Here is a 144,179-nt window from a genome sequence, read left to right on the forward strand (position 1 = left end):
GAAGATGTGATGATGATACAAATCGAATAGGATGATGATGGATAGACCAAAGCCATGGTCAAATTGATTGATCAAAATTGATAATATGCCAAGGACACATGACATGAACTAAAGATATGTAACATTTAACTGACATTGTAAATGCTACAGCATCGAGATCGATTGATAAGGTTGATCATAATAACATTGATGAACATAGTCAATATTATTAAAGTGGTTTGATGATGTCATGATCTAACATTAAGAGCCTCAACAATGTCAAAGATCAGATGACATGAATGATAGTTTGACCTAGCACTGAGAATCATGACAGTACTAAGGTTAGATTGATAAGATTGATAGATTGATAGGTTTCCAAAGCACTGAAAGCCACAAAAAATGCCTAGGATTGGACAAATGATGATTAATTTTGGATGTTTGATATGTTCTAAGTTGATTAAGATTGATTCTAAGTGATTCCAAGTTGATTTGGGGTGATTTTGAGCTGACATGAAATGGTTTTGAGTTGATTTGAAGTATTTGCAAGTTGATTTGATATGATTTCTAATGATGTTGAAATTATTCCAAAATGATGTGAAATTTATGTAAATGAGGATATGAATGATGATAGACACTATTGAGATACAATCAGGTTGGCCAAAAGATCAGAGTTAGTGGAATGAGAAAATGGGATGAATTAGTATGAAGAAGTGATGTCGATCCAGGGGTCAGAGAGTATTTTCAAGGGTTACCACCCAAGACAGTGACCAAATATTTAAAATGATAGTTCATTTTGTTCACAATGAAGATATAAATCCAACTCAACTAATGGTTCAAAAATTAGAGTTGAAATGCAAAAGTTATGGCCTCTAGAGTGCAACATAGGGGCTCCAGAGTAGTTCTGGGCATCCTACTACCCCAAGTGCACCCAGTGTGCACTTGGTAAGCCCAAGTGTACTATGATAGTACCAAGTGCACCCATGGCACACTTGGGAAGCCCAAATGTGCTCAAAAAGTGCAAAATGTGCCCTAAAAGGCTTCGGGGGCCAAAAATAGCTCAACTAGACTCAGAATGACTTGAAACTTTGTACAAGTGCCCAAAATGGTGGAAAGAGGTTAGAACATGAGTGAAATCAGTCAAACATGGTCACATTTGGTCAAACTTGGTTAAATAAAGGTCAGACTAAAGCTGAACTAGGTGGAAAGCCATAGAAGGTTGACAGACAGTGTAGGATGATGCAAGAATGTAGGAATGCAAGATGAAGGTGATTTGGTGTATCAGAACACATGATCATGGTGATGAATGAAGATATGAATGAAAGAAGACCTAAGAGATGAGATGAGGACTAGTTCAAATGTAGATAATACTTTTGCCTTCAAAAAGTATGCCATATGTCAAATGGTGCTCCATTTTGATCAAATCATAGATGCAAACCATTTTTGAGCATCTACATTTTGCCCCTCTCTGATAGAATGTGATTTAGGGCATTATGTCAAAGAACAATGATGAGAAGACCATAACAACATGCCCCAGTAGGAATGATATATATGGGTGCCTCCTCAAGAAATTGACTGAGATATGCATATGATAGGTCAATTTGTCGATAATGAGATGCAAGGTAGAGGATGAAGAAGACACAAAAGACAGAGGAGATGAGATGGGGAATTGTTAGTATGATGAGAAGACTTTTGCTTTTGTAAAGTGCACTATATGTTATTGGAGCTTTATTTTTATATGGCAAATGGGATGCAATGCATCATGGCATAAATGGCTAGAGCGCAAAATGCAAACCTTTTGTGCAAACAAGCACGATTCAGATAGAAAATGACCTTGTCCTTCCTAAGGCATATATATTTTCCCTAGAGTCTCAAAGGTACATTTTAACAAATAGAAACTAAAAGATGACCATGAACCATCCCAACCACTCTAATAGATAATTTTATATCATCAAGTGGCATAGGAACATGATCAAAGAAAAACAAAGCAAAAAATAAATCACTCACTAAACAACATGAGCCAACAGATATTCTTGTCCATTATTACTTGCTTTTTAGTGTTTTAGGTCTTTAGATGTGTTTGATAGGTTGACCATGTGATAATTTGGTTTTTTGATTCAGTTGATAGGTTCATAGTGACATGTTGGATTGATTATTGGTTCACATTGCTCAGATAGTGTGATTATCATTGAAGTGTAGTGCTTTGAGTTGCAGTACTCAAAGTGCAAGTGTTCACACAAAAAGGGTGATTATCCATAGTGACTATTTACAAAATTTATTACAAGTTTTTTGATGGGTTTTGTGATTTTTAGGGGTTCTGAGGATATTTGATGTTTTTGGTGTGACTGGTTTCTTCAGGGCATTTTACAATTTTTAGGGTTTATTTCAGGACATTTTATGATTTTTATGTGATTATTTTAGGACATTTTAGGATTTTTATGAACTTTTTCAGGATCATATTTGAATTTTTAGGATTTTTTCAAGATCGTATAAGCACATACAAGTGTTAGCTCCAATCCATTATGTGATAGGTCTAATGGATAAAAAGTGCTTAGGGATATGCCCCCAGTTCAAGCTCAAACTCATGCACCATGTAGGTAATATGCCCCCAGACAAGATGCAAACTATGTACAAAGGCCAATGACAAAGTGTGTGTAGATTGGTGATGCTTAGATAAGATAAAAAAGGATATTAACTAGTTCGTGAGCCATGATAAGGGACTAGGGATGTCTTATAATATGAAAGATATGGTCAAGGAATGATAAAGGGCAAAAAACTAGATGGAATCTTGATAGATGGGGGAGCAATAACCGATTACACATGGTGCCTATTTGCCACATTTTCGCCATGGTACTTGCCCAAAGCGTCTATTTGCCAAGTATTCACTTATGGATAGAATTTTTCTCTTGACTCAAATTTTTGTGCCAAGATGCCTGTTTGCCAAGTTTTCATCAAGGCATCCATTTTTTCATGACCTTTTTCATTTATTTTTTCATGACTTTTTGCTATTTTTTTGATATTTTTAAAGGATTTTTTTCCTTTAAAAAAAAAAAATTAGGACTTTTAGACAGAATCATGAATGTTGTTGACAAATACTGAGAATAAATCTATTTTTGGTGTTGCTAGCTGATAATCTCTAGATCCATTATTGACTATAACTACATAGGATTAGTTCCAAGTCTATAGCTAAAATCAAACCACTAGAAAGGCCTCAAGATATACCATTGTGTACCATATGTAAGACAATGTCTGCCTCTTGCAAATCAAGGCATCTAAGGATAATTGTGTCAATAGATAGGTTTTGTGGGATGTCACTAACAATGAGGTGTTTAAAGGTTTGTTGGGTAGAAGGTTAATTTTGGGTGATGGATAGATTAGGTAGTAGGATTGGGGGATGAATTGTTGGATATAAAGATGGATTGGGAGGATTGAGACCAATGACCTTCCACATGAACGTTGATTAAAAGAGCTCCAAAAGACTTCATGGTATGTTGAATACTAGAACACTAATATTCATCGCATCATCTTTTTCATCTTGTAACCTTGGCAGTTGCTTAGCTTTTGATTTTTCATGGTCTAATGTTGCCTTTCGGTTTTCACCAAGAGACCTACTTTTGTCATTTTTTTCTTTTCTTTCAATTTTGTAACTAGAAGATGGAGTTGACTCCCAAAAATATGCCAATGTGTTCACTTCAAGAGAAATTGCTTCTATATGATTATTTTTCATAATGCCTCCATATATTTCAAAGTCTATTATAAGAGTGTCATCATTGTCAAATCGATCAAAAATTGGTGGTCCACATTGGTCCCAATCCAATAGTTCAGGATAACTTGAGGGGATGTCATCATTAGTGCTAAATGGGCTTTGGTTGAAGGTGTAGATATGGGAATTAGATTCTATTGTATCATCAGTGTTATGCTCAAAAGCTAGAGGATTGTTGGTTTCAGGTTGGATGTCCTTAGATGCCTTTTCATCATTCAAAAAATTCATAGTCTTACATGTAGGTACCAAAGTATTAGGAGGACCTATTTGTAATGGTTTAAATCCAAGCCCCAAACTAGGAGGTTGTCATTTTGTAGTGATAGGCTCAATTATTGCTTGTTTTTGAGATCCAATATTGCTATAGCCATCATAGCCTTTTTTTTGCATGATAGTAAACCCAAGTCTGTACTTTCTAGGAGATGCAAAAGTGGGTTTTTGTTCTTTTTCTTTCTCAATGCATACAGAAGTATTCTCATCGATAGAAGTGGTATTTTGTGTACTAATTTCAAAGTGTTGGCCTAGTAATAGATGTGATTTACCATAAGATTGGGGAGAAAATGTTGGCTCCCTAATGTGAGATACTTGAGACATGAAGTATTCTCCACACCCATTATCTTCAATCTTTAGCTTTTCCTTGGCCTTACTGAGGAGTATGTTAGCATCCACATATTTAGAGGAATCTATGGGTTGTGCTTCATTATTTTCTGGGACTTGGAATACAGTAGCATCTCTTAGATTAGCACAAAATTGGAAGGGATCTAGTCACTGGGGATAGTAACCTCCACATTGTTGTAGGAAAACTTTAGACATTGATGATATGTAGAGGGCACCGCTTGCATAGCATGAAGCCAAGGGCATCCTAGTATCATGTTGCAATTCATTTCTATAGCTAGGACATGGAATAATGTGTCTTTAGTAGCTAGGCCAACTCTGATGGGCAATATGATGACACCCTTGGAGAAGCATTCATCATCATCATAAGCTTTTCTTGTGATTCTTTGAGAGGGATCCACATCATTTTTAGAATAACCCAAACCTTTGACAGCCTTAAGAATATAGATGTTCAGTCTTGCTCCTCCATCTATTAAGACACGTTTGACTTTGGCATTATGGATGAAGACTTCGAGATGAAGGGGATCATTGTGGTTATGTTTTTCCTTAGGAATATCCCAAGGGTAAAAAGTGATATGATGTTAGGCAGATAGGTTCCCAACCATGGCTTGGAAGCAGGCAACATTCATTTTATCTGGGACTATTGACTCTTTAAGGGCTTGATCCAAGATCTTTTGATGTTGGGGAGATGTACATAGTAGGTCCAAGATGGATATTTGCATAGGTGTCTTGCTGATTTGTTCAACAAGGCTCTAATCAGATGAAGTAGGAGCAAAAGGTCTACTAGGGGGTGCAGGTCGAGTCAAAGCAGTAGGTCTAGATGGGGCTCCAGGAAAAGTGATCTTGGTATGGTGTGTAGTGATAGCACAATGAAGGTCTTTAGCCTTCAGTGTGAATGTGGATATGTGGGAATCAGACTCATTGAAATAGTTAATGGTGTAGTCATATCTAGTACATGTGTAATTCACATTACCTTGTGAGTTTGAGTTTGAACTAGAGGGTTTCTCTTTGTCATGATCACCCAAAGGATCTTTGAAGATAATGTGATCAAAGTTGGATGCTAGTAGTGATGGATCAACTGTGATTATACCATCATCAATAAGGTCTTCTATTGCATGCTTTAGTTGGAAACATGATGAGGTCTTATGTCCTTTGGTGTAGTGGTAATCACAAATTTTTTTGTCATCCCACCAATCTGCTTTAGTTAATGGCTCATCTTTGATCAAGGGTAACTGTAGGAAGTTATTACTAAGTAATTATTGTAGTGTAGTCTCAAGAGGTATCCCCAATAGTGTGAATTTCTTGTCCTTGGTTCTAGGATGTCTTCGAAGTTTGTCTTGTGTAGAAGTCTCAGTTTTTTGTTGTTGAGGTGTTGTTTGATTAGGAGTTTGTGAATTTGTAGGGTTTGCACCTTTCAAAGTCAGTTGAGGTTGTGTTGTGCTAATTGTTCATGCATCCACAATACCATCATTAGTTGCATTCTTGTTTTTGAAGAAAATTTTTACCAACGAATTGGTGTTTGTATTGTCCTTGTTCATCTTGAGGATCCCCTTATGGATAAGGGCATCTTCAATACTAGCCCCTTTTTTTGTCAGTTTAGAAATAGTGCTTGGACTCTTGATTTTGAGTTCATACATTAAGTCTGGAACTAATTTTCTAATGCACAAGTTAACTTGTTGTTCTTCAAGAATATCTAGTTAGCATTAACTAGCTAAGATTCTCTAGCATAGTAAGAATGTGATAAATGGTTCTGCCATCTTTTGTTTAGTTGAACACAAATTAGAAAGTGTCACCTCATTCGTAATGTTAAAGGCAAAGTGGGAGATGAAATTGTCTACTAGTTCTGACCAAGATTTGATAGTACCAAGAAGTTTGGAGTACCATTCGAGTACAGGCGCACCTAGAGAATGAGGAAATAACCTCATGAGGTAAGTGGGCTCATCACTGAGTTTGGTACAAGAGGCACAAAATTCTTAGATGTGATCAATGGGGTTTCCTTTTCCTCGGTATTTTGGGAATGGAAGCATATACAGCCTTTTATCAAAGGGATTAGGACGTAGGTCCCTTTTTGTATATAGAGCTTGTTTCTTTTGGACTCCCAATGCCTCAACTTGTTTGGAAAGTTGTTTGAATTGTTGCAATAGATCTTCATTAAGGTTTTGCATGATAGTCTTTCCTTCAAGTCCTTTGTGCCTATGAGTAGACCATTTGGTATGGTAGGAGCTATGTCTACTCAGTTCTAACATTTTTATGTATGATGAGTCTGATGATGTGTCACTAGGTGGTGGAGGTATGTTGGCACCTCGAAGAGAAAAGGGGCCCTATTATGACACATGTTGGGGTACCAATTTTGGTATTTAATGTGGCACTTGTTGTGGTATTGACTGTGATTGATGTACCATGTGTTGTTGTTGTGCCATTTGTTGTGGTTGTTGTTGGGATACCTCTATTGGTTGCATATGAGACCATGTATGTCACTATTGTTGTAGAAGTATCTGATGAGGTTGTTCTGGCACATGTTGTTGTTGATATGTAATTTTTTTCTCAAGGTGTCATTGGTAAATTCTTTTTTTTGTTTGATTTGCTCTTGTTGTTTAGAAAACATGGTTTGTTGTTGTTGGAATTGCCACTGAAATTGTTGTTGATAAATTGTGTGTAAGTCAAGTGGATTCACATTGGATTGTGTATTAGGGATGTTGGATGTTTTCCCCACTTGAGGTTGTTATTGTTGTGGTTGATGTTTTTGTTGATGTGTTGAATGTGTATTGAGTGGATGTAGACTTGATTGTGGGTTAGAAGTGTCAAGTCCTTGTACCACTATAGGTTGATGTTGTCATGGGAATTGACTAAGTCCTTGAGAATTGAACATCATGTTTGAGTTTTTGTTTTGGTATCTTTGCACATTAGATGTTTCTCCTTGGGACACCATATTGACTTGAAAATGAGGTGTATTCCTTTTAGGAATAGGCATAATGTCAATAATAATTTTCCTTTCTATGTCCATAGGGATGGTTGTACTTGATGTTTCACATGATGTACTTATGGGAGGTTCCATAACATTTGGCATCATAACACTTGGTAATGTTAGGAGTAATGGTGAACTTTGTTGATTTTCCTCCAAAGGAGGTATGTTTGGTATCCCTAGAGTAGAAGTCCCTTTAGGTGCACTTTTTGTTGCATCATGTGACTAAAGTCAAGTCTTAAAGTCCTTTTGGGGTGTTTAGGAATTTTTGGTATTTCATCAAACAAGGGATTAATATTGATGTGTTCAAATGTACTTTGGAGGATTTTGATTGTTGGTTCTTATTGGGACCTTATAGGTGCCATTATTACATTTGAAAGCTCCAAAGGTTTTTTTCCTTTGTTTGAGTCCAAATTGATCATGGGTTGTATGTTTTCAATGGTTGTATTGGTTTGATTTTTGGACTTAGGTCCCTCCACATTTGGGTTGAACTTGACAATTTCTTGGGCTGCCAAATGTTTGAAGTTCTTGCAAAAAAAATTGTCTTGACATGCCCTAGCCATTTCTTCATCACTAATGCCATAGTCAATGTCAGAGTCACCACTTAGGTGTACAATACCTTGTTGTGTGTTTGATGTATCAGGGTTGAAGATACTCATGTTGGGTTTGTTGAATTCAAAGGAATGTGTGTCTTCATCCTCGAGTGTGGTTGGTACACTTCCACCTCTAAGTGCTATTGGCACAAATATAGGCTCAAATTCAAGACTCCATTGAACCATCCCATGTGTAGGGGAAGTGTGTTATGATAGTACCAAGTGTGCCCATGGTGCATTTGGGAGCCCAAGTATGCTCAGAAAGTGCAAAATGTGCCCTAGAAGGCTTCAGGGGCCAAAAACAGCCCAACTAGACTTGGAATGACTTGAAACTTTGTGAAGGTGCCCAAAATGGTGGAAAGAGGTTAGAACATGAGTGAAATAAGTCAAACATGGTCACATTTGGTCAAACTTGGTTAAACAAAGGTCATACTAAAGCTGGAGTAGGTGGAAAGTCATAGAAGGTTGACAAATAGAGTAAGATGATGCAAGAATGTAGGAATGCAAGAACACATGATCATGGTGGTGAATGAAGATATGAATAAAAGAAGACCTAAGAGATGAGATGAGGACTAGTTAGAATGAAGAGAATACTTTTACCTTCAAAAAGTATGCTATATGTCAAATGGAGCTCCATTTTGATCAAATCATAGATGCGAACCATTTTTGAGTGTCTACAACACCCTAGTAAGGTGTGAATGTGCACAACTATGCATGTGAGAAATTGGTTTTTGCAAGAAAGGGGGAAGTCTTCATTTTAGGTTTTATTTTTTTATTTAGTTGAGGAGGTTCGCACATGCACACTTCTTAGGGGTGTGCATGTGTGCACCTCTTTCTTTAGGGTGTCTTAGTCTATTTTTTAGGTTTCTTTATGTTCTTTTTTAGTTTTTTAGGTTTTGAGTTCAAAGGTATGGACATTTGTACCACTTAGGAGTGTGCATGTGTACACCTCATCAGAGGTCTTTACATTGTGGTTATGTGTGTAGGGGACTAGAGTAGCAAAGTAACAGGGAGTAAGGAGGTGAAGAGGTGAGATGTTGGGGAGATGTAGAGAGATAAGTGAGAGGGAGAGAGGGGTTGAGATCTATTTATAGACCTCGACACACAAGAACACCCCAAGGTGGTGCACATCTACACACCTCTAGAAGGTGTACATATGAACAACTTTAAAAGGGTGCACATCTCTGTGGCTTTAGAGGGTGTGCAGGTGTGCACCTCTTAGAGGTGTGCAAGTGCACACTTACTAAATAAACATCCCCCCTTTGCAAAACTAATCTTTTAAGCCTCCCACTCTTACTTGATAGTGCCTAATTGAAGGTTGGGTTTGACCTAGACCTAGGGGAGGGTCCAAAATGACTGGGGCTTCGGACTAGAAACCTCATATGGAAATTTGAAACTAGGGATCCCCATTTTGAGTCACAATATGGGGTGTGAGTTGTGAGACCACAACACCAAGTAGCTCTATTATAGGTAGCATAACCCATTGGTTCACTTCATTCTTCCATCTAGGACCCACAAGGAAAGAAGTACCCCCTTTTCTTCTTTAATTTTTGATGGAAAAGGTATTGACATCTTTCCAAATACATTTCAATGCAATATCTAACGTAGAATCTATAACCTTAACTTCTTGTGAAATGATCACATATATTTCTTTAGAAAATTCAAGGATTCTTTAAACAATGAATTTCCTATTAGAGGACTCTAGCCCTTTAACATTCCATGATAATAGTTTTAGCTTATGCATAGGTCTGATTTTTTTGGTCTCTATGGGGGTATGAGAACCTCTAAAGAATCAACAAGATTTCCCTTGGCCAATTTAGATGGTTTAGGATTCCCTTCAGAAAGAAGTGGTATGCTTCTCTTTCTTCTAACAATTTATCCTTCTTCTAACATTAGGGGTTCTATCTTTTTAGGTTTTTTTTTCCTTTTCATTTTATTTGCATAAATTATGAAAGTTCCATCCTCTATCTAAATCCTAACATTGGATGTCTCCACTACAATTCCCACTAGGGAATAAGTGGTCAAAACTTCTCTTTTTTAGAAAAATTATCTCCTTAAGGAGTCTAAATGTTTACTTGAGAATCCCCTTTAGGCTTTGGGAACTATTTTCATTTATCATGGGGAGGCAATGGTGGTGAAGTTGCAATCACCACTATTGAATAATCATGTAATCCCTCTTCATTACTAAGCCAATCAATACTTTACACAATCTGAATATCTAAAGATTTATTCTCATTTACCATAGTAGGGGAGGCTTTAGACTCCTCAAGGGGATAAACAACAAGAGGAGATGAAGTCACACATTTTTCCAAAGGGGGAATAGAGTAAGATCTTGAAGATGTCTATAAGGGTAAGTTTTTATTATGCTCAACGTTCTCTCTAATAGTTTACAAGGCCAATTTTTTTTCATTAAGAAGATGAGGGGTAGGTTTAAGGGGTTTAGGAAAAAGACAAAAATTGAAAATTTTAACATCTTGCAAGGTCTCTAGTTCTACCAAAGGAGTTGGAACAATAGTAGAAGAAGGGTCGGGAAGATCTTTAGAAATTTTCTCTTTCAAACTATCTAGGGATGCTCACATTTGTCCACATCATGAATATATTGTGAGGAAACATGATCTACATAAATTTATTTAGGGATAGATTGGATAGTTGGGGTGACAATAACATACTTGAGTTTGGAGGGATTTGAGGAACAAACCCTTCACCCAAAAGGGGAGGTGTCTTCTTCAAAAAGGCATAATATTTTCTTCTATGGACTTTCCTCCTACATAAATAAGAGTCATTAAGACTACCCATATACGTAATTAGACATAAAAGAGGGGAATTATCAATTTATAAAAAAATATTTTATAGAGCCTCTAATCCTAGGTAGATGAGAATGAAAACCCTAACATCAGAGTTTTGGATCATTGTGTTGGAATGATGAATTTTTAAAACTCTCCCAATTGGTTCTAATAATTATGGGATAAAGTTCTAGACAAACATGGATAGATTAATAACTATAACCAATCTAGTGCTGGAAGGAGACAAATATTCTTCATTTGTAAAGTCTAGATACCATGAAAGTGCTCTTAATTCACAATTAACAACTTTTAAGAATTTCTTATCCACTATTGTCTTTTGGGAGTTAGGTTTATAAAAAAATAAAAATAAAAACACCCTTTTGGATCATATGATATAATGAGTAATGATACACTATCTTTTGACCCCAAACTCTTTGAAGCCAATCATTTAAAAAAATCTTGACAAAAGCTTATTCACATCCATACCAACAAGAAAAATGGCACAATTTATAAGCTTGTTCTTTTCTCTATCTATTTATAATTTTTTTTGGTCATTAGATTTAATGAGAAATTTAAATAAAGTTTAACCCTTGCCTTTATTTCCTTACACTTTTGGTTGAGTGGAAGATTCAAGTTCTCCTCTGAGTAAAATTACATTTAAGAGAAAGATTATCATTCCTTGTAAGGCCTACTTGAATAAGGCAAGTTATCCTCCATTATTCTACACTTCAACTACTTTATTTCTCTCTCTATGGTGGCCAATCTACTTGTGCAAAGGAACTAAATGGACGGATTTTGGAAACACCAAGTCTAGTGCATGTTTATATGGAGAAAAAGCTACCAAAATTAATTTCCTTACGTGCACACATTTAGGCAAAGAAAATCTCATCAATTGTCTATTTGAACAATAAAGAGGACTCTATAGAGAAGCAAGTTGTAGAGCCCTCCCTTATGTCTCCAATTTTTTTCTATTTTCCATATGTGTATATATATGTGTATGTATATTTATATTTATATATGTATATATATAATATATGTATATATATATATATATATACACACACACACACACATACATATATATACATGTATATGTGTGTGTATGTGTATATGTATATATATTATAAACGAACATACTAGGTTGTCTTTTAATCCTACTCATTTTGTTTATTCTGCCTATTTTGTCAAGTTTTAGTTAATGTCAAGTTGTCCAATGTTGGCCAAGAATTTCTTTATGGGCCGACTTGCCTAGTATTGGTTGAGTTTTTCTTTGTGTGTTGAGTGAACCTAATGTTTGTTGATGTTCAGTTCCTTCTTTGACTAAGTTTTTTTGTGATTCATTTTCAGTTTGAGTTGACTAATTTAATTAATTTGGATCGTGTATTTAATGTAAGGATATTTTCTTGGGATGTGTGTATATTGTTTTAAGTTTTTCCTTCTATTATGGAATGATCTAGAGTATTCTATAAGTTGTCTTGGAAAAAACAAGTAGGGGTTTTTAGGTTTAGATTGGGTATCACTTAGAGAGTTTTGGGGTAGAGGATCTTGGAAGAAAAATTTTAGAGTTGGATCATGGATATTGAAGTTAAACCTTGTTATTGGTTATAACATGGCATCTACAAGAAAGATTTTTCTTCAAAAGATTTTTCTTCCACTTTTGGTTGAGCAGAAGATTGAATTTCTCCCCTAAGTAACATGGCATCTAAGGGAAAGATTCTCATTCCTTGTAAGGCCTATATTAATGTGGCAGGTGGTCCTCCATGATTCTACACTTCAACTCCTTCATTTTTCTCTATATGTTGGCCACTCTACTTGTGCAAAGGAATGAGATAAAAATGGAGATCAAAAAAGGGTGTTTACTAAAATGAATAAAAGGAAAGATCCAAAGGGATTAATCACAAGGAAATGATCAATGCACAAATGAATCAAATGATGAAGAATATGAAGGAAAGAGGAAATCCTATAATCTATTATAGAAAGTATATATACTTGAAATCTTGAATGACTAGAAGGCAAATACTAAACTTAAAGTAGGGAAAATCTAGAAAATTCTGATTTCTAATGTTTGTATATAGTTTCAAAAGATTCTACAACCTACTTTGGACTAGAAATGTCGAGACAGAGAAAACTTAGAAAACTTTTTTCCTTCCAAGGGTAGGTCGACCTTGACCCAGATAGTGGAGCACAATCTTACCTCGAGGCACAATCTTACCCCAAAAAGTCAACCTTGACTTGCATTACTTTGATAAAAATTATGTCCATGAATCTCAAAAGTTTTCTAAAAAGGGCATCTAAATCAATGCTTTAATTTGTTTTCCTACACCTGTACTTGTAATAAAAAGAGTTTTTTTTGGATGGGGTTTTGCTTTGGTCATACATTAGTTTGAAATAAACCTTGAAATGTAATAGAAATTGCAATATAAATAAACAAAGTAAGTGAAACTATTCACCTTTCTTATGTTAAATCCTTGTAGAGGATTCAAATCCTTGAATCCATAAGTATGGATGCTCCAAATGAATGTAGAATTGTGTGTAGGATATCTCAAATCAATGACATTAAATATTCAACACCAATCTTGAATGGATCTTTGCATAAGAAGAGGCTTTGATGAATATGGATGGAGAAATCTTCAATAAGAGGGCTCCATAGATATTGAATCCTTCAATGGCTAACAATGGATCTCCTTGATGATTTGGATCTTGAATCCTTGAATGCTTAAATGCTTGAATTTTTTTCTTGATCATGAAAGTGGATCACAATTTCATTGTCCATGGGTGTAAACTTGATAAATAATAGATGTTAAAATGAGAGAAGAAGGCTTCCTTATATAGTGATCTAGTGCACAAACTTCTAGAGAGGTTGACATTGGAGAATAAAATTTCAATTAAAATTAACCCCTAGAAATGGACCTAGATTAAATGTAATTTAAGAGTTTACCATTTCAAAACCTAAAATAGTCGACTCAGAAGTGGGAAAATAAAACTTCCTAAAGCCCAACATTTTGAAACCTTTAGAACTTGAAATTTGGACCTGGGGTCACAGTCAAACCTAGGTCAAGATCAAGGTTAATTATGACCCTTCAGATCATCATTGACCCAAAAATTCAAAGTCTTCAGTTTCTTAGAGAAAGTTGTCAAAAAGAGGCTGGTAACAAGGAGAGAAAATTAGAACAAGCAGAAAATAACTAGATCCATGCAAAGACCTATTAAAGGTGCTTGATATAAACTTAGACCACTTACTTAGAGGGATAAATTCTCTTAACATGGAAATGCTTCCATTTTAAGATGATATAGAACTGAATGGGTGCATTATGGAAACATCAAGTCTAGAGCATGTTTATGTAAAGGGAAGGCTGCCAAAATTAATTTCCTTGCCTGGATACTTTTAGGAAAATAAAAGGTCATTAATGGTCTATTTGATAATAAAGAGGACTCTACAGAGAAGCAAGTTGTAGAGCCCTCCCTTCTAGCTCTATTTTTTTCTATTTTCCACATGTGTCTATATATATGTGTGTGTATGTGCATATATATCTTTATGTATATATGTATGTGTGTATACACATGCACGCGCACACACACACACACACACACACACACACACGCACACACACACACACACACACACACACACACACACACACACACACACACACACACACACACACACACACACACACACACACACACATATATATATATGTATGTATGTATGTATGTATATATATATATAGATATATAGATAGATACATATATACACACATACATGTGTGTATATAAGTATATATATGATGCAAGAGCATCCTAGGTTGTCTTACTCATTTTTTTCATTCTTCTTATTTTTCCAAGTTGTAGTTAGTGTTGAGTTCTTTTATATGTCAAGTTGTCAAATGTTGGTTAAGCATTTCTTTATGGGCCAAGTTGTCCAGTGTTGGCTGAGTGTTCCTTTGTATGCTGAGTGAACCTAATGTTTGTTGATGTTCAATTCCTTCATTGACTGAGTTTTTCTATAATTGGTTCTTTATTTGAGTTGACTAATTTAATTAATTTGGATGATGTATTTAATGTAAGGATATTTTATTGGAATGTGTGTAGACCATTTTAAGGTTAGCCTTCTATTATGGAATGATCTATAAACTTCTATAAGTTGTCTTTGAAAAACTAAGTAGGGTATGTTTAGGTTTAGGTTGGGTACCACTTAGAGATTTTTGGGATAGGGGATCTTGGAGGAGAAAGTTTAGAGTTGGATCATGGATCTTGAAGTTGGATCCTTTTATTGATCATAACCCAAAAGGCCTTATAGTTGGGCATGTGTGTTGATAATTGGATGAATCAATAAAGTGTCTCCTTGGTGTTGTTCTTATTGGAAATGCAATGCAACCTAAGCGATTGAGAGGGGGGTGAATCAGGAAGTAATTAAAATTCAATCACTTAAACCACTTTGTTAATTTTTCTAATCTATTTGCATGCATGAAACATAAAACATTAAAGTAACAACACCATAACACAATATTTGGTAACCTAGAAACCCTCCAAATAGAAGGTAAAATTGGGGTAGGGGTGACACCCATAATGCTTTACTACTACAGTAATAAAATTTTTTGTTAAGGCTTATAATTGATCACTTATGGTGATCTTACCCTATTAAAAGTAATAAGGACTATTATGTCCACTTTGTGAAAGGATTTATACAATACAGTTAAGTATGTACTCTGTTAAGAGTTTCTATAAAGGATTGTTAGGTCCATCTTGTTAAAGGAATTGGGACTGATGCACCTATTAGGATGAATCAGTGGATTGATCTCTAAAATGAAACTATAAAGGCTAATGAAGATTATTTGAAGTAAACTTATCACCTGGCTATGATAGATGAGTCCCTTGTTTTCCTTGTGATGCTTGTAGTCTTCTAGATAATCTAATCTCCCATATTCACTAATGCTTAAATGATGATACAAATGAAAATACACTCTTTTGGATAAAGAAAATACCTCACAATTATATCTATCCAAAAAATTCCTTGGCTAGCTTTGGCACTCAATAGATACTAGGTTCTTAGTTCATATTGATCACTTAGTAGATGCTTTTGACTCATCTTGTACTATTTTTCTATCTTAATTATCACCTTGGAACAAGAATGCTCTACTAACTTGGTTGACACTGGAGCTTGGTAGACATTGTCAACTTGGTTGACACTACAGCTCAGTGTGAATTGTCAACTTGGTTGCTACTATAACTTGGTTGACACTTAAATTTTCTACAAGGTTAACTTTTTTTCTTGGATCCTTTATGAGCTTGGTTAATGTTGCATACTACTAACTTGGTCGCAATTGTCTTTTCATTATGATTAAGTGTTTTGACACTAATTGACAATATATCTTATCATGGGATCAACAATCTCCCCCTTTGGAATTAGTGACAAAAACACTTATCATACACAAGATTTGAAAAACTTCTTTAGTCAAACTCCCCCTTAGAATATGCCTGATTTGTAGCTTGGTTTGCACTAAAGACTCTGCAACTTAGTTTGAACTAAATCTCTATTTTTGGTTTTTCAATTTTTTATGTTTATCTTCTTTTTACATATATTTTTTTTTGTACATATTTCATTTTATGTATATGTATATATACTTCCTCTATATGCTTTCCCCGTTTGTAAACTTTCTTTCCCCCTTGTTTTTGTTACAAATGTCAAAATATTTATAGATTAAGTCAAAATGAGAAGGAAAATCATGGCATACCTTCAAAATTATGGACAAAGTCTCATCCCAATTATCTTTCAGTACCTTAAAAATATGTAGATCAATCTGAATCTCTGCTAATAGCTCATACATATGATTTTCAACTAACAAATTTGTGTCCTTGACTAATGTCCTTGTATGATCTATCCTTTTTTGCATAATGTCCATGCAGAGAAGTATGAATATCAACCAATGTTGCCCTCACTTTGGCCTCTTCCCTTAGTGATTCTTCTTAAAGATGAAGTGCCAACTAATTTTCACTATCCTTTAAGTCCATATCAATTTTGGCTATTTTTTCTTTTATTTCCTTGATAAAGTTGGTAGAACCACTCAACTTTACAAATAAAGAAAAAACATTATTTATAGCTGATTCTAATGCAAAAATTAAAGTAGATATTCTACAAGATCAACCATCCTTTGTGCTACATTTTCTAGCACTTTATTCTCAAACTTTCTTTCAACTTTCATAAGGAGTTTGTCCTACCCATTAGTTTCCTCATTTAACTTATGCACAATATCAATTGATTGATCAATAATGGGGACCTTTTCATTTATCTCTATAGATAGAGCATCTACAAATATTTCTTTTGTCTTCCAAGATTTGGCTCCTATCTCTTTCAGCTCTAAGCATTCACTCCTTTTCTCTTTTCTTCCATAGCTCTCCTAAAATGTCCATTTCCTCAACTAATAGATTTGATTGGTCCCAATTTGGGATTACAATCTCCTCATCAAGATCAATGCCATCAACTATGTTCCTTTTCCCCTTGCTCTTGGTTACTAAAGAAAGAATGATAATTTTTCCTTTGTCAATTGAGTCCTTTTGTTACTTCTCAATTGAGACTATGAGAGCCTACTTCTCAGATGAAGCTATGGGAACCTACTGCTCAGTTTCCTTTGTGACAAAACTTGGTCAAGGTGTGATAGTGTTCACTTCATTGCTAGGTTATACTAGGTTCAACTCAATGGATTGATTCACAATTATTGCCTTAGGTGGAGTGGAGGGAAGTCATGCCATGACTTCTTTCATAATCTTCTTGGCATCATAATCCTCAATTTTTGAATCTTTGGAAGATTTATTTCATCTTTGATGTCAAAGATGTTCTTCCATGTGTTTTTTTTAGAGTACACATCATCTTCTATTTTATTTGATAATATTTGAAAAGTTTTAAATCTTGGAGTTTGTTTATCTTCATGATTAGATATTGCCTCATTGATTTCATTGTCAAAGAGATTAGGCATGAGATTTATTAAATTCTTCTCTCTAATATTCATCTCTATTTTTACTACATTAGCCCAATGGTATGAAACAACCTTTAGAATATTTTTAGGAGCATTCCCTTTAAGCTTAGAAGGTTCATATTTCCATCTTTACATATTTTCAGCTAATACATCCTCAATCTATTTTGGCTCCTCTTTTCTTCTAGATTCATACTTGATGTATTTAAATCCTATCATACCCCTTTCTTCCCTTATATTTTTTAGTTTTTTTTCAAAGGTAGGGGGTACCTTCTTCAAGGATATTATTTGGGGTATTGTCTTCATCTTCATATTCATCTTGAAGTTTTAGTTTCTTTCTTTCCTTCCTTAGCTTGGTAGCTATAATCACAAGAGTTGACCTTGTTGTTCTCTTGGGTAGCTTAGATGGGGCCTTTTGTTTCTTCTTGGGAGGTTCCTCTTCTTCTTCTTCTTCTTCACTCTCCTCTACTACATCATTACCCTTTCCTTTATTGATCATAAGAGGTGTTTTATTTGGCAAGTTTCTTTCCAAGGCTTTCTATTCTCATCTTTCCTCTTTTCAAAATTTTGGGGATCTGAATCTCAAGTGAGATTCTTTACTTGGCTTCTTCATAATTCCCAAAATAAGTGGCCTTGGGGTCCACTAGCTCATTTATGAGAGCCTCAATAATGTCTTTTTTGTCATCAATATTCACCTAATACAATAGAGGTTTAACCCATTCTATCCTAGGTTTGACTTCCTGAATGTAAACTCTGTCACAATCAACCAGGAAGCATTTATCCTACTCATAGTCCTCTACAAGTTTCTTAGGGATCCTAATACTTCTTTTCATCCTTTCTTTGAAGTTTTCAAAGTAAGAATTCATGATGTCATCAAATTTCTCACCCATTTCACTTATGAATTCATTAATTTGATACAGAACATGGGTGTCTTTTCTCCAAACAATATTGCCTTTTGAAGGAAAGAACTTTTGAACATAAAAGAGAAAACATACTAAGAGTGAACCAAACTTACATGAATATTTCTATGAGACCCAAATTCTCTCCATGTTCTTTCTTAATTGGGATTATTGAAGCTCAACAAGGTTGAGTGATAAGTTCTTCTTGATGATCTTGTGTGCTAAGTCCACTACCTCACATGGCACACTATTGTCATGGCTTGAGCTATAGAATTTGTGAGCAATGTCATCAGTGCCAAATTTGATTTCCATGGAAGTCTCATTATTTAGGTTCATTCCTCTCTCATCTCATTCATCTAGGATTAGCTTTACCATTTCTTTCTGACCTAGGGTTTTAGTATCCTTTGCTTTCTTTATCATTGGATACCCTATTATTATATGAATCATATTCTTCATGATTGGATAGGTTTGCTCCAACCAAACTGATATGTTCATGAACTCAGCTTCATTTAAGGCTGATCCACTTGATCTAAAATTTTCTTGGCATGTATATGATGTGATTCAATCCCTTGGCCTCTAGATTCTTATGTTCTAGCTTTAACACTTCATTTTCACATAGTGTCGCACAGGCCCGATCCAACTCGAGATTCCCTAATATTGGATAGAAAAATGATAAAATGATCTGATATCATGGATAAGGAGTACCTTAGGAGGAATAGATGAGTGAAAACCTTGAGGATCATTTACCTTTGCAATTGTTGGATATAGATGGAATGTAGGAGGAATGCAATCTAAATTCTTTACCAACATTTGTGAGCCCTTCTTGATCTTTGAACTAGAAGATGCTTCCACGATGCTTGACTAATGAAGGACTTAAAGATGATGCCTTCACCTGAGAATTTACTTCAACAAACTTGTGCTTGATCTCTTTGGGGCTCAAGGATTGTTACACTATTTAGGAAACTCTAAATTCATAATTAAAATGAAATTGTGATTTCTCCCTTTTTATCAAATTTTCAATTTTAAGTCTTCATTTAATGTTCTGTACTTGGATAGGTAAAAGATATTCAATTTGATCTTGAAACTTGGTTAGTACAAGATTTTCATACTTGGTTGATTAAGTAAATTGGTCGAGTCTACCCATGCTTGAATAGGTCTAAGAGGCAACAACTTGGTTAGGCCTAATAGCTTGGTTAGATCTAAGGAGTGACTTGGTTAGACTAATAGCTTGGTTAGCTCTAAGTCTTTCATCTATCCAAGTGCATCTATTATGTTGGTTTGGACTATCTAACTCAAATGTTTATAACTGATGTAGAATATGAATTTTATCATAGCTCCACTACTCTCCTTGTATATTTATGCAAATATAATTGAATCACCCAATCTGTTGTCTTGGGTGTTAAATACCTGACTAATTTTACTTGAATTCTTTAGAGATTTCTTTGCACATTACTACTTCATTTGATTTCTAATTGTATTAGCTTTTGCTTTCTTTTCATCTTCAACTTTGTCTCTATTCATGTAATTCTTTGATAGATGGCCAAGTTCTTTTCATACATAGCATCTTTTGGTAGGATTATTCTTTCTAAAGTGAGCCTTTATGCAGTTTGGTCCAATGTGTCCAAACTCTCCACATATATAACATCTACACTAAGTGGTGTACTCCCAACCAAAGATAGCTTTAGCAAGTTTTTCAATAGGATTCCAATTCTTGGTTCTACACTCTAAAGATTAATGACCTTATTTGTTGCATGATAAACATTTTCCTTCAAACTTAGTCTTCTTTGTGCATTCTCTTGTTCTATGTCCATGCATGTTACAATTGTAACATTTTCCATTAAACTTTGACTTCCCATTGCTGTAACACTTGTTTGAAGTATGTCCTATTTTTCTACAATGATTGCATGTAGGTATTTTATGGTTTTGAACTCCTTGTAGTGATGAATCTCCTTGTTTAGTATAGCCCAATCCTGATTTACCTTTCTATCTTTTCTAGGATATCCCAACTAATTGATCCATTCTTTCCTATGAATTCATCATTATTTCATTGGTTTCTTTTTTTGTTCTAAGATCATTCATGAGTCTTTCATTTTATGTCCTCATATTGATGACTTTCTTGATTTGAATTATTCAACTAATTTACGAAATCTACCTCATGTAGTGAGATCTAGTAGATTTCATTATCTTTTTGTTCTAACATGGTGTTGAGTTGTCTTCTATCTTCTTCTATTGTCATTTTCAGATTGGTTCTTTTCTTCCATGAATTCATATATTCTGACTGACTGGATCTTTTGTTCTCTTTTCAATTTTCTAAATTCTCAAAGAATAAGGTTTCCTCCAAGTAGGTCTTCTATGGCTGCATCTTCTTTCTTTGCAAATATCTTCAATTATTTCTTCTATGTAGAGATTGTAGTTCCATCTTTTCATTCTCAATGGCTTTCTCTAGCATGTAGATCCATCTTTTCATTCTAAATGGATTTCTCTAGCTTCATGTATACCTCCATTGTGTTTCTAGTATTTTCTCTCAAGCTGCTAAACTCTTTGATATGAGAGCTCATCTCTAATACCAATTATTGGAAATGTAATGCAAGCTAGGTGATTAAGAGGTGGGGGTGAATCATGATGAATTAATCTTCAATGACTTAAACTACATTGTTAAGTTGTCTAATCTACTTACATGCATGAAACATAAGTCATTAAAGTAACAACACCGTAACACAATATTTGGTAACCCAAAAACCCTCCAAGTAGAAGGTCAAACTGGGGTGAGGATGACACCTACAATGCTTCACTACTATAGTAATAAAGTTGCCTGTTACAGCTTATAATTGATCACTTCTTTTGATGTTAACCTGTTACAAGTAATAAGGACTATTATGTCCACCTTGTGAAAGGATTTATACAATACAATTAAGTATGTACTCTGTTAGGAGTTTTTGTAAAGGACTATTAGGTCCACCCTATTAAAGCATTTAAGATTGCTACACCTATTAGGATGAATCATTGAATTGATCTTTGAAATGAAACTATGATTGTTGATGAAGATCCTTTGAATAGGTGATTCTCTTCCTTTCCTTGTGATTCTTGTAGCCTTCTAGATAATATGCTCTTCCATATTTGTTAATGCATGAATGATGATACAAATGAAAATACACTCTTCTGGATAAACAAAATATCTCATACTTATATCCATCCAAATAATTCCTTCATAGGTTAGCTACAACATAAGTAGTTTAAAAAATAATCACCAAGTTAGATCAATGTTGTAACTCAGGTCTAATGGCTTACTTAAGCGATACTAGAAATAGTTGGTCACTATTGTCTCCTTGGTTAGCTCTTACACTAGGTAGATATTGGTGCTCAATTCAAATTGATCACTTAGTAGATGCTTCTAACTCATCTCACATTGTTCTTCCATCTTGATTATCACCTTGGAACAAGAATGACTCGGTTCACACTAGAGCTCGGTTGACACTATAGCTCAGTATGAATTATCAACTCAGTTGCTACTGCAACTTGGTTGACACTACAATTTTCTACAAGGTTAACTTGTTTACTTGGATCCTTTATGAGCTCATGTAATGTTTCCTACTAGTAACTTGATTGTAACTATCTTTTCATAATGATTAAGTGTCTTGACACCAATTGACAATATATCTTGTCATGGGATCAATAGTTCTTTGTGTTGTTTAATTCTATTGTGTTTACTCGGCAAGGTGATTGGATAGTTAGGTGTGCCTTTGACCCTATCTCTTTAATTCCTCCTTTCATTAGGCAGTATCAAATCTTGAGGTTCATCCTTGAGGAGATTGGATCATGTATAACTCTAATTTGGATTTGGTTGTAGGATGTTAGATCCATGAATTTGACCTATAACTTGTACAAGGTTGTGATCTTACAAGAATCTATTTGTCAATATGGTTCAAGGTACAAGAAATGTTGACACTACTGTAAGGTTCCATAATAGATGAAGATAATCACCATTATTCCTCTCAAGGATAATATATATATATTGAAGACTACCTATTCCATTATGAAATACACTTGAATTGTCATTCTAGGAATGTAGGACTTGAAATGGGTTAGTACAATGTGTGCACTAAGTTCCTTTAAGAATCTTAACACCTATGCTACAGGAAGGTAAAATGAATGAAAAGACTCTACAATACTAATACAAAATATAAAAATCACTTGGATTAACAATAACTAATTAAAGAAAACTTTGTAAAATGAACCTAAACTGGTTAACAACTCAACACATCCACCATGATCATTTTTTGCAAGTGTTGTAGAAGCTTTCACGGTAACAATGTTGCAGGACTAATACACTAAATCTATCTTGAAAATAGGAAATTACAAGGAATGAATCTATTCTACCTAAGTCTATTCCACCTCCCAAGTGGGGCCCCTTGGTTGGTTTCAACTAACTAAGAACACAACAAATATTCAAAATTCACTCTTTCATTAAAATCCTTCATTGATTAAATTGACTAAATAATTCATGAAGAATAGAAAAAATAACTTCTGAATCTTAAACTAGCACTGTCTCCCCTTTAACTAAGATGATCCCTATCCATTATATAGAGGATTGGATACTTGTTAAAAACATAACATAAATTTTTTGAACAAACATCACCAGAAAAGAAGGAAAAAGTTCAACCACAACATAGGACCTTGTCAACAAAATAATAACTTGCAGGAAATATAGAAAATTGGGTCTTCCTAGATTTTCTAGTGTAGTAACTCCTCTATAGGCATGGCTTATCCATAGGAATTGAACTACACTTCCCTTGCCACAATTAGTCTATTTCATCCTCTTCTTTTAATATAGTGATCACCACGCTCTTTGAGTCACTTTTCATTTCCTAAAAGTTAGAAACATCAAGAACACATATGCAAGATAGCATTCCTATTCTTATTCAAATAGTAGAGTATAGCTTAAAATATTTATATGAAATACTACATTCTATGGATAATATTAGGCAAATTATGTCATACACACTACCCACAAGTTTGTAATTCCTAATTATCTCTGGCATAAGTTCACAAGATATTTAAACAAATGTTTTGGAAATGTTTTTCACAAAGCACAAAGAGTGAGTCCAAACTATAAAAAGTATATAAAAAATTAAGACATAAGTATGCCTCATCACTTCCTCCCACTATTCAAATGCTTTTCCTCAAGCATTGTACTTCTTTTCCATAGCTCTAAAGTCTCCCACTATGGTTTTGCCTTGCTTCCCACTTTTGAAAGTGTAGAAAAATCCTCCAGTGCACTTCCAATGTTCACCTAGGTGCTCCTCAACCAATGGATCTAATTTGGTAGCATCATTTTCATAAAGAGGCCAATGAAGGGTAGGAGGCTAAAAATTTAATGACAGCTAGAGCTCCTTTCTAATTTGTCAGCCTAGTTGTATATACTTAGCTACCCTATTAATAGTTTCCTCATAATTGATAGGACTATGTGGTTTATATTTTTTGAAAGCTTCTGGCAGTCGATTCCATTGGTTCTTGGGTTCTACAATAGCTCTTTGCTACATAAAATCTAGAAGTGTCTGGTACTCTCTATAAACCTTGTCTCTTTCTGCAAACACTTTCTCTCTAATTTCTAGTTTTGGTCTCCCACAGGTTAGTCTGAACCAATCTCTTAAAAGGTCATCAAGCTCATGTGATTCAACCCATAATGGTAATGGTTCAGACTTCTCAAGTTCTCTATATGCATTCAAATGTCTATCATAATTTGTCACATTATGCATCCAGGACATTAAAGCTCTGAGGTGAACATCCCCTATATAAAGTAGAGGGTTTCATTCTATCTCATGTGTAATTATGAAATTATGTAAATAAAGTTCACACAACAAATACTTTTTCCATGAAGGAAAAATATGATACACATTATAGAAATCTTGAGCATTTTTTGAATTCACAACCAATATCCCTTATTGTCATTATCAATTAAAATAGTAAAAATTCTTCCTTTAGACAAATGGAATATACTCTTGGTGGTGGTCTATAGGCCATTACCTAGTCAACTAACTTTAAAGCCTTATTCATTTGTTGCTTTTGTTTCTCAAGTTGCTCTTTTAGTGACTCAATTTCTTCATCTTTTTCAAATATTATCTTATGCATTTGGTCTCTTTCTTACCTCCACGAGGCCTTTTTAAAAATGAAGTTATTGTACAGACCAAATAATATAGATTGAATTTCAAATGAAGGAAATTTTTGAGCCTTGGTTTTCTTCTTTTTTTCTTTAGCAACTTGCTAGAAGTAATGGGTATACCAAGAGGGTCTATAAGGTATGATAAAAAAATTGGAATATACAAAGACTGGTGGAAAAGTAGGTTGGTCATTTGTAGGGGCTTTTTTAGAGATAATAGTAGGGTTTGACTCATACATTTCCTAATTTCCTTGCAGCATCTCATTAATAGGCTCATTTGTTTTCACATTTTGGGGTTCCAACTATTTAGGAGAGTCATCTGGAATATTCTCAACCACTGATTCTGTATGAGATTTTAATATTGAAACATTTAGATCTTTAGTGGAAATTAGGTATACTCAACCTCACGTATGAAGGCTTCGACGTATAGGAACCTCTTTAAATTATACTATTTTGTGGACCCACTTTGGTTTAGGTGTGACTAGGGTAGATGTTGTAGAAAGAGACCTCTTTCTCTTTGTCATTTTAACAAGAGGGTTTTGGGCTTCCTTTTCAAGACTAGGTCTCTCTTTTTCAACCTTATGCTTGTCTTTGTCTCGAGAAGAACAAGGTATATTACCCTCAAATAGGCTCAACCAATTTATTAGGAGAGGATAATGCTAGTTCTTTTTCTATTTCAGCCAGATTTTGATTAGGCTCTGCAATCTCTTCCTCATTCCCTAAATTATTTGAATTAGGGTTGGCTTGAGGCTACAAAGTTTTAAACTCTATAGATTTTTCCTATGATATAGGGGAGGAATCCCTAAGAGACCTTTCAACTAAAATTTTGATGAGGGCATGATGAGAAATAGATTTCACATTTCCTTTCTAAGTTTCTTCAGCACTAATACACAACATATTATAAAGGAAATTGGGGACATTAACTTGAATGTTATGTCTTATAAAATTAAGCAGCTTAAAATGATGAGCATGCAAGTTTGAAAACTTACCTTTGTAGGTAAAATACCTGATGATATGGGTTGCCAATAATGGGTAAGGAGCTCAAGAGAGAGTCTTTTACACCCTTGCTTTGAAATGTCCAATGGAGGGTCACCTCGCTTAGAGAACTATGCTCATGATGACTTGGCATCATGTTCATCAGATAATGCTCCCCATTGGTTGGTACTCCTATGATTATGCTATCCACTCCTCGGTAGAAATTAATTTTAATCCCCACACTATGGATTCCCTTTCATCAAATGTCCTCATAAACTCCATTGCTACTTCTTTGCTAGACTCAATTAAATGTAGGAAGTAGCCAAACCATCCACAAGTATGAAATGGTCAGATAGCTTCAACATCTGTAACTAGAATATTATGAACAACTAGCTCATATCTCTAGAACTATCCTCCCATCTTCAAAATGTCTAGCCTCAAAAATAATTTTTGCCCCTTTTACACTTCTACAAATATCCTCTTCTCAAATTTTCAAATTGATCTTTTTGAGAAATGCTACCACCACATTCTCTTAACAAGACTCCGTTGTATTTGGCATGCAAAATAATGACGCAATTAACCATGAAGGTCATCAAGGTTTAATAGGAAGTGTTCTCATAATAAATCAGTCCTTTTCAATCATATCAAATAGAGGAGATCTTACCCAAAATTGCTATGAGAAGGTACGACAGATAAAAAAAGATTTTTAAAATTTAAATTAGACCACCACCAAAGTACAACCTATAACATGGACATGACTAAGGTAACATGGAAATGACATTTGGAAATTAATTCACTTTCTCGGTCCCTTGGCAAGTGTTCACACTTAAAAAAATTGGCATAGGAATGAGAAATTGGCATAAGGCTTATACAATACATTTAATGCAGTATTATATATAAATATCAAAACCTATATGCTAAAAAATGAATAATGAGCAAAAATGTTGTAACTAAAATTTTAGAGCATACGTCCGCATTGAAATTGATGAGGTGGCAAAGTCTAGTGACCACAAAAAAGATTTTGATGGTATGGTTTATTGAAAGTAGTAAAAATAGAATTTGTGGGTGACCTGGAGTGTGAGTGGATGATAGATAAACAAATTGGATGAGTTGATATGAAGAAAAGGAAAAATGAATGAAAGAATGGACCTCACATTAAGTGAGATTTTATTATGAGTGCTCATTGAAGGTTTGTCATGGTGCAACTACAAGAAGAAGGTTTGCACCCTCTATTGTAGGAACTGTGCCTATAGGAGCTGGTAAGCTATTTGGTTGGAACTACTTTAGGAACTCATATTTGTTATGTGGTTTATGATAGAGGTGTAACCTATGGCCATTTATGAGTAGTTTAAATTGGACAGGATCAATGTGTTGGCTCCTGATTTAACAGTGTTTAAACAACCAAGTATGCAAGGCAAGAATGCATCTATGGGCAGCTATCTACAATAATGGACACACTTCACCAAGAATTTGGGCCAACTATAAGGTTGTACTCCTTCTGCACTTCAGGCTCTTCAAAACCTAGGCGGGTGAACCTCTTAAGATCTGACTATGTGACCAGTGCAATAAGCATAATTAGGATCTAGAATAGCAAATAAAACCCCTAATTCTTCTATGCTTAACCAAGAGATCACAAGCATGAAATAGCTAAGAACATGACTCATGAAACTAGAAAGCTAGGTGCAGGTTATACTTTGAATACCTTTCAACATAAAATGAAAATGATTTAATAGATTTATGATAGCAAGACCTAGGTATGAGCAAAAAAATTTAATGATCCTATTTGTGATCAGTGCCTTATCTATTAGGTAATTAAATGAATTGAAACTGTACATCTCATTGAAATCTATGACATAATCCCTACATCAAGATCCCTGATCTATCTTCCACCTTGTGAATAGACATCTACATCAAAAATGAATCTCATACTCAGACAATCCTTTCATGAAATCTATAAACCCTGTGATAAACACCAAGCAATTACATGGCTCTTTGTTCCATTAGCAAGATATTTCAATCACATACATCACTAAACAAGATGCAACCTAATCTATGATCCTTGATCACAAACTAGAAAAGATTACAGATCCATAAACAAGAGACAAGACTCAAATTGAACTTGGAAACCTTTGCTATATTTTATTCATTCTCCTTGAAAATGAATACATGAAAGATGTACAGAAATTAACTCATAAATCATCTAATAGACCACTAAGGACTATCTGCATAAAAACTCAAAATGTTGTTCAATACAAGAGAGAAATGCTAGGTGTGTGGCTTTCACAACCTAAGCAGAGCTCCAAGAACTGGAAATAGAAAACCAACCAACTTTTTTTTTTAGAGAAGAAGAAAGAATATGTATGGAGAAGGTGATTCCCAGATTCAATTTGCAATTGACAGTTGTCCCTTTGGAAATCCTTCCCTAGAAGAATCAAAGCTTCTTTATAACTTCTCTCTATAACTACATATCAGATCCTCTTCATTCCACCTCTCAAAAGCATCAAAATATCTCAAAATCTGATGATGAGAAAAGTAACTGATTTTGGTGTAAAAATTACAGATCCATAAACAAGAGACAATTATAGAGACAAGAGACAATTATTGCTGAAGACTCTAACCAATCTTAATCATCAATGGAGAATTCAACCTATTTTGTTGCCAATGCCCAAGATTTTACAAATTTGCCTATAACTTGAACTGGTGAACACCTGTGCATAATCTGACTCCAGAAATGGAAAATTCAGTTTCTCATGATTTCGGCGGTATATGATAAGGCATATCTAGCCTCTCAAAAACCTCTTCAATCTCCATCTAAAAATGTCCCTCCTAGTTGAAAACTCAAATATGCACATTTTAAAATTTTAAATTTTTAAAAATTTAAATTTTTTTCTAAAGTTCAAACTTCATGCTTAAGCCTTCTAAATTAATTTAAAAAAACTTGCACATCATTCCTTTGAGAAAATAATAAAATATCATTATTTTTCATTGCCTTCATATTTTCCTTTGCCCTGTGATTCTAGGGTCAAACCTTTGTTGACCAAGTGCCATGTGTCAGCATATCATTGGTCTTACTCACTGCACACTCATCATCGCTATCTCGCTATGTTAACTGTTGTGCACCTTCCTCTTGGTGAGATAGTGACCACCGTTAGATTTTCCAAATGTCACAGTCTCCTCGTTCATGCTACAATCTCGCCACATCATCTCGTGTTAGGACCCCTGCCACATGTTAGCACCACCTCCACCCTTGCTATGTCACTATGCTTAACTAGCAAGCACTTCCGATTGGCAAGTTAGTGACACCCACTCGATCAAGACACATGTCACCATCTCCTTCCTCGGTTTATTTCTTGCCACCTCATCACACCGATTAGTTTGCTTAAAATATTGCTTTGTCATGCTGACATTAGTCCACCTCATCTGGGTCAGGTCCCACTTCATCACTCAAAGCCTCCACAAAAGTGCTTTTTCTTTAGACATAATGCCTTTTACATGTTATTGTATTTAAATATTAAAAGGTACCCTCCTGCGAGCAATGTGGGATTATTTCTTTTCACATACTCTGCACTACACGGCTTCCCGTTAGTTTGGCAGCTTCAGCTTTTTGTTTTTCTACTCCTTTCACATGGGTTCTACCTGTAAATGCCTCTTCTTGGCATGAGATAATGCATCACCTGTTCATTGCGTGGAATTAGCTTGTGTGGAGTGCATTGTTTTCTTGGTTTGCTTTGTAATGCATGAGGAGAGCCATTGTAGATGTGGGTGACCTTCATCTTTTGCCAGGGCTTCATGGCATCAAAGTGAGCCCTTCTACTCAATACATGAGTAATTCTCTGTGCTTGGACGAAGCTTCATTTTTATATGGCATGGCTTTGTTCTATCATCGGTGGCTTGCTTGCTGTAGGGAACTTTGTCCTTGCTTTTTTTTAAAACTAACTCTACCCCTATTCTCTTTCTTCACTTCAATATGATGGTTGCTGTGTGCGTGGAGATTTTTGCAGGCATTAGACTCCTTAACGTTGATTACTCTGCCAGTGTAGGTGCTTCCTTCAGCAATGTCTTCCTCTTTCATGCAGTCACTCTCCTCTTAAAAAATGTTGACTACCCCTTTGGATGTTGTGGGAGCTCCTCTTTTGGCCTTTGCTAGCTGCATTTATTTAGTGTAGATCTCACATGATCTTTGTAGATGGAAATATTCCTCATTTGCATGTCGTGGGCTTCCTTCTTATTTGGAAGTGTTGGCTTTTCTTGGCATGGCCTGGCTCGTTGGTGAGGTTTCTACTCTTTCCTTTGCATGAGGATGCTCTCTTTAATGTTGACTGTGACTTCCTTTTTTTGTAGCGACTCCTCCCTTTGAAGCAGAGGCTTTATCCCTTTGTATCATGCATTAATTTACTGTTGACCTTGCAGCTTTTAAAATGTGTGAGTTGCTTATTCTACAGGTGGAGTCCCCTATCGCTCTACTTTCTTCCTTAACAGTTTGGATTACTTCACACACTATTTGATGGCTCCATATTTGTTGGTTGCTCAAACGAGCATTTTTCTCCAGGGAATACATGGGTGGCTTTGAACCTGGCTCATGGTGCTTCCTGCAGATGTGGATGCTCCTTTTATGGTTGACTCCCCTATCTCTACACAAGTGCTCTAAGAATAAAAGAGAACTCATTCAATGCAGGTTTCTTATCTATAGGGCATCTACCATTTTCACTTGGCTCTCTTCTTCATGTGTTCACCTGTGACTTCTCTCTAATGTGGGTTTCTTTATTAATGCAACCTTTCTTTTAAATTTGCAGGTTCTCCTCACATGAAGCTCTTTTTGGTGTGTGGGTATCTTCACTTCCATGTGGTTCCTTTGTAAACTTGGCGATTTCCTTATTTATATGCTCAATTTGAATGCTCGTGAGAAGGCAAACAATCTTGTGGGGGCTTAAAAAGAGTTTTGAAATAGTTTTTCAAAAGAGGAACTTGTGAACTCATTTTTCCCAATTGTGAAACTTTGTTCCATTAACCTCATAACTGATTGAGCAATAGATTTTTGCATTTCAAGATATCTACCTAAGGATGAAAATTCTCCAACAATGAAGCTTTCTCATTCAGATCTCCCAGGGATTCAAACTGCACATATTGATTGCATGAACCTACTTAACAATCCCATTTGGATACTTCTATTCTCCAATTCATTTTTGATATTCAAACTCCAGTTGTGAAAACTATAACAGGCATATTGTGTACAACATCACACTCTAGATTTGACTTAAATGGAAACATCCCATTCTTTAGAGTTACCTCCTACACAATATCCATATATTGAAAGTTTAAAACATCTTGAATATTTAATGGCTGTCCCAACTTTGATGAATTTAGTTGGGCCCCAAAGTGGGTCTGGCTAAAAAAATTTCATTTTCAGACAACTAATACTCCAAACTAACCAACTGAACATCTCAAACTGATTAGAATCAAGTTTGATCATTGAACCATCATTTTAAAACTCATTTTACTAAAGATTTGCAAATTGTGAATTTCATGTCAAGAGGTTGGTTCACTAGCCTTAAAAACTAATCTAAACATCTAATAGGGCTCTAAAAACTGGTACACTGACTCTCTGTTCCATATACTTTCACCCTGTCAGATCTTGTCCTATGATGAATTCCCAGTCAAAAGATATTGGCTATCAAAGTTGGCCTCTCAGAACTATCTGCAAGAAAACATGTCAAAAAATGACAAATTAGGTTCAAATTTGGCCTTGAAAATTGGGCAAACTGACACATGAGAAGAAAAAAACTGGGGTATTAAATCTCTGTCATGAGGTGAATATAAATATAGGATTTGGGCTCATCATGAACAACAGGATGCATTTGGAAAACAGTCAAAGTAGGCTACTTGGATTTGTTGACTGGAGACAATGGCAGGAAATCATTTTTTTGCAAATGGAAATGACCTAGAAAAGTGTGCAAATGGATTCGTCATGACTTGCAAACTGACACACTTGAAGTATTTTTAGAGGAAAACACAGTGGTACAATCCATTTGACTTGACCAATCATTGATCAGGAGATATGATGTCACAAACAAGGTTACCAATCAATTTGTAAATACTGACACCAGTAGAAGATGGAAATTCCATTTGGAATCGTGTTTGAAAACTGATCAAATGGATTCATCATAGGTTGAAACTTGAAACATAACAAGTTTCTAACATTTACAATACAATGCAACAAGAATTTTCTTATTTCAGTCAATTGGTCAAAAGTTATAACACGCAAACAGGGCTTCCTAGAATTGTGAACATTTGCAAATGAATGAAAACAATAACTAACCAACTTTGAGGGATTCAAAACCTAGTCAAACAGACTCAAAATGACTCAAAATTTGAAACATAGGTTCTCAGGTATGGACATTAGACACTCCCAAAGTAGAAAGTCACAAACCATTTCTGGGTGCAAGATATTCAATGGCAAACACAACCTCCTATCGCTATTTGACACTTGGTGAAAATGCAAATTTGAAACTAGCTCAAAACAAGGCTTCACGAAATGACTCGAAATGTCATTTTAACTTCATGAAACGCTTAGGCATGCTGAATGAAAGGTGCTAGAAGAATTGAACACCTCTTAGGCCTCAAATGGGTAGCCGGGTACAAATGCACTTTAAAAGCATTTAAGGGCTTGATTTTTCAATGGTTCTCAAAATTGACCATGCAATTTTTAGTCCCAACACAATGGTTGTCAGTTGAACTACTCCATTGTTGAATAAATACTAAATTTCATAAGATCTTAGCCACCGAATAAGCAATTTCCCTAGGTTCTCTTTGAAATAAGAATCATGTAGGAGAGCCTGATCTCCTACTTAGAATTTTTTATTATTGATATGTGAGTCATACTACTTCTTTTGTTGAGACTGAGTGATCTTTGTTCTTTCCAAAGCTATCTTTCTCATTTCATTTAGTGAGTTCAAGTGGAGAAGTATTTCTTCCTGTGCTATAGGAAAACTGATGTTCAACTCCAAATTAGTGTGCAACGTTTTAAATTCAAATTCAATAGGAAACATTTATACTTTGCCATACACAAATTCAAATGGAGTGAATCCAATTGTTGTCTTCCATGTAGTTTGGTATGCCCAGATAGCTTTAGTTAATTTGCCACTCCAATCCTTCCTATGTATTTGCACTGTCTTGGTCAGAATGGTCTCAATTTATCAATTGGTGACCTCTACTTGCCTATTTTCCTGAGGGTGATAAGGATTGGATTTCTAGTGAATTATTTTGTATTCCTTCATAACTTTAGTGATAAAATTTGATGTGAACTAGGTTCCTTGATCTATGAGCATTTCCATGGGAACTCCATAGCATGTGAATATTTTTTCATATAAGAATTTAGCTACTTTCTCATCTCTTACATTTTTCATTTCCCTAACTTCCACCCATTTAGTTAAATAATATGTACATACTAAGATGTAGGATTTTCCATTTGATGGTGGGTTAATAGGATCTATGAATTCCATACCCCACTTGTGAAAGGGTGTTACAATAATTTGCAGATTGAAGGCATCTCATCTATCTTCGTTGGCCATCCCATTCTCTGACATTTGTCACACTTGGTTGTATAATTTTATGTATCCTTATGTAATGTTGGCTAATAAAATCTAGTTGTAAGTACCTTTAGATTTTCTTGCAAAATGGCCTCCACATGGTTCATCATGACAGGCATGTAGGATGTCATATATCTCATCTTCTCTAACACATCTCCTCATGACCTAATCTAGTCTAGTATAGAAGAGACTGTTCTATCCATGAATAATAAAAACTTGTCTTTGCTAGCTTCCTCCTATCTTTTGTGAGAAGTGTGGGGGCATTCTATTTGTAGCAAGATAGTTTTCTATGTCTACATACCATGGGGTATGAATCACTATATGGAATAAGTGATCATCTAGAAAGGTATCTTCAATTGGAGTCAGATTATCATCAGCAATGTACAGTCTAGAAAAATTATCAACAACTATATTGGACTTGCCTAGTTTATCTATTATGGTAATATCAAACACCTATAAGAACAAGATTCATCTTGCTAATTTACCAGTTACAACAGGTTTTTTCATTATTACCTTATAGTTGAGTGGTCAGTATGAACAAAAATAAGATATTTAATTACATAATGTCTGAATTTTTTCAATGCATAAACTATAGCTAAAAGTTATTTCTCAATTACTGTATAGTTTAGTTCAAGACCATGGAGTTTTTTACTAATATAGTAGATTGCATTCTCAAGGTTAGCAGGTTTTTTTCCTAATACAACACCTACAACATAATCTAGTGCATCAATATGGATATGAAAAGGAATAGACCAATCTGGTCCCTTTAGAACTAGTGTTGTGGTCAGGAGTTTCTTAAGTTGTAGGAAGGCTTCATTATATTTGAGTGTCGAAATGAATTCAACTTATTTAGTCAATCCTGTATACAGAGGACTAGCTATTTTACTGAAATCCTTTATGAAATGCCTATAATAACCAACATGACCTAAAAAAGACCTCACATTCTTTGGTTTTGTAGGTATGGGCAATGTTACAATTACCTCTATTTTAGCTAGGTCCACTTGTATTCCTGTAGCTGATATAAAATGACCAAGCACCACTCCTTCATGCATGAGCATGAAACATTTCTCAAAACTGAGTGATAGATTATGTTATTTGCATCAAACAAGAACCTTTTCAAGATTCATCAAGGCTTCTTCAAAGGTGACTCCAAATATTTTGAAATCATCCATGTATATTTCCATGCAAACATGTGACGTATCAGCAAAAAATGTTGATTAAAGCTCTTTGAAATGTTGCAAGGGCATTGCACAAGCCAAATGGTAAGGATAGAATATGTAAAAGTACCCCATGGGCATGTAAATGTGGTTTTATCCTAATTTTCTAGAACTATACTTATCTGATTGTAACCACTTTACCCATCAAGAAAAGAAAAATATTTCTTACCAGCTAGTGTAGGGCCCATTTTCCATTGCACCAAAAGCCATGACTGTTAGTGAACATGGAACAGTACATAATTAACCACCTATGGGCAGGGGAGCACGTCGCATCACCCAACTGCTGGAGTGTCCAAAACTTGATCAATAAAGGGTAAAGGAAATTGATCCTTCTTGGTTGCCTTATTCAATTCTTTGTAATCTACACAAATCTACCATTTCCCTCCCTTTTTACATACTACAACCAAAGGTGAGACCCATCTACTATCAGATATAGGGTATATAAAACTAGCATCAAGCAACTTTTGCAATTCAATTTTAACTATTTCTCTAAGTGATTGATTAATCCTCCTTTGGGGTTGATGGTGTGGCATGAACATTTCATTGATATATATTCTATGAGTGCATAATGTAGGACTTAACCCTTCCATATCCCCATAGTCCCATGCAAAAGCCTTTTTATATTTTTGAAGAAGCTTTGTTAATTGTTTCATCTGTTTTGGAGGCATTTTGTGATTAAAATGGAGATTATGACCTTTTGACAACTCAATAGTAGTTGTGAGATCAACCATAGTAGCTTTAGAGATTGGACTTGTATCTAATTCATATGGTAAGAGTTGATGGCTACTACCTAGTTCCTTGGGCAAAAAACAACTTAGGTAATTAGTTCCAACACAGAATTTTCAGATACATCCTTTTCTACCACACAAGTATTATTAAGAATACTCTAAATTATTGAATCCTCCTCTTGTAGCTTTAGAAAACACTGTCTATGTAACATCATGAGCTATACTATAGAGTTCAACTCATACTCTCCATCCTCTAAATCTAGCCATACATATGTGCTTAAATCTGGTTGGGGTTGTGTTGGAGGATATAGGTCAAATTTTTTTGTTTCCTATCCATTGGATATGGTCATACTTCCTGACCTACAATTTGCATCAACTATAGCTAACCATGGTCATCCTAAGATGATAGGGTAACCAAATAAGTTGACTTTTGGGGACAAAATCATGAAATCTATAGGGTACTTTAGAGAGTCTAGGGTTACTACTATGTCTTCTATCACCCCATCATGAGTGATAGTAGAACTATCTGCAAGTTGTAAAATTTTTGGGGTGGCCCTTAATCCTTCTATATTTAGTTTTTCATAGTAGCCTTAGACATAATATTTATAGCAGCACCAAGATCAATCAAAGCATTTTTAATAGACTAACATTTTATAATCACATTCACAACTAGACTTCTTGGATCAGAATATTTAGGAATAACCAATTTTCCTAACATAATATCAGCTAATTGTCCTACAACATGGACTATAGTTGGGTCCTTTTTCTTTCTCCTAGGATTTTTGAGATAGGCTTCTCTAATAGATTTTTCATAAATAGGAACATCTTTAATAACTTGGAATAAAGTAATTTGGACATGCATGTTCTTTAGCTGATCGATGATATCAAAGAATTGTTCCTCTATTTTTGCAGGTTTACTTTGTATGAACTTTTGTCGAAAAGGAGGTTCAACTATTATTTGGATTTGAGTTGAGCTAGTTACATTAGTTGGGTCAACCATTTTTCGCTAAGAAGTTTTTGGTACTGATGCTACAGGAGTATCTAGTATTTTATTTATGAAAGGTGGTTTAGGCACTGGTAAGGTTATACCAGATCTCAAATGTATATCTACAACATTTAGAGCATAAGCAGGGTATTGCTAAGCATCAACAAAATACATAGGTTGTTGTGACTGTTGGTTATTTGAAATTGGTTGAGGTTATTGGTTATTTATATTTGGTTGAGGTTGTGTAGGCAACTAAGTTTGTCTTTGAGGTCTAGAACTTGCAGGTGGTGGCATTAGTGCAGGAAAATTTTCTAGAGGTGGTAAAGATGGGTATCTAGCATTATTAGGCCATTGTTGAGGTCCTCTCTATTGGTTTTTAGACTAAAAATTCTATTGGGGTGGTTTCCATTGGTTTGGGAACTGTGGATATTGAGGTTTTTGTGGATATTGAGGCTGTTGTGGATTATTTTGCCAAGCATTATTCCAATTACTTTGACTATATTGTGGAGGACCCTAGACATTACGATTTTTCCATTGATTACTAAATGGATTTGAATTTTGTAAAGGGTCTTGAGGCATGCCTTGGCATGGATCCCATGGCCAACATTGAGCAATGAATAATACTTGATAATCCTCTCCTTCTATCTTGATGTACTTAGTTGGAAAATGTTGTTTCTCCATGCTAGCGACCAATTTTCATTGACAATCTTTCTTTGAATTATGGTAGTGTGGACAGTACTTAGCTAGTTTCACCTCATCTTATGCATGCTTCTTCTTTTTAGTCATTATGTCAAGATGTGTAGTGACATCATTTATGATGTCCTCTTGAAATCTAAAAGTAGATTAGCTATCTCAAGATTTGAAATACCCTAACTGATCCCCTTAGTGACTATGGACTGATGTCCTCTATCTTTCTTCATAGTTGACATTGAATAGTTTAGAAAAATTTTCTTTAGGTCATCCCAAGAGGATTGATATACATCACTACCAGCCATTAGGTCTAATTCTTCGAAACAATTATCATTTACCCCTCTCAAGAAGATAAGTTTCTGTGAATCCTCTGATAGTGCATGCAGAGGGTTCTTTCATAGTGTATACAAGAAATGTAAAATATATTCTTCCAATTTTTCATCCTCCTTTTGTGATATTTGAAAGGTATAATCTCCTCTTGAATCATTCACCTTGTAGTATTCTTTGTATTTCTCCAAAAACAACGTTTGCATTTCATCCCAGGTACCTGATGTATTAGCTCCTAAGCCCATGAACCATCGTAAAGATTATTCTTTTGGTGTTGTTGGAAACCACTATAGCTTATGGGCATTAGTGTTATAATCAAAGCTGCAATAGAGTATTCCAAACTTAGACAAGAAAGTATTAGGATCCTTGGTTGCAAGGCCATAGAACTTTGGAAAAGTAGCTGCAAGTATATTTTTGAGATTAGCATTGGTTATGAGGCTCAAGAGTGAAAATGGAAAAGTAGGTTATTCCATTACTAGAGGTATTTGATTATGGGGTTACTATTGAAAAGGAGCATAGGTTATAGGATTATTAACAATAGATGGATTTGCATCAGAACTATCAAGAAAGTTGGCCAAAATTTCAGCAAAAGGTTGAAGACCATTTGTGTCCAAAGATCCCTCTCTAGAGGAAGATCTTGTAGGAAAATTAGGGCTTGCATCCTCAAAAGGCAACTCAATTTCCTCTTCAATTTCTTCTTTCAAATTAATAGACTCTTGTGGAAGAAATTTTCCATATTCATCTCATTTTCTTCCTCTTCAATGCATGCAATTGAATTGGCAACTTGTTTAATCAAGCCTTCAACTTTGCGGTTTATAGCTAACAAACTAGTTTGAAAATAAAGGACTCGTGAAGGTTCCTAGTCTAACATCATCCCTGGAAATGGTGCCAAAAAATATAGGGTTCCATAATAGATGAAGATAATCACCATTGTTCATCTCAAGGATACTATATCTATTTTGAAGACTACCTATTCCATTATGAAATACACTTGAATTGTCAACCTAGGGACGTAAGACTTGAAATGGATCAGCAAGGTATGTGCACTAAGTTCCTTTAAGAATCTTAACACCTATGTTGTAGGAAGGTAAAATGCATGAAAAGAATCTATACTACTGATATAGAACAATAAACTCACTTGGATTGATAACAACTAACTAAAGAAAACTTTGGAATACGAGCCTAAACTATTTAACAACTCAAAACATCCACCATGATCATTTTCTACAAGTGTTGTAGGAACTTTCATAGTAACAATGCAATAAGACTAATAAAGTAAATCTATCTTGAAAATAGGAAATTAAAAGGAATGAATCTATTCTACCTAAGTCTATTCCACCTCCCAAGTGGGCCTCCTTGGTTGGTTTCAACTAACTAAGAACACAACAAATATTCCAAAATCACTCTTTCATCAAAATCCATCTTTGATTACATTGACTATAATTCATGAAGAAGAGAAAAAGTAACTTCTAAATCTTAAACTAGAACTATCTCAAGATGATCCCCATCCATTATATAGAGGATTGGATACTTATTAAAAACATAACATAATTTTTTTGAACAAACATTGCCAAAAAAGAAGGTGGAAGATCAACCACACCATAGGATATTTTCAACAGAATAACAACTTGCAGGAAATATAGCAAGTGGGGTCTTCCTAGATTTTCTAGAGTAGTAACTCATCTAGAGGCATGGCTTATCCATAGGGACTAAACTATGGTTCTCTTTCCATGATTGGTCTTTTTCATCTTCTTCTTTTAATGTAGTAATCACCACCCTCTTTGTGTTGGTTTTCATTTCCTAAAAGTTAGAAACATTCAGAACACATATGCAAGATAAAATTCCTACTCTTATTCAAATATTAGATCATAGCTTAAAATATTTGTATAAAATACTACATTCTATGTATAATATTAGGTAAAGTATGTTATACACACTAGCAATAGGTTTGTAATTCCTAGCTGTCTCCGGCATAAGTTTACAAGATATTTAAACAAATGTTTTTCACAAAGCACAAAGAGTGAGTCCAAACTATAAAAACTATATCAAAAATTAAGACATTAATATGCCTCATCAACTACTATTATAGACATCTTGAGACAAATTGAAGCCATATTAGATGTTGTAGAGATAGCCCAAATGAGAGGAGTGAATCTAGATGATGTGAGTGATGATGGAGAAATAAAACCAAACCCTAATCAAGAACCTGATAAAGATCAAGATTAGAAAAGATTGTTAAGAGTGCTATCTAGGGCATATTCAAAGCATGATGTGAAAGTTGTTCATTATGATGGAAAATTGGACACCAGTTTTATGTTGGATTATATCTCTAATATGGGGAAGTTCTTTGAGTTTGAAGGCATTTTTAATAGCAAGAAGCTGAAGATTGTAGTCACTAGGTTGAAAAGACATGCCTCACTGTGGTGGGAGAATTTGCAAACTGATATACAAAGAAGTGGAAAATAGAAGATGAGAAGCTAATTGAAAATGGTAAACCAAGTGAAGAAAAATTTTCTTCATTCTGATTACTAAATTATATTGTTGGGAAAGATGCAAAATTTTAGACAAAAGGAAATGATTGTGAAAGAGTATACTAAGGAATTCTATAGATTGGACATCAGATCTAGACATGTGGATGATGAGGTTGAGAAAGTTTCAAGGTACTTGAATAGATTAAGATCTAGAATTCAAGATGAGATAAGTTTTGTGAAATTGTAAAGTGTGGAAGAAGCATACCAATATGCCTTGAAGGCTTGGGAGATCTTGACAAAGAAGCATGAGCAAAGATAGAGAGGTAGAGTAGGTAGATTTCAGAGAGGTAGAGTTATATCTTATGGAGAAGATGGAAGATCTAATAATTCTTTGCAAGATAAGGGAAAATCTAAATGGAAAAATGATGATAAAGGAAACATTTACTGGAAAGGTGGTATTTCTTATTGAGGAAGAGGTAATTCTTATTCTAGAGGGAGGTTTTGTGGTAATTGTTTTATATGTGGAAAAGAAGGGAATAGATCTTTTGAGTATAGGTACTTTGGTGAAAATGAACAAGGTAAAAAAAATGTTGTGATTCAAGGAGATGTTAAGGGTTCACCTTGTGGACCTAAGGTTGGAGAAAATATAATGGTAAGGAGAACTTTATGTAATAAGATAGTTGATGAGAAACTTTTTCTAAGGAGGAGTCTTTTCAAAACAAGGTGTAAGATGGTAGGAAAATATTGTAAAGTGATCATTAAAAGTAGAAGTTCAACAAATTTGGCATCAAAAGAGCTGGTTACAAAGTTATATTTATAGAGGTTCAAACACCCTAAACCCTATCATGTTTCATGGGTCAAGCATGAGCATGAATTAGTGGTAAGTGAACAATGAGTTATGAAATTCAAGGTTGCAACCTATTTTGATGAATTTTTGTGTGATAATATGCCTATGGATTGTTTCCATATTATGCTAGGTAGACCTTATAAGTATGATATACATGTTGTGCATGATGGTACATTGAATCAATATACACTTTAGGTGAATGGAGAAAAGGAAATATTGTTTCCTTGATTGATTCTCTAGATGAGATAAAGTGTACTACTATTAGAGTTTGCATGGTTATTTGAAAATAATTTGAAAAAGAGCTGAAAAGAAACTAAGTTAGTTTTCTTTTAATTCCTAAAGGGAATGGTTGTAGTAGTAATGGCTACACAATAAGTCTAGTAATGATTGAGTGATAGAAAGTGGTTGAGAAACAAAAGATAGTGGAGGTTGAGTGATAGCAAAAATTGATATTTTTAGCTAAATGCTAGGAGAGATTGGAAGCTTGTTGAAAGAATACAAGGAGATTGTTGTAGAGGAAATTCTTGATAGTTTACCACTAGTGAGAAGTATAAGTCATTGTATGGATTTGATTCCTAGAGCTATTTTTTTGAATAAAGAACCATATAGATTGAATCCTATTGAGAATGAAGAACTTAATAGAAAAAAGCAAGACTTGGTGCAGAGAGGTTTGATCAGAGAAAGCTTGAGTCCATGGGTTGTACCTATTGTATTGGAACCTAAGAAGAATGGAGAATGGATAATGTGTACTAATTCTAGAGCTATTAACAATATAAAAATAAAATATAGGTTTCCTATGCTGATGATGGATGCCATAATGGAATATTTGAGTAGAGAAAAGTATTTTACCAATATTAATTGGAAGAGTGGTTATCATCATATTAGAATTAGATAATATGATGAATGGAAGATTTCTTTCAAGAGAAAATATGGTTGTCATGAATGGTTGTTTATGCCTTTTGGTTTGACTAATTCACCTAGTACATTTGTGAGATTGATGAATGAAGTTCTCAAGAGATTTTCGAGTAAGTTTGTGATTGTTTATTCGGATGATATTATAATATTCAGTATGACTAAGAAAGAACATATTAAGCATGCTAGGAAAGTATTGTAGAGATTGAAAGAGGAGAAATTTCTAATTAATTTGAAAAAGTGTTCCTTTATGCAATGGAAATTGTGTATTTAGGATTTGTGATTTCAGCAGATAGATTGAGAATGGATCCTGAGAAGGTTAAAGGAATTTTAGAATGTCCTAAAACTAAGAATGTGGGTGAGGTAAGACCATCTCATGGTTTGGCAAGTTTCTATAGGAAGTTTATAAATAATTTTAGTTATGTTTGTATTGCTATGACTGAGACTATGAGAGGAGATAAAAAGATTTCAAATGGATACATGGAATTGATAAGAGTTTTGAGACTTTGAAAGGTTGTTAAGTTACATGTATTAAATTTATCTGATTTCAATAAGGTATTTCAAGTTGAATGTGATGCAAGTGGTAGTGCAATAAAAGTTGTGTTGAGTCAAGAAGGTAAATGTGTTTCTTTCTTTAGTGAGAAGTTAAAAGATGCTAAAAGGAAGTATTTTATGTATGATCAAGTTGTTTATGATATTGTTCAACCCTTGAAGAAGTGGAGATATTATCTAATTCCTAAGGATTTTGTGTTGTATATTGATCATAAAGATTTATAGTATTTAGGAAGACAACATAAGGAATCAGAGACATGTGAAGTGGGTTGAGTACATGTAGAGCTACACATTTGTGATCAAGCATAAAATTGGAGTCACTAACTAAGTTGTAGATGCATTGAGAAGAAGACATTCTTTGTTGACCAAGATGAAGGTTCAGGTTCTTGGTTTTGATGAGATGAAGGTGGTGTATGATACTAACCCTAATTTTTCTATAGTGTGAAGAGAGTGCAAAGAAAAAAATCTATCAAATCAACTAAGTATGATGAGTATTTGATTCAAGAGGGTATGTTGTTCAAAGGAATTTAGTTATGTATACCAAGAAGTTCTATAAGAGAGAAATTGATTAAGGAAAATAATTTTAGTGGATTTGCTAGGAATTTTGATATTGATAAGACATTGAGTCTACTTAAGGATAAGTATTACTAGCCACAAATGTATAAGAATGTTCATAAGTTTTCAAGGAGTTGTGGAATTTGTCAAGTTACAAAAGGAGTAAGTCCAAATACTAGATTATATACACCTATTTTTGTTCCTATGAAACCTTGGTGTGACATCAAAATGGATTTTGTTTATATTACCTAAGATAGCAAGAGGGTATGATTCTATATTTATTGTTGTGGATAGATTTTTTAAGATGATATATTTCGTACCATGTAAGAAGACATTAGATGATGTGCATGTTGTTGAGATTTTCTTCAAAGAGATTGATGGATTGCATGAATTTCTAAGTATTATTTCTAATAGAGAAAATAAGTTTTTTGATTATTTTTGGAGGACTTTGTGGAAGAAAATGGATATTGAGTTGAAGTTTAGTTCGACATTCCACTACAGACTTATGAATAGAGAGAGATTATGAATAGAATCTTGGGTAATTTTAAAAAATGTTTAATTGAAGATAAGATGAATACTTGGGTTATGTTATTGGTACAAGATGAGTTTTTATATACTAATTCTTTGAATAGGAGTACTAGGAAAATACCTTTTGAGATTGTTACTAGAATACAACTTAAAGGTATGTCATATTTGAGGGATGTTGTTGGTGAAGAGAAGAGAAGTGTTGAAGGGGAAGTATTTGTTGATTTTATGAAATCTTTGCATTAGGAAGTGAATTTGAAGTTGGAACAAAGTAATAAAAAATATAAGGATAATGATGATAAGTATAGGATACATCATGTTTTTGAAGTTGGTGATGAGGAAATGCTTCATTTGTAGAAAGGCAGATCTCCTATTATAACATAAAATAAGCTAAAAATGAAGAAGTTTGGTCCTTGTAGAGTTTTGAGGAAGTTTGACAGTGGTAATTCTTATGAAGTTGATTTTCGTAATGACATTGATATATCTCCTCTATTCAATGTTTCTAATTTACATAAGTATCATGAGTTGAATGATGAAGTTGTTGTACTAGATGATCATCCGAAGAAGTAGATTGAAGAGGTTGAATAGATATTGGGTCATAGAATTGGTCAAAGAACAAGAGGAAAAGATTACTATGAATATTTGGTGAAGTGGAAAATAGACCACTTGAAGATGCTACGTAAATTTCTCAATCTGAGTTGGATTCATCTCATGTTGTGACACTTTCATTATTCAAGAATCATTTCTTTCAACTCTGCTTGTCTATTACAGGAGCATCCTAGGTTACCTTGTAATCCTACTCATTTTTTTCACTTTGCATGTTTTTTCAAGTTGTAGTTAGTGCCAAGTTCATGTGTGTGTCGATTTGTCTAGTGTTGGTCGAGGATTTCTATATGGGTTGAGTTGTCTAGTGTTGGTCGAGTCTTTCTTCATGTGTCAAGTGAACCTAATGCTTGTTGACGTTTGGTTTGTTCTTTGATCAAGTTTATATGTGATTGGTTCTTACTTTGAGCCAACTTGTGTACTTAATTTGGATCATGTATTTAATGTAAGGATCTTGTCTTGGGATGTGTGAAAATTGTTTTAATGTTGGCCTTCTATTATGCAATGATCTAAAATCTTTTGTAATCCATTTTGATAAATATAAGTAGGATTGTTTAGGTTTAGGTTAGGTATCACTTAGAGATTTTTGAGGTAGATGATCTTGGAGGAGCAAGTTTCGATTTGGATCATGGATCTTGAAGTTGAATATATGTTTTGGACATAACCCAAAAGGCCTTATAGCTGGGCATGTATGTTGATAATTGGATGAATAAATAATCATTTTCCTTCTCTCCTTGGTGTTGTTATCTATGTTGTTTTCTTTCATTCTGTATACTAAAACATGTGATTAGATAGTTAGGTGTTCATTTGGCCCTAGCTTTTCAATTCCTCCTTACGAAAAATATGTGTGTGCGTGTGTGTATACAAACACACACACACACACACACACACACACACACACACACACACACACACACACACACACACACACACACACACACACATATATACATATATATACATATATACACAGATACATAATAGAGTTATAATATTTACATTGTATAATATTAATATCTATAAATAAAATTGTATATTTAACATAAAATAAAAAATACTTGTGACTCAAAATAAAGAATTTCAACATAAAATTTATTATAGTTTGCAATAGAATAAAATGTATAGCATAATAGTCATAGGTGCAAAAGAAATTTAAAATTAACTACTCCATTATTTGCATGATTTCTAATAGTAATTAGTTTGGCTTGAGAAAATGAGAATTATGATGGTATGCATGACCATTATCTACATGGCATCTACAATGCCCCATTTTTTTAAATTCTTAATTAATTAAAAAATATAATATTTATTATTTTTAGTTTCAAATTTACTTAATTATTAATTAATTTAAAATACTATATTCATTTTTTAACTTTTGATTAATTAATTTTATTTTTTATAAATTAATAATTACAATAAATGGGGCATTCTAAATGTTGCAGTTACGTTGTTGTATGCATGTTCCTCATTTTTTTTAATGTAAAAATAGTGAAATAAAGGGTGTTGACCCATACAAAATAATCTAATACAACTTAATGAAGAATCTTATATGAGCATGATAACAAAACATTGACAACACACTGAGAATATAAAAAAACATATAGCAGTATGATGGTAAGGGTTCAAAGTACATCTAATATCCACCAACATATAAATCATATAAACAATCATATGATTATAACTATAACAAAATAGAACTATCCTAACCAACAACAAATTAATGATACCAGTCATTAATAATAATATAGATTTAAAAAGGAGCATAGTAATAAAAATAATATAGGCACCTAGTTAAAGGGTAGATACTAGGATATCAAGTTCTTTCACATATCTATCAAAGCACACATATATCACTTTTAAGTCCTAATTAAGGATGGAGATGGTATGGTGTCAATGGATTTTCCTATGATCAAAAAAGAAGACATTGGCTTTTTCTCTAATTAGTGGATCGTAAAGAAAACTAGTTTTGGATGGTATTCCACCCTTGGTGATAGAAGAGGAAAATAAGATGTCATTGGAATGGTTCAACTAATGAAACTTAAAGTGGTTATTTTTGCATTGGTAAGTGAAAAATTACCTGATCTAGATGAATTTCAAACTTTCTTTTATCATAATTTTTGGAAGTATTGAAGGAAAAATTGTTCTTATGGAATTGTATTGAATAACTTCAACATTACTATTGTAGCAATTATACCTAAAAAATAAAACGTAGTTTATAAAATTATTACAAAATTTGTTGTGAGTCAAATCAAGAAGGTGTTGGTTATCCTTATCTCCCAAAAATACAATAATTTTACTCCAAAAAAAATAGTGAAGGAATTATTGTGGCTCATGATGTGATACACTCCATTAAATCTAGAAAAATGAAAATGATGCTTCTGCACTTGGACATATGAAAGGCATATGATAGGGTGGATAGGGGTTTCTCTATGGGTTTCTCAAAAAATATAGATTTGATGATAAATGGATTGATAGGATCAAAGAGATGATGGTTGATTATTGAGCATCAATTTTAGCTAGTGGCAGACCTCAAGGATTCATTTTTACTTCTCAATTTTTAAGTCAAGGAGACATAATTTCCCCCTTTTCATTTTAAAATCTGAAGTATTAGGTAAAATGCTCTCCAAAAAGAAGGTCTGAGGATTATGGAAGAGGGTAAAATTCACTCATACTAATGACACAACTTCTCATTACCAATCTGTGGATGACACCTTTCTATTGGGCAAGAATTCAATGTATGTGGCTAGAGTACTGTAAAAGGTCTTATTCTTATACAAAAGGGTGTTAGGCCAAAACATAAATTGGAAAAATTCAAGGATGTTCTTTTTTAACATATAAGATAATTTATAGTATAGAATTACTAGGATTTATGATGTTAAGCTTGTGAAAATTACTATTGTAGTCACTGATATTTAATCTCCTATCTTAAAAGACTATTTACCTACAAAAAATGAATTCATTGCTAATATTGAAAAATAACAAAACAAAAACTTCACCAATAAAAATATGGAATGAAATTTGTAATGCAATGACACAATATTTTTGGACAAATTGTCCCTAGAAAAACCCTTAAGGGAAATCCAATTCTACATATGAGGAATTGTATTAAACTTCAAAAAATCAAGAGACACAAAAAATACTTACTTCTTACTAGTAGAGCTCTGAAAATCTTCCAATTTCTCCCACTAATATTCCCCCATTGCTATCCCCAACCCTATCATTGCACTCTTGTTAATACTACAAGACTGTTTTCTATCATTGCAAATTAATTTGCTAACATTGAAAATGCTTATAAAACTTTTGTTCTCCAAATGCCCCTTGACCCCCTTTTATACTACTCCTATTGGAACACCAATGACTAAGATTGATTCCTAATCGATATTTGAGATTAAAACAACCTAACAACCAGTAGCAAAATTAGTTTCTAGTTGCTTCTAAAAGAGGTCAATTATTTAACAAATGATTATATCCACTCTAGATAATTAGTTAATAAAAAATTATTTACTAAATAATTACATGTGGATGAATAGTTGTCCAAACTAACAAACTAACACTCCCTCTTAGCAAAGAAGTTCTTTTGCATGACACCCAACTTATCTCTAAAGAAGATGAATTTTTCCTTCCTTAACGCCTTAGTATAATGTCCTCTACCTTCTCCTCTATAGGTATGTACTATAGATGAACAACCCCCGTTGTATACAATCTTTGTTGAAGTGATATTTTTTGTCTATATGTTTACCTATCATGAAACACTAGATTCTAAGACAACTTGATACAACTCTAATTTTTGTGGTATATCACATTAGTCTCAACTCTCTAACACAATAATGCCACTAACAACTTTTGAAGCCATATAGCTTCACATGTTTCCATGCTAGATGTTAAGTATTATGCTTCTATTAAACTCAAAGCCACAAACATTTTCTTCTTAGTGAACCAAGAGACAATGCCTAATCCCAAACTGAGACAACACATCAAAGTGCTCATTTTGTCTATTATATTGCCTTCCTAATTTGTGTTAGCATACCCTATCAACTTGATACCTTCACCTTAAACATATTTGATTTAGTATTCAATTGTACCACACAAGTAATGCAACACATGCTTATTGAACTTGGTTGGTTGTCTCTGTTATCTAGTACCCTTCCTACAAGCTCCTACAAACTCATGAGTATCCCTTTTTCTATCTTGAACCTCATGGTTCTTGCTACTAATTATATAGGATGAAATAACAACCTCTATATCTTCTTGATGCATTTTCTATTGCACTAATTTCTCCTTATTATGTGAATCTTCACCACTTAATCCTACAATTTTACTAGTAACAATACTTGACCTTTGTTGCCCTTAACTTGCCCTTCGATCTTCTACTAGAAAGTCTCTAGACTTTCTAAATGCCTTTTCCTCCATGAACTTGACATCACCTCTAACTATAATTCTTTTGGTCCCTAGAATAAAAATCTTATATCCCTTTGAGGTTTCATTGTACCCAAGAAATTACCCCTTCTTTGAAGTCTAGTCTAACTTTATACATGTATGATTTGAAATATGAAAACATGTAAATCTCTCAAATATTCCTAAGTAACCAACATTTGGCTTCTTCCCTATGGAATCTTTCTCTAGTGTCATCTTCCCTAGTACCTTGTGTGGAACTCTATTTTAAATGTAAACTATTGCATTACATGCATTTTCCTATGAGCAGTGGGGTGTGTCCTGGTCTATTGGAAATATAAGGGAGTAACTAAGAGGGGAGAATGAATCAGCTACTAAATAAATAAATTCAAGACCCCTTTAGATTTTATTATAAAATAAACTCTAAAAGCTAAATATTGTTGATGCTCGGTAAACACATATAGAATGTTGTAACTCAATAAATATTGAATGTACTCGGTAATGAATCAACTTTGCAAATCTTAAGATGTTATTATTGATTATCATTACTTTATCTTAATTGTTAAAATAAATAGAATGAACACATATGACACCAAGATTTAATGTGGAAACCAAATTTGGGAAACCCACCAACTGTAACTAGTTATTCTTTTTCACTCTTCTGAAGTGAGCCCTGTTAGGAGCCAACCTTGTTAAAGGTTACAAAACACAATGTCAGGTGTGACCCTATTAAAGGATTTAATAACCCTATTAGGAGTGGCCTTGTTAGGCATCTTTAGATAATTCAATAGAACTACCACCTTGTTATAAGATTTACAAATAGTTGTTAAGCCAACTCTGTTAAGAGATTTAGATCATAGGTACAATGGTTAGAGAGTAACAATGAGATGACCTATTTAGATGCAACTGAATTGCAGATTATAGATCTTTATTCTAGCTTGCACATGATCCTTCCTAATCAAATATATCTTTTTAGCTCCTCAAACATATACTTTTTATATCAAGATTTGCTTCCTTAGAGAAATCCTTAATTCTTCAATAATGATCATTTTTGCACACACTTCACACTATCTCACAACTTGACCTTATACATATATCCTTATGATTTTTAAGTCGGCTAGAATACAACTTAGAATAATTAACATTAATCATCTTAGTCAGCCAGAATCAATAGATAAATTAATTAAGTTCAATATGCCAAAATAGGAAATTTCTTCATTAGGCAACCCAACTCGGCAGACACTAACTCGGAAATGATTTCCCTATGTTAACCAATAGAAGCTTGATTAACAATGCAAACTTGCAATGATCCTTTGGTAACTTAGTAAACTTGGTTAACACTAATTTTATCCAACCTTTCCTTCATTAACTGAGTGAGCTTGGTTAACACTCATCTTCTATAGACTTTCCTTCGATGCTTGAGTGAACTCGGTAGACATTGTCTTTTGAATAGGATTGTTCAATAGACATAGAAAACTGTATTCATTATCAAAGTGAGCTTAGTATGCACTAAATGATAATTGATATGACATTTGTGTAACATCAAAGAAAACACACAATTAATCAATTCTATCCAAAAATATCCCTCTTTGGAATTGATTGCAACACAACATATCATAACATAATGAAATTATGAGTACAAGAATCCCTTTTTTACTGTGAACTCTTCTACAACAATCTTCTACCAAATTCATTCTCCCTCTTTGACATCTCTTCATCGAACCTCTCACTCTTTATAATAAGAATTTTTTTTGAAAGATATGAAAATAAACTTCTCCCTCTTTGACAACACATGCCAAAGACAACAATTCTAATAATATCAATGTACCTTATGTATTGATTCATTTGCAATATGCCCTTGTTAATATAGTATCAACTAATTGATCTTCAATTTGTTCTGTTTGATGCATCACTAAACTTCATTTAGTGAGCTTCAGATAGGGGAATGACCCCTAGCTTACCTCTTAGATACAAAAATGCATCCTTAGGTAATGGCTTGGAGAATATGTTTGCAATTTTATCCTTTTTATTTACATATTCCAATCTAACTTCTTTATCCTGCACCAATTCTCTTAAGAAGTGATGCTTTATAGTAATGTGCTTTGTTTGGTATGCATCGCTAGATTCTTTGATATATTGATTGCACTAGTGTTGTCACAATATATGACTACTAGATCTTTGATCTCTACCTTCATTCCTTCCAATAGTTGTTTGAACCAAACAATGTTAGAAAAATTGACTACTGCTACCACATATTCTACTTCTACTATGGATTGAGAGATAAAATTTTGTTTCTTACTTGTCCAAGACACTAGTCTTTTACCAAGAAAGAATGCTCCACCACTAGTGTTTTTTCTATTATCAAGACTTCCTATCTAATCAGCATCAATAAACACTTTTAAGTCTAGATTTCATTTGAGTTTGTACCATAAGCCATAGTCCTTAGTACCTCTCAGATATCTCATGATTCTTTTGATTTCCATCATATGGTTTTCTCTAGAATTTGTTGAGAATCTTGCCACCATACCAACTACTAATGTACTACATACTAAAATTTCCCAATCATTGATTTGTATGTGGTCTGATCTACTTCTTTGGAATCATAATTTTTGGAAAGATTATGTCCAGTAGACATAGGTGTTCCAACTGGCCTTGAATCTTCCATTCCAAGTTTCTTTTGTATCTCCTTGATGTATTTGGATTGAGTGATGTAGATACCACCTTTCTTCTATTGAATCTATAATCCAACAAAAAAAATTATTTCTCCAAACATAGACATTTCAAATTCCTTGCTCATTTCTTCTGAAAATCTTTTGCAGAAATATTCATTCCTTGTGAATAATGCATCATCAACCAATATTTATGCCAACACAATCTTTTTCTCTGGTCCTTTTTTGATATATAGACTACGATTATCAAAAAAAAAATTTGAAAACCAATCTGTAACAAATAGTTATGTAGTCTTTCATACCAGGCTCTAGGAGCTTGCTTGAGACCATATAGCACTTTGTGTAATTTATAGACCATGTCCCTTTTGTTAGGATGTACAAAGCCTTCTAGTTGTTCATTATAGACTGCCTCATCAAGAATTCCATTCAAAAATGTAGATTTAACATCAATTTGATACACTTTAAATCCTTTGTGAGCTTCATATGCAAGTAGAGTTCTAACACCTTCTAATCTTACAATAGGGGCAAAATTTTCACCATAATCAATACCTTCTTCTTGAGAATAACCTTTGCATAATAGTCTTTCTTTTTTTCTAGACACTTTTCCATCTTCATTTAGCTTGTTTCTGAATACCCACTTAGTACCAATTACATTTTTATCTTTGGGTCTAAGAACAAGAGTCCAAGTTTTGTTTTTCTCTATCTATTCTATCTCTTCATTCATTGTTTCAAATGAACTTTCATTATCTAATGCATCTTTAATATTTCTTGGTTCAAATTCAGCAAGTAAACTTGTACCTTTCAATATGGTTTCTTGTCATTGTTCCATCAGATTTGTCTCCAATGATCTGGTTAGGTGCATGATGCCTTATGACATATCTTGCTAAAATAGGTTCTTTGGATTTTGTGTGAATTCCACCATTTTCATTATGAACATTAGTATTGAACTCAAGTTCCATTTTCTACGTCTCGGGTCCTTTAGACTCGGTTTGAAGTAGAGTGGTAGCTTCTAGCTATGACTTTGTTTCTTTAGAATGTGACTTAGTCTCAGTAACTTGTGGAGATTTAGGGGACTTAAAAGGTGAAGTTTTTGGAATATTCAAATGGGAAGAGTACTTCTGAAAGGGGGGGTGAATTAGAAGTAACTAGTTTTTATCCTTTTAAATCCTTTTCAACACATAATTGAAAGTAAACTGCATGTATATAAACATTAAAATAATCATGAAATAAAAGCATCCATCAACACATAACACCAGGAGTTTGGTAACCTAGAAACCCTCCAGGAATAAGAAGTCAAAACTATGGTGGGGATGATACCCACAAAATCACTGCAAAAATAATTGTTTGACCACTTCTGATGGTCTGCCCTATAAAAGGCATGCCTTGTTAAAGGTGTTACACTATGTCAATAGTGACCTAGTTAAAGAATTTACAAACACTTTACAAGAAGTGTCACCTTGTTAAGGATTTACATTAGGTTGTTAAACCCACCTAATTTAATATGATTTTCATCACCTTCTCCAAAGGTTATCCCACCTAGTTGTTAAGCTAACCTATCAACATAGGATTTCCAACATCTAATACAATGGCAAGAAAGTATTAGAACAATTTACCTGATAAAATGCAATCTTCAATTGCTGGATTTAGGCACTTGATCTAATATCTCTTATGTGATCCTTGCTTGATCTGATCTTTGCGTGTAACTCTTGTTCTATTTTAATCAATTGGATGTGTAATTGTTGCTCAATTCACTAAGTCCTTGACACCCCTACTAATTTCTCTATTTTGCAACAATCTCTCAGCAACTTAACAACTCCTTGGCTAACCAACAATAATGACATTATGGTGTCTAAGTCTCCTTATAAAAGCTTAGTGGACTTAGGGTTTACAATGAAATCATGAACTTAAAATTCTTGCTCAAATCCTTAGATTTAGCCAATTGGTTGCATGTTGTCTCCAATTTTTTGATTGGTTGCATGTTGATATCATAGGTAAATGAAAAGGTTGGATCTTGTCTTCTTATCCCTTCATGAATCATGCAAAAATGGTTTTGCATCTTAGTTTTTGAAGGTACAAACTGCTATGTTGATTCTATGTTACTCGACACATACTGCATTACTAGTGCTTGACACTTATACTATCCTAGATTATTTGACACCTATTACACTCTATTTTTCTCAACACATTTATATTCTTGGATCACTTAGCACATGTTACAGTTTGTCTTGCTCAGAATGAACTATGACTCAACACCTATATATTGCTTGGCATCTCTTACTTACTTAGCACCTAAAGTCACTCAGCACCTGTTGAGATTCTGACTCGACACATATTGTATCTCGGCATACATAGTGTACTCAGCATATATGGTAGAATTGGTTAAGTATGTTGACACTCAAATGTCAAAACCACTCTAAGACCAATAATCTCCCCCTTTGACATGAGTGTCAAAAACACTTAACTATGCATTGTTGAACTAATCTAATTGAGTACATTTTTCATTCTGCTTGGTATATATGCAAAATTTCAAAAATTGTTCAAAATTTTTAAAATAAAAATATACCTTATAACTCCCCGTGAGCTGATTGTGCCTTGTTCATTCTTGAAATCAAAATTTTGTGCTAATGTGCCTGATACTCTTTGTCTTTTGCCTTGTTCCTATATCCTGTATCTGTGTATTGTATTTGATCTATATGGAATCCCTATTTTAGATCTGTTTTCCATATGATTTTCAAAATTTTGTGTCTCTCCCTCACTTTAGTACTTATCTCCCCTTTTTGGCTATCTACAAACTTTCCTTTCTTAATTCTCAAAATGGATAAAAAAATGTAATCAGAATTTATAGTATTCTCCCCAAAAACATATATCTCCATATATCTCCCCCTAAAATATATGTCCCCCTTTTTGACATTGATGTCAAAAGGCTAGATGGAAATCTCTACAACAAGGTGTACAAGCCCATCTAGTGTAGAAAGATTTGGATCTTTCTTTAGGATTGTCTCTGCATATTCTTGCTCTTTGTGGAGGACCGCTAGATGTGGGGTTATAGAGGATCTGATTTGCATCAATTTAGCCTTTATATTGGCCTCCTCTGCTATGAGTACAACTAAATCTCTTTGTGTGTGAAGTGACTGTGCAAAATGCTTCTCACTTTGAATTGGATTTGTAATGCCCCGCCAAGGGATCCAAGAATTTCACTAAGTTTACCAAACAATTTTTTTTTAAAACATGAAAGATAAACCATTCACAACACTTGCGGAAGCAATAGAAACAATTCAAATAAAAGTACACATAACATAACATAACAGATTACATTCTTTAAAGATCCCTTAATGTTGAATTACATCTAAATCAACCATTCATCTAACATCACATCTTTATGAAATAACAATGATACATCTAATGTTCATAAACAATATACAAGTGTCTTTTAAGTGATTACATTTTAGTTTAGCTCAATCATCCACTGTACATGTTACAAGGTATGATAAGCTTAAAAGAATATACATTCGTATAAATAAAGTACATCATCATCCAATATTAATTCATGATGTAATTAAAGTAAATGAAACCACATATCATACATGATACAACATCACAAAAGATATAAACATCCATCATAAAAGATAACCATATATCACAAACATAAATAACTAAGTGCATGGTTCCTCCCAACCGTTAATAGCATCATTAGACCATCATGGATCCTAACCATCCCTCTATGCATAACATTCCAAAGCACCAAAGAGATCATTGGTATTAACATAGTAGGAATGTCACTCCTAAAACATCCTACTAACATGCAAAGTAAAGCATAAAGTAACATCATCTAACATATGCAAAACACCAATATAAGAAACATACCAGTAAATACATCCATCATAAGGTATATCATCAATCATAATGATCAAAGAACATAATGAAGATAAATACCAACCAAGGATACTCCAGCCACGGTGTCTCAGATAGATCTCAAATGATAAGAGTGGAAAAACACTACCACCCAACCGCGTGGAACCTAAGTGGTTCACTCCCATCGTGTTGAGGAGATAATCTCAAGTCCCAAATAGGTTATCCAAAACACATAGCATAAATCTCTTTAGGTCTAGGAATCCTAAAAGTATACTAACTCAAAGGTTCCAATCACAAAATCAACATCTAGTTCCCAGAGGCACACAATGACATGCAGGAAACCTACTCTACAAGCAAGAAAGTGTCATCGCATTTATCACGTACAAGTTACCTTGGCAGTTAGCTAGACTCCATGGGTCCATACTGATCTCATGTTGCCACTAGTATCCTCTCATACTGATGAGGCATACTACGGAATGCATGGTCACAACCATGCATTCTCTCTACTCCCATCCTAGTCTGTACAAGCACTCGAGGCATGGGTGAGAATCAAAACAATGATCTTCTTAGGTTCATTTAATCCTCATTTAGTGTGTAAATGTTATCACTTATTAACCAAACTTACAATGAGTTACCCTGGCAACCACTTAGGGCCCCGGCCCCCATTGCAAGCCACTTCCTGACACTACAAGTAGATTACCTACCCTAAGCTCATGGAATCATAAAATCACCACAGTCGTGTACAAGTGACTGTAAAAATACCAAAAGATAATCCATAAAAAGAATCATCAAATATCCATGATAAAAGCATCAAATATCCACAATAAGAATCATCAAATCTCCATGAGCATCTAGAAAAGCATCCATAGAACATCATGACCACAACAGTTCTCTATTGGCAACTGAAGGCATCACTGATAATCATAAGTATCAGTTGGTTCTCAATAACCAAAATATATCTCAAAATAAATCACAATATCCATTGGTTCTCAACAAGAAACCAAGAATATCTCAAAATCATACTGATCAAAGACTCCAAAATGGTTGAGTCAAACATGTCACAACATGACATCATCAAGAAATAAATCCACATTTCAGTCCCATCATGGCAACTAGAAAATAATCCAAGGATAACTGATCGATGACTCAAAATGATTAGCTCAAGTGTCTCATACACATACATCTCAGCTTCACACATGAAAACTGATGAACAATAGCAATCAGTAAATACAAACATTTCATAGAGCATACGATCTCATTACCATGGTTGGGCTTGTAAAGATCGAGACCAAATAAGATCAACATGCCATCATATCTCATAACCCCCGAGCCTCTAGTAACAACCTAGGATTGGTCAACACTAGTCAACCCAAAACCGAAAACAAGAAGCATTTAGAATACATGATGCAAACACATATTTTGGTTTTTCTATATTACATAGTTGAATCAAGTGTAGAGATTTCCAGTTTTCGTTTCAAGTATACTTCAAGTGTCTTAAGTTTTATCATTTGACCTGCAATTCAACCCAATTGTTCCCTGATAGCATTATCCTTCCATTATTAAGAATTACATTCTAAGAATAACTTAAGGATAAATATTCACTAAACTCATCATCATTGACCTTTAATTAAATTGTTCTATATTTAACCATGATCCATATTCTAATTGATTAACCTTTCAACTTTTCTAAGATCATTATTCATTATATTATAAGAGGACCAATTATCATTCTTCGAATAAGAGATTATAACTTTATTAAAATGATCAATTAAATCAATCAATTAACCTAGATGCACAATTCCATGACTTTTATCATTCTAATAGTTATCAATTAGAAACTTAATTAAGTATTACTACAGTTTGAGTCTTTCAATTTAATCGTTATCATCGTCGACAACCATATAATATCTAAAGTCATAATTCAAGTCATCGAAATAAGACCTGTCAACTTTGATATCAGTATTTTTACAATCTCATTAAAAGAATTATATCAATTAAATCTCTATTACATAACTTAATTATTAATTAAATCTAATTAACTCTCATTAATTGATTTAATTAATAATTGCATAACCATATCATCAACCCAATGAATATAATTTGTACGTAAAAGTCAACTTCAATCCAATACACAAATATTAATATTTTAATAATAATATCTTGAATATATTTAAATACAAGCTATATTGGAAATCTTAATAATAATTTTGTATGACCACATTCGTCATCTTCAAAGAATACCAACATTCCCTTGTCAAATTCGTATTATCATCAATTTTCAAATAAGACTCTATCGCACAACTTAATTATTAATATCATAGTTATAATATCAACTCAATGAATATCAATTGATTAAAAACCAATTATACTTCATATCGAAAACTAATATCCTTACAAAACTTTAAACAATAAATAATCTTCACTAGATTAAATCTAGTCGAATTTATTGATAACTATTTACACCATTATTTATTAATAGTTTTTTAGACCCAACAAACATTAATAAATAATAAACTCATCAAAAAAAACTATTATTAATTGATCTTAAAGAAACCTTACAAACTTCATTGGTTAATATTTAACTAATTCCTAGCACAATTAAGGTGTTCCATTAATCTATTTAATAATACAAATGTATTAATAATTCAGACCGTTGCTATATTATAACAAGGTTATAATCTAACTATGACTCCTTGTCAATATAATAATTCTTATTAAAATCTAAATCCAATATCATTAAAATTTGAGTCTCTTTATAATCATCATTAAACACCTATATAAATTACCACTTCTTAACTATTTATATTAAAAGTTCGCTACATAAACTATATTAATATCTTTTCTCTATTAATAGTAATTGAAAAACTTTTTATCATTTTAACAATTTTGAGAACTCCAAAATAATCGAAATAATTTCCAAAAAATACTTCCCCTATGGATTTTGAGTAAATCGATTCACAATTCTCAAGAATCTAATAACAAGATTAAAAATCTTCAATTTGTAGCACTTCTTATTAATTAGCCTTAATTTAAATATAAGCTAATTATTATATAACGTTTCTCCTCCCTTATAAAAAATCATTAATACTCTATTTAATATATATTAATATTAACAAATATAATATATATATACATATATATATATATATATATAACTATTATTTAGAAGAAAACTTTAACAATATTCAAAAAAATATATATATACAGCAAATGACTAATGTTTGGGCGATTTATAAATCGCCGAATGTACCCCCAGGGTCGCAGTCTACCCACGACCCATCCATCATACACGAAGCAGTAGTGTCGTAGCAGTCTGCTGACGCAAGCTTGCGACAGTACTGTTGTCGCAGTGCCTACGGCAGCAGAGCTGCTGGCTCTTGAGGACTACGAGAGGGGTGGGGTACGGGATTCGTCCCTCCCTGCCTCTCATACATATGATAATAATTTATTTTTTAATAATGTTTCTTTAATAACGTTTCGCAATTCGCATTTTAAATGCGATTTTGGGTTAATAAATAAGTTTCTCATTTTAATATACACAAATATATACATATATGTATATATGTATATATATGTATATACATATATTTATGTATATATATATATATATGTATGTATATATATATATATATATATATATATATATATATATATATATATATATATATATATATATATGTATATATATATAAACTTGTTATCAATTATCATTGCATTTAAAATATATATATATATATTTATATATATATATATATTTATATTTATATTTATATTTATATTTATATTTATATTTATATTTATATATTTATATTTATATATATATATATATATATATATTTATTTATTTATTTATTTATTTATATAAACAAAAGAGAATATATACTTAGATTTAAAGGGCTTTTCTAAACAAGAATTTTTCCCTTTTTAAATAATTATTTTCTAAACATATCCATTAAACTATCCAATAGGATTAACTATAAATTTGAAATCATCATACTCAATTCTATTAAAATTTGGACCCAAACCCGTTTAGATCTAATTTCTTCCTTAATTGGATCTAGGTTTTTTTCTATTATTTTCTTTGTAACTATACATTTCTAGATTCCAATTTAATTGTAGATTCATTCACAAGAGTATTCAGACACATATAACACACATGATGAAGACAGGAAGAGAAATAGTGCAAAGAGAATATATGAATATCACGAGTGCACCTAGACACTGATGCTAATCCACCATGCCTCAGAAGTCCATGGAAAATCCCTTCTTTCTCCATCATTCGCAATTCCTCCAAGATCCAAGCCAATCGAATCCTCCAAGTGACTAGAAGTGCTAGAAGAAGCATAGAGCATGTAGAAACATATGAGCATATGAGCTTCTCCAATGCATGTAAGCTTGAAGCTTCCATTTTAGCTTGTAGCTTGTAGCTTCCATTAAGCTTGTCCAAACACACTAGGAGAGCCTATATTTAAAAGCCTCTAAGATGCATCTAGAGTGTCTCTAGAAACAACTAGAAGATAAGCATGACAACCAAGCATGGGTCTTCTCCAACCTTCTAGATAAGTCTTAAAGTTGTAGACACCATGTGCTCAAATAAAATGCTAACTTCTAAGTGTAGACAACTTGTGCATTCTTAGAGTGCAAACTCCTGTGTTGTCTACATGACAACTCCCGAGAATTTTCCAACTCCTATGTGAGCAAATATTAATATAATATTTAATTTACTCTCTCCAATTTTATTTATTTATTTATTAAATCTCATGCACTAACTTTAATAATTCAACTTTTCAATCTTAATATATTTATATTTTAATCACATGAAATCTAGAATCTTTTAATAATTTTAAATATATTTTCCACTTTTAAATTTCATTTCCCAAAACTTAATTGCTAAAATATTTATTAGCTTTAATAATAATATTATGTAGTCATTTATTTAAAAATGAACTCCAAATATATTATTATTAAAATAAATATTGTCACATTCCAAATTTAAACTTTTAACTTTTTATTTTCAAATTTAATTATTTTATTTAATTAATTTCCCAATTAATTAAATAAAATAAATATTAAAATATCATTTTAAGTTTTCATTAAATTAAACCATTAATTAAATCTTTTAATTAGGCTTAATTAATAGAAAATACATCAAAGACTCACAAAGTAAAAATATGAAACCCATCATAGCCAAAATACATGCAAAATCAAACCAAGGGTTTATATCACGAATTATATCATCCGACATATTTGAAGGGTACTCAACTCAGATACTTGTCCTAATTTTCCAATTAGAACAAATGGCTTAAAGGGTTGGGATTTGGACTTGAGAATTTATCTCCCCTCTCTTATCATTGAGATAGTGTGATAGGGTACGCTCATCCTGGCAATTCAGGGAAGTCGATACCTGGTACCTGCAACCTACATAAAAACCATGCATGTACAAGCACAAATATACTAAACTAAACAAGCAATGGCAGGAAGTGGTGCATCGTGTAGATCCCGACTAGCAGGTGACTACGACTCCCTTCATTAACCACATCAAACACACCATAAAAAAGCAAACACACACACCATACACATGCAAGTATGGGGTAAGTATCCATAAGAAAACACATATGATAATAAATCATCTTACTAATCATCATTAATAACTGCAAACAGTAAAAATAATCATCATGCATACATGAAATGTAAAGTCTAAGTAATCTCATCACATATCAACTGAATCCATAGCACAATATCTGATAGTCTCAAAACAATGCTGCTAACCATCAACAAAAAAATTAGCTCTAAAAGAGTTCAGCAATGATAACAAAATGCAAACCAGGGGCAGGCACTACAGGATTTCTAGGTAATTACATGCTAGAAATCTTAAGATTTCTCTCCACGCTCATTATGCATTGGCTAGTCTCTTGTGTGAAGTTGGAAAAGTCACACAGTTTTTTGTACAATGAGAAAATGTTCCCAAGTACAATTTTCACTCTTTCAAGTTTCTTAGCCAACTCTACTTGTGATAGTGCTATATCACTTGATATTTTCTCATTTACCTTGCCTTGAAATTTTCTTTCTGACCATTCCATAAGTTTAACATTAGTATCATTGTCTTCATTGGTCACTTGGTCAACTATGTTTCATAGTTGCTCCATTATGGGCTTTGATTCATTTGGTGACTACAAGCTAAAGGCATCCATGAAGATGTCCTTGATATCATTCAATGTTTTCTTGTGTTTATACTCTTTTCTGAGTATCTCCTGCCTCTTTCTTCCATCCAGTGAATTTTGCATTTTAGTTATTTTCTCAATTGTGAGAGTGTTGGATTCATAGGAGTGAATAACAATCTCTTCATCTAGCTTAGGATATCCATAGTGAAGTATCCTAGCAACCTTTGTAGAGCTCAAGCCTGGTGTTTGGACTTGCATTTATATCATGTCAATGCTCGACTTCTGAAAAGTCTGTGTAGGAGTACTAGTCTTTGGAAATTCAACCAGTGTCTAGATTGCAACTTGCTCCTCATCTTTTGTTTCCTCCTTTTTGTCTTTTTATTTTCCTTGATCAATCACAATTGTTTGGGGTGTACCTATTATCTATCCTATTTTCCTTGTATCTTCCCCTATTTCTGCACTTGGCATCTGTAATGTATCACTTATTGCACTTGGTGGAGGTGGTGGTGGAAGTAGTAGGAGTTTAGTAGCCTTAGGGATTGAAGGTGGTTCTTGTATCTTCACCTTGACTCTAGTTTAGTTAGCTACTACCTTATGTATCTCATCTACACTGACCAATACAAGGTTTGTACATAACCTAGCTTGTTGTGTGGATTGGTCAAGGATCTTTGAGAGATCCTCTACGATTAAGGGATTGATGTTTTGACATGATGTGTCAATAACATCCTTCACTATTATAGTCTCTGTAGGTGTGATGGTGTCATTATGATGGCTAGGAGGTGGCTTTGTGTGTCTTGCACACTCTATTCCTCTTGTTGTTCTTGTTGTTCAGTTGTTTCCTTTTCTTCTCCTTTAGTTAATTCCTCCTCTTCTTTCTCCTTGTTCTCTTCCTCTTCTTTTTCTTCCTCGCCTTTCTTTTCCTCTTCACCTTTCTCTTCCTCTCTTTTCTTGGTGATGGCCTCTGCCTTATTAATCTCATCCTCTTTGTCATTAGTCACATTGAAAATTGACTTCCACAATGTTGTAGATTTATTCACTAAATCCTCAATCTTATTTTGAAGGATATAAAATGCTCTATATTTAGGTGAAAAATTGCTATTATGTTTCCTATTTTCCTTTGTTATTTGACCTTTAGTTAGGTCAAGCATTACTCTGGCTAAGGTGGATTCTTTGATCTCCTTTTCCATTTGCAAACAATAATGCCATTTATCTTCAACTATCTTATACAATTCCTTGGGCATTGTATTGTCAAGTTCTAGAGGAGTGTTTTTATATTCTGCCATCATGGCATACACTGATTCCTCTACCTTATTCTGCTCTTTTCCATTGAGCTTATTGAAATCTAGAATCTTTAAATCATTTAAGTCTACATTCCTAATCTTTTCACATAGTTTATCAATTGCATACTTAGGAGGATGACTTACCACTCTAAATTGGTTGTTATCCTCTGACTCTATCCTTTCCTCATCAAAATATGGTTGTGCCACATATTTTCTTCTTTTTCTTTACACTTCACTAGTCTACTCTGTGGCCTTATTTTTCTCTTTTGCCACCTCTTTGGCCTTTTGTGTTGTTTCTCTTGTGGTATCCCTTGTAGTAGGTTTATTTGGTCTAGCTTTAGTGGGTTTTGTTACCTTCTTTGCCTTGGGATGAGCTACAGGCTGTGTTTTGGCTTTTCTTTTCTTTTCTTTGGCTTGAGTGGGTGCTTCCTCAGCTTCTTCTTCCTTAGCACCTTCCTCCTTATCTTCTCCTAGGCCTTGTTTCAACTCCATTAGCCCTTGCCTTTGTTCTTCATCTTCACTCTCATCATCATCATCATCTTCTTCTTCTTCTTCTTCTGCTACTGTTGTCCCTACTACTTCTATGTTAGCTCCAAACCTCTTCTTGATTTTTCTCACTAGTTTATCTCTCTTCTTTACTGTAGCGGCTATCTTCAAGTCTACCAAAACCCTTGATTTAACCACATCATATGTCCCAAAAGGTTTGGAAATTTTTTCTATCTCTTCTACAAGAAGGTTAGTGATGGCAGCTAAAGCTTGGTCCACATCTAACTGATAACCAAGTGGCCTTAGCCATCTTACCCTTGGCACATAAACTTGAATGTAAGTGTAGTCAAGGTCCACCAAGAAGCATATATCATGGACACGCTGCTCAACCAATGATACTAGTATCCTCATTCTCTATTTCATTGAATTCTTGAAGTCCTCAAAATAATGAGTCATTTGGGCTTCAAAGTTATCTCCCATCTACTCAATATATTCATTAATTTGAGTTATTGTAGATTTGTTGGAATCCCAGTTCATCTTTCCAAATGAAGGGAATTATTCCATTACATAGAAGAATATGCAGACTAACATTGATCCAAATTTGTATTTGGCTCCCTTTGATCTCCTTATAGCTCCCAAATTTTCATTAATTTGTTGAAGCATTAGCTCTGCTAGATCATAAGTATGATCCTTCTTTACTAGCTTGTAGGAAACATCAACAACTATGCATGGTACACTTTTTAGTCTACTTGATTGGTAGAATTCATGTGATATCACTCTAACAGAAAAATCAAGTAGGGGTTCTTTAATAGTGTCAATAGTCATTCCCCTATTATTCCATTTGGCACTTCTATTCTTCTCAATTTCCTCACTTTTGTCACTTCTCAGGGTCTTTGGCTGATCTAGGGTTGGGAATCTAGTGACCCTATGGACTATCTTCTTATTAATCTTGATTGGTCCTATCTTCAACCACAAGGATCCATCATGAATTCAACTTAACACAATTTTAATCCATTCTATCTTAAACACTGAGGGAAAAACTAGGGTATTTGTTAAACCCTTCTTTTCAACTACTAAAAACTTGTCCTTTAGTAAGCCATTGTCACAAATTTTATCATAGGCTTGAAAAATTTCTAACTCACCAATGGCACCTATTTTATAGTTATAACACTTTCTTACATCCTACACCATGACTACTTTGGATGGGATGACAAATAAAGAACTAGTTGGGTCATTCTTATAGGCAACATCAGGGATAGGTTTGAACTCAGGCTACTTAACCTCATTGCTGACTAGTTGAACCTCATGACTCTCTTTCCCTTTGGTGGTTTTAGAGCTAGATACCATTTTAACTAAACTAGGGTTTAAGTATTCAATAAAATTTTAATATTGTGTAGCTTAGCACTTGATAAATACCTTTGAATTGATGAGTTTATGCTGAATTATTGTTGAGATATGTGCAAATCATTGTTAGGTTGTTGCTTGATCACCTCTTTGCTCTTCTCATCTTTTCTCTATGTTTGAATGGCATAAAATTGAGCAAAATTCAACCTTATACAATTCAAAACCTAGAATTTATTGCATAATGCATACAGCTATAAACTTGACACTTGAAAGTTTCATCATAACTCAACATCCATTGAATTTTATTTACTTGACAACCACTAGCATTTCCCACTCAGCATTAACTAGACTTTCCAACTCGGCACTAATTGACTTTTCTAACTCGGCATATACTGGAGTTTTACTTGACATCCAAGGGCAACTTGGTAGCTCCTACAAAATCTTCAAATTTTGTCTTGGCATCTTTTCTAATGTTGATTTCTTCTTTGTAGTACTTCTTTGTTCTTTGGGACTGATGTTTGATATATCTTTATATATCAGCCCCTTACACTTTTCTTTTTCTTAGTTGGATAAAGTATGATCGCTTGACCTCTTGGGTGAAGTGATCCCTCCATTGGATGTGCTTGATCCATCCCTTCTTTTCCATGTCCTTTTCATTTCTACTTCCTATTTACCCTTATTGACTTCTAACTTGGGTGCCTTGGCCCTTATTGGGCAATACCTGCTGATATGTCTAGTCTTCAAGCAACTGAAACATGTGGTTTGGCTTAAACACCTACTGTAGTTTCCTTTAAAATGTGTTCTTATGCAATTCTCAGGAACATGACCATACTCCTGATAGTAATGACAACTCTAACTAGTATTGTAATCCCAGATGTAGTGGTGTGCATGATTGTTTCTCCTTGGGGGTCATTAGGTGTCCACATAGGCTTTGATCTGCACTCAAAAGATCTATGTCCATACTTGTTGTAGTTGTAGTAGTGATCATCAAATCTTGGTGCCCTCATTTTTTTGGTCTTGCAGTCTCGTGTTGGGTGTCCTTGCTTGTTACACTTGTGACAATAACCCTTATTCTTGGGTTTGTCCTAATAATTGATCTTCCTACTCCTGCATACATTAGTAGTGTGTCCCTTTTTACCATAGAAATGACAAGTGGGTTTAGAATTCTTACCTTTGTCACACCTTTGCTTAGCACTCTTTGATGTCTCTCCTTCTTTAGTATTAGTGAATCCTAGTCCTAAAGTGTCATTGTTAGATCTTGGTGATTTCAACATCTGCTTAAAGTGCTTGATGGCTTCACTTGATTGTTGAAGCTCTCTGCTATCTTCTTTTCTCTTTTCAACTCATTCTATAGTTAATCATTCTGCATTTTCAGAGTGGAGATCTCAATGTCTTTTCTATTTAGTTCATGATGAGCATTCATCATCTGGTTAAGTGTATCCAGCTACATGTTGGAGATCCTTGTAAGTTCTATAGACTTCTCCTTAAGTTTGTTTGCAAGGTTTCTTTTTTCATATTCAAGCATGGCTCTATCTTCAATTGCTCTTTTCTTTTCTTTAGTTATCTCGCATAGCATCATGGCTTGTGATTCTTGCTCCATTTTAAGAGACCTTATCTCTTCTACTTGGACTCTGCTTTTCTCCATCAATTCTACTATTATTCCATCAAATTCCTTAGAATCTCCATTAGCAAACACTTGTGTGGTGTCAATCTCCTTGTAGTGTATTTCATTCTCAACTATGGCTATGTCCTTCCTCCTTTTCAAGGATTTTCTTAGTTCCTCTCTAACTTCCTCTAACTTGTGTATGATGAGGTGCACATCAATCACCTGATTATCTATGATCTTCCCAAGTTTGAAGACTTCCATCTTCTGATCTTTTCTCTAAGCTATTAGGCTTCTCCTTGTGAGAACTAGTGCTCTGATACCAATTATTGTAATATTCAAATGGGAAGAGTACTTTTGAGAGTGGGGGTAAATCAAAAGTAACTATTTTTTATCCTTTTAAATCCTTTTCAAAACATAACTGAAAGTAAATTGCATGAATATAAACATTAAAGCAATCATGAAATAAAAGCATGCATCAACACATAACACTAGGAGTTTGGTAACCTAGAAACCCTCCAGGAATAAGAAGGTAAAATTGGGGTGGGGATGATACCCACAAAATCATTGCAGCAATAAATGTTTGACCACTTCTGATGGTTAGCCTTATTAAAGGCCTACCCTATTAAAAGCATTACACTGTGTCAATAGTGACCTAGTTAAAGGATTTACAAAGACTTTACAAGAAGTGTCACCCTATTAAAGGATTTACATTAGGTTGTTAAACCCACCTAATTCAATAGGATTTTTATCACCTTCTCCAAAGGGTCTCCCACCTAGCTGTTAAGCTAACCTATCAACATAGGATTTCCAACATCTAATACAATGGAAAGGAAGTATTATAACAATTGACTTGATAAAATTCAATCTTCAATTGCTAGATTTAGGCACTTGATCTACTCTCTCTAATGTGATCCTTTCTTGATCTAATCTCTATGTGTAACCCTTGTTCTATTCTGATCAACTGGATGTGTAATTGCTGCTCAATTCACTAAGTCCTTGACACCCCTGCTAATTGCTATATTCTGCAACAATCTCTTAGAAACTTAACAACTCCTTGGCTAACCAACAACAATGACATTATGGTGTCTAAGTCTCCTTATAAAGGCTTAGTGGACTTAGGGTTTACAATGAAATCATGAACTTAAAATTCCTGCTCAAATCCTTAGATTTAGCCTATTGGTTGCATGTTGTCTCCAATTTTTTGATCGGCTACATGTTGATATCATAGGTAAACAAAAAGATTTGATCTTATCTTCTTATCCCTTCATGAATCATGAAAAAATGGTTTTGCATCTTAGTTTGTGAAGGCACAAACTGCTATGTTGATTCTGTGTTACTCGACACATACTACATTACTAGTGCTTGACACTTATACTATCCTAGATTACTTGGCACCTATTACACTCTATTTTTCTTGGCACATGTATATTCTTGGATCACTTGACACATGTTACATGTATCTTGCTTGGCATGAACTGTGACTCAGCACCTATATATTGTTTGGCATCTCTTACTTACTCGACACCTAAAGTCACTTGGCACCTATTGAGATTCTGACTTGGCACATATTGTAGCTCGACATACATAGTGTATTCAACATATATAGTAGAATTGGTTAAGTTTGTTGACACTCGAATGTCAACACCATTCTAAGACCAGCTGAAGTTTCCTTTCTTTCAGATAGATTTGGCAGGGTAGCAAGTTCATAGTAAATAAATCTTCTATTATCCTTTGGCTCTTTGTTGCTTTCTTCTTCACTCTTTTTTGCAAAGTCGTCAATTCTCACATGTGCACTTTTAATGATCTTATGAGTAGAAAAATTTAAACATTTGTATGCTTTACTTCTATATGAGTATCCTAGAAATATGCCTTCATCACCTTTTACATCAAATTTTCCTTTTCTATACTCTTTCAAGATATAACATTTTTTGCCAAATACTTTTAAGTAACTTACATTAGGTTTGTAGCCATACCATAGTTCATGGGGAGTTTGGTTTGAGTCTTTCAATTGAACTTGGTTCAAAGTATGAACTGTAGTGATGATAGCTTCCTTCTGATATTTGATAACAACATTCTTTTCTATCATCAGTGTCCTTGCATAATCCATGATGGATCTATTTCTTCTTTTAGCTATACCATTCTATTGAGGTGTACCAGGGGTTGATACTTTTCTTTTGATTCTTCTTTCAGTAGAAACTATTGAATTCATTGGAGATGAATTCATCACCTCTGTCTAATCTTAAACATTTCAATCTCTTTCCAGTTTCTTTTTCAACTCTTGCCAGATATCATTTGAATTTCTCAAAATATTTTGATTTTTCTTTTAGATACATCATAGTTATCATTCTAGAATAATCATCTACAAAAATATTGAAAACAATTTCTCCACTGTAACTCTCTATTCCAATGGGTCCACATAAGTTAGTATGTACAATTTCCAAGACTAATAGTTTTTTCTCTTAAAACTAGTCTTTCCCATTTTGCTAATTTGGCAATTTTTGCATAAACCAACATTGAGTTTCTTCAAACTAGCAATACCTCTTACTCTTATGCTTTCTTATTTTGACCAGATTATCAAATTTTACATGACATAATCTCCTATGTGATAACCAACTTTCTTCTACTTGAGCAATAAAACCTAAGCATTCACCAAGATCAAGATAAAATAGATTAGCTTTTGTTTGATTTCCTAATCCAACCAAATTTCCTTTGTCATCTAGTAGTTTTCCTTGTGATTCATGAATTCTACCTTGAATACAATGTTGTTCAACTGTGCCACACTTAGTAGATTATGCTTTAGTCCTTCAACCCAATATGCATTATCACATATAAGTTCATTGGTTAATGAGATATGACCTTTTCCCTTTATGCAACAAGGTTCATTATTACCAAATCTCATACTTCATCATAATATTCAAATTGTTCAAACTTTGATTTATTTCTAGTCATATGGTGTAAACATCCACTATCTATAATCTTAGTGTCATCTTATCTCCTTCATCATCAGATTCATTTTTTATAGCAATATACACCATTTCATCTTGACTGTCATCAAAATCTTTAGCCATAAAACAAGTTTTCTTACCTTTGTCTTTGTAGTTGTTGTGACTTTTAAATTCCTTCTTGCCTTTGTGCTTGTGGATTTTCTTCTCATCCATTCTTTCTCCATTAGGATACCTAGCAGCAATGTGACCAATTTCTTCACAAGAAAAGTAGATTAGAGGGATTTTATCTTTGTACTTTCCTCTGCCTTTGGAATATTTCTTTGCAAGTAGGGCTTGAAAAATCTCAAGATTACTATCAGAATTTTCTTTAGTTTCTTCCTCACTTCCTGACTAGATTTTCTTTTGATTTCTTACCTTATTCTTTAAGTGAGAGTTTGGCTTCAAATGAAAACTCAATATTTTTGGAAACACGAACATATTTATCATAGTAATCTAGTTCAAAAGCTATCAATCTTCCAACTAGAGCATCCAAGGTTAATTTGTTATTTGGATCACATCTCATTTCTTGAATGGTAGACACTCTAATTGCATAGAAAAGAAGAAGATTTCTGAGTACCTTGCTTACAATAGTTGCCTCCTGAATGTCTCCTCCAAATGCTTTGATTGTAATTACACTAGCCTTGATTCTTTCCACATATTTTGCAATATTCTCATCTTCTCTCACCTTCATTTGATCAAATTGTCCTTTGAGACTTTTTTCTTTGGCTCTTCTTATATTTTCATCACCTCCACAGATATCTTTTAGTTTGGTCCACATTGCATGAGAAAATTTACAGTCTTTTACCTCATCAAATTCAGCATAACTAAGAGCAGATGCTACATCAATCATCATGATGTTATGATTCTTCTTCTCAACAATATCTTCAACTAATAATGTTCAAGTGGGACTATTGTATTCAATATCAAGATTCTTGCATCCTAAATCAATGATAGTAGCTAGATGTAACCTCATAAGTCCTTTCCATGCTACAAAATTGTTTATGTTTAGCTTTGGAATCTCTCTTTTCTAAGACATCTTGATCTTTAGCTTAGGTCCTTGAAACCTTCTCTATAAACACCAATAGCTCTGATACCAATTCTTGGAAATATAAGGGACTAATTGAAGGGGAAGGGTGAATTACTTACTACAAAAATAAATCCAAGATCCCTTTAGATGCTAGTATAAAATAAACTCTAGAAACTGAATACTATTGATGCGCGGTAAACACATATAGAATGTTATAACTCAATAAATACTAAATGTACTTGGTAATGAATTAACTTTGCAAATCTTAAGATGTTATCAGTGATCATCATTAATTTATATTAATTGCAAGCATAAAAGAAATAGCATGAACACATATGACACCAATATTTAACATGGAAACCCAATTTGGAAAAACTATGAATTGTAACTAGTTATTGTTTTTAACTCTTCTGAAGTGAGCCCTGTTAGGAACCAAGCCTATTAAAGGTTACAAAACATGATGTTAGGTTTGACCCTGTTAAATGATTTAATCACCCTATTAGGAGTTTCTTTGTTAGAGGTCTTTAGACAATTCAATAGAACTGCCACCTTGTTAGAAGATTTACAAATAGTTGTTAAGAGAACTTTGTTAAGAGATCTAAATCACCGCTACAATGGTTAGAGAGTAACAAAGAGATGAAATGATTTAGATGCAACTGAATTACCGATTACATATCTCTATTTTGGCTTTTACATGATCCTTCCTAATTGAATATATCCTTTTAGCCCCTCAAACATATCCTTCTTATATCTAAATTCACTTCCTTAGAGCAATCCTTAATTCTTCAATAATGATCTTTTTCGTGCACACTTCACACTATCTCACAACTTGACCTTATACTATTATCCTTCTTATTGTTAATTTGGCTAGAATAAAACTTACAATAATCAACATTCATCATCTCAATATTTTGGAATCAATAGATAATTTAATTAAGCTCAATATGCCAAAATAGGAAATTCCTTCATTAGCTGACCCACCTTGGTAGGCACTAACTCAAAAATGATTTCCCTGTGTTAACCAATAGAAGCTCAGTTAACATTGCAAACTTGCAACAATCCTTTGGTAACCAAGTGAACTCAATTAACACTAATTTCATCCAACCTTTCCTTCATTAACCAAGTGAGCATAGTTAACACTCATCTTCTGTAGACTTTCCTTCGATGCCCTAGTGAACTTGGTAGACACTGTCTTCTAAACACGAATGCTCAGTAGACACAAAAAAATGTCTTCACTATTTGAGAGAGATCATTATACAAAGACTAATAATTGATATGAAATTTGTGTAACATCAAAGACAACACACAATTAATCAATTATATCCAACACTGGTCATGTAGCATAGTCCTTGTTGTCTCTGATATAGAATGACTCTTCCTTTGAGAAACTCCATTCTTCTACAAATTGTAAGGAACATTCCACTCTCTCTTGATTCCTTCCTTGGTACAAAACTCCTAGAAGACATTTCTTTTTACTCACATCCATTATTTCACCAAAGAATCTTTATCTTCCTTCCTAGTGAGTTATCCACAAGAGCCTTGAACCCTTGGAAGCAAGTGAAACCTCATCCTTGATCTTCAAGAAGTATATCTAGGTCTTCTTAGAGAAATTATCAATAAAAGTAACATAGTAATCATCCTTTGAGATATTTTTTTGACATTGGTCCACATAAATCTAAATTCTAGATTAATAACACCCTTAGATCTGGTGTCACTCCTTAGAAAAGATGCTTTCACAAACTTCCCCAACACACATCCTTTGCTTACATCATCATTCTCAATACTCACCCATGGAATACATGTCACCATCTCACAAATAAATTTAAGTACTTCATGATGAATATGGCACATCCTCCTATGTCATATCTCTCTAAGATCTCTAGGATTATTGTTTCCCATGAGTTCCTTAGGAGTATCAATCTGAAACCAATAAAGGAGACCAATCCTAACTCTACTATTTATGGGTGAGTTATAAATCTTATGCTTGATCTTTCCCTCTAAATATTACATTATACCTCTTATCTTGAAGGAAAGATACAGAAACTAGATTCATACCTAATTCTAGCACATAAAACACATCATGAAGTGGAGTTATCTTTCCATTCTCCCTCTAAAATTGAGCAAACCCTTTCCCAATTGAGTTGAGTTTGGACAAATTTACCATAGAAATTTGGATATTGGTGTTCTCCTCCTTATAACTAGAAGTACTCTCTAACTAGTGGCATATAACATGATTCCTTGCTACCTATATACCAAGCATACTATAAGGTTGAGCTAACCATACAAGTTATGATGCAAACTCATCTTCAATTCTACTAGAGAGTTCTTATGCACATACTAAAGTGGCAACCTACTTCTTTCCCTTCTTTCTTTTTGGGAAATCACTGACATAGTGACCATACTCATGAAAACCAAAGAGATTCATCTTAGAAAGGTCTTTATTTTTCTTCTCCCTTTATGAATTCAATCCTTTGCTACACCCCTTAGTTTCCTTCTCTAAGCACAACATTTTCCTATTCTACCTCACCTTTTTCACTCTTGTTGGCCCCATTGAAAAGACCTAGTCTAAAATCCTCATGAGTAAAATCACTCCATAGTCAATCCTAACTTAGTAAGGCATCTCATTCATTGATAACTTGGACAAAGACACCTCACTTAAGTAAAACCATTTATGGCTATTCATGCTAGCTCTTCATCACTAGGGCTATCTCCAATAGTGGCTAACTCATCCTTGACAAGTCAAAGCCTAGTGAGGTAACTTTTGATGTCTTCTCCCTATTTTATCTAGTTATTCTTTAACTTCTCTCTTAGAATCATCTTCTTATTGGTGTTAGAATTCTAGCTATATAGATTCAAAATAGCATACCACATCTTCTTCATTATATCTAGCTCTAAGATATATGGAAAAATATGACCCTTGAAACCATCAAACATTATCCTCCTTGCCTTGAACCTTCACATCATCATGTTTGTATGTTGCATCTATGGGTACAATTACAATAGTGGTAACGTAATCCTTGATAATATTGTTCTCTTTCAATAATAAAGAAATTATGGCCTTCTAAACACCAAAATTCAAGGAACCATCCAATCTGTCCTAATCTCTCAAACTAGTTGAAGTCATCTCAAGGGATAAAAGTAATAATAAATCTAAAGAGATCATCCTAGGTTTTATAAACCATCAAACTCATTTTGAGGGAAAATTCTACCCTCAACACAGCTCTGATACCATGTGAGAATTACTATTGCAATCACTAATTATTAATCTCCTATATTAAATGATTATTTAATCATTGAAAATTAATTCATAACTAATATTGAAAAATAACACAACTACAAATTCACCAATAAAAATATGAAAATAAATTTGCAACACAATTATCCCTAGAAAAAACCCTAAGGGACCAATTCTACAAATGAGGAATTATATAAAATTTAGCAAATCAAGAGATACAAAAATTTCTTGCCTCTTACTGGAAGAGCTCCGACAATCTCCTAATTTCTCTCACTGATATTCCTCCACTTCTATCCCCAATGTATCATTGCGGCCTTGCTAACATTTCAAGACTATTTTCTATCACTAAAAATTCATTTTCTATCATTGCAAATTCTTATCAAACTTGTTTTCTCCAAATGCTCCCTTGACCCTCTTTTATAGTACTCTTGTTAAAAAGAATGACCAAGATAAATTCTCAATTGATAATTGAGATTAAAACAACCCAACAACCAATAAAAAATTGGTTTCTAGCTTCTAAAAGAGGTCAATTACTTAACAAATATTTGTCCCCACTCTAACTAATTAGTTAGTAAAATAATTACTTAGTAAATAATTACATGTGGATGAACAATTGTCCAAGCTAACAAACTAACAAAGTTTGGGATGCTACCAAGAAAACTTCTTGGGGTTCCTCTATTTTCAGTGGCTAGAAAATCTCATTTGTAGAATAATCTAGTAGAATGATGTGTGAGGAGGATGGAAAGATAGAAAATTCATTGGTTAACCCTACTGGTAGGAACTCGTTGTTAAAAACTATGATTTGTGTGATGCCAATCAATTCTATGGCATGTTTAAAATTCCAGGTTAAAATAATCTAAATGGTGGAACAATGCATGAAAATGTTACTTTGTAAAGAACATAGGAGATAGGAAAATGCACCTCTTTTAGCACGGGGCAAAATTTTTAAGTCAAAAGAGACAAGAAAAGATACAAGCATAAATTGGTGGCTCTTGAATGAGGCCATGGGGGAAATCTTGTTTGTTAGAAGTATTAAAATCCAAATCAAAGATGGGTACGAATTTTACATGCCAAGTATCTTGACAACAATGACTAAGAAATTATTTTGAGTGTTGAGGATCCTCCTCAAGATTCAACATTGTGGAATTTCATAGTCATTTGTAGAAAGGTTATCACAAATAACTTGACCTGGTAGGTAAAAAATGAGAAAAAAAAAGACTTCTTGGTGGATATGTGAGAAGGGAAGGAATGTCTCATGCAGTAAAATGTGGCTCAAAATATTATTTAGATAATTGAATGTTTAGAAAGGCTAGGGTTATTTTTGTACCAAAAGATCAACCTATCAATACCTAATACAAAAAATAATTATATAGAACCGCATGAGCTGATTAAGCCATATCGCAAATCTAGTGAGGGACATTGGTACACTACCAACAATCCCCTTCCTAGAATCACTCACCATGGCTTGCAAGATTTTATCCTATGACCAAGCTTGGATACCAATTGTTAGAAAGGCCATGGTTGTCATTGCACCAAAACTTCAACCTACCAATGCCAAATACAACTAATTATCTTATAGAACCATAGGAGGTGATTAAGATATGTTGTGAATCCAATGAGTGATATTGGAACACTTCCAAAATGAGAAAAGATGAATCAATAAGGTTTGTAATTTTGTCAATTTGCATAATAGTGATGATAGGGAAGTTTGTAAATGGAAAGGCCCAAAAGTTTTGGGCCTTAACGATGCATATTTAGACCAATTCGAGAATATTCTAGAAAAAATTCTTTCACAAAGGACCTTGATGAGATTATGTGGTTTTTTTTCCAAGAGTGACAAATATACATTTCATATTGGGTACTTGCTACAAGAGAATGAGGCTAGACATGAGGAATCGGTAAGGCATATATATGTTGGAACAAATTTTGCCTCTTGAATGTTTGTGCCTTCCATTTAAGTATTTTTTAGGAAATAAAGTTGAGGAGGTAGTAAACCCTCTTCTCCTCAACTTCAAATTTTCACAATCTTATTGGAAATTTTTATTGAACATGTTAGGGTGGAGAGGTCCAATTCCACTTATAATTAATTAATGGATAATTTCTTGGCCTATTCCCTAAAGATAAATCTGCATTTCTAAATATTTGTTGTCTGACACCATTAATAGTTTTGTGGGAAACATGGAAGGAATAGACAAATAAATATTTTAAGAAATGGAGGAGGACCTAAGCATATTTTTTAAGATATTGGAAAGGAAAATCTCAAAATTGATTAGTTGTGCAACATTTCAAATTAGTGTAAGTAAGATCCCTTTCACTTTCACTGTTTCTAAGATTCAGTCTCAATGGCCCTTAGCATGATTTAGGACCATTTAGGGGCAAGTGAGGGTTCATCCTCTTTCCTCAAGTGATAAGAGGATAGGTTAGAATTCATCAAATATATGACGAACTTAAAAAAAAATTGTGCAGAAAAGGGTAACCTAGACCCTTCTTCTAAAGAATATGTTGTAAGGCATGAGCAAGGCAATATAAAACTAATTGGGATGAAAAATTCTTGAAGGGAAAAATAATGAAGGAGAAAGCTTTCAAAAAATTCTTGCAGTAAAAATGGTGAAGAAGATTTGGGTTAGGAAACTACTCTTGGAGAGAGATTCACAAATTATAGTTAATGAGATAGCTAAAGAAGAATTGGGAACAAAAAATTTCAATAAGTTCATCAAATGAATCAAAAATTTCTTCAAATACTTTAAAGAATTATACTCTCATATTTTCAATAGAGGCTAACTAGGTTGCAAGAAAACTATCTAATGTTGGAGTGACTTTGCATGATCAGAAAAAATATCAGTGACTAGTATTTGCCAAAAAAATAAATATAGTAATAATATTCAATGTATAGTTATAATATTAAATGTAATAGCATATAATTTAAAGGTAAATAAATCAAGTAAACATTTTTTTTAAATAAACATAACTATATAGCATTAACTTATGTATAAATAATCAAGTAAAAATTAAAACTAGTTTTCGTATTAATATTATATAAAAATTATAGATTTAAAAAAATTTATTGTAAATGATAATAATAATATGTGGAAATTTGCATTGATGTGAAGTAATTCATCTAGATAATAAGATAGTGGTTCCAAAAACATTGCTTCAAAAATCGTAATACACAGCCTTTTAGTGAAATTCATGTATAAGACTTCAAATTCATTAGCAAATGAGTGTAAAGATAAATAATTTTGACCATTTCATTATTTTAAAATTTGAAATGTTGCTTTAAAAAATTGTAGAAAAAAAATAAAAAATATCAAATTCTAATTGGTTGGAAGTCATTTTATTGATAACTAGTTAACAAAACTTATTACAATAATACCAACATATACTAGAGGAAGAAACCCAGTAGCCACCTAGGCTAACTTCACACACCTAGATTTTCAAAATTGTAAGTTGATTCTTCCAGTGTACCTCCGTAGGTGACTCAAGAGCTTAAACCTAAGATTTCACCATTTGGACATTTACAAATCTCATTATGGAGTGCAAAGTAAGTAAGGACTTTAGGAGAATTTGAATGTAGTAGTTTTTGTCTTGATTTTTTTTTTCATGTTTTTTTAAAACCTTTGGTGGGGCTCAATTAGTAATGTCCATATTGGACTTCATTGGGTTGTCTTTACCAAAGACAGATGTTTTTTAAATAATTCTTGATTTCCCTCATCACAGTTTCATGTGGAGATGACATATATTGGGGTAAAAACTATGTGGAAGGGGCCCCTTTGTTTGTTTATTTCCCAAAAAAGAAAAAGATAGAGACAGGGGGCATTAAGGCTAGGACATTGAGGCTAGTAATCATGACAGAGAGGCAAGATGGAAGCTATCTTTTCACTTAACTTGCCAAACCAATTTCTAGGTTATAGAGGTTGAATCATTGATCATAGATTGGGGAGTGTAATAAAATTTGAGGATGATAGATTTCTTGCATGTGTAAGGAAAACCTTCAGCGAAGAGTGTATGAAGAAGGATATAGAAGTAAGAACTAACCTTGGCATTTCATCTTTGTTATACACATGGGCATTTCAATAGGGAGTTAGCAAAGAGAAGGTTCTACAAGTGATGAGGTTGTGTGTGAAACATGAATGGAGCTTGAGATTAAACTTTGTCAAAATATGATAAAAATAATTAAATACCTTTCATTTTACACTTTTTTTAATATTTAGATTTTTAAATAAATTAATATTAATTTTAAGTACCTTTCACTTCACAATTTTTTTTAGGTTTAGAATGATTTTAAGATTTTTACAATAAAGTTCTATAAATAATTTTTTTCATTTTCATCATACAATACCTATTGATATTATTCGATTTTTCTAAAATTCTTTATATATATTATTTTTTCAATTTTAATTATTTTAATAAAAATAATATTATAATATAATAATTATATTAAATTAGAATTTATGTAATTTCATTATTTTACTTTTATACAATAAAAAATTAAATAATTTCATAAGATGACTAAATTTATAAATAATTCATTAAAGGTCAACATTATTTTGACTAATCAAATTTAAACTTTATACTATTGTATGTTTCAATGTTCTAGCGATGTATTGCAATTATCAATTAGGCCACTATTACATATGCAATTTTTTTATCTCTTACGTTATGTGATATTTACATTCTAAGAAGTCACTAAAATTAGTTGAATAACAAGTGCCACATAGTGGGTGTGTATATGTATTTATAGTGATTAGAAATTGGAATTTAAATAATAAATTTAGTACTTTAATTTTGGTTCAAGTAAAATTAAAAATCTCAAATTAAATTCTATATCATGACCATTATAGTTTAGTAATTAGAAATATATTGATTAAAGTAAAAATAATAATTTACAAATTTAAACTTTAATTCAAATAAGTATGGTAACATGGTCTTTGACAAGTTCATGGAGGACAAGGCATTTAGAAGGTCTAGTGATTTGCCAACAGCTAATTAGAGTGAGAAGCCAAGAAAAGATCCAAAGAAAAGTCAAGGGAAGCATAGCTCAAGTACAATTACTAGTAAAAGTGTAGGCTCAAGTGGTGAAGATTTATAGAATATGGAGCAACCAGTGCAAGAGAAAATGCATAAAGAAGACATAGAGGTTGATATTTCATCCTCTACAGTTGGCAACAAGAACTGTGAGGTTCAAGATATACAAAGGGACCCTCAAGAGTTTGTGGGATCTCTTGGGAAGACTATGAGACAATAAACACAACCAACCAAATTCAATGATTATGTGGAATTAGTCAGTCAATTGGTAGTGTGAGTGCTAATTATGGGCCTCTAAATCTATACAAACTTCAACATGATCTTTACATGTTAGAAACATTCCAAAATGAACATGGGATTGTCCATTCAATATGACTAAACAAAAATTTGTTTTTGATTAAGTAAAACAAGTTTTATAGGGATCCTCAAACCCAAAAAATTTTACAACATATCTAAAATAGAGATATTAAATAAAGTCCAACTATAATGCATCTGCTTATAAAAAACCAAAACCAAAAGACAGGCCCGTGGCTAGGAGACAAAAAACTAGCTACCCAAGAAAAAGACAAGACAAAAAGAAAGCGCTAACTATTAGTTCTCCCTATCAAGAACTTGCAGGGTCTCTATAGCTTCATTAGCCTTCCAGTTGTCCATGCCCACCTGTTCCTAATTCTGAACATCTATCAGATCCCTGGTCTCTTTCAGATTGTCCTCAGCCTACACAAAGTCCAAGCTAGCCTTCTCCATCTTTTCCCTACCAAATCTAGCATTCATCAGTGATTCACCCAAACTATTAATATTCTCATTAAGGGTGTTCAATGTAGCTATCACCTAATTAGCCAGGTTTTGATGAGAGAACTCCATCCTTTGGACTCTTTGTTCAACCTTGGTGATTATGTCCTATGGTCTACATTATGTCCCTAGATGTTGTTGTACCTCTAGCTTCTCTTCTCTTCATTGTGCCCCTAGTCGCTACTATTCTGCTAGCTTCCTTCCTGGCTTCTTTTCCCCTTAAGGTCTTCTATTTCATGGAATAGCCATTTGATAGACCAAAAATTGTCTATCATGTTGTTCTTTGCATTGCTCAAAAGGTTAAGCCCAGTTTCCCTCGCATTATCTGAGATAATGACTAGAGCAGAATCAATGAGTTCATCGAAATGGGCTTTTCCATCACTTGGAGATTCATCAGCTCCCTGACTATCCCCATTTTTGTGGTTTTTGTGTCAAAATTTCTCCAAGACCTTCTCCTATTTTTTGTTATCACTTCCCTGCTCTCTTCCACTAGAATTTCTATCTTCCCCTCAGACAAAGAAATAAAAGGGCTAGGGCCTGGAGTCTTTGGAATTTGGTCATTGGTTTCTTCCAACAATGAAGCCTCTTTGGCTTTCCTTTTCTTGGGATGCCCTAGAATGTTAGCTAAATCCTCCTCCTCCTTTTCACTTTCCCACCCTTTCTCCTCCTCCTTCTCACTATCCTCCCCCTTCTTCTCTTCCTCCAACTCAGTATCCTCTTTTTCATCACTGTCCTCTTCCTCCTCCTGATACTTACACTTGAGGGAATTGGAGGGGTAAGCCCCTAGGGCTCTTTCTATAGGAAATGTAGGTAGTAGGAGTGACATTCCTTTCTTCCTTGGGGGTTTTACCTTTATATAAAGTATTATCCTCTTCTTCCAATTTTATGCTATGCACTTCCTCTGAGTCTGAACTCCAAGTTTCCTCAGATGCACACCCAGTATCACCAAGAGATTTTCCCCTAGTCTAAGTCTTAAGATACTCATAGATCAGGAGGAGTAATCCCTCATGAAGGGCTAGGTTTGTCATAGGTTTCTTCTTAAAACCCTTGATTCCCTTGCTCATGGAGGTAAAAAGATAAAAAGGAAAAGAGATTTTGATTCCATGCCTAAAATGGTTAAGTGGAACGAAATGATTCATTTTGATCCTATCAAACCTAGAGTCAAGAGATATACATTCAATAATAACCCTTAAGACATACCTCTGAAGCCTTTTACTTGACTCCATCTCATAATACATCTCTACCTTAATGAGTTTCTTCCTTTCATCTTCATCCTTCTCAAAATCTTTGATAGTGTTATCCAACATTTTCTTATCTCTGAAAAAATTAATCCCTTCCAAAGGGATCTCTGTAACCTGGGCTATCAATTCCACATTAACATGGTGGATGATCTCATCAAGTTTTACTCTCCCATTTTTCTAGGAATCCACCATAATCTTAGTGATCTCCACATCAAATCCATGGAGCTTCTTTAGGAATTCCACGATACCACCCTTCTTCGGCTTATGCCAAACCTTCGATTTTATCTTCCAATTTTTTGCCTCCCCTGATGGCTCCCTCCTACTTCTCTCCCTTACCATGATGTCCTCTGGTTTGAAAAGCCCCCACCTACTCACTATCTCTTACAGAATTTGGCCTCCTTCAAAATGCAAAACTTGAAAACAATTTTACATTTATCAATTTTAATGGTTGAATAAAAAACAACCCATAAAATGTGCCATATGTACACACTATGATGGTTTGAAAAGAGCTTCACATGATTTTCATTTATGCCTTGTTCAACGTGCAATCTAGCATATCTAACCATAATTAATTTTGGATTGTCTTAGTACTTCCTTGAATATGGTCCAAAAAAATTAAATCATTCACTACCACTAGAAAGTTGTCACTGATATGTCACATCATCACTGAATTTTTGGTGACCGCTTCATTTGCAAACTAGTTAGCAGCTAAGTTGGCCTCCTTGTACATTCGGCTAATATGGGTCTTGTTAAATTTACCCAAGTCAAACTTTAACTCCTCAATCACATTTGCTATGGTCCAAGAAGGCAAAGATTGACTGTTTAGATAATTTATAATATTTAAAGATTCCCCCTCTAGCTAGAGGTTCTCGATCCTAGAAGCCAGGGCCAGTTTTACAATGTGACTAGCCACATTGGCTTCTATAAAATGATTCATCTAATGTCCAAGAGGGTAGGAGAAATTTTCCAAACCTCCCCCATGGCTATTTATGATGATGCCTCCACTACCAGCAAGGCCAGGGTTCCCTTTGGCAACCCCATCAAAATTGGCTTTGTACCAATTTTTAGGGGGGAATAAACACCTAGCCTCCTATATTTTCCTATCCCTATCCTTTTTCCTTTCTTTGTTGTTCCCACCTTCTTCAATTTTTCATTCCTTTCTGATGGTGGAGTTCTCCTTAATTGATCCTTCAATTTTCTCAGCAATAACAAACTCGAGGGATTCCCTATCTTTGAAAATTTGGTTATTTGTTCTTTTGAAATTCCCTAATAGAAGTGTGGAAGGGACTAGTAGAAAATTAACTGTGTCATCATACCATAGTGTGAGCTCTTCCATCAGCTAAAGAACTCTTGGATGTTAGCCGAGGGACACTAGCTAACCCCAAGATCCCTAGTCAGAAAGTTCCAAACCTTGGAGGAGTAGGGGTGGTGAATAAATAAGTGATTGACCGTCTCCAAATCATGCTTACATAAGTTGCACCTGTTGGGGATAATCTAGCCTCTCTTAGCCAAATTGTCCAATTTAAGGATTTTTTCTTAGAGCAAGAGCCAGAAGAAGATGTTAATTTTCTACCTAAGCAACAATCTATCCTAAGTAATAATCTGTTGCCTTCTAACTAAATAGGGCTTTTCTATTCACTCTCAGGATTGAGAGATCAGCTACCAGATCAAACTAGTAGAAATTATTTGAAAGCATGTAAATGCAATCTAACCTATGTTTTTGATGTTTTTCAAATGCAAATATATAAAGATTAATCTAAATGAAATTGAAACTTAAGAAAAATAGAAAGTAATGACTAGATGAATGCATTTTAATCTAAATGATGAGCATATGAAAGCAAGATTAAATTTGAATGCAAGGCACTTGAGTAATCAAATTAGCATTAATTTGATACTTTTCATGTGCATCCTCTAAAATGAGAGGTTGAAGGTTTCTTATATAGAATCCAAGAATTTGATCAACATTCAAGATCAATCTAAATGTATGGTCCTAATTGAAGATAAGATTGAGTCCTCCATTTTCTATGGAGTTGAATGAGAGGAAATAGGATATAACAATGATCCATTCAAATATGTGCTCATAATTAGATTTTCTAATTAATTAATTAGTTAGTTTCAACAATAATGAGGACATATTTGAATTAATCAATATTATTAATTCCTTTTCTATGTGAGATGAAATAGGAAAGGCTATTGATCCATTCAAACATGTGGTCATAATTAGATATTCTAAATAAATAAATAGTCACTTTCAATAAGCATGACATATATTTAATTAAATGGAAGTATTTTAACTCCTTCTTTATGTGTATTAGCTAAACAGGTAGATTTAATTTTGTTAAAGTACTTGGGACTTATAATTAAATTAATATGTTTAATTTATCCAATTCCCTTAATATTTAGGAATTAAGTAAAGCACTTGATCAATACAGATTAATAATTTAGAGATTATCAAAATCAAAATTGCCTAGTACAATAGGACTTTAAGAAATATTGATAAACCAAAACTGGTTTAGAATACAAATGTGCCAATTTAGGGGTATTACATTTTCCCCTCTTTGAATTAATATATAAGCAACACATTGATTCAAAGAAATTAGAATTCTAAGAATATAGACCAAGATCTTGTTACAAGCTATCGTTCTTGTTGCACCAAAAGATCAACCTATTAATGCTTGATACAATCACTAGACTTATACAACACAAGAGGTAGTTAAACCATGTCACAAATATTGAAGGTGAAGGCTACCAGTTAGTCCAAAAATTCCCCACTCAGCATTACCCGAGGAGATTCAAACCTGTGACCAAGCTCTGCTACCACTTGTTACAAGCTAGAGTTGTAGTTGCACCAAAAGATCAAACTATTAATGCCCGATACAACCACTAGACTTATACAACATAGGAGGCAGTTGAACCATGTCATGAATCCTAAAGGGGAAGGCTATTTGTGAGTCCAATAGAGTTGATATTGGTTCTAAGATTTGATGACACAGAGACCAATTGATGATATTTTTTAAGGTAATCTTTAGAATAGAGCTTAGCCTTAGGGAATCTAGATAGAATACCTAGATACCAATAGGAAAGAACAAAGATTATCAAACTTCATAAAATTGTTACCAGAACAAGACTCAGTTCTTAGAAATCAAGGTTAGATTTCCCTCATACCTATCCATTAGAAGATGAAAAAATTAATCATGTTTCATAGGATTATCACTAGAACAAGGCTCAATCCTCAAGAGTTGAGGTTAGATTTCCTCAACACCTATCCATTAAATAGTGATTGAAAGCAAGAGTTTAGAATTATCTCTAGAACATAGCTTAATTCTCTAGAGTCTAGATAGAACACCTGAATACTAGTCCATAGAAAGATAATGATACCTAATCATGACTTGTAGAATCATCCCTAAAATGAGGTTTAATCCTCAGGAGTCAGGGTTAGAATGCCCCAATACTTTTCCATAAAACTATGACAAGGACTATTATATAATTGATTAATTAAATAGTGCATGATACCAGATTAGGGGAACAAAGATACCCCAACTGATGAGATGCCCCTAACAAATAGGATATTATATTTAGATTTGAAGCCATATTTGAAAGATTCAAAGATGGTCAATGATGTAATCATCATTCTACTCCCTTGGGAGCAAAGTCGGAAGATGACACATTAGAATGAAATTGATTTGAAGCATTTTGAAAGTTTGATTGACCATTATTGACCAAATTTTACTAGAGTTGACTTGAGTTGACTTTTTCAAAAAATTGAAAAGGTTGAATTAATGTGTGAGTTGAAAATATTCTCAAATTCAGAAAGTATTAGTAAGTGGAACTACACAAGCATTCAATCACATCAATCCCAAAATTTTAAAGTGTGTTTTTGAGTTGTTTAAGTGTGTCAAATTTTGAATTTGATCCAAAAAATGAGTTCATAGCAGCCAAATTAGCTTATGGGATAGTTTTCAAGTCAATCAAAGCACTTCAAAAAAGTAGGTCAAAACCTATATAAGGGCACAAAAGGTCATTTTCAATTCATTTGTGCATTTCTTCTTTTCTGGAGAAAAGAGCTCCGAAGAAAAAATGGTGGTCTTGGTGCAAAGTCATTGTTTCAAGCATTTTAGGCAACATAATTGACTAACAAACCATGGGCCTCAAGAGAGTAGTCGACAATCCTTCCTCGCATTGAAATTTGTATGTATTTTGAAGAATGTTTTGCATATTTTTATGTGCTCTTAATTCTTGTTGTCAGTGTCCTCAACTGAGAACCCATTTTTTTGCACAAGCCACCAAATAAATTCACATAAGAAAGTACCTCTAAGGAACTTTCATGCATAGCATGTAGGTTTTCCTCGTGCAAGAGGTACCCATCTCTCACATGAGAGATCCTAAATTTCTATTGTTATTCACATATAATGATGAGTTTTCTTGCATATAACTGTTTTCTTACATGGTTCAGTGGATTTCCTCATGTGAGAAAGTCATTTCTTCACATTAGAATCTACATCCTCACACAATAATATACATCTTTGCATGAGAATGTGAAATTTCAAGTGAGATTCTAGCAATGTTTGCATGAGCAATTGATCAAAAATGTGATTTTTAGCCATCATTTTGCATCGTTGTCAGTCTTTGTTGCATGTATGTAGTATGTTTATGCATATTTAAGAGTAGTATTATGTTTTGGATGTATGTATGTAGTATGTTTATGCATATGTAAGAGTAGTATGATGTTTTGGATGTCATATATTGATCATTTTATGGTGTTCGCATGGTTGCAGGTTGTGTTTCCAAACATCTCTTCCAGATCAGCCATAGGAGTTATGATTAGGCAGCTAGATGCTATAGAGTAGGCACATATTGGCATTGTTGGTTTATCACATCTCTGTGGTATACCTAATCTATAGGTGAATCATGGATTGTTGAAACCACTTGTTGAGAATTTCCATTTGGAGATGAATACATTCCATTTTCTGCTAGGGGAGATGATCATCATGCCAGGGGACATATACAAGATACTCTGGATCTCATTTCATGGACCTTGGATAGAGTATGACTTTCAATCGAGACCTAGTACATCAGTACTAAGGGCCATCTTATAGGACAATTTTGTTATGGGTAGATCCATTCCTAAAGAGGAGTCGATTCAACTCTATGGTGATACACATATATTAACAGTTGTACTTGGAGAGTTCTTGAGTCTCTTTTTTATGCCTTACAAAGGTTAGCATGTATTGGAGTGTGGTTGGGTTTGAATGCTACAAAGGATGCTAGAGAAACCATTGCATTTTGGATATGGCCACTATATATTGGCCCACATGTATCATGAGATGTATGAGATTATATATTAGGAGAAGAAGAGCATGGCAACAGGTGTGTATGTGTTACAACTATGGGCATGGGAGCACTTTTTGATTAGGAGATCCATCTGTGAGGATATGAGACAACCTGAGGAGCCTTACATTTGTAGGTATCAAGGTTAGATAACCCAGACTACTCTAGGTAAGAATGAGATGTGGACAGCATAGCTAGATGACATGGTGTCAGTAATATGGTGGCCATGGAGAGAGACAAAGGCATGGGATAATGCATGAGTGGAGCTTAGATACATGTTTGCCTCTCAACCATTGATCGGTCACTTGATATAGGTGATCAAGAGATTTCCAATAACATGTATGTGGTAGTAGTATGGTGGGCCATAGGACATATCATAGGAGTATTGCACCTATGCTTACTTCACCATGGAGGTGAAGAAGGGTTGGTTGGTTAGACTAGACCCTAGGAGGTTGGTGATTTATGTGCACTCCATTACCATGATGTACTAGAATTATATCGAAGTGATTATAGATGGGGGAATGACTCTAACGTATAGGAAGCATTTTTTGAGTCATCCCTTTCCTCAATTTATAGACTCAGTAGAGATGTCAGTGCCTATACAGCCAGTATAGGTATCATAGTAGCAGGCACCTAGGTAGCATACATCATTAGTACATATCCCTCCATGTCATATGGGATTGTATCTAGATGTTGGTGGGAGTGGAACTACATAGAGATGTGCTCAGGGTGCAATGGGGACCTTAGGTGTTATTGGATAAGAGACACAGAGACAACGTGTTGATGATTAACCTTCGTAGCAGCTAGAGAAGTATGTGGATGATGAAGAGATGTAGGACCAACTTGCTCCAAAATCACATAGAAGAGATGCTTAGACATAGACCTAGGATCCTCTAAGGAGATCTAAGGATAGATTGAGGATGGCACAGTAATAGTTGGGTAATCTATAGATTCAAGTTGCAGTTAGAGATATGCAGTTAGTGGATCAAGATCAAGAGATCCATGATCTTTGTGAGAAGTTGTAGAAGCAGAAAGATGAGGTGTAGTTATAGGGTGCTATGGTAGCCTATTACTATGTTGGATATAATATCATAGCAGTGCCTGATGTGGTAGAGCATATGCCTAGATTTTTTGAATATGCTAGAGAATCAAATGGTGTGTGTTGGCTAGTGAGAGCAAATGCTCCTCCTCCTCCTCCACTCAAGGATGAGGGAGAAGGAAAAAGTTAGCTTGATCTCTTTTGTCTTACCTTTTGAGGATGTATTTTGGATGTCTCAACATCATTTTGTATCATTTTGAGATTAACCATTCATGAGTAGCATGTATTTTTGTATTGATGTACACTTGACTCCCTTAGAGAGATTTATATATATGAGATATTTTGATTTGAGTATCTTTACATGTGTCACTTTTTCTCTTATAGCTTTTCATACATGAGATGTTAGTGATATGACTGTGATGAATGCAAATTAATGAAATGTATAAATGTAGTGTAGATAAGATGAACATGAAAACATGTATATGAAATATAAAATGTGAATGCACTAACATCTCATGAAAGTTTCAAGTTTTTTATTAATGATAGATGTCTTGTTAAAGTCAAAAGGATGAACCAAAGAGTTGAACACTTATGTAGTCAAGAAGAAATGGGATACTTTGAAGAAATTAACAACCTCTCATTTTGAAAGATGTAAGGAAAGTAGTAATAAAAATGTACTCTTATGCAAGTGGAGTATGAAATGAAACCCTATGCTAGATGTATCCCTAGCTCTAGTTATTGAACTCATAAAATTATCATCACCAAGTGTTTATTTAGACCCACAAATTTCTTACAATTTACACTGACATTGCAATCATGAGAATATGAATATGACATGTGTCTTTATTTTGTCAGAATAATCTAGAATGACCAAATTATTTGTCCTTTTTGATGTAAATGGCTATTATAAGCATCAGAGCATAAATGCTAGGATGACCAGAATGTTTCTTGTATGAAAACACACTAGACACATGAGAGATCCTTTCTCATGCTAAGTATTCAATAAAGATTACGTCCACAATGACCCTTCTATTCATAACTTGAGACATAAATGTGTTAAGTATACTTGTAGTTAGCCATATGTTTGCTTAGTAGGATGAGTATTAGTATTATACTATAGCATAGATAATTCACTCAAATAGGAAAGGAGAAGAACCAACATCACTAAAGTATCCATATAAAATGATTCAAAGTACACACGGCCATCCAATATGAGATAGAGTCTCTTATAGTGGACACCCCTTTTATATGTATGCTTCATATCATTGGAACTAAACCAACAAGTCGAAAGAAAAGAAAAGATCATGCCCCTAGTCCTCACTTCTCTAGTCAAAAGAGACATCCTTGAGTTTCTCAAAGGGAAATGATAAAGAGAGCAAAACAAACAAACAAAATCTCAAGATAATGCAAATAGTATCAATGTTTCCATTTCAGTATCAGTGTTATAAGATTGATGTCAAGTGTCGATGTTCAGAACATGCATGAAAGAAATCTCTTCAGTAGGATGATGATAATAGATAGACTCAGTTAGGATAACTAGTGACTGACATCAGAGAGAAATCATCATTGAGAAGAGTCTTAATAGGAAACTAAGTGATAGTAGATAGACACAGTTAGAAAAACTGGTGACTAAAGCTTAAGAGATTTTCTTTAAGAGGAATTTCTAGACTGAAGTAAGCAATAATAGACAGATGTAGTTAGAATAGTTGGTGACTGACATGAGAGATACCTTCTTTGAGAAGAATCTCAATAGTGAAGTAGGCAACAATAGATAGATGTAGTTAGAATAATTAGTGATTGACGCTTAAGATATCTTCTATGACACTATAGGGTGTTGCCCCTGAGACTTTGACTAGATTCAATCCATGGATGCATGAGTGAAAGTAGCAAACTAAAGTAGGAAATCAATTGTACAAGAGCCAAAATATGTGTCACAAGATGTAGCATTTGAAACAAGAGGTGCCTATTTACTAGGTTTTCACCTTCTTGGTAGAGATTCTATTTTTGCTACCATGATGCATGTTTGTTAGGTTTTCATCAATGCCACTTTTCTTGTTCTTCAATTTTTTTGTATATTTTAATATTTCACTTTTTTTTATTTTTGAATTTTTCACTTTATTTTTGCATTTTTCAAAAAACAAATTATGTTTTTCAATTTTTCAATTTTTCTGGTATTGCCAAGGAGCCTATTGCTAGGTTTTCACCAAGCTAATAGATTTTTTTAAGGACATTTGAGTATGTACAAAGATTTTTTGAAAGCATGTTAGTTGTAGAACCGCTTCAGATGAAGGGTTTTGATTGGCTCTTTGAGTGATTCCCCCTCAGTTGTTGAAAGTTAATAAGCACAAAATCCAAACACTATAGTAACTATGTATGGACCAAGCCAATTAGGCTCAAAATTCCCTTTCTATATCTGTTGTTTTTTATTCTTAAGGTTTTCCCTTAGGACAAGGTCACCCAATTGGAAGTCACATAGTTTAACTTTCTTGTTGTAGCTTTTAGACATATGTTTTTGAAAAGCTCAGAGATGATCACATGCCACTTGTCTACATTCATCCAGTAATTTTATCTCTTGAAATTAAGATATTCTATAATTATCACCATTAATGAGGCCTTTCAGAGAGATTCAAAAAGTAGGAATCTCAACCTCAATAGGAAGCACAACATCCACTCCATATACTAAAGAAAAGGGTATTATTCCCACTAGAGTTTTGATGCTAGTTCTCTAAGCCCATAAAGCTAGATTAATATAAAGGTGCCAGTCCCTTCCATATTTCTTGATTGTGTGATGTAAGATCTTAAGGATAGCCTTGTTGGAGAATTCTGATTGTCCATTACCCTGGGGTTAATAAATAGAAGACCAATGCTTCTTGATTTTAAACTTTGAGCATAACTCTTTGAGATGTTTGTTTTTAATTTTTAGTAATGATGGAGGATGGTACACCATACTAGAATATTATGGGGTTTTGGAGTAATATTATGTACTACTCCATCATGTACTACCTCTCAATTCTTGTTAACATACTTAGATTTATCCTTACTAGAGGTAGACCCTTGCTTGATGTCTTTTTAAAGGGTTATTTTGTTCTCTTTGACTATAAATTCCTCTATTTGGATAGCTTGTGTAATCATATCTTCAAATGTCTATGAAGCTTGAAGTTGTATTCTATACCCAAAATTGTGTAAAATATTATCCATGAAGATATTGAGTTCTTTTATTTTAGGGATTTTTCGTGAGTATTTGGTATATAATTGTCACCATTTTGGAAAAATGTGAGGAAAGGTTATCCAATATTTTGTTTCATGTTACAAAAATTGTATATGTTGATTGGATATTGTATATTGTGTGAGTATTTTTGAATAAACATATTAGCAATCTCAAATTTTGAAATGAAGGCTCCCACTTTAGCTTCCACTTTCATGAAGGCTCCCGCTCTAGCTTCTATGCTTTCTTCTACCCACACTACTTAGGTTGGGGTTCAACATGTAGTCTCTCCTACTCTCTCTCTCCTTTGGTTTCTATTGAGGATTTAATTCATCCTTTGGATGGGGTTGTGGATGCTTTTTTCCCTCCTAATGTGGCTCAGGTCATTGTTACAAGTCTTGTTCCTGTTGCTCCATCTGCTCATGATGTGAATGCTTTCCATTCTCCTATTGTGTCTGAAGTTGTTGTGGGGAGGTCTAAAATTTCTTATGTAGATGTAGCTTCTCTCAAGGTAGGTATTGGTGCTCCTCTCCTAAAGAAGGGGATTCATTCAGCTGTACCTTCTATTAGTCATTTAGCTGTGTGTCTTTCTGTAAGTAACCCAATTGTGATTTATCTAGATTCAGATATTATTGATGATATTTCCACATATGTGGAGGATTACTCTTCTACTGCTACTATTTTTTGATTTTGGTCCTCTCATTTGGATTTGCATGGTTGGATTTACAAATATTGGGAACCAATCATTTTGAATTTTGTTTAGATTTACCCTGTTGTGAAATTTGCAAATGATGATGATAGAAATTCCATCTTTTGTCATGGTTTCTCTTAGGAGGAAAGGTTCCCCCTAATGGCCAAACCTTGGTATCCAATTTTTGACCTAACTACTAAATCCTTTAATAAGATTCATCTTTGGGTAAGGTTGTCAAATCTTCCCCTTCACTTTTGGTTGGATTCAGTGTTGGAGGCTATGGGGGATGCCCTTGCGAATTTCTCGTTGGTTGATTTGGTTTCCTCAAATATCTATAGGATCATATATGCTCACATCCTTGTGGAGATGGATGTCTCTAAGGGAATCCCTAAAAAGATGAAGTTGGCTTCTCCAAATGGTTCTTGGATTCAACTTCTTTATTATGAGGGTATTCCCTTCGTATGTTGGAAAGTTCATAAGACTAGCCATCTCACTATGTGATGCTCCTCTCACAAGGTTAGATTGAAGAAATCACCTTCCTACTAGTTGGGGGTTTTAGATGATCACTATACATTTTAGAATGTATCCATGAATGTGGGTGGTATGGATAGCTCTTCTCATAGTGATCTCTCTTTGGCCAAGGATTATGTTGTTGTCTCTGATGATTTGATTGTTGTCCCTATGATGGTTTTGACTTAGAATATTGTTGCTAACCCTTCTCCTACTACTAGTTTTGATAATTTTATTGTTGTCCCTTTGGTATCTTTGAATTAGAATTGTGGTTGTCCCTTATTCTGATGTTGACTCTATCTAGATCACTATTGTTGGCACTTCTCCAGCTGCAAGGGTTTTGGGGGTTTGTGGGGATTAGCAAAAGGTTTTTGGGAAGGTGGAGGATGGTTGGACATTAGTTAAAGGAAAATTTTCCAAAGCTTCATTTGACATGTCTTTACATTCTCAAAAGACTAGATCAAAATATAAATCTTGATGTTTTGTGGCTCCTTGGGTTGTTTGCCCTCTTACTGGGGACTTTGGTGTGTCCCTCTAGTTTGTCAAGTGGTATTCCATGGTTGTTTTAAGATCCTCATTGTTATATCTTTCTTGCCCCTTTGTACAAGGTTTCAGGTCCTTTTAAATTTATTTTTTTCAACTTAATCAAAACATATTAACAATATCATCAAATTTTTTAATACCAGTAGGTAATATTGAAAACCATTCCATGGCTTGACCACCTACACTCTATGGGAGAAAATGCATAAGATATGTTTGATTGATGAATTCCATTGACAAAGCACCAAATTACCTCAAATGATCTTGGGGATTAGATGTTCCTAAGTATTTGTTGTATTTGGGAAACTCAACTCCTCTTGGAAAAAGAGGCATATTCAAATCCTTGTCAAAAGGAAATGGACAAATGGTGTCTAACATGTATTTTTTAGTTGGTTTATCCTTATCACACATCATTTGGGCCAATTGTTCTTGCATGGCCTAAAGTTATTTTTGCAACTTGGAAGTTTTCATTTCTTCTTCTTGTGTGAAAATTGCTTCAACATTGAAATGTTGAGTTAGTTTTTCCCCTTCTTAAGCAAGCTTGAGAAAATATTTTTCTTTCTCATCATGGAGAAATATCTCCATCATTTTCTAAAAGTTTTCATCCTAATGACATTTCTCTATGTCTTATAGGGGTATCTCTTCAGTATCATCATACTCATTAGTGTAGTTGTAAGGTTCCTTCATTCTTTCATTTTTTTGGTAGTCTTGTTGGTATTATTTCCTATTATTTTGTCTTTTTTCTTGATCTTGATCAGCCATTGTAGGAGTGTAGAAGGTTTCAGTATGTCTTGGTTGTATATGTATTTGGAACAAGAATTCAGATGTTCCATTTAAAGACATAGGTGTTCTATCAATATCCGGATGTTCTTCATATAATGGATTCCTAGATGGTTGCAATTTTATGGAAAATATTTTTTGAGAACTAGGTGGACCAATAGGTGAAAGAGATCATGAGGACCCTTCACTAAATTTGGACTATATGTAAACTTGGGAGCAACCTGTACCATGACTTCTACTTCTATCTCTACCACGTCGTGGTCTATAGGGAGTAAACATGCTTCCACTTCTTGTTGCAACTATCATAGACAATGACTTAAGACAAAGTATGAACAAGGATCACACTAGAACATTGTCTCAAAGTGAGTAAGCATGTTATATATATAGGTATGAATAGTTTGAGAAATGGATAGAACAGCTAAGAGTTTTGATATCATGACACAAGGTATAACAAACACATGAAAATGAAATAGGACCACCAAGTAAGGAGACTAGTTTGTGCATGAATCAGAAGTGATCAACTAGGAAAGAAATCAAAGTTTTACACTGTTGCAGATAGAGGAATGACTAAATGTTTCTAGATACATATCAAATTTGGATTGAGTTTTAACAAGGCAACCCAGAATAACTCACTATTTTTGGACAAATATGGATAGACTCACGTGAGGAAATGACATCCAGGCTAGGAAATAGAGATAATCAAGAAAGGATACACCTCTAGCAGAGCAAGTCTAATAGTTTTAAGACCAAATTTCATGAGAGGATTTAGATAGGCTCATGTGAGGAAGTATAGTGAACCAAGAAAGAATTCATAATAGAGATTTTGCAAGTGTTTTATCATGTGAAGATGTGGGCAGAGCCACATGAGGCTTTGACAAGTTGATAGTAAAGATAGGTTTTTGACTAAAATTTTAGTGTTCAGGTATAATTTTGCATGAGCATTCTCAATTTCCCATATGAGGAAATATAGAGAACCATGCAAGGAAATGTAGACTAACAGTTGTAAAGGTATTGTCTTGCATAATGGTTTGTAGAACTACAGGCAAGAAAAGGAAAAAATTGACAGGTTCAAATTGTACTTGTAGAAATTTTGATGATTTTGGTATAGTATTGGTAAGTTTCAGGAAGATATGAACATCATTTTCAAATTTTGGGCATCATGTTAGTTTGTAAGTAAACAATTTTTTTTTAGATAAGGGATGCAAATAATAGTCATAAATAATATGACCGAGGACAAAGAAACTCAGAAGGATAGAGGAGTCTTGACCTTTTGTTGTTTGAATGATTTGCATAGTTTGTAGACTTGAAAAAGATATTGTTTTATCCCTATAACCAAAAATGGTAGAGGCATAAAAATCTTTGTCTCACAACTTATGTGCATGTATTCACCTTACATAGTCATGTCACCCCATTAGAGGGTGGCTATATTTTTGGTGTATTCCAAGGACTCAATAACATATACACTTAATGAGAACCCTTGTGGAAAGGGTCAAGGACATATACCACCTTCCAATGTCTAGGTACACACCTATGGTGAGGATTTGCAGGAGAGATTCTCCCCCCTCCTTGCACAAAGATTATGCTCCCTTTCAGAAGTAAATTGGGTAGCAATTGTTTGCAATTTTTTACTTGGATTTAATTCATAGTAATCCTTGGTGGCTTTGAAAATGAAGTTGAGGTTAGTAGACCACACCAACATCTGTAAGTGTACACACTTGACTAGCAAGATTGGGGGTGGTGGTGCCTAGTGCAATAAATAGAGCCTCTTCTTGATATGTGATATCAAAATGAAGAAAAGTAAATTGACATGGCTTTGGAATCTTTCACTCTACAATGATTCTTTATTATAGTGGGTTAGAATTGCCAGAAAAAAGGTGTGTGCCCACTTGGATCATTCCTAGAGGTTGGATCACTCTAGCAGGCCCTCTAAAGGTTGACTCAACCTCTAGCTCAGATTCAAGGGTCAAAGTTTTTTATTTTCCCAAAGGGAAAAGAGCATACTCCTCTACCTCATCACCTCACTCAAACACAGAGAACATGTTCATAACTAAGTTATTTTATCAATCCCAATGTGTCTTTTTCCAAGGTTTTCATTTTCCTAAAAGGAAATGATCATCTCTTCATAAAAAGTTTTTCTTGGGAGAACCAGTAACTTTCTTTTCTCCCTTGGGTACTATCTTCCAAACACATCTAGATTTTTTATTTACTCTTGGGCACCACTTCCAAATAGTAAAGATCATATTCCCCTATTCCTTTGTCTAGAGCCTTATGAAGTTCACAAGCACTATTAAACTATGTGTGTAAGAAAGCACTAAAATAGACACATTGTTTGAGTAGGTTTGAATATATTCTTTAACAAGTGAATCTTTGATTGAACATACTATAATCAAATTGTTAGTATTGTTTGTATGATTGTAATAAGGTGTCTTGGACAATTGATCTAAAAACCACTATTAAGCTGGTTCAAAAATAAAAAATAAAAACAAATGGTCCAAAAACAAGTGTTAGATCAAAAACATTTTTAAAAAATAGAATTGAAAATTGCAAGTTTTCCTTTACTGGTGTCGAATTTTGCATGAGAATTTGTAGGGTTCCACATTAGGAAGTATTGTGTGACAACATGAGAATTTTTTTTTTTTGTGCAAGAATACACTTTTTCATGTGATAAAGTATAGAGGTAAATGCGAAGATTTTGTTTTAAAAATGTCAGAATGTCAAAAAATAATTAAAAATAAGGCCAGAAAAATGATTTTTCTACCCCATGGTGGGTGCCAAAAATGTGAGTGCTAATTATGGGCCTCTAAATCCACACACACTTCAACATGATCTTTACATATCAGAAACATCCTAGAATGAACATTGTATTATCCATTCGATATGACTGAACAAAGCAATCTATTGCCTTTTAACTAGATAAGGTTTTTCTATTCACTCTCAGGATTGAGAGATTAGCTACAAGACCAAGCTAGTACAAAGGATTTGAATGTTAGAGTAATAAGAGATTGCCTTATTAATTAATTCATTTTGATTTAATTATTAAGTCACTTATTATCTCTAGTTTACTTAAGCTAAGCTTTAAACATATAATAATTAATTATTTTATAAATTATTATCATGCAACCTAGGTTTTACCTTGTTAGGGTTTTGATTTCCTTTATAAGGAATGATCTCTTTGTAATATTATTCATTCACTTTTGATAATAGAAATTTCTCTTTTTTCTCATCAAGAATGTCTCATCTATGGATCTAACAATTCTAGCCTCTATAGCTTTTGCTTCTCTCTTTTTGTGACAGGTGTTTGCATGAATGTGATTCTTGGGAATTGTGAGGTTGATCTTTCATCAACTTCTACATGGTATCAGAGCTCCAAATCTTCATGCCCCTATTCTATTTATGAGAATTTTGTCTTGGCTTTCAAATCTATGTTTTTGTTTAGAGGGATTCATTTTTTAGAGTTATTTTTGTATTGAATCTGGGGGGTCAACATTTTTTAGTGCACTTTGAGCCCAAACAGACATCACTGTTGAGCTCAAAGCACCCAAAAACCCATAAATGAAATTTGTCCAATTTGGAAAGAGTTAGAATTTGAGGCTAATAATTTTGCTCCCAGATTGGACACATTTTCTAAGGCAACAATTTCTAATTTTTGGCATATTTCTTGAGGCAGTAACTTTCAAATTGTTTACACGCAAATCAAGATCTTTTAAAAATCAAAATTTGTGTATGTTTCCCAAGGCAATAATTTTGCGGTTTTGACACAAAGATTTTGCATGAAAATTGAGATTTTGGGGCACATAAATCAGAAAAATTTAAAATCAACATTTTAGCACATTTCTTGAGGCAGAGAATTTGTAATTTTTGCACAAAAATTGACATTTTTTTGGGCACACAAATCAAGATTTTTGGTCAAGAAAATCGAGACAATTTTGGTACAAAATTGGCATGCTTCCCAAAGTAATTTTTGGTAATGTTGGGAACACTTTCTAAGGTATTTTTGCATAGATCTCAAGATAAAAAAAATTTAACACTTTTTTTACTTACATATGGTTTTTTGGCCATAACTTGCTCATCCGGACTCTATTTTTTGATCTAAAAGAAGCATCAGAAAGTTGATTCTGAGCCCATCATGATGCTATAGTTTATTTGGACTTTTTATGCTATTTTGTGGCCTATTTTGGCTATCAAATTTAGAAGTTCTATTTTTGCACTCCAAGAGACATATCTTGAGACATTATATTTTCTAGATTCTTCTCCTGGCACATCCCATTCAGTTTTTTTTCTTTTCTGCACTTTGATGGATAGCTTGGTTGTTTCAAGTCCAAGGATAAATTTTGTTGTTTTAGATTATTTTTCATGGGTTGTACTATCTCTTGTATCAGCCTTACATCTCTTTTGATCTTTGTTGACATCCTTTTGTAGTATTTTTGCAAATGCACTATGATAAATTGTCACTCTATTGCATTTTAGGGTCTTGCACATATTTATGTTTTTTTGTACTCACACTACATTATAAAATGCCTTGGTGGGTTTTATGTTGGCCATATTCACCATCTTCCTTTGTCAACTAAGTGTTCCTTCCATAACATTAGCCTCATGATGTGTCAATGACACGTGCCATTATAGGTGTTTGTACTTCTTTTGCATTCTTGATGTTCCTAGTTCTTCTTTATGTAGGAGATATTGCATTTAGTATTAGTGTTCATGTCTACCTCTCAGTATTATGGGGGCTTATGTTGGTTCTATTGCTTTCTTGGTTCAATGGAGTGAGTTATGTATTCAATATTTGATCCTATGTACTAGGTGATTGCAATGGTTGGATTATGCATTTATGTGAGATGGATCATTTACCATATCAAAACTATTTCATTCCTATTTTTGGAGGCCATGAAGATACCTTCCATATTTGATTGATTATCTCTTTAGACTTAGTCTTCTCTACCTAGTCATATTCTATGCAGTGGAGGTTCTACAAATCAGTAGTTTGGCAGTGTTTGCAGCTCCACGCTTCAGTGGTATTCTTTATGATTATATTTTGTTCCTATCTTCTCAAACATTATTTCCATATCTTTTTGAAGTAGGGTTTTTGCATGTGGTTTTCTCTCTTTATCCTCTTTACAAATATTTGGTTCTACTTGGGTACCTCATTAGGCCTTGTTATCGGGACCCAAATTTTCTTTCAGCAGTAGCATCTAGGTTTTTAGCTACTCCATAAGTTTATCTTAATGGGGGGTGTTAGAGTAATAATATATTGCCTTATTAATCAAATCATTTTGATTTAATTATTAAGTCACTTATTATCTCTAGTTTACTTGAGCTAAACTTTAGGAATATAATAATTAATTATTTTATTAATTATTATCATGCAACTTAGGTTTTACTCTGTTAGGGTTTTGATTTCCTTTATAAGGATTGATCTCTTTGTAATATTATTCATTCACTTTTGATAATAGCAATTTCTCCTTCTTCTCATCAAGAATGTCGCATCTGTGGATCTGGCAATTCTAGCCTCCATAGCTTTTGCTTCTCTCTTTCTATAACAAGTGTTTGCATGCATGTCATTCTTAGGAGCTATAGGGATGATCTTTCATCAACTTCTACATTGAAACCATGCAAATGCAATCTAATTTAATTTTTGATGTTTTTAGAATGCAAATATATAAATATTAATCTCAATGGAATTTAAATTAATCTAAGAAAAATAGAAAGTAATGACTAGATGAATGCATTTTAATCTAAATGATGAGCATATGAAACAAAGAGAAAATTTGAATGCAAGGTACTTGAGTAATAAAATTAGCATTAATTTGATACTTTTCATGTGCATTCTCTAAAATGAGAGGTTGAAGGTTTCTTATATAGAACCCAAGAATTTGATCAACGGTCAAGATTGATCTAAGTGTATGGTCCTAATTGAAGATAAGATTGAGTCCTCTATTTTTTATGGAGTTGAATGAGAGTAAATAGGAGATAACAATGATCCATTCAAATATGTGCTCATTATTAGATTTTATAATTAATTAATTAATTAGTTTCAGCAATTGCAAGGACATTTTTGAATTAATCAATATCATTAATTCCTCTTTCATGTGAGATGAAATAGGAAAGGATACTGATTCTTTCAAATATGTGGTCATAATCAGATATTCTAATTAAATAAATAATTAGTTTCAATAAGCATGACATATATTTAATTAAACCAAAGTATTTTAATTCCTTCTTTATGTGTATTAGCTAAATGGATAGATTTAATTTAATTAAAATACTTAAGACATATAATTAAAATAATAGGTTTAATGTAGCTAGTTCAATTAATATTTAGGAATTAAGTAAGGTAAGTGATTAATACAAATTAATGATTTTTTGCATTTGACACTTAGGTCAAGTAGAGATTATCAAACTCAAAAATTCCTAGTACAATAGGACTTTAAGTAATATTGATAAACCAAAATTGGTTCAGAATACCAATGTGCCAATTTGGGGGAATTATAGGTAGATAGTGAGGCTTCTAGCTATCAGAAGGTTTCCTAGTATCAGGTATGGTAAAATTCTATTGTTGAGGAATATTCCTCAATAATGTAAAATGATGTGTTGGAGGTAGTTCCTAGACCAACAAGTAGGGAAGTAGTTAGACAACACTCAGTCTATAAGATAAAGCATGGTACATATGGTAGCATTGAGAAATGCAAGGCAATGTTTGTGGAAAGGGGGTTCTCTCAGAAGGAGGGAATAGACTAAGAGGAGACATTTTCTCCAATGGCAATGTATACTTCTATACAAGTTGTGATCTTATTTGTAGTACAGATGGGATGATAGATTCATCAAATGGATGTCAAGAAAAAATTTCTTAATGGTGAACTGAAGGTGGAGGTATACATAGAACAATCTGAAGGTTTTGTACCACCCAACAAATAGACCCATGGTTGTTTATTAAAGAGAGCCTTGTATGGACTTAAGAAAGATCCCAAAGCATTGTATGAGTAAATTGATGCATACTTGCAGGAAATGGGCTTTGTGAAGAGTGAGGCAAATGCTAATATCTACTACTTGGTTGTAGGGAGCAAGTTTCTAATTCTTGTTCTATATATGGATGACCTATTTCTTACAAGCTCACTAGGGCTCATAGAGGATAGCCAGAGAAACCTTGTAGAAGATTTCAAGTTGAAGGATTTGGGACATATACACTAATTTCTAGGCATGGAGGTGTGGTAGATAGATGGAGAGATTTTACTTGGGCAAGGGAAATATTGCATTGAAATTTTGAAGAGATTTATAATGGAGGATTACAAAGCCATGTCTACACCTATGCTCACAAATTGGAGGAAGGTAGATACATCCAAGGAAAAACATGTAGATCCCACTTTATATAGGCAATTTATTGGTTTGATCATGTATTTGGTCAACATTAGGCTAGATATAGCATTTGCAATAAACTCTCTAAGTAGGTTTGTGGTTGAACCGAAGAGAGTCCATTGGAAAATGAAAAAGCATGTGTTTTGTTAGCTTTGTGGTATAGTTAAGTATGAGATTAGATATATTTGAGGTGAAGATATTAGGGTGATAGATTATACAAATGCATTTTGGGCAGGATGTACAACACAAAGAGGATCACCTTAGGGTGTTAGTTTAGTTTAGGATCAGGAGTTGTTTCTTGGTTTAGTAGGAAGCAAAAGGTTGTGGATCTGAGTTCAATAGAAACATAATACATAATAGTTAGTGAGGTGATGTAAGGCTATATGGGTTTGAAAGTTTCTAGTAGCCTTGTTTGGTTAGAAATTTGAGACCTTTGTGATACACTATGACAATCAAAGTCACATCAAGTTGTCTAAGAATCTAGAGTTTCATGGTAGGTCTAAGCATAGAGACATTAGATATCACTTCATCGGGGATTTTATTGGGGATTATGTACAATAAGGGATTTTTTAGCTATAATACATACCTACAGCTAAGTATATAAAAGAAATTTTGACTAAGGCATTGGGGAAAGGAAAAATTCATCTTCTTCATAGATAAGTTGGGTATCATGTAGAACAACTTCCTTGCTAAGAGGGGGTGTTAGTTTTTGTAGCATGCAATTGTTCTCCACTTGCCCCAATTAACACTTGTTTATTTTTGTGAGAAACTTAAGTTTATAAATATTCATTAATTATTAGTTTCTTGCAAGCAATTTAGTTTTGGTTGTTAAGAATCTTCTTAACTCAACCATTGATTGTGAATCAATATCAATCATCATTTCTTCAACAAAAGTAGTATAAAGGGGGGGGGTGGCTAGGGGGGTTCTGCAATTATCAAGTTTTGGAGAATCATTTGTAGTGATAGAAAATGTGTTCGTAGTGATATAAAATAATCTTATAGTGGGAGAAAGGGCACAAAAATAGTGTTGAGATTAGCAATAGGGAATATCAATGGGAGAAATTGGGAAATTTTTAGAGTTCTGCTAGTAAGAGGAAAGCAGTTTGTGTATCTCATGATTTGTTGAAGTTTAATATAATTTCTCATTTATAGAACTAGTTTTCCTTTAGGGGTTTTTCTAGGGATGATTTGTCCAAAAATATTTTGTCATTTACTATTCTCATATTAGTTTTGACATATGAGTGACAATATACTTAAGTCATTTACTTAGTTCATGTCGAGCATAAGTTTTCAGATAGTATATGCCAAGAGAGAAATATTTAGTATGTACTGAGTAATTAGTAAGTGTTGAGTCACTCAAGTGTTGAGCATATAGTATGTACTAAGTTATTTAGATGCCAAGTGATCAATGGATGTTGAGTAATTCAGAGGCTGAGTTACAACATTGAAGTTGTAGTTGATGCCAAGCATCAAGGACTTCAAGGGTCTTGTTATACAGTTTTAACATGGTTGTTTGTAATGGCACAAACTTCTATGTAAACCATCTTCAGCTGACTTAAGATTTTTTTTGCAATCTTAGATGATAAAGACAAATCTTAATTGTGAATCCCTATGCATTACATGCATCCAATCAAAAAAAGGGAAGGATTAAGTGGAAATATGGTGAATCATAATCATTAATTCATACATAACCCTAAATGACCTAGGTCTTCTTAAGGAGGAAAAACCCTAAAATTTTATGAATGTGTAAGGAGAAAGGAGAGAATTTTGCATGCACAAATAGAGCATTCGTGGTGACTAAGGAGTTGTGACTTGAGATACATAGAAAAATCAGTTAGAGGAGAATAAAGGAAAGGAATTAGAAGACAACAGAGATAAATTTGATTAGAAAGGATCAAGTACACATCAAGAAAGAGGTGATATGTCATCAAGTAACAGAGTACTAACTAAAGGATCATTTTTGAGACATTCTAATTGGTAAATCAGTTAAATCTCTAAACAAAGTAGTCTTAACAGGTTGTTGTAAATCCTTTAACAAGGTGCTTACTTCATTGTAAGTTAAATTCCTTTTACCAGGTACACTTCTAACAAGGTGTTGAAATCCTTTAATAGGGTAAGATCTAACAATCTTTAAGCCTTTAATAAGGTATACCTTTCATAGGGTATATCATGTTTCATGATCAAAACATTGTAACCTTCATTGGATACACTTTATTACTGTAGTACTGGAGATTTGTGGGTGTCATTCCCACCCCAATTTTACCTTCTCCTTGGACGGTTTCTAAATAATCAAATATCTTGTGTCATACATGTGTTGAATGTTTCTTTTTCATGCTATGGATGTGTATGCTTAATTTGGTATTTTTAGTTTATATGCATAAATTGTGAGATGGATGTGTAGTGAATGATTTAAAGGTTGAATTTTAAGTGCTGACTCACACCCCCCCACCCCCCCTCAAAGTTTAGTTTGCTATTGCATTTCCAACAATTGGTATTAGAGTTGATTTCTCTAAAAGTAAATCTTTACAGCTTTGAGGAAATATGTTGGAGATGAAAGTCTACAAATTGGGAAAGACTATTGAGAATTAGAAGATTGAAATACAACTTGCCTTACATCGACTGAAGGAAGAAAGAAATGAGTTAAAACGATCACTGAAGAGAGGGATAGAAATAGCTATTGAAGAGAATGACACTCATTACCAAGAGATTGACACTACTGAAATGTTTGTAGATGGAAACACAAGTGAATTTGATGTAGTAGTTACAAATCTAATAGAAAATAATGGAACCCTAATTGAAGAGGTCAAAAATCTCAAGAGAGAATAAGAATTTCAATTAGTATCGATGTGTAAGGTGAGTAAGCAAGAGAAGAAAGTTGAAGAGGACAAAGTCATGATTGAAGATGACAAAAGGATTTTGACCAATAGACTAGAAGAGAAGACATCAGAGGTAAATAAGATTGCTAACATGCAATTGGAAACATTGGGTCAAATGATGATTACAAATCATGAACTAAATAGAAAGGATATTGAGATCACAACACTAAAGTTGTAGAATGAACAACTATTAAATGATCTGAAAAGAGAAAAAGAATGTGCTAAAATTTTCAACAAATCCAGTGAAGCCATCAAGTATTTTGAGAAATTAATGAGATCTCCTAGACCCAATAGTGACACTTTTGGATTGGGTTACAGTAGTACTCTAGAAGCAGAATCATCCAAAAGTGGTGAACGAAGAAGTAACAAAGGTAAGAACTCCAAATCTACTTGTCATAACTGTAGTAAGATAGGTCATACTACCAATGTTTGCAAGAGCAAGACTAAAAATTAGAATCCTAAGCATTAGTTCATGGCTCATTGCCACAAATGCAAAAAATAAGGACATTAGACACATGAATGTAGAACCAAGACCATAAGTACACAAAGATTTGAAGGATATTTCTATAACTTTCAAAAGTATGAACATAGAGCATATGAGTGCAAATCCAAGCCTAAATGGTCATCAAACAAGCAAAAAAAGCTAAATCACAATGGAAACTCTTATAATTGGGATTATAATACTAGATATATTTGTCACTATTGTTAAGAGTATGGACATGTTGCTGAAAATTGTATAAGAACACATTTCAAAAGTAAATTTAAAAGATAATTGAGTCAAACTACATATTTTAGTTGTTTACAGACTGGTCACATAAGTAGGAATTGTCCAGCAAGGTCAAAGACACCGAGCAATGAGTTCAAAAAAGGAAAAGGAAAGGTAGATGTTGAAAATTTTAGAGATGAGATGAACAAGACATGGAAGAGAAAGGAAGATTGTAGGAAATCAAGTTCAGATTGGATCACTTCACCCAATTGGTTAGGTGATCACACCACATCCAATTAAGCAATCAAGAGGTATGTATGGGACTGATATTTAAAAGACATACTATACATCAATTTTGAGGATTTATTTCTAAAAAAACTATATATGCTTGAAGAAAGATGTGAGGTGTTGAATATAACCTAGAAGAAATCTTTAAGTTTTGATAGTTTTCATGTTACTACCAAACATGAAGAGTTTCACTTTAGTTGCGAAGTGAAATGTTAGTTGATGTCAAGCTATCAAAGGTGATAGTGTTGCCAAGTGCATAGTGGTTGTCGAGTTTAAAGGAAACATCATGGAAGCTAAGTGAGTTGAAATTTCTATTGAAGCCAAGCTTACAGTTGTGTAAGCACTAAGCATTAAATGTGAGGTTTTAAGGTCTATATGATTGATTTCTACTATTTTGACACCATTCAAATTTGAAGAAGAGCATGAAGAGCTAAAGGAAAATTGAAGAGATCATTCCAATCATTTGCAAATAGGATTCGATAGTTACTCAACACCATCTCAACAGATTTGCAAAGGTATTTATTAGGTGCCATGCTAAGCAATTTTAATTTTGCAAACCCTAGGTTTTCATAATGGCATCTAGTTCTTCATCTCCTAAGGTTAAAGAGGGTAAGGAATTTTTGAATGTATAATTGATAAACAATGAGATCAAACAACCAAAATTTAGAGTTGTTCCTGATATTCTTACAAGCAAGACCCATCTGGTGCATTATCAATGATACTACTACAAGTTATAATGATTCAAGATGTGAGATAATGCTACACATGAAAGGTGGGTAGCATAAGTGACATGGAGATTAGAGAAACCCATGGGAAACTATGCAAAAATGGAGTATTGAAAAATGAATTCAAAATTATAAAGAGAAAAGGGTTAACCCATGCCCTAGATTTAACCAATGTCTTCAAAACAGAATAGATAAAGATAGTTCTAAGAAAAATTCATGATAATTTTGTATAGTTGGAAAATGGACTAGTGAAGATCACAAAGAATATTGTACATAGAGTAATAGGGTATCCAACCCTAGATCGACCTAAAGCCATGAGAAGTGAAGCAAAAGAAGCTATTGAGAAGAATATAGGGATAGTGTGGAACAAAACAGGAATGACAATTGACACTATCTTAGATCCCCGAATTTCTTTTGCAATGAGGATTATAGTAGACAAATTCTATTAATTCAGCAAGCTCAATAGTGTACCTTGTATTGCTATTGACATGTGCTATAAGATATTCAAGAAGGATCATACTTATGAACTTGGCGAGTTACAGTTGCAAAAATTCTCAGAAAATTTGCGAGCAATAAGGAAGACCAAGAGTGCACAATGTAAATTTGGTTTAGTTCTTGTATGTATATTGTTCTATGTATAGAATACATTCCCTACTTTTGGTAAATTTGCATGGAAGAAAAATAGATCTATTATAGTGCAAATAGGTGAATTTATTGAGAAACTTGGAGAAATTTTTTAGTCTGTAATGACTAGCTACTTTGAGATTTTAAGCAGTCAATGAAGAAAAGGCTAAGGATACTAGTTTCACTAGTTGAGAAACATTTCAATAATGTTTGCTTTCTAGTTGAAACTAATTTCACATATGTAAAGGCCATAGTTCCAAGAGTAAGATGGTTAAGATTGTTAGTGTAAATAATTAATTACTATTTACATTTTACTTAAGTTTACTTGTGTTGATGCATTATCTAGACACTTAAGAGTATGCGTTTTCATATGAGTTGTCTTGTTGACAACACAAGAGTTAGCAACTAATTTAATTACATGGTGTTTACAACGTCTCTATACAAGATACACCTTTTCATGCTTATCCTCTCATTATTGCATGTGCAATCATGCACAATGGAGGATAATCCACTTTCGATGGATGTGTGCTTAGTTTTGGAGTGTATCTCTTCACTAACTCCTAGTCATTCTAGATGCTTTTATATACAGGAACTCCTAGTGTATATTCAATCAATTTTCATTCTCATATTGTTATTATGATCATACATCATTTGGTCTATATTGTGCTTTGTTCTTGAGCTTCTTGATCTTGGTGTCATTTTTCCCTAAGGAAAATTCTTACATGGTATCAGAGCTAAGGAAGCATCATTTCATAGCCATTTGAGACCATTTTTGCTTCACCTCTTAGAGGACCATAATTTAGATCTAGAGTATCATAGTTATTGGGAGCATTTAGAGCCAAAGCATACCTCACCATTACATCTAGAGCATCAATTCGGTGAACTCTAACTATAAATTTGCCTACCCTAGGCCATAGTCAAAATTGATGCAATTTTTTTGCAAACCACCACCTGAAGGCCTGATTTGAAAAATTGGAATGATCTTTTAGACCTGTGAATTTAATTTTTGGATCTATATTTTTATTTTTGTCTCTGCAATTTTTGGATTTGTATTTGTGAAAAAAATTTGGAGGCCTATAGAGAGCATTTATTTTAAGCAACCATGCGATCAATTCCTCGCACCCGTGGCTAGAATTTCCTCAACATTACTAGTGGAATATTCCTCCAAACTGGAATGGACTTCAAACTGACGACATCACACTTGACAGGCATCAACAAAATTGGTAGCTCCTTAAGCCACTTTACAACCTATGATTTCAAAGTTTTATACAGCTCAATGTTTATTATTTTGGTGAATGTGGGATTAAAAATCCCACATCCACCATCATTAGATGACTTCACACTACCACAATAGCCATTTGGACATCAATTTTAACACACAAGTTCCCTTTGCAGACCCCTCACCATATATAATTTTGATTTTCCAATCCAACTTCAGGATGTCATATCTCAGTCATCCGGACTCCAATGCATGTGCAATTATTTTTATTTTAACCAAAATTTCCTGAATTTTTTAGTGGTGCTATTATTTTCTAGTTTTGGCACACAGATTTGTCAAAAGAATTAGTTTTTAGCGAATAAACCTATCTAATCCTACTTTTTGCAACTTCAAATGCTTTGTATTGGCTCACCTAAACACATTTTTCAGGTTCCATTTTTTTTTTAAAGTGCATATTTTTTGTCTACTTTCCAAATCTACAATCAGATTATAGGCTTGTGTGGATAGAATACCACTTTCATAAATAGGTTCTTCTTTACATTGTATTGCTTCAAAATTGTTGTACATTGCTTAGTACTAGATTTTTACTCCAAGAGGAGGTTGTGAACAGAAAAATTAGAAGTCCACTTAGGCCTAAATTAAAAAGTTGCTATTGCAAATGCACTAAGTATATGTTGGAATTTACAATGGGGAAGACTTACTTCTGAGGGGGGGTGAATCAGAAGTAATAAACTTTAACCTTCAAAACTTTCAACTAAAATCAATCACATGCATGTAACATATCTAATAAACATGAAATTAAAGACATTCATAAATAGAGATAACACAAGATTTGATCACCCAAAAACCCTCCAAAATGAGAAGGTAAAACTAGGGTGGGGATGACACCCACAACATATCACTACAAAAATATGTATCTAATTATAGTTACAATAGTTTGACCATCATCAATGGTCTACCCTATGAAAGACATACCCTATTAAAGGCTCAACACCCTGTTAGAAGTGCACCTTTCTAACGGATTTTACAAATATTCACTTGGAATGTCACCCTATTAAAGGATTTACAATATGGTTGTTAGACCAACCTATCATCATAGGATGTTTATTCTCCTAATACAATGGCTAGAAAGTATAGTAGAATGTTTTGATCTGATTACTTACAACCTTCACTTGCTGATTTCATATTGATATTCAATCCAATCTAATATGATCCTTGCTGATTTGATAAGTCTTTGTTTGAAGTGTTGATTCTCTATTTTGCTCAACTCTTTTTCTCTTTGCTCAATTCCACCCTTCTCTATTCTAGATTCAATAAATAAATTTTGAGGCTTTTTCCTTCTTAAAAAGGTTTTGTGACTTAGAGTTAGGTATGAATCTATGGCTGAGATTCATCCATTTTGCCTCTTTAGCATTACATTTTTTTGATTGGTTGTATGTAGAATACATAGGAAATTCAAAATATTTGATCTTATCTTTTAGATTTCATATGCCAATACTCTGTCACTCAGCACTTACTGATTTTTGTGCTCAGCACATATAAAAAATTTGTCTTGCTCAGCACCTATACTTTACTCTATCTTTCTCAACACCGATAGTTCACTCAGCACATTTAGTGACTCGGCATCTATTGTTGCTCAGCAGTTGAAAATTGCTTGGCACTATCTATCTGCTTGGCATCTAAATAGCTCAGTACTTGATGAATTTTTGGATCAACACCTACTATAGCTTGGCATCTAGAATATACTTGGCATCAACATAGAAATTTCTTAAGTGTGTTGACACTCAATTGTCAAAACCAATCTAAGACCAACAATCTCTCTCTTTGATATGAGTGTCAAAACACTTAACTATACATTATGAATCTGATCTCTATGGGTATATATACATTATGTTTGGCATATGTACAAAATTTCAAAATTGTTCAAATTTTTTTGAAGATACCTCAAAATTCTAACTCCTTCTGAGCTAATGTGCCATTTCTATCTCCAAAACTTCTCATGTTAAATTTGTCTCATGTTGATTATTCTAATACTCTTTATCTCTTCCCTGTCATTCTACTTTGTATCTGCTCTATTTTTACTCCCCCTTTCACACATCTTCCCTTGTAGTTATTGTATCCTTTTGGCATTCTTATTCCTCAAAATTTATCTCCTTATCTCCCCCTTGGTTTTATCTCCTTAAAACTCAAAATTTTATCTTCTTATTATAATCTTTCCCAAAATTTATTATTTCCCCCTTTTTGACACTTATGTCAAAGGGTTATATTCATTAATAGAATACTTAGCCAAAAAGGATTTATTTACCTCCATGATTATCTTAAGAGCAGCATCCCAGTTCTCTAGTGCAATCTCCAATGCTTCAAGCTAGATGGTTGTCTTAGCTACAAGGTGAACTAGGCCTTCTAGTGTAGAAAGATTGGGGTCTTTCTTCAAAACATTCTCAACATAGGCCAATTCCTTCTATAAAACTTCCATGTGAGGGGTGATGGTAGATTGTATTTGGATCAACTTGGCCTTTATCTTAGCCTCATCTGCTATGAGCACAACTATTTCCTTTTGAGTGTGAAGTACAGTAGCAAAATGCTTCTCACTCTGAGTTGGATCCTTGGGTAATTGCATGCTTGATATTTTAAGGTTCCTCTCCAGCTCATAATCCATCGGCTAGTCTCTTGTGTGAATAGTGATGAATCACACAACTTTGAGTACAATGAGAATATATTCTCAAGTACTACTTTGACCTTTTCTATCTTTTTGGTGAACTCTACCTGTGAAAGTGTTATTTCATTGGATATTCTCTCATTCACCTTCATTTGGGATTTCCTTTTAGACCATTCTAATAATTTTGCATTTGTGTGTAGGTCTTCATTTTGTACCTAGTCCACTATGTTGAATAATTGCTCCATTATGGGCTTGGTTTAATTAGGTACTTGCAAGTTGAATGCATCTAGAAAGATGTCTTTGATTTCAATCAAGGCTTGTCTTTGCTTATACTCATTTCTGAGTATCTCTTATTTCTTCTTCTTCTCTAGTGCCTCTTGCACTTCATTAATTTGATCTATGTTCATGGTTTTATAGTCATACCTAGGAATGACTATCTCCTCATCAAGAGTAGGGTCTCCATAGTGAAGTACCCTTGAAAATTTGGTAGAGCTCAAGCCTGGTGTTGATATTTGAAGTGGTACTGCTTTAGTGCTTTTTTGTTGTGTTGTTCTTGTAGGGGTCCCTATTATAAGAAAGTTTATCAATGTTTGAATTGCCTCTTGTTTTTTCTCCTTAGGGCTCTCCTCCTCTTCTATTTTTCCTTGATCTATTATTGTGATCTAAAGTGGTGCACCTTTTCCTTGTGTTTTAGAAATAGTGGTATCCATCTATCCTATTTGATCCTTTCCTTGCTGCTCAGTAGTAGTTGTGACTATGACTATGGAATCAACCTTAGCTAGTGTGTCTTGGATAGCTTGCTCTTGAGGTTGTCCACTTGTAGGTTTTTAGATATGAGAAGGTGGTTCTTGTGGATTCACCTTCTCCTTTGTAATCTTTGCAATAGCTTTTTGAAGTTCCTCCACACTCACCAAGACTGGATTAGTACATAACTATGATTGTAGAGTAGACTGGTGAAGGATCTTTTTAAGGACCTCTACAGTCTATGGGTTTATGTTTTGACCTGAAGTGTTAGGAACATCTTGTACTATCACTATTTCTATAGGTGTGGTAGTTACATGTGGAGGACTTGGTGGAGGAAATTTGTGTCCTACATACTTTGATCTATCTATTGTTGTTCAGTAGTTGCCATGTCATCCTTTTGTGTCTCCTTCTCTTTCTCTCCTTCATCTTCCTTATCATTGTTTTCTTCATCATCTCCATCATTTCTTCCCTCAAAGGGATCTCCATGTCCTTCCTTCACTATTGTGAGGCCATAAATTTCCTTCCACATGAGAGTGGACTTCTTCACAACATCTTCAATGTTATTATGTAAGATGTTGAAGGCTCTATACTTGGGTGCAAATTTGCTCCCATACTTTTTATTAGCCTCTCTTATTTGCCCTTTCGTGAGTTCTGGCATAACACAAACCAATTTTGACTCTCTTATTTCCTTTTCCATATTCAGGCAATAATGCCATTTATTTTCTATAATTGAGTATGGCTCCTTAGGCATAGCATTTTCTAGTTCAAGTAGAGTATTCTTGAATTTTTCCATCATGGTGTAGACTGACTCTTCTACCATGTTTTTCTCTTCTCTATTTAACTTGTTAAAATCAATACCTTTTAATCTAAACAAGTCTAAATTATCCCTAATGTTATCACATATGTTCTCTAGATCAGACTTAGTGGTGAGACTTACCACTCTAAACTGGTTGTTGTCATCTAATTTAGTTCTCTCCTCATCTAATTCAGGAGGTGCCACATATTTTCTTCTCAATTTCTTCTTTGATGGTCCTCCCTACTTAGTGACCTTCCTCTTTTCCTACTCTTTTGCTACCTTTGTTGTGGCTCTTGTATCTACCCTTGTGGTAGGTTTTATTGGGCTAGGTTTAGCTATTTTCTTTCCTCTATGCTAAGCAGTAGATTGTTTTTGTGCCTTTCTCTTCTTTGCCTCTACCTTAGGTTCTTTCTTGGTTTGCTCCTCTTCAGCATCTTCACCCATGCCTTGGGTCAATAAAAGTGACCCTTGCCCCTATTCTTCTTCTTCTTATTCTTCTTCTTCTTATCATTTTTCTTAAGGGTAGAGGTAGTCTTCAATTCCATCTCAACTTTTGACTTTACTACATCAAAAGTTCCAAAGTTCTTTGCACTCATATCAATATCTTCTACTAAAAATGTTGTATTTGTTATAAATGCCTCATCTATATTGATCTCATAACCAAGTGGCCTTAGCCATCTTACCCTTGGTATTTTTTCTTGAATGCAAGTGAAATCAGTATCCACAAGAAAACAAATGTCATTAATATGTTGCTCGACAAGTGAGACTGGTATTTTAAGTCTCTGTTTCATTGACTTTTTGAAGTCCTCAAAGTACCTGGTCATAATGGTCTCAAAATTTTCTCCCATTTGCTCAATATATTCATTAACTTGCACTGCCACTAACCTATTTGTTTTCCAACTAACCTTTCCAAAGGAGGGGAACTCATTCTATACATAGAAGAATAGGCAAATCAAAATTGATTTGAATTTTGATTGAGCACTCTTGGATCTCCTTATAACTCCCAAATTCTCCATGATTTTTTGTACTTGTAGTTTAGCCATCATATGTATGGTCCTTCTTAACAATTTTGTACCCAACATCTACAGCAATATAGGGAACACTATTGAGTCAGCTAGATTGATAAAATTTGTGGTAAATAACTCTAATAGCAAAATCAACAAGAGGATCCTTGATTGTATCTATGGTCATCCCTATCTTGTTCCACTTAGCCCTGATGTTCTTCTCAATTACTTCCTTAGAATTACTCCTCAAGGTTTTAGGTCATTCTAGGGTTGGATACCCAGTTACCCTATGAATAATTCTCTTGGATATTTTAATTAGCCCATCCTCCAACCACAAATATCCATCATGTATCCTACTCAATAAAATTTTGATCCATTCAGTCTTGAACACTATAGGGAAATCTAGGGCATGAGTTAAGCCCTTCTTCTCAACAATTTGAAATTCTTCCTTCAAAACCCCATTTCACATAGGTTGTTGTATGCCTCCCTAATTTTCATTTCACCTATAGCGCAAATCTTACAGTTATAGCATCTCCTTACATCTTGAACCATTACAACTTTTGGAGGAATAACAGACAAAGCTCTGGCAGGGTTGTTCTTATATGCAACCTCAAGGATTGGTCTAAATTTAGGTTGCTTAACTTCATTACTTACTAAGAAAACCTCAAACAACTCCTTTTCTTGGGGTTTCCTAGAGCTAGAGGCCATTTCTGCAATTTAGGGTTTTAAATCATAGAAATAGCTTGACTGCGTAGCTCGACACAAGTATAAATACCTTGAATTTGAAGAAATGGTGTTGAATCTATGTTGGAATCTACTCAAATGCTTGAATCTCTACTTGGAAGTCATTATATACTCTTCTAGTTCTTGCTTTGTGATCACGATAATGAAAAATGATTGAAAATACAACCATATAACCTTCATTTTATAGCATTTAGTGCTTAGTGCTTATACAGCTATCCACTTGGCTTCTTAAGAAATTTTTCCTTACTCAACTTCCATTGACTTTCCAACACTCAACATACATTGGGGTTTCCCTTACTTAGCTTCAATAAGAATTTCCCTTCACTTGGCATCCACTATTAACTCGGCTTCTACTAATTTTACTAGACAACTCAGTAGATAATAAGACTTTACTCGACACTTGAAGACAACCTTCCTTACTCAATAATATTGTGAAGAAAATTTAACTTTGCATCTTCATTCATGTTGATCTATCCTTTTCAGTTTGACTTAGTTTTGGAACTGACGTATGATAAAAACATTTAGATATCAGTCCAACATACCTTCTTCTGCTTAGTTGGATGAAGTGTGACCACTTGACCTTTTGGGTGAAGTGATCCCTCCATTGGATGTGTTGCCTCCATCTCTTCTTTTCCATGTCCTATTCATCTCTCCTCTGATGTTCTCAACAACAACTTTTCCTTTCCCTTTGAACTCAAAGTTGGGTGCCTTTGACCTAGTTGGACAATACTTGATGATGTGTCCTATCTTTAGACAGTTGAAACAAGTGGTTTGACTCAACCACCTATTGTAGTTGCCACTAAAGTGTGTTCTTATGTAATTATTAAGAATGTGTCCATATTCCTGACAATAGTGACAACTCTGCCTAGTTTTGTAGTCCCAGTTGTAGTGATGTCCATGACTTTTGGTCTTTTTTGGTTTTTTTGGGCTCTACATAGGCTTTGGCCTGCATTCAAAAGCTTTATGTCCATACTTCTTGCAATTTTAGCAGTAACCTTCAAATCTTAGTGTCCTTATGGTTCTAGTCCTATAGTCATGTGTCTGATGTCCTTTCTTGTTGCACTTGTGATAGTGACCCATGTTCTTAGGTTTTTCATGCTGATTAGCATTCTTTCTCTTGCAAATATTAGAGGTATGTCCTTTTTTACTATAGAAATGACAAGTGGGTTTACTGTTCTTACCTTTGTCACTTCTTTCTTTTAGATGACTCTCCTTCTTCAGTGCTGGTGTAACCTAGTCCTGAAGTGTCATTTCTAGATCTTTGTGATTTTAGTAGTTATTCAAAATATTTGATAGCTTCATTAGGTTTTTTGAAGCTTTCTACAATGTCCTTCTCTCTTCCCAAGTCATTTTGCAATTTTTCATTCTACATCTTCAATGTGGAGATCTCAATGTCCTTGACATTCAACTCATGATGTGCATTCACCATCTAGCTTAGGGTGTTTAGCTACATTTTGGAAACTCTTGCAAGCTCAATTGAATTTTCTTCTAGTCTATTGGCAAGGTTTCTCTTGTCATCTTCTATCATAGATTTATCTTCAATGGCTCTCTTCTTCTATTCAGTCACTTCACAAAGCGTCGTGGCTTGTGATTCTTGCTCAATCTTGATAGATCTGATCTCTTTTGCTTGAGCTCTATTCTTCTCCATCAGGTCACTAATTTTTACATCAAACTCCTTAGAATATCCATTAGGAAACACTCTTGAGGTGTCAATCTCCTTGTACTATGTATCCTTTTCATTTATGGCAATCTCTCTTCTTCTCTTTAGAGATTTCCTTAATTCTTCCCTAACTTCTTCCACAAAATGCAGAATGAGATGTGTTTCAATCTCCTGGTTCTCTATGATCTTCACAAATTTGTAGACTTCCATTTCTAGATCTTTTCTTCAAGCTATAAGGCTTCTCCTTGTAATAACCAATGCTTTGATACCAATTGTTGGAATTTACAATTGGGAAGACTTACTTCTAAGGGGGGTGTGAATCAGAAGTAACAAACTTTAAACTAAAATCAATCACATGCATGTAACATATCTAATAAACATGAAAGTAAAGACATGCATGAAAAGAGATAACACAAGATTTGATCACCTAGAAACCTTCCAAAATGAGAAGGTAAAACTGAGGTGAGGATGACACCGACAACTTATTACTGCAGCAATATGTAATTGATTATGGTTACAATAGTTTGACCATCATCAATGGTCTACCCTGTGAAAGGCCTACCCTATTAAAGGCTCAACACCCTGTTAGAAGTGCATCTAACTAAAGAATTTTACAAACATTCACTTGGAATGTCACCCTATTAAAGGATTTACAATATGGTTGTTAAACCAACCTATCATCATAGGATTTTTATTCTCCTAATACAATGGCTAGAAAGTATAGTAGAATGTTTTAATCTGATTACTTATAACCTTCACTTGCTGATTTTAGATCAATATTCAGTCTAATCTAATCTGATCCTTATTGATCTGATAAGTCTCTATTCAAAGTGTTGATGCTCTATTCTTCTCAACTAATTTTTCAATACCCCTATTTCACTAAGTCACCTTTTACTCTTCTACTCTTTGCTCAATTCCACCCTTCTCTCTTCTAGATTGAACAACTAAATTTTGAGGCCTTGTCTTTCTTAAAAAGGTTTTGTGACTTAGGGTTGGGTATGAATCTATGGCTAAGATTCATCCATTTTTCCTCTTTAGCATTACACTTTTTTGATTGGTTGCATGTAGAATACATAGGAAATTCAAATGATTTGATCTTGTCTTTTAGAATTCAAAATCTATCTAATAGTTGTCATGTAACATGATTTACCTCTAAGTTTGTGAAGGCACAAACTCATATGCCAATATTGTGTCACTCGACACTTACTGATTGTTGATGCTCAATAAATATAGGAATTTTATCTTGCTTGGCACTTATACTTTACTCTATCTTGCTTAGCACTATAGTTCACTCGGCACATATAGTGACTCAGCAATTCAGAATTGCTCAACATTGTCTATCTACTCAACATCTAAATAGCTCGATACATGATGAATTTTTAGCTCAGTACATACTATAGCTCAGCATCTATATTATACTTGGCATCAACTTAGAAATTTCTTAAGTTTGTTGAAACTCAATTGTCAAAACCAATCTGAGACCAACAGTATAAAATGCCAAAATCATTCATTTGGGGGGTGGGGGGAGGGGGGGGTTGATTGAGTGAAAAGTGGGGGTGTCTCTTGGTGTTGTGTTCCTCTTTTCTTGTTGTTATCTTTCTTTTCTTGCATTATGAGAAACCTTAAGATTTCAAAGTTAACACCACATAACTATGTCACATGGTTAGTTCAAAAATGGTGTGAATTGATGAATGCAGAAGTTTGTCAATATGTAGATGGCTCTTTTCCTAAACCAATAGGTGATCAAGTATCTCAAAGTGATATCAATTCTTGGGAAATAATAGATAGGAAAGCCATCAATCTTCTTATGTTAGGGGTTGATGACAAGATCCTCTATCAGATCATAAAATATAATACATACAAGGAAACTTGGGATGCTCTTAAAAACCTATATGGGAAAGTGATGAAGGAGGATGTCTACAATATTGAAGATGAGCTTATCTCCCTAGATTCTAAGAGCTTTGATTCTATCCATGATTTTATCATTAAGGTGAATGAGTTGAGAAAAAAAACTTATTGATTATGGTAGTCCCAATAAAGATGACGAGTTGATTTATCTCATTCACAATGAGATGCCATCTGAATACTTCACATGTGTCTCTTCTTTCAAAACATAAAGATTACCTTAGGGGATTCCTATATGAAAATCACTTTTGATGATTATGCTTAGTTGTTAGAAGATGAATAAGCTATGTTGATAACAATGGGGATTCTCAAGTCTTCAAAGTCTAAAGCATTAGTGGTTAACAATGAGAGTTCAAAAAATTCAACTAGTGAAAGTTCAAACAAAGTCAAGGGAAAAAAGAAGAAGTGGAAAGATAACAAATAAGGGGACACAAAAGAGTCACCAAATCAACAACAAGGCAAGTCTTCTCCTAATACCAACAAAAAGGGAGACAGTAATCAGGAAAAGAAGAAGTGTGACTATTGTAAGAAGGTCAGTTATGATGAACATCAATGTTATCACAAGTAGATTGATGAATTGAAGAACATCATGAAGAAAAACAATATTCTATTTCCTAATGCTTATAATGAGAAAGGATCTTCATCTTTAGATTCAAAGAGAAAAGGGAAAGCTTTACTCAAAAGCACTGTCAGTCAGGGAGAATGGATTATTGACTCAGGTGCCACACATCACATGGGTGCTTTAAAGAGAGATTTTTCTTCCATGATGCATTCAAAGGTACTTCACATCTTTGTAGGGGATGATACTAAAGTGGAAGTTGAATGAAAAGGTGATTCTAAGATGGAAAATGGAGCATTCAAGGATGTTCTCTATGTTCTTAATATTACCTCCAACCTTCTTTCAATCTACCAAATTACTCACAATGGAGGTGGAAATAAGGTTGAATTTCTTCTAGATTCAGTGGTAGTGAAAAGCATCAAAGATGACTCTATGGTTGCAAGAGGGGAAACTAATCATGATTCAAGGCTTTACACTTTCTCTTCCTTTGTGCCTAAGTCAAATGCATAAGCCTTGTTAATGCATTCAAATATAGAAATCAAAATGTGGCATGAGAGGTTTGGACATCTCAACTATAGGTATCTTCAACAGCTTAGGAGCAAGAACATGGTTCATGGTCTACTCAAGTCTAGTTTTTAGATGGTGTTTGTTCAGGTTGCACACTTGGGAAGCATCTAGGAAAAATGTTTGACAAGGGGAATTCTTGGAGAGCACCATGTGTTCTTAAATTGTTTCATAGTGATGTGGTGGGCCCATTTCTAGTGCATCATTTGGCAAGTCTCTCTATGCACTCACCTTCATTGATGAATACTCTTGCTATACTTGGGTCTTCTTCATGGCTCATAAGAGTGAAGTGTTTAAAAAATTTCTTAGCTTCAAGGCTCAAGTGGAAAAGTAGACAAAGAAAGCCATCAAGGTTCTTTGAATATATAATGGAGGGGAGTATGTGAACACAAGATTTATAAACTTTTTTACTCAAGATGGAATTGACCTTCAACATTTAGTACAATGCATGCCACAATAGAATGGTGTTGCCAAAAGGAAAAATAGAACCCTCAAGGAGATGACCACTTGCATGCTACTACATAAGTCTCTTGATCAAGTCTCTTGATCAAGTCTTTTGTGTTGAAGAAATAAATTATGCTAACTACATCCAGAATAGGAGTCCTCATAAAGCTTTGGATGGTGTAACTCTTTTTGAAGCTTGGACAAGTAGGAAACCTTCAGTAAAGAACTTTAGAGTCTTTGCTTGTCAAGCATGGGCACGAATACCTCCATAGAAATGTAAGGCATTGGAAGCACAAAGAAAACCTTGCATTTGTGTTGGATATGTGGACTCCTGTAAAGCCTATAAGTTGATGGATCTAAAGATACATGACATATTCTATGAGAGGAGTGTACACTTTGAAGAAAGTTATCCCGGGTTTACTTCTTCAACTCCTCCTTCTTCCTCCTTCATTGAAGAGACTGATAGTGATGATAGTGATTTGGAAGATATATGTCCATGACCCAAATAGAGGCATTAGCTAGATGAGGTTGAGGATATTCCTTCTACATCTTCTTCCACTAGACCTATATGGGCTAAGAAGACATTGGATGCGGTAGGACCATTGGTAGGGAATCCTTCAGATACTAGGAGGACAAGATCGCAGCATACCTCACTCCTACATGCTTATATTGTAGTTGTTTTAGATCCACAATTATTCAAAGAAGCTTCAGGTATTCTAGAACGGGATAGAGAAATGGAGGAAGAATAGAATTCTCTTATGAGAAATGACACGTGGGACTTAGTCTCTCTTCCAAAGGGAAGAAAATTGGTTCGATGTAAGTGGATCTATCAGACCAAGTCTACAGTAGATGGAATTTTTGATAAGCATAAGGCTAAACTTGTTGAAAAATATTTCTCTTAGGTACCTAGCATTGACTAAACTAAAACCTTTGCACTAGTTGCAAAAATGAACTCCATTCATTTGACACTAGCTATAGTAGCAGCTCAAAGATGGTTTGTTCATCAGATGGATGTGAAGAGTGCATTCTTGAATGGTGATCTTTATGAGGAGATTTATATGGAGTAGCCATAAGGGTTCATTCAGGATTCTACCTTGGTTTGTAAGTTTAAGAAGTCTATCTATGGACTTAAACAAGCTCCAAGAGCTTGGTTTGCTAAGATGGCTTCTTTCCTTCTCTCAGTAGGGTTCACCAGATGTCACTATGAGATGAATGTATACATTCTTTAGAGGGATGATTCTCACTTGCTACTTGTTCTTTATGCAGATGACTTGATCATTACAGGGAGTACAACATCCATCATTGGTAGTGTCAAGGCTACTTTTTAGGATAGGTTTCAGATGACAAACTTGGGTCTACTTCATTATTTCCTTGGTATCGAGATACATCAATCTACATTAGAGATCACATTATCAGAACCCAAGTATGCTCTTGATCAACATGCTTTCTTTTGCATGACTAATTGCAAGGCTACATCTACTCCATTCCTTTCAAGTGTTAAGTTAGAAGCAAAGTGTTCCACTAGACTTGTTGATGCTACATTTTATAGATGGTTGGAAGCCTCGTCTACTTGACACATACACACCCTAAAATCTCATTTATAGTTGGCATAGTTTCTCACTTGATGCAAGAGTCGCATGAACTTCATTGGAAGGTAGCCAAATGGATCCTACACTATATCCAAGATACACATACATATGGGATATGCTATACAACCGGTACTAGACTATAGTTAGTGGGTTATATAGACTTAAACTATGCAGGAGATATTAATTCTCAAAAGTGCTCTTTAGGGTATATGTTTCATCTTGGTTCTAGCCACATTTTTTGGTAAAGTAAAAAGAAGAATATTATTTCTCTTTCATCAACTGAGGCTAAGTATCGAGGAGCTGTGAATGTAGTGACAGAAGCTATTTGGTTATAGTAGATCCTGAAGAAGTTTGGTTTTGACATTCCTAGACCCATAGTCATACATTGTGATAATTAGAGTGCCATTGAAATCTCAAAACATCTAGTACAACATTAGTGGAAAATATATATTGAGGTTCATATGCACTACATCAAAGAGCTAGTTCATGAGTAGGTCATTGCACTATAGTATTGTCCTAATGAGCAGTAGGTAGCCGACATCTTCACCAAGCCCTTCACAGAGGCCAAGTATCTTCATTGGCAAGATCTCTTGGGGGTGAGGGATTTTTCACCAGGGGGGTCACATGACTCTTCTCTTCTTTATTGTACATATCTCTCCTTTTGGGGGAGGCTTTTTCCCATGAGGTTTCCTTCTTTCTCCATTTCTAGATATTCCATTTCATTGCATTGCATTGTGTGTACAGTATTGCATTTGTACATGGGTACCCAACATGGCCTAGTAGTTGGGATCCATCATATCTTTTGTGAGCTTAAGTGCATTCCCCTAAGTTGCACTTAAGGGAGGGTGTTAGCATAAATAATTAATTACTATTTACACTTAATTAAGTTTACTTAGGCTAATGCATTATCTAGAAACCTAGGAGTATGTGTTTTCATATGAGTTGTCTCGTTGACAACACAAGAGTTAGCAACTAATTTAAGCACATGGTGTTTACAAAATCTCTATATGAGATACACCTTCTCATGCTTATCCTCTCATTATTTCATGTACATTCAAGAACAATGGAGGATAATCCACTTCTAGTGGATGTGTGCTTAGTTGTTGAGCTTATCACTTCACTAACTCCTAGTCATTCTAGATGCTTTTATATATAAGCACTCCTAGTGTATATTCAACAATTTTCATTCTCATATTATTATTATGATCATACATTATTTGGTCCATATTGTTCTTTTTTCTTGAGCTTCTTGATCTTGTTGTCTTTTTTCCCTAAGAAAAATTCTTACAAAGACCACTAGGCTATGAAATTAATGTGGATGAAGCCTCTACAGCTATTAGAGCATTAATTATAGAAGAAATAGATAATGAGGCTACAACTTTTGGAAATTATGATGTGGCTAAATCTAAAATTACAATAGATTTTAAAGACTTCCTCAATTATCATAAAGAAGAACAAAATGCTCAAGAAACTCGAGGAAATTTTGATGAGGGGGCAGAGGAAGAAGAAGATGTACTTTCCCAAGCACCATTGGCCATTATTCAAGGTCAAGGTGAAGACCAAGAAGAGGTAGAAATTGAAGAATGTTCCAAGGAAGAAGAAGCTAGTGAAGCACCTACAACCACTGAGAAAAAGAAGAGAAAAGATAAAGCTCGAGTAGTTAGCAAACCAAAGAAGGTTGTAAAACCTAAACCTATAGTTCCAGCCACTTGAACCAGCACAAGAGCTACTTCCAAAAAGGCTAAAGAAGCAGAAAAGAAAAAATAGAAGAGGACTATATCAACTAGTAAAGAAGAAGAGCCTAAGAAGAGACTGAAGAGAAAGTATATAGCTCTAGCTAAATCTAATGAAGAGAGGACATAATCTAATAACAATAGCCAATTCAAAGTGGTAAGTCACAATCCTTCCTCATATTTAGACAATATATGTGAAAAAAATACAGAATAATGTTGATTTATCTAGTTTTATACATATTGAGTTTGATAAACTTGGAAAAATTGAGATGAAGCAAGTAGTGGATTCAATATGTGTCATGATGGAAACATTCAACCAAACTCTGATTGAGATTGCCAACTCATTACCAAAAGATCTATATGACAGAGTTGAGAAAAAGTGGAAAATATAGTCTCAATACAAAAAGACAAATTAGAGAGACTACACTTCCACAAGTGATGCTAGAATTGGATAGGAAAATAATGACAAAGGCAATAAAGAAGCACATAGGGAAATTTACATCTAAATATAGGGCATTCAACATATTGCAAAATAATATTGAGGATGTTGTATAGAAGACCACCCAGTTGTGGAAGACTAGAAGTCACTATATGGTTTAATAGCACCCAAGGAAATAGATCATACACCTATTAAGGTAGGTGAGGAAAAATATGAACAAAAATTAACTAAGGTTACCAAAGAAAACACTAAAAAAGATACAATTGTGGAAAGAATTGAAATAAACATAGACACACAAGCACTAGTTGAGGTTGAGTAGCAAACAGAATAGAGTCAAAAGACATAAAAGACATCTATAGCCCCTCCTTAATTCATCATGGTACAAAATACATTACCTATTGTAGTATATCAAAGGAAGGAGATATCAACTTCTACTATCAATACATTGGTACAAAGTTCTCCAGTCTCAAGCAATGAAAAGGAAAAAGAAAATGACAAGGATGAGACATATGGAGAGAAAAAAGATGAAAAAAGAAGAGAGTGAAGGAACACAAGCACAAATAGGATAGGATGTTACTCCTACACCTACAAAACAAGATCAAGGTTCAACTAAGAATGTAGATCAAACAAACGATAGGACTGAAGAGCTATATTTGACTACAAAACTTAAGGAGCAATTAGCAATACAAACAATGATGACTTTGTAAAAATTCGCTACTCCTCCAAATCAAGCTCTTCATAGGTTAAGTATAGAAGCTATACCTTTAAAATAATAAAGCTTGATATAAGCACATCCAAGGTATATGAAGTTACATCATTTGGTGATGTGAACTTGGATAAAGTGATTGAGTTACCAAAGGTTGATCTTGAAACCATCACTATTGAATTGATGAGCATACTATAGGATGCTCTTGTAAAGAAGAAAAACCAAGAACTACTCAAAAGGGAGTGTAGGAAGAAGTAAGCTTTGCTAGATATCAAGGAAATTTTTCTTGATGCATTTAGCTTGCCAGCACCAAAAGAAACAAAACCTATCATATAGCAGTTAACTAGCTTAATTGAGAAGGTTACTAATACAAACCTGGATTAAAATGTGAAATTACTTAAATGGTTTAAGAGAAAGTTTCAAAATTAGGTTAATGAAAAGATATAAAGTTCTATTACACTATCACAGGTTGAGTTAGCAAACAAAGTTGATAATCTGAAGAAGGTACTAGAGAACATATTCTCTTTATACACCAAACTATGTAATCCAATACTTTCTAGACAAGAAGTTAGGAGCCACATAATAAATTTAGAGAGTTGTATGCAATCAACTGACATAACTCTGCCAAGGTCTCTAGCCTAGAGTGAGAAACATTTCAAGAATCTCCTGAACTCCCAGAGTCAGTTAGTAGTACTACATGCCGATGAAGCAAACATCAAGGCTAAACTAATCAGCATCTAGTCTATATTAACTCCACATATAGAAATATCACACAAGAAACTAGCCTTTGTTGAAACTAGCCTTTGTTGAAACACTCATGAAGAAAGATCTGCATCTTTATACTCATGAAGGCTTAGTGCACCTTGTTAGGATTAAACCTCAAACAGAAATAATAATTACATGCAAATATAAACAATATCAAAAAATAATAGATCACACAAAAAAAAACACAAGACACAAAGATTTAACATGGTTCACCCAATCCCTAGGCTACATCCACCAAATAGAAAGTCCAATATTATTACGATCCAGTGATTACAACCTGATTACAATCCATAATCCCTTACAACTCAATATCGCCATAAGCACCAATTTTCACATCACACCTTATGAAATAATCCCTAACCCTAAGTTTTTTAATACAAGTATTTTTTCCACTTTAGGGTTAAAATTAGTTACAACATGTCGGCCATAAATTGGCAAATAAATAATAGCCAATGGGCAAATAGCAACCCAAAAAAAAATTGGTTTTATGCCCCAAACCCCAAAGAATTTATGAAGTATGTACAGTACTTCCCTAATCAGTCACCACAAACTAACAATCTCCCACTTGTGGACTATTCAAACTCCACACTAGACAACAATCTCCCACTTGGAGACTAGTCCTATAGCAATAATACTACCACAGGGGCTCCCACTATATCAAACCACCCTGGACTCTATTGTTTTTTTAGTCATGTTCAGTCTAGAAGACCAACTAAAGCTAAAGAGGAATTTAGCTACTCCCTTGTCACTACCTTTATAAACATATCTACTGGATTTTCATATGTGTGTATCTTGTCTAAGTTTAATTGGCAATCATCCAAAACTAATCGAATGAAATGGTACGATAATTAAATGTGTTTTGTCTTTTAATGCAGAGTTGAATTCTCTACAAGATGAATGGCACTTTGACTATCTATAAATAAATAATTATCCATCTAAGGGTGTCCCAATTATTCAAAGAAGAACCAAAGACATATCATCTCCTTGGATGACTCTATAGCAGCAACATACTTTACCTCTATAGTGGATAAAGTGTTAACCTTTTGTAACCTAGAAACTCAGCTCACAGCTACTCCACCAATAGTAAATACATAACTTGTAGTACTCCACCTAGTATCAATATCCCCTACCAAATCTAAGTCAACATATCCCTATAAAGTAGTAGTAGAGCCCCCAAAGTGTAATCAATTACTAGATGTTCCTCTCAAATATTTGAGAATCCATTTAATTGCATTTCAATGCTCAATTCTTGGATGAATCATATACCTACTAACAACTCCCACTGAATGTGTAATATCTGGCCTTGTACATACCATAGCATACATCAAGCTTTCTACAGCTGAAGCATAAGGTACTTTGGACATCTTATCCTACTCTTCTTGTGTCTTGGGACACATCTCCTTAGCCAACTTCAAATGACTAGGTAAAGGTGTGCTGACATCTTTAGCATTCTCCATAGAGAAACGTTGCAACACCTTTGCAATATAATCAGCCTAAGATAATGTCAATTTTTTGTTCTTCCTATCTCTACATATCTTCATACCAATAGTTTTTTTTGCTGCCCCCAAATCCTTCATAGCAAATGCATGTGCTAACTAGCATTTCAGCCCCTTAATATGCTCCATGTTAGACCCAACTACAAGTATATCATCAACATATAAACATAAAATAATGTAGTTTTCTCATCCAACCTCTTAAAGTAAACAAAATGATCTAAATGACACCTATTATATCCATTCTCATGCATAAACCTATCAAATTTTAGATACCACTGTTGAGATGCGTGTTTCAAGCCATGTAAACTTTTCTTCAATCTACACACTAAGTTCTCCTTACCTTTGACATCAAATCCCTATAGCTGAGCCATATATATCTCTTCATCCAAATCACCAAGAAGGAAGGTTGTTTTAACATCAAGCTACTCCAAATGCAAATCTTTAGTAGCCACAATACTTAAATAGTGCAAATAGAAGTCATTTTAACAACACGAGAAAATATCTCATCAAAATCAATGCCCTTTTTATATGCAAATTCTTTTACCATTAACCTAGATTTAAATTGTTTCTTACCTCCATCCTCTCCTTTTAACCTATAAACCCATTTATTGTGTAAAGCCTTTTTACCTATAGGAAACTTGCATAAATCTCATTTCTTATTTTTCAACAAAGAGTCTATTTCTTCTTTGACTATAGACTACCACTAAATCTTTGTATCCATTTGCATTTCTTCATCATAACATTTAGGTTCACCAACATCAATAAGTAAAATAAAAAACAAGGAAGGAGAAAATCTTTGTGGAGGTCTATGTAGCCTTGTTGACTATCTAACATTCACTGGGGTGTGTGGTATTGTTGTTTTCATTGTTGTAGATAATGAGGAATTACTAAAACATCCACTTTTGGAGTATCATCCAGCACTACATAATCATCTTCTTTCTTCTCATGTTGCTGCAATAGATCTTTGTACAACACTTTATCATTTAATATGACATCCCTACTTCTTACAATTTTACAATTTTCAAAATCCCAAAGCCTTTAATAAAATTCATCAATGTTGTATCCAACAAATACATATTTCTTTGACTTAGTTTGTAGCTTGGTTCTATTTTCAAAATCTATATGAGCAAATGCTTCACAACTGAAAGTTTTGAGAAAACAATAACTCACCTTCTTACTAGTCCATGCTTCCTCTAGATTACCATAACCCAAAGGAGTAGAAGGACCTCTATTAATCAAATATACAGTAGTATTGAAATCCTCCACCCACATGTTTAAGGGCAACCCTACATACAACGCTCCATTATAGTATTGTTCATGCATTCAGACACTCCATTTTCCTATGGAGTCCTTGGAATAATTTTTTTTCTAAGAATACCATTAGCAAAGAAATAATCTTCAAATTCCTGACTACAATACTCACCACCATTATCAGATCTAACATATTTTAATTTCTTTCTAGTCTCATTTTCAACCAATTATTTCCATTTCTTAAAAGTTTGAAATACATCATATTTATATCTAAGGAAATAAATCCATACTTTTCTAGTTACATCATCAATAAATGTAACATAATAATGAGAACCACTAAGGGAAAATACCTGAGCTGGTCCCCATATGTCTGTATGCACAAGCTTTAATTTCTCCCTTTTATTTTCCTTCCTAGTCTTCACAAAGCTCACTCTCTTTTCTTTTCCACACACACAAATTTCATAGAAATCCATATTAACACATTTTAGACCTGGTAAAACTTGCTTTGAATGAAGTGCTTTCATACCTTTCTTAGTCATGTACCCAAGTTTTTTGTGCGACAGTGTTGTATCAGAATCTAAAATAGCTATTTGTTCTCCCTACTCAACTGCAACTATTCCTAAACATTCATATTTCTCTAAAATAATTAAAGTAGAAGGGACAATATGACCTATACAAAGATATAGGGTGCCTACTTTCACACCTTTTTCTCCTACAAGGAAACCTTTTGAAACCTTCCAATTTTTATCATTAAAAGTAACTGCACAACCCCCATCACCAAGTTTCCCTACTAAAATTAAATTCCTACTCATACTTGGAACATTTCTTGCCTCATGTAGTAGCCAATGATTCTCATTTTGGAACTTAATCTTAACTTTTCCTTTTCCAACATGTTGGTAAATATATTGTTCTTTCGATTTAACTCTTAAATGTCCAAATTTTGTGAACAACGTCTAATTAAAATTGTTGGGAAGTTGTTATTAAATGACTAATTTCCCTCTAAATTCTTAGGTACAACCCCCTATTGTATTTTTGATTTTCAATGAATTATGTTTGCTTCTAATTCTAAGATAGGGTGTGTTCTTAACCTGAGAATAGAAGAGGTGAACCAAGCTAGGCCTAAATAGGAACTAACTTAGGCAAGAGTTGGAATTTTAAGATTAGTTAAGTCTATGGATTCACACATCTTATAAACTTGAAAAGCTTAATGACTCAACAATGTATTCTATCTAAAACTAAACTGATATCAGAAAGAAACTAACTCCAAAGATGGAAAATACTAACTTGAAAGAAAGCATGGAAAGATATTTCTCTTGAACTTAGGATAACGATATCTTTAGTTTACTATTTGGAAATAGGGGAATAAAACTTTGTTCATTCCTTGATTCAATTCAGACAAAAGAGAAAACATAAAACTAACATAGAAAGAATGGAACAAAAAATAATTGACACAAAATACTATTCAATCATCTCTGCAACATCAAGTATTTCACACCAAAAATTAGCCAACCTTTTATTAATGTTTTAATTTAGTACATATAGGATTTTGAGATTATCGTTACATAATGGAAATCAAAAAAATTCATCTCCTCAAATTTGACAAATGGAAAGGAGCCAATTTTTCCATTACAATCATTATATCAAAATATGAAAGGGTGGGCTATGAATTACTTTGCCTTCTTTCCCTTTTATGACTTTTCCTTATAGGTCTTGGCAATGACAATGATTGGAATCAATTCTTCATGTCTATGAACATTTTACCTCAAGATCCACTTGAAATGCTCCTTGGCTAAATCTTTGATGGAATTTGACTACTCCTATATCTCCTCCATAGCCACATGTACACATCCACCAAGTTTTTGGAGCTCAAAAACTTAGTTTCGATGATCGAAAGATATCTCTGTCAAGCCATCTATATAACTAGAGAAGTTCTTTTACATGACAGCCACTTTGATGATCCCCTTTCCTTGTCCACTAGTTTTGGAACCTATATGTAGACCTTTTAAGAGTTCATGGTCTCTATCTTGATCCTTTTTCAATTTGGCTTCTATTTCTTTAAGTCCTTCCTCTATTGCCAGGAACAATTCAAACTTGAATTGCATGCCTTGGAGCCACCCAAACAAAGGCTCATCTCTCCTAGGTAGAATCTTTCCTTCCAAAACCTCCTTAGTCTTCATATCGATAATCATCTCGATTGGCTGAGATATTGTCCTTCTTTTTCGAGCCTTAGTATTGCATTGTCAATTTGCTCTATAATTGCAAGTCATTCTAACTTGAGTTTCCCACTCCACTCTCTACCAATCTATCTAAAATTTTTGTCTTCTTGTAGATGGGAGATGAGTGCTTGAATATGAGTAGCAATAGGATACTAGTAATTGACATTTTAGAGATGCTTTCCAATGAGGTGACTAGTTGCCTAATGAAGCCATTGAGTTCATGAATTTTATCCTTCATTATGACTTTTGATAATTTAAGGCTTTCAAGTTGTCCCTATATCACATCAGTTTTTGACTTCCATAGGCCAACCTTGGTGTCATGTTTGACTTCCTTGAGATCCACAAAATGCAAAGCAAAATCATTTGTATACATATCTTCAATTCTTCCCTCTTTAGTGGGTTTGGCAATTTCCATCATTAGATGTCCTGTGTCCAGGTCTTGTTCAAGAATTGAGGTCTTCTACTTTTTGACTTTTCTTAGTGTTGATCCAGAGTGGATAGCAAGAGATAAAGTCTCTTTATTAGGAATTTCTTTTTCTTTCCTCTTCCTTTTTCTATCTAAGGTTTCCTCCAGCCATTACTTTGTGCCGATCACCTTGGATGTAGTCCCAAGTGTGTCTATACTAAACATCTTTCTCTTGACTAGGGTTAGGTTTTTTGTGGTTGGAGAGAAAGGATTCTTTAGGGCTTGTGAGATGAACTTTGAAGATTCAGGGCCTTTCTCTACTTATATAGTCTTCTTTGTTTCTTCATTAGACTCAGTAGACTCAGTCTAACTGCTTCCACCATTTCCAAGATCCACTACTTACACATGGGGACTACTCTAAGGGAGTAGTGCAATGCTTATATATGGGATTAGACTAATATGGGGTGAGAGATCAAGTATGATTGCACTATCTTTTAATTCATCTACCTTCTTCTTCTAAACTTCTATTGGAGTTCCAATTATAGGCAGAGAACCATCCTGACAAGTTTTTGCTAGGGGAATGCTCTTGTCAGGAGATTGATCACCCCCATTTGATGGTTGTGTTGGCCCTTGGGTAATAGATAAGGTTTCATCTAATGTACCACCTTGGGAAGAGGAAGCCACCACAACTTTTGGGGAAGCTTGAATGGATGTGCCTTTTCTCTGGCTCCTTCTAGTTGTGGTCCATTTGACCCATTTTTTGGTCCTCTCATAGATTTGAGCCATTATTATATCTAGCTCTTCCTTGATGTCTTCATAAGGTTTTGAGCTTATTAGAGTTCATCAAGTAAGTGTTTCTATATATGTTCTGGACATCATCCTCTACTCCTTCTACATCAATGTTGATTATACATTTTCACCTAGTCAATTGTTAATCTGGTGAATGCTCAATCAAAACTCTCAAACTCATTCTTGCAATCATCCTAGTAATGCTCAATGTTGGTAATATGCTTAATTACACTTCTAATTTACAACACATCCCTTGCATACCCATTTGGATTGAACATGGGTCTTAGGATTTCATACATGTCCAACTTATACTTCATCTCAAACACCTTCAACATGTTCTTGGCATCAGAGTGGGTGTCATAGCTGAAATCTTCCACCTTCATGGAGAATTCATACCCTTTGTTCACTTGTATGGCTTGTCGCACGATCTCGATCAACATGAGCATGTCACTAGGATATCTTGGTAGCTTCAAGGAGAAACCATTGAAAGTTGCAAGATGCAAATAAGAAATGAATGAGAACTGGATGAAATAACTCCCAAATTGGCTAATGACTACCATGGCTTTAGGACTAAATCTCCTTTTTGGTCATCCCTAGAGTTCCTTGAAAATCCTCATAGTGAATGCATCATTAACTTTCACATACTCTACATAGTTATTCTCCAACTATAAGCATGGATAAAACTCATAAAATTTCACATCATTAGGAAAATTCTCCACTCTTGGGAGGCCTATCCATAGTTGTAATGAGGCCAACATATAGATGAGGAAAGAGGACATACAAAATGTATTATAAAATTTTGCATCACAAAGAGAATTGGACAAAATTTTGCTTACCTCATGGGCCCAATCAATATATTGGGTGTTAGAGCAATGACTTGTACTAAAAAAAAATACTGCTCAATGAAATTCAAAGCTTCTACCTCACCTTTCAACCTATGTAGGAGGACAAGTATATCAATAATCTCTGGTTTGAGGTTCATCCCAAACAAGGCCTTAGGAACCTTACTCTTAACACTCAATAGTTTCTGGAATCATGTCTGCATGATTTATTTCCTCTAGATCATCTTCTTTGCAAAAAACTCATAAATGGATCCTTTGAAGGTCAAGTCTAAGAATTCTTCCTATTCTAACACTTGAAGGCAATTCACCATAGTTTTCATGTTGATTGAAACCAACACTATGTCATTAGGTAGCACAATCTACCTTGTCTTTGGGTTGTACTGATGTATATATTCCTAGATTAACTCTAGGGCCTAAACTATAACCATAAGACTAGTTTCCTTGACAAACCCACATCCTCAAAGTTTCTCAGTGATGGGGTGAATCCACTTGGACTTCACTCTCCTTTGAAAATCCTCCATGTTATAGAAATGAAGAGAGGTGTCTATGAAGTTCTGCAACTGAGATTTGATCCCAGTCAACCTATCAAAACCCATAAACATGGTTGCCTTGACTCTAATAGCAAGTTTTTGAATTGATAAAGTGAAAGGAATGGTTAATGCAAAAATTATTATCTTTTTCAAAAGTTATGCACATTAACAGAACAACAGTTCAAAGAAAGACTAGTAGTTTGTCTAGTTGTCTATATTTCCATATATATGGGAGCCTCAATTCATCTGTTGATATTTAGAGTTCATGCCACATGAATGAATTGAAGGAAATACCCTTTGAAATAGTAAATTTTAGGGTTTAATGGACATCTAGGGGTATTTTTACTATTCTATTGGGCTCAACAGTAACTTTCTATATCTCCATAACTTCCTTTCTTATTTTCCTTTAAGTTTCAGGAAGTTACCATTAGAGTACTCCATGGGAGAATGTCTGATAAGTCAAATCCTAATCATTATCCCTTTCCCATAATGGTTAAGTTCTCTTCATTATCATTCTGAGATGTTCTACACACAAATTGTAGATCTAACCTGATCATTAGCTTGATTTTTTTTAGAATTTAGGAAACTGTCTTCATGGGTTGAAAACCCACCAAGGAGAAGATAGTTTTTGTTTCTCTACCAATATTTCCTTTCTTAGTTGAACCTTAACAAGTTCCCCTCTTGGAATCAAAAAAAAATTAAATGAGGTGCAAAGACCTTGTCGAAGACCACTTATCATTTCTTTTCATTCTAAACTGCCTTTTCAGAAAACCAACTTCATGAGTTGAAAACTTGTCAAGGAGAAGTCAATTCTAAGTTTTCTATCAGGGATTATTATGAGGGCTACAATGAACTTGAACCATTTTTTGAAGTCATAATAATAGAGGAAAAATTAATTCGATGTGGGATGCCTTATTATTCATATTTTTTATCTATGTGCATCATCTAGTATCTTTCGCAAGAAATCATCCTCATGGATAGAAAAACCCACCGAGGAGAAGGAAATTTCCAAATTTCTACAAGCATCAGTTCCAATGGTGATAGGATATAAATAGGTATAACTTGTAGTTGATCATTGAATGAGTAACATGAATCTCCATCGGACTCGGCACTAACCTACCCAAAAGATCACTTGACAAAAATGGAAAACCACCTGGCTAGGAATGAGGAGAAGAAGAAAAAGTAAGATGGAGACTTGTCTAACCTAAGAGGTCTTAGACCTAGACTCAAACAAAATCAAGAATTCACTCCTCTTATTAAAACACAAATATTCACTTTTGCTAATCAATAGAGAATGAAAAGTGGGGCAACACAACAATCTAACAGGTTTCATTATCTCCCAAATAAACAAGCCCAAAATCCCCTTGGACATAATCAATGAAATAATCTCTATGAAGTGTAGCATGAGATGGAGAACAAGAACCTAAAACCCTTGAATCATCAAAACTTTCTAAAGAAAGAAGCAAAGCATCCTCTTCAAATTTGTTACTTACCACATTTTCCTCCTTGTCTCCATCTTTCTTTTCTCCTTCATTTTTCTTTCAAGTCCAACAATCTCTCTTTTATGCCTTGGTTTCCCACATTACCAATAGTTATTCGATCCTCTCAATTGATGCCTCTTCCCATTTGATTTTTCTCTTGATTTCCCATGATTTTGAGAATTATTTCCTCTCTCACTTGTTTTGCCTCTATTTTGTGCATTCAAAGCACTTCTTGATGTAGATCCACCTAAGGATTTTCTATGAGTTTCCTCACTCAAAATAACATCGATCATATCATCATATTTTAGGGTGTTAGATCTAGAAATAGAATCACTCATAGCCATTACCAAGCCATTCTAGCTTTCAGTCAAATAACACAAAATCAAGAAATCCCTAATTTCTTCATCAAAATTAATACCCACATAAGATAAATTACTAGCAATAGTATCAAACTCATTTAAATGATCAGCAACAAATCCACCTTCTGCCATTTTCATATTAAAAAATGCTTCATGAGAAATACCTTATTTGAAGCAGAGGTCTTTTCATACAATTTTGCTAGGGTTCCCATCAACTCTTCTGCCATCTTTGCTTTTTTAATGTTAAATGCCACCGATGGTGCCAGGCATAACTAAATGCTTCCAAGTGCCTTTTTGTCTAAAATCTCCCATTCCTCATTTTTCATAGTTTCCCGAATCTTGGTTTTTCTTTCCAATGGCTTCCATAAATCCTTCTGATAAAGATAGTCTTCCATTTTCATCTTCCATAACTGAAATATCTGCCCATTAAACTTATCAACCCTCAACTTACCCTCATCTTCCATCACTCCCACTCAACTGTGAAACTCCCACTCAACCATGAAACTTTCTTGTAGAGAATAATTGAAAGAAACAACCTCGCTCTAATGCCACTTGTTAGGATTAAACCTCAAACAAAAATAACAATTACATATAAATTAAAACAATATCAAAAAATAATAGATCACACAGAAAAGAACACAAGACACCAAGATTTAAAATGGTTCACCCAATCCCTGGGCTACATCCACCAAACAACAAGTCCAATATTATTACAATCTAGTGATTACAACTTATAGCTCAATACCCTACAAGAACCAATTTTTGCATCACACCTTATTAAACAATCCCTAACCCTAAGCCCTTTTAGACAAGTATTTTTTCTACTTTAGGGTTAAAATTAGCTACAACATGTCGGCCATAAATTGGTTAATAAATAATAGATAATAAGAAAATAGTAGCCCAAAAACAATTTTGAGCCAATGCCCCAAACCCCAAAAAGTTTATGAAGTATGTACAGTACTTCCCTAATCAATCACCACAAACTAATGCACCTTGCTACTGAGATAGCCATCCAAATCAAAACATTGGAGGTAGCTTGTGACAATTGGGATTTGTTTTGAAAATTATGCTTAAGGTCCATAAAACATTTGGACAAACACATTATAAGAGTATAATCCTTTGACATAAGTATCAAAAAGGGGGAGAAATAAAAGAAAAGAAGTATGGGGGAGATAATGGAGGAGATAATATTTTTGAGGGAGCTACTATTTTTAGAGAAAGGGTGAGTCAATGATAGAAACAGAGTGGACAAATCATCTTATGTAAATCCACTCAGCAAGAACGATTTTGGTTTAGATAAAGAATAGCACAATCAACTCAGGGGGAGTTATTGAATTTTGAGGTATGAATAATGAGTCATAAGTTTTTGTAAAATTTTGAAGTTTTGAAATTTTGCATGTAAGTGAATATTATCTGAGCTATACTTGAAAGGCTTAAAGTTATCCATGCATGACCAAGTATTTTTCCCACTCATGTCAAAGGTGAAGATTGTTAATATTAGATTGGTTTTGACATATGAGTGATAATATACTTAAGTCATTTACTTAGTTCATTCCAAACAAGTAATACATGTTGAGCATAAGTTGTTACAGAGTATATCTTGAGTGAAAGATATTTAGTATGTGTTGAGTAACTAGTAAGTGTTCAGTCACTCAAGTGTCAAGTAGATATTATGTACTGAGTTATTCAAATGCTGAGTGATCAATGGATGTTAATTCATTCAGAGGCCAATTTATAGCATTGAAGTTGTATTTGATGTTGAGCATTAGGGACTTCAAGTGTCAAGTTATAAATTTTTGACATGGTTGTTTGTAATGGCACAAACTTCTATGTAAACCATTTTTGAGCCAACTTAAGGATTGTTTTGCTATCTTAGATGATAAGGACAAATCCTTGTGTATTACATGCATCCAATAAGAAAAAGGGAAGGATTAGGCAGAAATATGGGTGAATCAAAATCGTTGATTCATACCTAACTCTAAGTGACCTATGTCTTCTTAAGGAGGAAAAACACTAAAAATTTTATGAATGTGTAAGGAGAAAGGAGAGAAGTTTGTATGCACAAATAGAGCAGTCATGGTGACTAAGGAGTTGTAATTTGAGATACATAGCAAAATCAGTTAGAGGGTAACAAAGGAAAGGAATTAGGAGACAACAGCTATACATCTGATTAGAAAGGATTAAGTAAACATCAAGAAATAGGTGATCTATCATCAAGAAACAGAGTGCTAACTGAAGGAACATTGTTGAGACATTCTAATAGGTGAATCAGTTAAATCTCTTAATAGAGCAGTCTTAACATGTTGTTGTAAATCCTTTAACAGGGTGCTTACTTCATTGTACACTTTATTATTGTAGTAGTGAAGATTTTTGGGTGTCATCCCCACCCCAATTTTACCTTCTCCTTGGAGGGTTTATGGGTAACCAAATATCTTGTGTCATACATGTATTGAATATTTTACTTTCATGCTATGGATGTATATTCTTAATTTGGTATTTCAATTTATATGCATAAATTGTGAGATGCATGTGTGGTGAATGATTTTGAGATTGAAGTTTTGAGTGTTAATTGACCACACACACACCCCCCCCCCCACCAACTTTACTTCCCTATTGTATTTCCAACATTATCATGGTCATATTTATTTCCATATTGTTTTTTTTTTTTTGAAGTTTTAGTTGCACCATGTTGTTATTCAATATTTGGTTGTGAATTAATTTTTGATAGTAAAATAACCTCTTGAGATAGGAGATTAACAATCAGTGACTACAATAGTAAAATTTCACAAGATCCATCCAACTATTAATTGTAAGCATCCATCTCTTCAATCTTCAATTAGATATGTGCCCCTTGTTGAAAAATATGATGCAAAAAGTTGATTCACATTCACTTTTCATTTTCAAAAATATTTTGTTAATATAGAGTCCCACAGCTCTCTTGAGTGTCTCCAACTTTGCCTCATTGTTTACAAAAGATCCAATATACCCATAAAGTTCCTGAGTTATATTCCTATAATTATCTCTTATAATGCAACCAACCTTGTTGCATCTAGATTTCCAGTCATCACCCCCCTAGTGTTCAATTTCACCTATCTCATTTGAGGATCTATCCACATTTCTTCCTTCCTTCTTGGCATGGATTTTGTCCATATTCCATATGGATCCTTAAGAGATTTTAAATGATTCTAGATTTGAACATCCCATCCATTAGTGAAGGAGATTATTGATTGGGATATTTTTGGATTGAGCATCTCATAGCTTCCTTGTTGGATGTTCTCAATAACCTTCTCTAATGAAGATGTCCTCCCATTAAATCTCCTCCCATTCTTCTCTTTCCATATCTTAAAAACCAAATATGAGACACGAACAACCCCATTATTCTCCAACAAGGATTGTCTCTAATAAATAGACCAATTTTGCAAGAGTTATAATAAGTTGGCATGTCTTGGGGATATCCATATGATAGAGCTCATCAATCAATGCCAACAAGCTACTAATAAGAGCACCATAATAGAAAATTTTCTACCCTTTTTTCATCTGCATGTACAGAGGACAAATACTTGGGTTAGTTTTTCCATCAATTTTGAGAGTTTCCCTTACCAATATCTTCCATGAAGATTCATCCATAGAAAATCACCCACCTACAGATTCATTCTCTTATTTTAGCATAGCACGCCTAGCTAATTACTTTCATTAATGTTCCTTCTCTATATCTCAAGCCCTCTTTGACATTGTATTCCTTAAACTTGGTTGTGACCCAAACTATATCATCCTCATCTTGAAATGGGGAAATCCTCCTACTAGAAAACTCTTCCTTAAGCCTATGTGTATTTAGGACGAAGGGAAAGTAGTTCTCAATTATTTTCCAAGAAGACTTCATGGTATCCTAATCAAGACACATAACGTAATCAACCAATTGCTCACCAAAGAGACTTTACACCTCACCTAATCAATCAAAAATATTAGAAATCTACAAGATATATTTCCCCATTCCATGAATCCCTCTAGAAATTGGCCTTGGTTATATTCCTAACTTTCTAGGTGACCTATAATTGATAATGATTCTTCTTCTCTTCTATAAAAGTCTTTAGATTGTCAAACCACAAGTTGAGTTGGCTAAAATTAAGATTCTAGAAGTATCCTCATTGTCCACGTATCTATTTCTTACACAAAATCTTTTCAAGTTTTTTTTTAACATCTTCCATTTTAATTTGACACCTAACACCATATTATGTAATTCCAATCTCCTAAGTTTGGTCCCACCTTCTTTTCTGGGTAAACATGCATCCTCTAATTTAGTCAAAGATGTGATATTGCTATCATGATTTAATTATATAGTTTTTGAATCAAACTCATTGATCAATGTTTCATGAGTAAAGATTCACACAAACTTGTCTCTCATGAGAATAAATGGAACACTTATCATTCATTAATTGAATCTAGGTGATGCTCACATAGGTGAATGAGTGGTCTCAGTGTTTCACCTCTATGAGCATCACCTAGACACAATTAATGTTAAGTGTTCCATTTATTCTCATGAGATATGGGTTCATGTGAATTGCTACTCATAAAACATGGGTCAAAGAATTTGACTCAAAAACTATGCAATTAAATCCTAATAGCAATATCACAATTTGACTTGCTATGAATATTATAATCTACCTATCAATTGATCAAATAATGTTCCTTATCCCTTAACCAAAGAATTATCTTCAATATCAATGTGTAATATTGAAATAATATGTAACATATATGAGAATGACAGAAAGCATAGCCTTAATCATTGTAATCCTCCAACATTAGATAGCCACTTATTTTTCCACAAGAAATATTTACCCTTACATTTGTTTACTAAATCTTCCCAGTAAATCGATTAATTGACACATATGAACAAAAAGGCCTCAAGGAATTGGAAGGAAGAACTGAAATCTAAAACCCTAAAACTCTTTTGATCTTTCTCTACAATAATTTGTTAGTATTAAAGAAAAAAAATCAGATTTTACTAGATTTGTACTTTGACTAGATGTGGTTGAGTAGGATTGCAGAGTAGAATTGATGACTTCAAACTCTGACAAGGTAGTGGATCTATATGAAATGGTTTCATCATGGAAATGAGTAATGAAATCAAAAATATCATCTATAACAACTCCTTTCCAAATTTTGAGATCCCTCTATTTTTAAGGAGCTTGTTCAATGTTTATTCTATCAACATGAATAAATACATGGATAAGGGGTCCCCTAGATGAATACCTTTTTAGGCTTCAAACAAACCAAATAATGATCCATTCACTTGAATGGAGAATCTATATGACTAGATGGGGGAGGAAATGGTTCCAATCCATTGTTTAAAGAATCAAAATCTTCTTAAGACTTTGAATAGGAATGCCCAACATACCATAATGTAATCTTTGTTGATATCCAACTTAATGTTTGTGTTACTAATTTGCTCAAATTTCATTAAGAGCATGATTCATATCCAACTTAATGGTTGTGTTAGTAATTTTCTCTAATTTCATTAAGAGCATGGTTTCCAAAGTCAATATAACGACACAATACCCCTCCCATGAATGAATATGTTTTTCTCCTTTGAAATAAATTCATACCACCTTCTTCAACCCATTCTAAAATACTTGAGGGATGTTTTTTACATCATATTACAAAGTGATATATAGGAATGTAATATAATCTACCATAAATTCACATATTTCTTTTTTGGTAATGAATACCAATATGGTGTTATTGACATCTCTCACAAATGGTTTCTACTTTCTAAAGTCATCCACTAATAGTAGGAAGTCCCCACCCATAAAAATCAAACATTTATGATAAAAGAGTTTATCTAGACCCTGTTGCTTCCCTAATTTCATCTAATATAAAATGGTCCTCAACCATACTAGTGTCTTTTTCATTTACTAGCTTGGAGATCAACTCTAGCACCTCATTCATTCCTATCTAGTACTATCATCACAACATAATATTGATCACTTCAAATATTTGACAAGCTCACCTCTGATTTAAATGGTATCTTCCAAAATATTGCCTTGTGAACTTAATCCTATCAATTTTTTTTAAATGATACTAATTATCCTTGTAGAAGCATGGAAGAATTTGGAGTTCAAATCTCCATCCACAAACCATGATTCTTGAGCTTTGTCCCTTCAAAACACAACAATTTTGTAGTAAAAGGTTCAAAAAAATAAGTTTTAACTCTTTTTTATGATAACAATCACCTTGAAACATTTTATCTTTTATAATTTTATCATTCAAAGAGCTTATATCTGAATCTACCTTTAGTATCTCCTCAAAAAATTCTTAAAAGTCTCTTTATTCCATAGTTTCAACTTTTGTTTGATAAAAATAAGTCTCTAAAAAAATTCACTATGCCTAAAAAGAAATTGATTTTTTTCCAACATTCTTACAATCCATTAGTAAGTGAATTATCTCACCACCACATAGGTTGGAATTTGAAATAGCTTTTATCCACTTTCTCAACAAAAAAAAAATGTTATATGAAACTAGATAATGATTGATGTTGAGATAGGGAGAATAGTTGAGAATAAATCAAGGTGGTATGTCATCTATAAGGTACCAAGGAAAAAATTAATCCAACCTTTTAACAATTTGAACAAGTTATTTTTTGAGACAGCATCAAAAAAATGATTAGAATCTATAAATTCCCCAAAATCTAGCATGATTCTATTAGATTTACAAATGTTGTCTTTTTTTCATTTTGGAATTAAGGATGACATTCAGATCACCACCAATACATTTTTCTTACAATGCAATCTAACTAATAATTGTCCCAAAGAACGTCACAACATTGATTATCCTTTATCCCTCTAGGCCCATATGCATTAATGATGTGGAAGAAGATCCTTGAGATCATATACTAGACCACTAAAAACATCCAATTATGCCCAAAATCAATTAAGAAATTTATTTTTTTTTTTTTAATTTCTTTTCACCCTTAAACCTCGTGATTGGACCCTTACCTCTTTGAGAATACCTTCCAATCTCTTATAATATTTGTGACTAATTATACTTTTTCCAATCTCAACTTACTTTCTTGCAATAAAAATATATCCACTTTATCCTTCATTAAATAATGTTGGACTAAGCTCTTCTTTGTTAGTATTAGATAGGCCCTAACATTCCAAGAAAGAATTATCATTAACTTCTAACAAAGACTCTTGTTCCCTTGGATGTTTTCAAAAATTCAACAACATTTACCAAACTCTTTTATGAAACTTCTTCTTCTTCTTTGTTTTCTCATTAGATATCCTTCCTCTCTGCCTTTTAGATTTGTCTAACTTGTAGTCTACTAATAGACTCAAACTTCTAGGATCCAAGTTATTAAGAATATCCTCACCCAACCAAACTCCATCTTAGAACTAGTTCTCCTCTGTAGGGACATCTCTTGAGCTCAATTCTCTTTCCACGTGCTTAAAATTTAATTTTTCATGAATGCTCAAATATTGCAAAGCTTGATGATCAATATATAATAAAACTCCTTAGGAAGAAGAAAATGTCTACACTTCTTCAATGCTTGAACTATAGCATAAAACTCTTGATCATAAACAAAATATTTTCTTTTGGTATCATTTAATGTCTCACTAAAATAAGCAATCAGTCTACCTTCTTTGCTCAAAATAGATCTAACTGCATTACCAATATCATTGTAGTCTACTTGAAACACCTTATTAAAATTTTGAAGTGCTAAAAGATGATATTCTATAACTTTCTATTTCAATAATTCAAAAATTTTCTCTTCTCTTGTAGTCCACTTAAACTCTTTCCTATCCCATTAAATTCTTTTAGTCAATGGCCCATAGGCATTAATAAAAATTTTGATTAAAAAATTTTTTAAATCTATCCAAACTATGAAAATATATTACCTCACTAGAACTCCTTAGAGTAGGCAATTCAAGGATAGTCTTCACCTTCTCTAGGTCCATTTGTAGACCATTTGTTGAAACTACAAATTTGATGTAGAAGCATCGAGTTTGGATTCTTGTGGAGATATTATTTTCATGGTTAGGGATGTGTTGGAGACTCATTGGAGAATATTTCCTCATGATTGTATAGAAATTGGATGGATTCAATTGAAGTTTAAACAATTTTTACCTTGTTGTTCGAACTATTTTTTTTTTTGGTTTCTAGGTTCCTGTTGCAGAGCATGTAAGAAAATATACTTAATGAATGAGAAGCTGCACACTTCAAGGATTGAAGATTTCCTAGATTAATTCCTTGTATCAATTTCACAAGTTCTAACTCTTTATAGATTGGAAGATATGGCAATTCTCCTATAGTATTAATTTCTGGCAGATTGCATGATAATTTCTTGTACCTAACTTGCAGAGTGGATGTGCATTTTTTTCTTAAGGAATCAGCCTTTGTGAATTTAAGGTGTTGTAGAGGACCTAGAATAATACCTATGGGTCAAAGTGAATGTTCTAATTCAATCAAAGCTAGGAGATATCATGATTTTACTCAAATATCAATTTTTGGACATTTAATTGTTGTTGTAGGCCGACTTGTGGCATTTAATTTATGTATTTGTATTTAATTTGTGTTCTGGGATGACTTGTGGCTTAGATTAGTATAATTATGGGTTTTGGTGGAGTCTTTAGTCATTAATTCATGATGGAATGATTTGAGGGAGCAACTGATGGGTGAGTTTTCCTAAGTTTGTGAGCAGATCACTGAATGTGAGGCAGCTTACAGTGGGATTGTGATGAAATTGTGAATGTGTGGATAGAGCACCGAATGTGAGGTAGTCTACACTTGAATCTTGGAATGTGTTGAGATGGAATGAAGGACAGATGCAAATTTGAAGAGCAGAGCTAGGGCTACATCTAGAAAACAAGGAGATTTCTTGCAAGCACAAGTTTAGATTTCCTTGGTAGTTTTCTTCCAGATTGTTGTTATCTTACAAATCTAGACTAGCTAAGATTGGTTGTAAGTTGGATCTTATTTGATCTTGAAGAAATCATTTTATAATTGCTATTTGTATTTTACCCTAACCCAAAAGGCCTCACAACAGGGCATATTTCATGTAATTAGTTATATCTATGAATGAATTGTTATAATTTGGTATCAAGTCCTGTATTATTGCTTCTTGCTATTGTGTCCCATTGTGTGGTTATATTGTTGGGGACTAGGACATATCCTTTGGGGATACCCCTTCCTTGCACCACATCAAATGGTATCAGAGCATAGTTATTCCTGAGTGTGTAGATAAATAGTTGAAGTTGAGGAAGTTTGCACCAGGACTTGGATTGGAGAAGTAGATTTGATTCAATCTTGATTTGTTGGTGGATTTTGTTTCTAGAGTCCTAGATCTCTTGGTTATGGGGTGGGAGATCATGGTTCTAACTTGAAATTATAGAGGTCTTGTAGATGGATTGATGGATGTGAAGATGGAAGACTAATCTTGTTGAGGCATGATCATAGAGAGTTAATGGATTGCAAATCTGTGGTCCTAGATGTGTGATGTGGTTCCTAATTGTTCATGCAAGATGGTAGGTTGCGATCTAACTTGCAAAAAATTCAAGATTATCACAAGGATCATGGGAAGTATTTTTTGTAGAGTGTTTACGAAGATCTTGGAAGATCGCTCCACAAGGATTGGACCCTAAGATGATTGTGAATCTTTGTGATGTGGTGGAGAGGAAGTTTTTTAAGATGTCTACTTGGTTTGAAACTAGTTTGGCTAATCGAGTTAAGGATGGGGTAAGAAAGGAATTTTGTATATGTTTGTGGAGCTAGAGTCTAGCAATCCAAAAGAGAGTTGTATGGCCAGTTAGAATAATTTTTTGTGAGAGAAGATGGAATAGCAAGGTTGAGGTGGAAGAGGTTGGTTTTGTTGATCAGTTTATGGAGTTTGATACAAAACTTGTAGAGTTTCTAGAGGTTATTACTAAGGTTATTCCTAACCTTGTTGATACTAGGATAGAGATTAATTCTCATGATCAGTTGGCTAAGCCTAACATGAAAATTGCAGAGCACTTGGTCATGGATGATCTAGCTGTTGTTGGTGGTTTGTATGTTGCAAAACATCTTGTCATGAGTAATAATATTGCTAGTGTTTTGAGTTTGGCATGTGTTGATGGAGATCTTCATATTGTTGCTAATATGGAGTTTTTTTCTACTGGTGTGGATTCACAAGTTGTTGATGTGGATGAGGGTTTGTTGCTAAAGCATTGTATTCAGTTTGTTCCTAGGAGTGAGTATGTTGATTAGGTTACTAATATGTATTTGATTCTTATGTTTTAGTGGATGAAGCATAGATGGTTTATTTACTGATTTTTTCTATTGACTTTGATGAAGTGGAACCTTTGGTGAAGATGAAGATGGTGGTTTATCTTTCTTTGGGCATCAAAGTATGGGACACACTTTTCTATTTACCTGCGGAGTCTAATGCAGGAGAATAGAGTTTGGATGTTTGTGGAGCTATTATTTTCATGGTTAGAGATGTGTTGGAGACACATTGGATAACCTTTCCTCATGATTGCATAGAAATTAGATGGATTCAATTAAAGTTCGAATAGTTTTTACCTTGCTGTTGGAACTGTGTTTTTTTTAGTTTCTAGGTGCCAGTTGTAGAGCATTTAACTAATTACCCTTAATGAATGAGAAGCTACACACTTTAGGAATTGAATAGGGCTTATATTAATTCCTTATGTCAAGTGTGAAAATTCTAACTCTTTATAGATTGGGAGATATGGAAATTCTCCTACAGTATCAATTTCTGGTAGACTGCATGATAGTTTCCTATACCTAGTTTGCAGAGTAGATGCACATTTTTTCTTAAGGAATCAGCCTTTGTGCATTTAAGGGATTGTATAGTACCTAGATTAATACCTATGGTTTGAATTCTATGTTCTAATTCAATTGGAGCTATGAGATATCACAATTTTACTTGGATATCAATTTCTAGACATTTAATTGTTATTGCAAGCTGACTTGTGGCATTTGATTTATGTATTTGTATTTAATTTGTGTTCTAGGCTGACTTGTGGCTTAGACTGGTATAAGTAGGGGGTTTTGGTGGGGTCTTTAGTCATTCATTCATGATGGAATGATTTTTGGGAATAGCTAATGGGAAAGTTTTCTTGAGTTTGTGATCAGATCACCAAATGTGAGGTAGCTTACAATAGGACTATGATGAAATTGTGAATGTGTGGATAGAGCACTGAATGTGAGGTAGTCTAAACTTGGATCGTGGAATGATTGAGATGGAATGAAGGATAGATGTGAATTTGAAGAGCAGAGTTAGGGTTGTGGTTGGAAAACAAGGAGATTGCTTGTGAGCACAAGTTTAGATTTTCTTGGTGGTTTTCTTCCAAATTGTTGTTATGTTACAAATCTGGACTAGCTAAGATTGGTTGTAAGTTGGATCTTTTTGGATCTTGTAGAACTGATTTTGTAATTTCAATTTGTATTTGGACCTAACTTAGAAGGCCTTACAGCCAGACATATTGCATGTAATCAGTTATATCTATGAATAAATTGTCATAATTTGGTATCAGATCCTACACTATTGCTTCTTGCTATTGTGCTTCCGCTGTGTGGTTATATTTTTTGTGGCTAGGACATCTCCTTTGGGGATTCTCCTACCTTGTACTGTGTCAAAATTCTAGATACACTAAATCCTTTGCAAAGCTACATTTGTTTAGATCAATCAATAATTAATATCTCCTTATCCCCTCAAAACCCCTAAAAATATGTATCATGTTCTCCTTCAATGTCTTATTGAATATCAAAATATCATCCAAATAAACAATGACAAATTTACCTAGAAAATCTTTTCGTACCTTGTTCATGAGTCTCATAAATGTGCTTGGTAAATTGGTTAGCCCAAAATGTATTTCCAACCACTTATGCATGTCCTTCTTTGTCTTGAAGGATGACTACCATTCATTTCCTTCTTTGATCTAAATTTTGTGATATCCTCTCATCAAGTCAATCTTTGTGAAATATATAGATCCTATCAAGTGGTCCATAATATTATTCATCCTTGACAAGGGAATTCTATAATTGATAGCAGTCTACAATATCAGTCCCTTCTGCAATAACTCTTATACTTGTCTATTTAATTTTAAATTTTTTTGTTGGAGTCATTCTGTGATCTACCTTATTTAGAAAACTAGCTCCTTAACTCAAATCTATCTAATGACCTATCTTTCTCTCTAGTGACAATTACTAGACACATTATCAAATACAATTTCCTAAGACTTATCCAATATCTACAACTTATGTGGGTACATCTTCAACTTCCTCTTTAACAACTTTTGAAAATGTATGATCATGCCTCGTTCTTTCATTAACTAAACATACTTTGAGACTACTACATATAATTTCCTCAGTTCCCTTCAATTGCTTTTGCTTGTGCTGAACTCCATCCTTTGTCAAAGAAAAGGTATTTGCAAATCCATCATGTAATATATGGTGATCATACTACTAGGATCTACCCAACAATAGACAACAAACATCCATAAAATTAATATCACACAATACCTCATAATGGTAATTCCCAATCTTGAACTTTACCTGACATTGTCCACTAACCAAATCCTTATGAACCTTATACAACTGAGCAATCTGGGTGGGACGTGGATGCTTCTTTCTTTATAACTTAAACTTATTAAAAATTTCCTTAGAAACAAGATTATCTATGCTATCGCCATCAATAATGATATTAAATACCTTACCATGTCATTTTCACTTGGTGCATAAAGAACTCTTCCTTTGTTTAGGTTCTTAATCATCACTTATCAAGGCTCTTCTGGTAATCAGGACTTCTCTTCTTTTAGCATCTTTAAAATGTGATGA

Source organism: Cupressus sempervirens, chromosome 1, assembly GCF_028749045.1.
Source record: "Cupressus sempervirens isolate cs-2001-9-10 chromosome 1, ASM2874904v1, whole genome shotgun sequence".
NCBI classification, from domain to species: Eukaryota; Viridiplantae; Streptophyta; class Pinopsida; order Cupressales; family Cupressaceae; genus Cupressus; species Cupressus sempervirens.